The sequence below is a fragment of the Lontra canadensis genome, unplaced genomic scaffold (assembly GCF_010015895.1).
Source record: "Lontra canadensis isolate GAN:19392208 unplaced genomic scaffold, GSC_riverotter_1.0 scaffold199, whole genome shotgun sequence".
Classification (NCBI taxonomy): Eukaryota; Metazoa; Chordata; class Mammalia; order Carnivora; family Mustelidae; genus Lontra; species Lontra canadensis.
Window position 1 is genome coordinate 1027911 of NW_022631193.1, and position 144179 is coordinate 1172089.

The 144179-nt window shown below is 43.2% G+C and overlaps 4 protein-coding genes and 1 long non-coding RNA gene across 11 annotated transcripts in view; 1 reads left to right on the forward strand and 4 right to left on the reverse strand.

Annotated features, from left to right (window-relative positions):
* Nucleotides 1–222, forward strand: part of LOC116861477 (putative vomeronasal receptor-like protein 4) — a 935-nt gene extending 713 nt beyond the window's left edge. The window contains 2 exon segments of the mRNA XM_032848097.1: nt 1–170; nt 173–222. The exon segment at nt 1–170 is cut by the window's left edge and continues 713 nt beyond it. Coding sequence (XP_032703988.1) covers nt 1–170; nt 173–222 — 220 coding nt within the window.
* A 12711-nt stretch (nt 223–12933) lies between these two features.
* Nucleotides 12934–14584, reverse strand: LOC116861479 (vomeronasal type-1 receptor 46-like). The gene is given in 6 exon segments (XM_032848098.1): nt 12934–12980; nt 12983–13450; nt 13453–13543; nt 13634–13970; nt 14250–14325; nt 14328–14584. Coding segments are annotated over 6 exon segments (1155 nt in total). The 5' UTR covers nt 14464–14584.
* A 23925-nt stretch (nt 14585–38509) lies between these two features.
* MGAT1 (alpha-1,3-mannosyl-glycoprotein 2-beta-N-acetylglucosaminyltransferase) lies at nt 38510–49728 on the reverse strand. The gene is given in 3 exon segments (XM_032848105.1): nt 38510–39456; nt 39458–40066; nt 49645–49728. Coding segments are annotated over 2 exon segments (1344 nt in total). The 5' UTR covers nt 39980–40066; nt 49645–49728; the 3' UTR covers nt 38510–38634.
* An 8310-nt stretch (nt 49729–58038) lies between these two features.
* Nucleotides 58039–59872, reverse strand: LOC116861488. Its single transcript, XR_004381499.1, has 2 exons — nt 59678–59872; nt 58039–59472 (listed from the first exon to the last, which is right to left on the reverse strand). It is a non-coding gene; the product is annotated as an uncharacterized LOC116861488 (long non-coding RNA).
* Nucleotides 59873–59997: 125 nt separating this feature from the next.
* Nucleotides 59998–108890, reverse strand: ZFP62 (ZFP62 zinc finger protein). Of its 7 annotated transcripts, none has more exons than XR_004381497.1 (5): nt 107329–107848; nt 96298–96425; nt 91042–91159; nt 64650–65897; nt 59998–60827 (listed from the first exon to the last, which is right to left on the reverse strand). XR_004381497.1 is itself a non-coding variant. In XM_032848103.1 (2 exons), coding segments are annotated over exons 1-2 (2781 nt in total). In that variant the 5' UTR covers nt 108844–108877; the 3' UTR covers nt 92574–93645. The 7 variants fall into 7 exon arrangements, 2 of the variants coding, with proteins under 2 accessions (XP_032703994.1, XP_032703995.1); XR_004381495.1 differs by lacking the exon at nt 59998–60827 and adding an exon at nt 108843–108890 and having other exon boundaries at nt 60848–65897; nt 107329–107416; XR_004381496.1 differs by lacking the exon at nt 59998–60827 and adding an exon at nt 108839–108877 and having other exon boundaries at nt 60848–65897; nt 107329–107416.
* Between the last annotated feature and the right edge of the window lie 35289 nt (nt 108891–144179).

Here is a 144179-nt window from a genome sequence, read left to right on the forward strand (position 1 = left end):
TGTCCTGTTGTTGGTGAGTTTCTTTGTGGTCGTCTATTGGGTGGACTTCATCATCTCATCACCTATAGTCCTATTATGGGCATATAACCCTCTTATACTAGACTGCCAGAAGCTTTTGAGCAATGTTTATGCCACTGTCAGTTCTTTGGTATTAATTTGTTCTGATAAAAGGATAAAAATATGTTGCAAAAATGTAGCAAACTCGCAATCAATTTTAAATAAGTTAATCATGAAATAATTATCCAAAAACTCGTTTTCCTTTTATTCAAATGACACTTGATTTATTTATATAATGTTTAAAATGTATAACATTATACTTTGTCTAAATATTTTTGAAACCTATGATGCCAAGGACCTTCCGTGTGCTTACAAGTTCCTTTGTCTTTCATTCTCTTTCTCCAACTTTGTGAAGGAAAATTTTATTTCTATTCCAAAAAATTATAGCTTCTAAAGTAGCTTCTCTTGGTAACCCAATCAATTCTTTTTAATTAAATTTACTCCTTTTACTTCAAGATATTAAGCTAAGTATCCAACTTAAGCCTGAGCAACAATTTCTCTCAAAACTGTGTGTTTATTTCTCTCTGCTCTGTCTTCTAGAAAGGCTGTAGAGATTTTGCTTTCATTTTTCTCTAGTTTATCATTCACAACTTTTAACTTTTTTTCTCTTTTTCTCAGTGCTTTAAATTTTTCTTTTTCTTTTGTTTTATGCAATTTTTGTTTCTGGTGAGTATTTTTATTTTGCCCATTTTTGTTACAATACATTTCTGATTTGTAAGTTCCTTGTCTAATTATAAAATTAGAAATTTGTTTATCATCGTCTATTTAATTTTTTATTGTTTTGTATACACTAGTAAAACAATTAAATGATTTTATTTCTTCTTATTCTATTTCATAGATCCTTAGTGACTACTTTTTTCCATAACCACCTCTCTCTTTATGTCTTTAAGTTAAAATATTTCTTTTTTTCTTGGTTGCAATATTTCTGCTCAATCTTCTAGTTTATTTATCCTCTCATCAATTCAGACTAATTTCACCAAAATATTGTGTGTTAAATTTAGTGTTATTTTTTAAAAATTTCAATTGTTTAATTCTATTAGGCTCTTTTCCAAATATTCTTGACAAGTGTTTCGAGTTTCTTACTCTTTCCATAGTACTTTGATTTCTTTTGTTTTCCATTGGCTTTACTTAAACATTGTAAACATACTGCTGATATCTATATTATGTGACACGTAAATTCTTCCGACCCTCCTCTCATTAGCTTATTTATGTGTTCTACCTTTCACAGTTTTGTTGTGAAATTTGGGATATATAACATTTGAGATGTCTTTAGTCACTTTCTTTCTTTGTTTATTCCAATCGTCCTGGAGTACCCACACAGGCTTTGATGAGACAATATGTGGACAGAGAGTTGGCTTTTTACTTTGATTACTTCTTTACATCCTTCTTTTGACTTACTTCAGGACCTGGCATGATCTTACATGTTTTTTCTCTGTCTCTGTTGAACATTTTAAATATTCTTATAACTCTTGAGTATTTTTAGTTGTCTACATTAAAATAAGTTTTGGAATTCATGTGCTTTTTACTAGAACCACAGATACCCACATTGTACAAATGAGGGGAATATTTCACATAGATATTTTGAGGCAGACAACTGCATCTTATGAGAAATTTCCATTTGATGTATTTGGATCATTCCCTTTACCCACTATATTACTATTTAACAAAATTATTTTTAGGATGTGATTATTTTCCTCATACTTGAATTTATTTACATGTTTTACAGAAATTTCTGATGCAATAATCCTCCAGTATCAATGGTTAGTTTGTGCATAGAAATGCTTTACTGTTTTGTAACATAACGTTGGTAGAATTATTTTCATGATTTTAGTCCTTTTTGCTCTACTTGCCGTGCTCCCTTTGCAGTATATCCAGGACCTTGTAGATGTAATCTCAGTTTGAATTTTGTACCTGTAGCTTTGCAAAATTTCTTTTACAAATATGCATTTAGCTAGATGTTGTCTGTTGATTATACTTACATTTATAGTTTCTATTGTCATTTTTTCAGTGCTCAGAAAATATCATATATAGAATTTATGCTTTAATGAATTTAATGGTTTTTTTTAGGTCTAAATACTGCTAATTGAAATGATCTGCTCTGCCACTTGAAAAATCTGTGTCTTCTCTTTAATTGTCAAAATGCTGACAATTTGTCTGTTTCCTGAACTATTCAAACTTTCTAATAAACTTTTCTAATACAATTAATTCTAATAAAGTTATTTATCAGTTATAAAGAATTCATTAGTTTGTTATCTCTTAATATAATTGTAATTATCTCAATGTCTTACATAAACTTTTGTTTTATACATTAAAGTCTTTGGTATTCTATCTATACGTCTTTGTCTATATCTATATATTTAGATATTGCCTAACTCGTATGTGTAATTATTAACTATTCTAGTTTTTAAAAATTCTTGTATCACAATACCATTCTTTATTTATATGTCATTTTATATAATTGTATTCAAATTCATTTTTGTGCCCTAAATATTGTTGCAAAAGGGAAGGTGGAGTTACTCCACAGTCTTAATAAAATCCAAAATCAAATCATACATTTCCTTATTTGTTTTGATTCTGTACTTTCTTTGTTCCAAACAATAAATATAAGTAGTATTATAGCAGTGATAGGTATATTATCCTGCAGTGGATCAACAGATTAACCTGTGACAGAGGTACTCATAAATAGCCCCCAAATTTTCATTTTCCTACATTATTATTCCTTATTTTTCCATCTCAACTTGCATGGAAATTTAGAAAAATAGAATACTAACAATTAGAATTAAATTCCTAGATAGGTATAAATAATCTAAGTAAACTCAAGAAGGGGTAGAATACATGAATAGCAAGTAAAGAGTTTAAAGAAGTATTTTTCTACAAAGAAAAACCCAGGCCCCTATGGGTTCACTGAAAAAGTCATCAAACATATAATAAAGAATAATTACTGGTTCTTCAGAAACACTTCCAAAAGTGGGGAAGAACTAGGAAATTTACCAATTCATTTACCAATTTATTTTATGAGGGGAGTTATTATCCAGATAACACAACCAGCAACACCATCACAAGCAATCTATAGACTACATATCTCATGAATACAGACACATACATTTTTTAAAAAAGTGCAAACGGAGTCCACCAGTGTATAAAAAAAATTACACATTCTGAATATGTAGAATTATCTTTCAAATGCAAACTTGGCTTAACATCCAAAAATCAATGTCATGAATCATATTAGGAAATTATAGGACTAGAAATAATTATTTCCATAAATATAAAAAGCATTTGGCAAAACAAAGACCCAGTAATTTTATTTTCATTTTATTTCATGTTTTCCCCCAATTTGTATTTAAATTCCAGTAAGTTAACATACAGTGAAATTTTAGTTTCAGATGTATAATTTGGTGATGCATCATTTACCTACAACACCCAAAGACCTGATAATTTAAAACCCCTCAGATAACTAGATGTATAAAGGGAACTTTTTAGGTCTGCCAAAACACATCTAAGAAACACACAGCTATTGTAATATTTAATCATGAATAAACAGGTATTTTATTATTTTTTAAAAGTTTTTTATTTGAATATAGTTTATAGACAATGTTACTTTAGTTTCTGGTGTATAATATAGTGATTTTACAGCTCTATGTTTTTACGCTATGCTCACAAGTGTAGATACCATCTGTCACCATACAACACTATTAAAATACAATTGACTCTACTCCTTATGTTGTAACTTTGAGTCTCATGACATGAATTTTATAACTAGGAGTTTATTTCTCCCACTCCCCTTCAACCATTTTGCTCATCCCTCAGCCATGTCCTTACTGGTAACTATCAATTTTTTCTGTGTATTTACAGGTGTGATTCTACTCTTTGATGGTTATTTGTTTGTTGCTTTATAGATTCCACATATAAGTGAAATTATATGGTATTTGTCTTTGTCTGACTTATTACACTTAACATAATACCATCTTAATCCATCATGTTGTCACAAATGGAAAAGTTTTATCCTTTTTTATTATTGAGTGATTTGTATTTGATGTGATATGAAGACACATATTACATCTTCTTTATTCACTCTTCTATTGATGGATATTTGGGCTGTTTCCATTAAAAAGATCCCTTACTGGGGTGGGTGCCTGGGTAGCTCAGTGGGTTAAAGCCTTCAGCTCAGGTCATGATCTCAGGGTCCTGCGATCGAGCCCCACATTGGGCTCCCTGCTCCTCAGGGAGACTTCTCCCCCCACCACTTGCTTCTCTGCCTACTTGTGATCTCTGTCTGTCAAATAAATAAATAAAATCTTTTAAAAAATGATCCCTCACCATGATCAAGTGGGATTTATTCCATAGATCCAAGGATGACATAGCATTCACAAGTCAGTGTAATAGAGCATATTAACAAAACAAAGCATAAAAGTTGTATTGTCATTTCAACAGATACAGGAAAAGTATTTGATGACAGTCAACATCTATTTATGATAAAAAAAAAAAACTCTCAACAAAGTAGGTTTGAATGGAACATTCCTCAAAATAATAAAGGACATATAGAAAAAAAAACCCCACAGCAAATATGATCTTCAATGGGGAAAGACTGAGGCCTTTCTCTCAAAGGTCAACAGTAAGACCATGAGGTCCATTCTCACCATTTTTATTAAACATGGTACAGAAAGTTCTATCCATAGCAATAATACAAGTAAAAGAAATAAGAGACACTCATATCAGAAAGAAAGTGGTCAGACTGTCACTATTTGCAGATGCCATGATACTTATAAAAGCATTAAAAGTAATGAGTGCAAGCAAAGGAAATAGTCAACAAAACTAAATGGCAACCTGCAGAATGGGAGACAACATTTGCAAATGATATATTAGATAAAGGGCTAGTATCCAAGATCTATAAAGAGCTTATCAAACTCAACACCCAAAACCCAAATAATCCAGTCAAAAAATGGGCAGAAGACACGAACAGACATCTCTCCAAAGAAGATATGCAAATAGCCAACAGATACTTGAGAAAATGCTCCACATCACTTAGCATCAAGGAAATACAAATTGAGGGGCTCTGGGTGGCTCAGTTGGTTGTCTACCTTCAGCTCAGGTCATGATCCCAAAGTCCTGGGATCAAGGCCCATAGAGGGTTATCTGCTAGCAGGGAGTCTGCTTCTCCCTCTCCCTCTGCCTGTTGCTCTGCCTACTTGTACTCTCTATCTCTGCATCAAATAAATGAAAAACCTTTAAAAATTTTTAGGAAATACAAATTGAAACCATGATGCAGGCAATTCAATGGCACTAAATTCATATCTTTCAATAGTTCCTTGAATGTAAATGGACTGAATGCTCCAATCAAAAGACACAGGGTATCAGACTGGGTAAAAAAGCAGGACCGATCCATTGCTGTCTACAAGATTCTCATTTTGAACATAAAGACACTTCCAGACTGAAAGTGAGGGAATGGATTCATTTACTATGATAATGGACCTCAGAAGAAAGGTGGGGTAGAAATTCTTATCAGAAAAATTGGTTAAACCAAAGACTGTAGTAAGAGATGTAAAGGAACACTACAGCTTACTTAAAGGGTCTATCAAACAAGAAAATCTAACAACTGTAAATATCTATGCCTCCAACTTGGAAGCAGCAAATTATGTAAACCAAGTAATAACCAAAGTAAAACAGCATATTGAAAATAGTACATTAATTACAGGAGTCTTCAACACTCCACTCACAGCAATGCACACATCATCTACGCAGATATCAAAAAAAGACATGAAAGCTTTGAATGACACATTGGACCAAATGGACTTTGCAGATATATACAGAACATTCATCTTACAATGACAGAATATTCACTCTTCTCAAGTGGACATGGAACTTTCTCCAGAATAGATCACATGCTGGGTCACAAATAGGGTCTCAACTGATACCAGAAGATTGAGATTTTTCCCTGCATATTTTCAGACCACAGTGCATTGAAACTGGAACTCCACCTCAAGGAAAAATATGGAAGGAACTCAAACACTTGGAAGTTAAAGGGCATCCTGCTAAAGGGTGAATAGGCCAATCAGGAAACCAAAGAAGAACTTTCACGAGTCACTGAAACTAATGAGAATGAAACACATCATTTCAAAATCTACAGGATGCTGCAAAGGTGGTCCTAAGAGGGAAGTACATAACCATTCAAACCTCTCTCAAAAATTTAGAAAAATCCCAACTACCTACACTAACCTTAAATCTATAGGAGCTGGAGAAAGAACAGCAAATAAAGCCCAAACCAAGCAGAAGAAGAGAAATAATAAAGTTTAGAGCAGAAATCAATGAAATAGAAACCAGAAGAACAGTCGACGAGACCAACAAAACCAGAAGCTGGTTCTTTGAAAGAATAAATAAGATCAATAAACCTCTGGCCAGACTTATCAAGACAAGGGAAAGGACCTAAATTAATAAAATCATGAATGAAAAGGGAAAAATCATGACCAACACCAAGGAAATAGAAACAATTATTAAAACTTATTATCAGCAACTATATGCCAAGAACCCAGGTAATCTGGAAGAAATGGATGCATCTCTGGAAATTTATAAACTACCAAGACTGAAAGAGGAAGAAATAGACAATATGAACAGACCAATAGCCACCAAGGAAATGGAAGCGGTAATCAAAAACCTCCCAAAAAACAAGAGTCCAGAGCCAAATGGCTTCCTGAGGGAATTCTCACAAACATTTAAAGAAGAAATCATACCTATTCTACTTACACTGTTCCAAAAAATAGAAATAGAAGGAAAACTTCCAAACTCATTCTATTGAGGTCAGCATTACCCTAAACCCAAAACCAGACAAAGACCCCATGAAAAAGGAAAATTTCAGACCAATATCCCTGATGAACATGGATGGTAAAATACTCAACATGATCCTAGTCAATAGAATCCAACAGTACATTAAGATGATTACTCACCACGACCAGGTGGGATTTATTCTTGGGATGCAAGGGTGGTTCAAAATTTGCAAATCAATCAATGTGATAGATTATGGTTTTTCTTCATCAAGATAAAAACTTCTGCACAGGAAAGGAAACAGTCAACAAAACTAAGAGGCAGCCCTTGAAATTGGAGAATATATTTGTAAATGATATTACATAAAAAAGCTGGTATCCAAGATCTATAAAGAGCTTCTCAAACTCAACACCCAAAACAGAAATAATTCAGTCAACAAATGGACAGAATATATGAACAGACACTTCTCCAAAGAAGACATACAAACAGCACGGACACATGAGAAAATGCTCCACAGGACTTTGGCATCCGGGAAATACAAATAAAAAGCACAATGAGATACCTCCATACACCAGTGAGAATGGCTAAAATTAACAAGACAGGAAACAACAAATGTTGGCGAGGATGTGGAGGAAGTGAAACCCTCTTACACTGTTGGTGGGAATGCAAGCTGGTACAGCCATTCTGGAAAACAATATAGAGGTTCCTCAAGACATTAAAAATAAAGCTGTCTTATGACCCAACAATTGCACTACTAGGTATTTACCCCAAAAATACACAATGTAGTGATCCAAAGGAGCACCTACACCCCAATGTTTATAAGAGCAATGTGGACAATAGCCAAACTGTAGAAGGAGCTGAGATGTCCTTCAACAGATGAATGATAAAGAAGATGTGGTTCACATATGCAATTGAATATTACTCAACCTGCTGAAAGGATGAATACCTACCATTTACATCAACATGAATGGAACTGGAGGGGATTATGCTAAGTGAAGTCAAGGAGAGAAAGACAATTGTCATACGGTTTCACTCATATATGGATTGGATTATAAGGAATAGCACTGAGGATCATTGGGGATGAGAGGAAAAACTGAACTGGAAGAAATCATAGGGAGAGAAAAACCATGAGAGACTGTTGACTCCAGGAAAAAAAACAGGATTGTGGAAAGGGAGGTTGGTGGGGAGATGGGGTAACTGTGTGATGGATGTTAAGGAGGTCATTTGATGTGATAAGCACTGGGAGGAAAGTAATGAATCATTGAACACTATACCAAAAACTAAGGTTATACTATATATTGCCTAACTGAATTTAAATAAAATACAACATAAAATTTAATTTCATTTAATTAAAAAAATATATATGCATGGTATGAATTCAAACCTTTTTTTCTTTGTTGAGGCCTATTTTGTGACTTAATCTGTGATCCATTCTGGAGAATGTCCCTTGTGTACTTGAAAGAATGTGTATTCTGCTGTTTTCAGATGAATTTTCTGAATTTGTTACATCCATTAGGGCCAGTGTGTCACTCAAAGCTATTGTTTCCTTATATATTTTCTGTTTAGTGATGTGTTCATTGATGTAATTGGGGTGTTAAATCCCCCTACTATTATTATTTTATAATCAGTTTGTTCTTTTATTTTTGTTATTGTTTTATATATTTTCTTGTTCCTCTTTTGTGTGCATATTTACAATGGTTATATCTTCTTCCTGGTTTGTCTCTTTCGTTGTTTTATATTGCCCCTTTTCATCTTATTACAGTGTTTGTTTTAAAATACTGTTTTAGTTTCTCACTGAGGGTTGCTGGAGGGGAGGTATGTTGGAGGATGGGGTAACTGGGTGATGGGCATACAGGAGGGCACTTGATGTAATAAGCACTGGGTGTTATATGCAACTGATGAATCCTTAAACTACCTCTGAAACTAATAGTACACTATAAGTTAATTAATTGAATTTAAATAAAAAATAAATAAAAATAAAAAATAATAATGAAGTTGTTTGTCAGATATAAATATCACTAGTCTGGCTTTCTTGTGATGGTCCTTTGCTTGATAATTATTTTTCCATCTCCTCACTTTCAATATGCAGGTGACTGTAAGTCTAAAATGAGTCTGTGGTAGGCAGCATATAGATGGGTCTTGGTTTTTTTTTTTTAAATCCACTCTGACACCCTATATTTTTTATTGGAGATATAAGTCCATTTATATTCAAAGTAATTTTGATAGATATATATTTATTGCCAATTTATTACCTGTTTTGTCAATGTTTCTGTAGATTTTCTCTGATCATTTCTTGTTTGTCACTCTTGGTCTCTTTTGATCACTCAAGGTGTCCTCTTAACATTTCTCACAGGCCTGATTGAGGGGTCATGAACTTCTTTAGTTTTTGTTTTCCTGGGAAACTCTTTATCTCTCCTTCTATTCTGAATGATAGCCTTGCTGGATGAAGTATTCTTGGCTGCTGAATTCTTCCATTTAGCACTTTGGATATATTATGACACTCCCCTCTGTCTTGCCAAGTTTCTGTTGAGACCTCTCCAGCCAGCCTGTGGGCCTTCCCTGGTAAGTCAATTACTTCTTTTGTATTGCTGCTTTTGAGATGTTTTTATTACTATATTTTGTAAATTTAATTACAACATATCTTGTTGTTTGTTTGCTTTTGTTGTTTCTGTTTGGGGCCCTCTTGTGTCCTGGATCTGAATATCTACTTCTTTCCCTAGATAAGGAAATTTTCTACTATTATTTCTTCAGATAAATTTTCTGCCCCCCTATCTTTCTCTTCTCCTTCTGGCATTCCTATAATAAACTTGTTATTATATTTGCCGGAGTCACTGAGTTCCCTAAGTCTATTGTCATTTTGCATAAGTCTCTTTCTTTCTTTCTTTCTTTTTTTCCTTTCACTCTCTCTCTCTCTTTCTTTCTTCCTTTCTTCCTTTCTACCTTCCTTCCTTCTTTCTTTCTTTTTTTCTTCCTTTCTTGTTGTTCAGCTTGATTACTTTCTATTAACCTGTCTTCTAGGTCACTAATTTGTTCCTCTGCTTCTTCCATCCTTCTTTTCATTCCATCAAGCATGTTTCTCATTTCATATATTGTGCCCTTTATCTCTATTATGCTATTCCTTACCTCTGTGTTAAGGGTCCCACTCACATTTTCCATTCTTTTCTCAAGTCCTGCAAGTATCCTTATGATTATTGCTTTAAATTCTTTATCAGGCATGTTACTTATACCTGTTTCATTTAGATCTCTGGCTGTGGCCTTGTCCTGTTTTTTTTTTTTTTCTGTTTTTTTTCATTTGGGGTAAATTTCTGTCTCCTCATTTCATCTGCCTCTCTGTGTCAGTTTCTCTGTGTTTAAAAAAAAAAGTCAACTGTGTCTTCTGCTCTTGAAAGTAGTGACTTTATGATGAAGGGGTCCTGTACTGTTTTGTCCCCTGTTTACCAGAACCTGACATTTCAAGACAGTATCTTATGTTTGTTGCTGACACCCTAATATTATGCCTAATTCACTTTTCTTTTCAGTGTAGCTATCTGCCCTGACTCTGCCTGTTGAGGAATGGGCTTGCTTTCTGTGTTATTACCAGGACCCACACAGGCCAGCTTTATGGTGGCATTCCCATTGGGTAACTTGGGAGTGGGGCAGCAGTGTTATTAAAATTTGCCCTAGTCCTATGCTGGGTTTCCTGAAATACTGTAGTGACTGGGGGCTATGCACTTGGACAGCCAAGATGGTGAAGCTGAAGTGGGGCACTAAGTGGCCAGGGGTCATGTGGCTGGGCATGATGAAGTGGTTAGATGAGGTGGGTGGCTGCAGCTGTGCACTTGGTAGATAGGTGTGGTACAAGAGGGTGGCCAGGGGTCCATGCAGCTGGGTTTAGTGAGTAAAGACAGCTGGGGCATGCAGCTGGGTCTGGCATGTGTTGGTGGCTGAGGGCGCACAGTTGGGCTCAGCCAGGATTTTCTTTTTGTAATCCCAAACAATGGGCTATAAAATAGTTGGTTATTCACCATTAACTGTGACACTGGCTGTACATCTTTCATAGATGCTCTTTGGTGAGTCTAAAAATTTTTCTTCTACTCTTAGTTTGCTGAGAGTTTTATGCAATTGGGTCTTTGCTTTTTCAAGTGTTTTGCATATTTATTATAATAATTATTTTTAATTCTATAATCTGTCAGTATGTTGCGTTACATTGCTTGATTTGGGAATAAAGAAATAAATCAAACAAAATTTGCATTTGAGATATAACCTTTCTGATTCATAGTTTATAATTATTTTATATGTTGGTAGATTCAGTTTGCACATTTTTAAATTATGTGTCTATATTCATGAGAGATAATAGTCTATATTTACTCGTGATGGTTTTGTCTAGCTCTGTTTTCTGAGTAATAAATTGCTTCATAAAATGTATTGGTAAATGAATTGGTCAATTTTCTAGTTCTCTTCTTTTGAAAGTATTTGTAAAGGATTGTTATTTTCAAAAATTTTCATTAAATATTTCATAGAGGCACCTGTGAAAGAGTCGATTAAGCATCTGAGTCTTGATTTTGCCTTAAGCCATGATCTCAGGGTCCTGAGATCTAGCCCCATGTCAGGCTCTGGGCTCAGCATGGGGTCTGCTTGTCTGTCTCCCTCTGCTTCTCCCCCAACACTCTCTCTTTCTCAAATAAATAAATAAATAAGTAAAGGAAGAAACAACTAATGTTTCATAAATTTAAGAGGAAATCTACATAAGTCTGGGCACTCTTCATGTCTGTGAAAACATTTCTTTACTCTCTTTACTTGTTATAGGTCTATTCATATATTCCTTCTTGAGTTTACTTAGATAATATATATTTATTTGGAATTTAATCTAGTTGGTAGCATTTCATGTTTTTATACTTCCACCAGCTGAAATGGAAAAATAAGGATTAATAATGTAAAAGAATGAGATTTTGGAGGCAACTATAAATACCACACTCACAGTTTCTTCTGTTTTAAGAAGGAGAGTATCACTATCACTGCTATACTTACTACTCATATATTTTATGTGGGACAAATACAATACAGAATCAAAACAAATAGGAAACTGCCTTTTGATTTTGGATCTTGTCAAGACCACAGACTAACACTTCCTTCACTTCTGCATCAATAATTACAGAGCAAAAATAAATTTGAGCTAAAACATATAAAATGACATAAAGAATGGCATTGATATGTGAATTTAATGAAATGGAGTGGCTAACAATTATACATGCAAGTTTGGCAGTGTCCAAACCATATCCACATACAGATATAATACCAAAGAATTTATGTATGAAACAAGTATTTGTTGCAAGACAGACACTAAGACACTTACGATTGTATTAGGTGGCAATAAAACTATCATAGTAATAAAGAGTTTGTATATATAGAAAAACAAACTCCTTATAAGTACTAAATAACTTTATTAAATAACTGTATTAGGTAGTTTGAGTAGTCCAGGAGACAGACAAATTGGGAGTGTTGTTGAGAAAAGAGATGATGAACATTTTATATTTGCCAGAGAAAATTGTTCTAAATGGCACTACTCAAGGCATAAAAAAAAAACCATAAAATGTATGAAAGCAGAAACCCTACATGTCATATTCTCTGGGCTCTGTGAAATTATAATGCAAACTGTCAGTTTAAATGGAATCAACAAGTAGTGTCTCACTAAATGAGTATTTCATTTAGTATTTCATTATGCAAAAGTAAGATCTTTTGCATAACTAACTACTAGATATATATAAACTAATTTTATTTATTTAAAGCAATTAATAATTATTAAATCAATTAATTGATTATTAATCACTTTAATTAATTTAATCACTAATTAAAGTTCTTTGATTAGTACTTTAAAGTACAGTTAATCCCTCCTTAAGAGAGTTTTAGAAAGGAACTTGTAATCATATAGGAATATTGAATCTCCTTGATAGTAAACTAAAGAAACTGGAGGATTGATGATACTACAGGTTTCAAAAATATTTAGATAAATTCAAATATAATTTAAAATTACATTTAAATTAAAATTAAATTTTAAATGTTATTTAAGTAAATACCATGTCATTTGAAGAAAGGCCAAATAATCATTTTGGGGGGGGTACATATCTTATGAATAAGGAGTTAGAAATTGTTTGTAACTTTTCCACACTCCTGAAACACATTTTCATCCTTTTATCAGAACTAATGAGTACCAAAGCACTAACAGTGGCATAGACATTGGACAGAAGCCTCTGGAAATCCAAGAGGACTGGGTCATAAGTCCATAGCATTGTTGAGGAGAATGAGATGATGACGCCCACCCAGTACACGACCACAAAGAAACTCACCAACAAGAGGACTGTCTCGGTGGCCCTTTTCTCTGTAGAGGCTCTTGAGGAGAAGCTGGTGATGTGAAGGTGTTGGCAACGCCTCTGATGCCTGGACAGGAGAATCACCATGTATGCACTCGAGAGCAGCATGACTCCGACAAAGTAGACATCCCTGGATATCATCAATGCTAAGATCAGCCCCCTAATGATGGAGTCCATGGGGGAAAGTGAGCAGTGTTTACTGACATTCAGTAGATTGGTCTGGGTCACGTTGAAAGATGCGACAGAAAACAATATGCAGTTACTGCTGAGAGACAAACTTATGGTTATAAGATGACAAAAGAATGAAAGATGTACTTTGTGAATTTAGATTTAAACCTGGCCAACCAGGAGGTGCTGGGGCTGATGGTGATGACCTGGAGCTCTCGTTAAGAGCTGTAGGAGCTGTAACAGCTCTTGTAAGAGCTGTGAGAGTGTGACAGCTCTTGTCAGAGCTAGACCCGCCGTTGCACCCAAGCCGCCAGAGGACCCAAGCCGCCGCCGGCAGCTCCGACGCCTGCAGCCCCGCCCATACCGCAGCTTCGGCAGCGTCGTGGGGGGGAGCAGCGGAGCCACCTGCAGCGGACCCGCCGTTGCAGCGGAGACGCCAGAGGTACCAACGCCAGCTGATCCAGCACGCCAGCGGTCCAGCGGTCCCAGCACTCCAGCAGCAGCCGAGACGCCAGCGGTCCCGACACTAGCGGCCCCGCTGACACACAGAGGGGAACGGCCCAGACGCCAGCAACCTCGCTGCGAACGGCCTCGCTGCCAGGAGCGGCCTTGATACCCTGAGCCACAGCCTTGCTGGAGCTGCACCATTCCGTGGAGCGGCTTCATCTGGATAGGCTTCCTCAGTGAGCAGCCCTGAAGAGTGACCTCATCAGCTGCGGCCTCGTCCTGGGAGTGGCCTCGTCCAGAGCGGCCTCATCTACAGAAAGGCCTAATCCAGAGCAGCCACGTTGGGAGCGGATTTACCGGGATCTTCGTCGTCACCTTTTCGTAAGAGACAGCCCTGACCAGTCAGTTTGATTTTGATGCTTGGCGTGAAATAAAGCTTTGTTTGATCAGTCTCGTTCTTTGATCACGGACCCTAACACAGACAATAAAGACAGCTCAATAAAGAGATTCATTAGGTGAACAAAGGACAAGTGACAGATGATCAGTCAGTGGGCTTAGGCCTGTGATCCAGAAGGAACACGAAGATGTGGAAGACAAGGAGGAGGATGTTGGCTGAGACTCCAAGACCAGCTTGTAAAAATTGGCATATTTTAACAGAAACATAAATGGCAGATGTGATCACCATAGTGGCAAAAAAAACACATTTTGTATATCTGAAAAAAATAGACCTCACATCATCAATGTCATTATCTTTGTTGTCGAAATAACCACCATCACAATTTTTATTTCACCTAATTTTGATTTTGCCCAATTAATCAGTAAAACTATGTTGTATAAAGTCTGAGAAATGCAGTCTCAACATTATTTGTTCACCAATTTGGGTGTGTGAATATATATATGTATACATACACACACATATATATATATATATATGTATACATGTATACACATATATATATATGCCATCTATCTACCTATTTGTCTATCTTTCATCTATCTACAAAAAGAGAGAGAAGAGGAAAAAGAGGTAAGAGAGCGGTGGGGAGAGAGAGGGAGACAGATCTCAAACAACATATCCATAATCATGCCAGGATAATGTACCCATTCTCCATACTCTTATGCATTTCTTTCATGGAAAGTTTTGCTTTCCCGTTGTGCATTACCCTGTCTCATACTCAATACCAAGAATGCTAAAAAGCCATATAAGGACTCATAGATGTTTGTGTAATTGAACTGTTGTAACTTTTATGGTAATTTCAAAAGAATCACCAAGCAATTAGGAAAAAATAACATCCAGGTCATTGTTACATCACACTGTGACATTTTCTCTTCTTCCTCCTTCTGCATTTAGGGACCCGCATGATTACATTTGGTTTATACTGATACTTCAGCATAATCTCCCCACCTTAAAATCAGATAATTATTAATTTTCCTTGTATCTATAGCTTTAGTTGTCATTGTCATATAACCTAATGCATTCACACTAAGGACATGAAGATTTGGAAGTGGACTATTTATTTTTATTACAAATCTTATTAACAAAATTTATTCAACAAGATCCTAAAATTGAGATCACTCCCCTTTATTTTCAATCACAGAGTTTCCTTCTATAATCTCTTTTTACATCAGAAGGGAATTGCTGAAGACCAACTCTCAATTTTCAGGAGGACAAACACACAAATCTACATTATGTCATCCACAAAGTTGTATCAAAATGTTTATATGAAGATTTTTTTTCATGGGACTTCATGTAATAAAAGGATATCCTCCTGTGCCTTTAAGAATCCTCATGTCTTGTCAGAATACTTCCAATATCAGAACACTTTGTAAAATGTCACTGAACAATTTTGCATATTTTATCACGTTGTTTGCCCTCTAGGAAAACATAGTTATTTTACCTAATTAATGTGATCCAGGAATTTTAAAAAAATAGCTATATTACTTATTCTTTTATTTACCCTTCTGTTGAAAGGAAAGAGTATTCATTTTTGTTTTCAGGGGAGAAATTTTGAGAGTTAATATTCTTGGCTGAAACTCAGAACGTCATTGCTGAGGTAAATATCACTCTATAATCACCTGATATATATGATTTTACAAAGCAATAATTATATATTTGATTAAATGGCTATAACCATTTTTCCAAATGTTTAATCTGATGTGACAAATTTACCTCCAATGCCAGAGCCAAAAAACTAGTAGTTCCCACAAGCATATATCTGTACTCACAGAACACCTGGGTTCTGCTGTCATGTTGAGTCCCAGGGATTAGGGTGATATTTGCTTAAAGAGACAAATGATATTCAAATTTTAGGGATCACAGTCCAGTACCAGTAAAACAGCATTTGGGTGTTGACCACTAACAAAAGCGTAATTATTTAATAACTGTACAAGTGAATCATTTTAAAAACATAGAGCATGTATCACAAGCCATATCCCAAAAGGAGATAATAAAAATATTAAATAAAATGACATAGATAAAAAATTTTAATATTTAAAAAATTTTTTAAATTTTATTATTTTATCAGTTCATGAGATATATGGCTGGCCACCTCAAATTCATGCCTGCTTTCTGTAAATCGCCATCACATACTGAAAAAATGTATTCTTGCTGGATATATAAAAAAAAAATTTCCAATGACAGTCTTGACGGTATTGGGCCTGGACAGGAAAGCGCCATGTTTCTCATAGAATCAAGCTGAGCAATAAAATGTAATACACTTGGTTAAATTTGATTATCAGGCAAATAATGACAAATTATTTTAGTATATGTATGTCCTAAATATTGCATACACATATTACATGGAAGTAAGCAAATATTGCATAGTGGTACAAAAAAGTCATTGTTGTCTTTCTGAATTTCAAACTGCTCTGCATCATGTGTTTCTATTCAGTAAATCTGGCAACCTTACCATGGAGAAATAATAGGATTTGGAAAACATTCTCAGCACTCTCTCTGAGACAAGACAGTTTTTCCTGGGGTCGAGGGTAAAGCCCATGAGCAGTCCCAGAAGACAAATAATGCTGTTGAAGTTTCCTCTCATTATAGCCTCACCTGAAGTTATTCTCAATATTTTAAACCCAAATTATATACATAATCATAGATAAAGGTGGATAAATATCATCAATAAATAAACCTGGGATGAAACACTCATCATAAATTCTTTGGACTGGCCTGAAATGTCCAAAATAATGAGGCATAATAAAAGGAAGAAGTCATTCACAAGAACTCAAGTAATATTTCTCATTAAACTATACTTTATTGTATATTTTATTGGAGAAAATACAGTTTGATAAAATGTATTTCCTCATCTTTAGAAAAATCTTTCATTTAGAGTTGTATTTTAGTAAGTTATAGAATATATACAGTTGTTTGCAGACTGCCACACACATATGTAATATATAATATTTATATTATAAAAATATATAAAATGCATAACCTATATGGCAAAATCACATCTTTGTTTCTGTTTTATTATTGTGTCACTCGATAATATTATACTCTTCATTAATTTTACCATATTCTATAAAAACACTGTAAAACTATGATTAGTCATTGAAAGCACAAAGTCATTATGAGAATTACAAGTGACAAAGTGCAGGTAAGTTGGTTGGTTCAGTGGCAATAGGGATGCCATGAAAAACAGAGCTGGCAATTTCAAGAAGGAAAAAATAACTTTGTACATAGATCAGTTGCACAAAAATATTTTGTAAAATGTACAAATGCCTAAAGAATTAGTATGTTAACTATTAGATACCACTGAATGAACTGAAAAGCATGCAACTCGTCTTTCTCTGATTGCCTTAAAACACAATGCTTATTGACAAAGATACCATTCTTTAAAGGCACTATATTCTCAGTAATTCTGGGGAAAAGCACAGGCAGGGAATGTGAGGAAAAGTAAAAAGCATTCAAATTCAAATAGAACATCACAAATATTCCATAAATCTACAAATCTGTATCCTGAAAACATTAAATAAACTTACCTTTAATATGGAAAGGACTAATGGTAGTTATAATTCAGTAAGATAGAAGACTGAAAATATGAGAAATGAATTCTAACACTTCAACAAAAACTCCCATCTAACTCTTGAGCATTCTCTGTTATTAAAACTGAGAAATGGTCACTTACCCAAGTGAAACTTTAGAGTGAGTTTGCTTGTGTGAAATGAGACTATAAGTAGTTGTAGGGAAGGGATGTCCTCAACTCATCTCCCCAATGCCCATTAGTGTCATGTCAGCTGTAGAAGTAGGACAGCCCTAGCTTTGGGATTTGTAGGAAGGAGAAAACCACAGGGAAAACTGAAATTACCTGATTGCTGGATAACAAGAGATGGGGGACACCTGGATGCCCAACTTTTCTATGTAAATGATCATTTTCTTATGTAACCTTCCTGGTGAGTTGTACATGTCAGTACATGTTCATGAGTTAGTACATGTCAACAAACAAAAACTACCAATAACCCTACCTTCAAATGAATAGTACGCCATGTCAGATTGCCCAGTGTACCTCCAATGGTTCAAGAACTCATTGGCAGAGGGAGGCCAGATGACAGAGGAGTAGGGGATCCCGTTTCAATGGGTCCCCTGAATTTAGCAGGTTATCTCTCAAACCATTTGGAACACCCACAAAATCAGCCTGAGATATTTTATGTGTATGGATCTCTACAAGCAGAAAAGTGACTGCTTTTTGCAAAGTAGGACATGCAGAGTCATGAATCTGAGGAGAGATATTGGAAGATAAACAGAATGGGGAGAAAGCCTCTATAAGCTGGCTCCTGGAAAGTGATGTAGCACTGGAGCAAAAATTTGGAACCCTTAATAATCTGCTCAACTGAGAGGCAGCCCTCTAAAGGGGCTCTGGAAATGAAAAGGCAGAATTCTAGGTGAGGCACTGTGGTCTGGCAATCCAAGGAGTCACAGAGTGAATGGGGATGCCAGAACCTGTAGAGTGCCTGAACAGTGGAGCAGGGAAGCAGGATATGGTCCGTGAGCCACGAGAAGACTCTCAGCTTGGGTCACCATAAACCATTATCCAGGCCAGCTGGTAATCACTCTTTTCCTGAGCAGCCTGAGGACTGGAACCTGGGGGCATTTTACCATCCCCTGGGAGGAAGAAACAGCTGTCCCCATGACTGGGGAAAAGATTACAGGCAATAGCATCCTGGAAAGGACATTAGGGTGACACCCAAACACAATCCAGGAGTTGCGGGTGTGCGTGGGAACCCTCAGCCACTTACGGTTTTGGAATCACAAAGGGCAATGGCACTTCTGGGTCCCTGTGACTACCTCTGAGAGAGCTGCAGTGGGTACACACCACAGGAGGCTGTTGTTTTCAGCCATGCATACAGAAGTGGAGACTATTTGTCCAGAAAGACTGCGATCTTGTTGCTCTGGGCCAGAGGTTTGGGCAACGGCCATTTTTTTTTTTAAGATTTTATTTATTTATTTGACAGAGAGACAGAGATCACAAATAGGCAGAGAGGCAGGCAGAGAGAGGCGGGGGAGGCAGGTTCCCTGCTGAGCAGAGAGCCAAATGCAGGGCTCTGATCCTAAGACCCTGAGATCATGACCTGAGCTGAAGGCAGAGGCTTAACCCACTGAGCCACCCAGACCCGGCAGGCATGTCCATTTTTGCTCTGATCCTCTGAAGAGGTGCAGAAAGCCTCCAGGGAACAAAAGCCACACAGAGGACAGTTTGCACTAAGCCCATCCCCCTGAACAATTTGAAATGAGCCCATCCCCCTGGCACAACTCCACCCAGGCAGGGATATGTGAGAAACAGTGCAACAGGCCCCTCCCCCAGAAGATGGGCTGGAAGAACAGGTGGACTGCAAGCCTATGGATCCCACATGACTGTAAAATTCCAATGCCAGGGTAGACTGAGAGCTTTCTGCTCTGGGCCAGAGATTTGGGCATAGACATTTTTGCTCTGATCCTCTAAAGAAGTGTGGAAACAAAAGTTACACTGAACCCATCTCCGTGACGGGGTGGGACAACTCTGCCCAGGCAGGGATACCTGAGATACAGTGTGGTGGGGTCCTCCCCCAGAAAACAGTCTGGAAGAACAGATGGATGACAAGTGTATGGATTCGACAAGACTGCAAAATTCCAGCATCAGGGTAAAATAGTATATTGAGCTCCAGGTGTTGCCACATGACTCACTTATTTTTCAGATAAAACTCTTCTTTTTTCTTTCTTATGCTTTTTCTCTTTTCTCTTTTTTCCTTTTTCCTATTTTGACTAGATGCTTATTATAACAACTTATATTTCATAGTTGCTTTTTAACTTGTATTTTTCACATCTACATTTTATAGATATATGTGTCATTTTACTCTTTTTTTTACTTTATTCAATTTTACACATACACACATATATAAAGTTATATACATAATATGTATATAAATATGTATATAAAGTTTTATATATATAAAGCATATATATGTATGCTTTATATATATATTTATACATATATATGTATACATACACATACATATATGCTGTATATGTGTATATATACACATATACATAGGTATATGTATATATGTATTATGTATAAGTATATATAATGTATATATATACATAAGTAAAACTTCATATATGTGTGTGATATGTATACACATATGTATGTGTATATGTATACACACATATATACATTTGCATACACACATGTATATGTGCACACACATATGTACATATATGTATGCGTATGTATACATATATGTGTATATACATATGTGTGTACACATATATACATGTATGTGTGCATGTGTAGATATGTATACAAACATATATGTGTGTATACATATCACATACACATATATGAAGTTTTACTTTCCTTGCAATGTATTGTCTTCTAACACACAGACCAAAACTCACACAGGCACAAGTGGATCACCGTGTTTTCTCCACACTGTGAGATTATAGTCTCCCTTCCCCTCCCTTATTTTTTTTTTTCAATTTTATTCTTGTGTTTCCTTTTGGCTTTGTTTATTTTTCTGTGGTGGCTTCTGACCACTCCAGGTTTTTCTAGGGTGCATCTTGCTTGGGTCCTATTGATATTTTGGACTCTGTTCACTTGCCCACCCATCATTCTCTGGGCAGAATTATTAGAAGGAGGAACTCACACACAGAAAGAAAGAAAGAAAGAAAGAAAGAAGAAAAAAGAGAAAAGAACCAGAGGCAGTGTTCTCTGCCACAGAGATAATTGATATGAATATAAGTAAGATGTCAGAAAGAGCATTCAGGATAGCAATCAAAGTTAACAGCTAGGCATGAAAAAAGCATAAATGACAATATAGAATCTCTAAGTACAGAAATGAGATCTAGTCAGGCCACTCTTAAAAATACTATGGATGAGATTCAGTCTAAACAGGATAGGCAAATAGCTAGAGTCAAAGAAGCAGAAGAGAGAATAACTGACCTACAGGATAAGCTGATGGAAAGGAAGGAGTTTGAGGAAAGCAGAGATAGTCAACTAAAAGCCCATAAAAAGGGGCACCTGGGTGGTTCAATGGGTTAAGCCTCTGCCTTCGGCTCAGGTCATGGTCTCAGGGTCCTGGGATTGAGCCCTGCATCAGGCTCTCTGCTCAGTGGGGAGCCTGCTTCCCCCCCTCTCTCTGCCTGCCTCTCTGCCTACTTGTGATCTCTCTCTGTCAAATAAATAAATAAAACCTTAAAAAAAATAAAAGCCCATAAAAAAGTCTTGGAGAGATTAATGATGTCATGCAATGTTCCAGTGTCAGAATTATTGGGATCCCTGAGGGGGATGGAGAGAAAGAGAAGACTAGAAGGTATATTTGAGCAAATCATAGCTGAGAACTTCCCTAATCTGGGAAATCAAACAAGCATTAATGTCCAAGAGGCAGAGAGAAACCCTCTCCAAATCAATAAAAATAGATCAACACCCCAACATATAATAGTGAGGCTTGCAAATCTTATAGACAAAGAAACTATCCTGAGAGCAGCTAGGGAGAGGAGGTTCCTAATGCATGGAGGGAAGAACATCAGAATAATATCAGACCTATCTCCAGAAACCTGGCAAACCAGAAAAGGGCTGCCAAGACATATTCAGGGTAGTAAATGAGAAGAACATGCAGCCAAGAATACATTGTCCAGCAAGGCCGTCATTCAGAATGAATGGAGAGATAAAGATCTTCCAGGACAGGCAGAAACTGGAAGAATATGGGACCACCAAGACAACCCTGTAAGAAATATTAAGGGGGATTCTGTAAGTGAAGAGAAACCCCAAGAGGAATATAGACCAGAAAGTACCAGAGGCAATCTACAGAAACAGGGACTTTACAGGCAATACAATGGCACTAAATGCATATCTTTCAATAGTTACTCTAAATGTAAATGGGTTGAATGTTCCCATCAAAAGACACGGGGTATCAAATTGGATCAAAAAAGCAGGACCAATCCATATGCTGTCTACAAAAGACTCATTTTGAGCTGGTTCTTCGAAAGAATTAGTAAGATCAATAAACCTCTGGTCAGACTTACCCAAAAGAAAAGAGTAAGAACCAAATTAATAGAATCATAAATGAAAGGAGAGATCATGACCAACACCAAGGACATAGAGACAACTGTTAGAAATCATTGCCAGCAGCTATATGGCAATAAATTAAGCAATCTGGAAGACATGGATGCATTTCTGGAAACTTATCAACTACCAAGACTGAAACAAGAAGAAATAGGCAATCTGAACAAACCAATAGCAGCAAGGAAATTGAAACAGTCATCAAAAACCTCCCAAAAGGGGCACCTGGGTGGCTCAGATGATTAAGCATCTGCCTTTGGCTCAGGCCATGATCCCAGGGTCCTGGGATTGAGCCCTGCATCGGTCTCCCTGTTCAGTGGGAAGTCTGCTTCTCCCTCTCCCACTTCCCCTACTTGTGTTCCTGCTCTCGCTCTGTCTCTCTCTGTCAAATAAACAAGTAAAATCTTTTTTAAAAAAATCCCAAAAAACAAGAGTCCAGGGACAGATGCCTTCCTGGGGGGATTATACCAAATATTTAAAGAAGAAATCATACCTATTCTATTGAAGCTGTTCCAAAAAATAGAAATGGAAGGAAAAGTTCCAAACTCATTCTATGAGGTCAGCATTACCCTCATCTCAAAATCAAAGACCCCATCCAAAGGACAATTACAGACCTATATCCTTGATGAATATGGATGCCAAAACCCTCATTGAGATCCTAGTCAATAGGTTCCAACAGTACATTAAAAGGATTATTCACCATGACCAGTTGGGATTTAATCCTGAGATGCAAGGGTGGTTCAACATTTGCTAATCAATCAATGTGATAGAGCACTTTAATTAAAGGAAAGACAGGGCCATATGATATTCTCAATTGATACAGAAAAAGCTGTTGACAAAATACAGCATCTTATCTTGATTAAAAATCAAATATATAGATAGAAGGAGCAGACCTCAACATCATAAAAGCCACCCATGAAAAGCCCACAGCAAATATCATTCTCAATGGGGAAAAACTGAGAGCTTTTCCGCTAAGGTCAGGAACATGACAGGGATGCCCACTCTCACCACTTTTGTTCATCATAGTACTAGAATTCCTAGCCTCAGCAACCAGACAATAAAAAGAAATAAAAGGCATTCGGATTGGCAAAGATGAAGTCAAATTCTCTCTCTTAGCAGGTGACATGATACTTTATGTGGAAAATCCAAAAGACTCCACCTTAAAATTACAAGAACTTATACAGCAATTCAGCAATGTGGCAGTATACCAAAATCAATGCACAGAAATCAATTGCATTTCTATACACTAACAAGATAACTGAAGAAAAAAAAATAAGGAATCCATCCCATTTACAATTTCATCAAAAACCATAAGCTACCTAGAAAGAAACCTAACCAAAGATGTAAAGGATCTATACTCTAGAAACTACAGAACACTTATGAAAGAAATTGGGGGAGTCACAAGGAAATGGAAATACATTCCATGCTCATGGATTGGAAGAATAAACATTGTGAAAATGTCTATGCTGCCCAGAGCAATCTACACATTCAATGCAATCCCTATCAAAATACCATTGACAATTTTCAGAGAGCTTTAACAAACAACCCTCACATTTGTATGGAACCAGAAAAAGACCCCAAATAGCCAGAGGAGTGTTAAAAAAGAAAACCAAAGCATTACATGCCTGATTTCATGCTGTATTACAAAGTTCTAATCATCAGCATGGTACTAAAACAAAAATGGACACACAGGTTAGTGGAAGAGAATAGAGAACCCAGAAATGGACCAGCAACTCTATAGTCAACTACTCTTCAACAAAGTAGAAAGAATGTCCAATGGAAAAAAAGACAGCCTCTTCAATAAATGGTGCTGGGAAAATTGGATAGCCACAGGTAGAAGAATAAGATTGGACTGTTCCCTTACACCGTACCCAAAGATAAACCCCAAATGAGTGAAAGACCTCAATGTGTGACAGGAATCCATCAAAAGCCCAGAGGGGAAGACAGGTAGTAACCTCTTTGACCTTCACCAGAGCAACTTCTTACTAGACACATCTCCAGAGGCAAGGGAAAGAAAAGCAAAAATGAACTATTGAGGCTTCATCAAGATAAAAAAGCTTCTGCACAGTCAGCAAGACTAAAAGGCAGCTAACAGAATGGGAGAAGATATTTGCAAGTGACATTTCCGATAAAGGGTGAGCAACCAAAATCTATGCAGAACTTATCAAATGGCAGATGATATGTACCAGCAACAAAGGACCAACACTGCAGAACCATCCCTGGGTCTCATCAGGTTCAGCCTGGATGAATGAATTTACATGAAAATGAGAAATAACAGAAAGCTTCAAAGCAGATTACATGCCTATGGTCAGCATTTAAATATGATGTGGAGGAAACGGTGACTGCTATAGAAACTGATGAGGAAACACATGAAAGAGATATATAGATCAACAAAATAGAATATTCTGATGCTTTTGTCTGGGGAGATGGTAGTGTATGAGTTGTTCCTCCATTAAGAGTTGGTTGAAACAAAGAATTTATTGTGTATGGAATACAGAAGACTTTGTATGGCTGCCTCTTCAAATGTAGAAGACATTCAAAATAGAAACCTGTGTAAATTTTGATATAAGACATGATCAAGGATTCTTCCACTACTGAATTTAATTTTCTGATAACTCAAGAATTCTTAATCTAAAGGGCATTTTTATTTATTTTCCAACTGTTTCAATAAATGTGATCACCAACATGCAGCACTCTTTTTTTAGGAATTTATTTGCTCTGTTGTCTTCTCAGACAATTTCTGGGTTTTTTTTTTTTTGTCTTTAAATTAAATTTGAGGTTTCCTTAAAAAAAAAACTCAACACCCAAAGGAGGCATAATACTCCATAGTGTATATGGACCACATCTTCCTTATCCATTTGTCCGTTGAAGGGCATTTTGGTTCTTTCCACAGTTTGGCAACCGTGGCCATTGCTGCTATAAACATTGGGGTCCAGATGGCCCTTCTTTTCACTACATCTGTATCTTTGTGGTAAAAACGCAGTAGTGCAATTGCAGGGTCATAGGGAAGTTCTATTTTTAATTTCTTGAGGAATCTCCACACTGTTCTCCAAAGAGGCTGCACCAACTTGCATTCCCACCAACAGTGGAAGAGGGTTCCCTTTTCTCCACATCCCCTCCAACACAAGTTGTTTCCTGTCTTGCTAATTTTGGCCATTCTAACTGGTGTAAGGTGATATCTCAATGTGGTTTTAATTTGAATCTCCCTGATGGCTAGTGATGATGCACATTTTTTCATGTGTCTGATAGCCATTTGTATGTCTTCATTGGAGAAGTGTCTGTTCATATCTTCTGCCCATTTTTTGATATGATTATCTGTTTTGTGTGTGTTGAGTTTGAGGAGTTCTTTATAGATCATGGATATCAATCTTCTGTCTGTACTGTCATTTGCAAATATCTTCTCCCATTCCGTGAGTTGCCTCTTTGTTTTCTTGACTGTTTCCTTTGCTGTGCAGAAGCTTTTGATTTTGATGAAGTCCCAAAAGTTTATTTTGGCTTTTGTTTCCTTTGCCTTTGGGACATATCTGAAAGAAGTTGCTGTGGCTAATATCGAAGAGATTACTGCCTATGTTCTCCTCTAGGATTCTGATGGATTCCTGTCTCACGTTGAGGTCTTTTATCCATTTTTGAGTTTATCTTTGTGTACGATGTAAGAGAATGGTCGAGTTTCATTCTTCTACATATAGCTGCCCAGTTTTCCCAGCACCATTTATTGAAGAGACTGTCTTTCTTCCACTGTATATTTTTTCCTGTTTTGTTGAAGATTAACTGACCATAGAGTTGAGGGTCCATATCTGGGCTCTCTACTCTGTTCCACTGGTCTATGTGTCTGTTTTTATGCCAGTTCCATGCTGTCTTGGTGAGCACAGCTTTGTAGTAAAGCTTGAAATCAGGTAATGTGATGCCCCTAGTTTTATTTTTGTTTTTCAACATTTCCTTAGTGATTCGGGGTCTCTTCTGGTTCCATACACATTTTTGGATTATTTGCTCCAGCTCTTTGAAGAATACCAGTGGAATTTTGATTGGAATGGCATTAAAAGTATAGATTGCTCTAGGCAGTATAGACATTTTAACAATGTTTATTCTTCCGATCCAAGAGCATGGAATGGTCTTCCATCTTTTTGTGTCTTCTTCAATTTCTTTCATGAGTGTTCTGGAGTTCCTTGAGTACAGATCCTTTACCTCTTTGGTTAGGTTTATTCCCAGGTATCTTATGGTTCTTGGTGCTATAGTAAATGGAATCGATTCTCTAATTTCCCTTTCTGTATTTTCATTGTTAGTGTATAAGAAAGCCACTGATTTCTGTACATTGGCTTTGTATCCTGCCACGTTACTGAATTGCTGTATGAGTTCTAGTAGTTTGGGGGTGGAGTCTTTTGGGTTTTCCATATAAAGAATCAAGACAATTCCTTTTTAATTGATCACCAGTTAGGCTCTCATGGATACCTCAAGCAGAAAATCAAAGGCTGTTGCATACTTAGAAAGCAAGATATTTTATATACTACATTTGGTTTATTTCCTCCTGTCAGCATCATTTGAAAATTTTCTCCTTTTTAAAATTTAAAAAATTTTTTTTTATTATTTTCAGTTAGCCACTGTGTAGTACATAATTAGTCCTTGGTGCAGTGTTCAGTAAATCATTAGTTAAGTATAGCACCCAGTGCTCATAAGAGCACATGTCCTCTTCAATACCCATCACCCTGTTAACCCTTCCCCCACTCTCCTCCCCTCTGAAACCCCCAGATTGTTTATCAGGGTCCACAGTATCTCATGGTTCAATGGCACCTCCTTCTCTTCAGTTACTCCTGCAAGAAATCCAAGAGTCACCTGCTGGTTCACCTTCTATCTCCATTCTCCTCTTCATCTTTAACAATAGACTCCCACATCATGTTTTATTTATGTGTGAATTAATTTACCTATTTATAATATAAACATTATATAGAAACACTATGACACAAGAGCTATATATTTCCAATAATTCATATATCTCTATTGTACCCTGTCGCTGTTTTCTGCACCATCCTGTCCACACACCTCCCCACAGGTGGTAAGTGCTAGTCTGCATTTGCGTTTTTAATTCCTTTGCATCACAGATAAGCAGGGAGGAAGGTACACAGAGATGTATGCCTAACCAACATTGTTTAGTTTTGCTTGTATATAGCCCTTCTACAAATGGCATTGTACTGTATATATTCTTCTAGGACTTGCTTTTCCCACGCACCATTGTTACAAAGACTCAGCAAAGTTGCCCGCATTAATTGTGGGACACTTCCTTGTATTGGGATTACCATTCCATGGTGTGGCTATACCATAATTTATGTTACCTGCTCCCACAAATGGGAATCTCAGTGTTTTCAATTTTTTGCTACCATGAACAGTGTTGGTATGGACATCTTTGTACACATCTCCTGAGATTCGTGTGCAAGAATTTTCCAGGTTATATTCATGGGTGTTAAAGTATGCAAATATTCAACCATCTGAATTCATCGCAAATTGTTTTCCAAGCAGTTGCTCTAAATCACATTCCCTTGACCCCCAACAGTGGATCCACTTCTATGTTTGGTAATGTCAAATGTCTTAATTTTGATCAATGAAGTGTCTATAAAATTATCTTAATGCGGTTTTGGTTTTCATGTGTCTGATTAATAGAAATTAGGGATCACTTCATATATTTAAAGGCTAAAAGATTTTCCTCTTTTCAGAATTTCATATCACATCTTTTGCCCTTTTTCTACTGAAAAAAAATGTTTGAATATATCTTCTGGTCTGTAAAAGTTCTTTATCCATTGTTCTAATCCCTTGTCAATTATACATATTACAATGATAACTTCACAGTTTATGACTTTTTTTTACCACTTTCATAAAGGCATATTTGGATGACAACATTTAATTTTAATGAGGGACCTGAGATCTGTCTACATGGAGCTCATTTTTATTTCCACACATTTGGAATTCAAAGAACTCTGTGTGGCCTGGGTCAGGGTAGTTGTCCACCATCCACTGAAAATGGGTCAGATATTTAAGAAGGCTCCCCACCTGCTAGTGGAAGGAAAGTGAGAGCAGGTCCAGGTTAGCTTAAGTGGAGAGCACTGTGAGACACATCTGTTCTAGACATCACATCAGGTTCTCTGAATGGCTGAAACAGCAAAGGGTTTGGAACAGTTTCACATTCCAAAGCACAGTGCTTTGGAGCCCCTTGGGAAGGAGTTGTCTGACGTAGAAAAAATGAGGCAATGGGGGAACTATTGGCTGAAAAGTCAGAGAGTGATGTAGTCCTATCCCTTTGTTGGACTTCAGCCCATTCTAGATTGATGCTTCCAGTTTTTGAGATCTTCAAATGCCTCCCTCCCTCCTTCACTCCACTCACTACACTCATATCAAAACCCCAAATTATCCCTTGAGTTTCCCCTGGTAGAAAGATTATGGCAGTAAACCTTGAAATTTTTAAATTACTGTATTCATTTACCTTAAATCACTTCAGTTCCTAACATGGGATGAAGGTAGACAACAAGGTAGTTAAAGGTGAGCTCAGTGTGATGGCTGTTTGGAAGAATGTTTATAGCAGCAGTGTCCACAATAGCCAAACTAAAGAAAGAGCCCAGATGCCCATGGACAGATGAATGGATAAAGGAGATGTGATATATATATATATATATATATATATATATATATATATATATTACTCAGCCATCAAAAAATGAAATCTTACCATTTGCAATGATGTGGATGGAACTACAGGGTATTATGCTAAGTGAAATAAGTCAGTCAAACTAAGGCAAATACCATATGATTTCACTTATATGTGGAATTCAAGAAATAAAACAGAGGGAACATAGGGGAAGGGAAGGAAAAATAAAGTATGATAAAAACAGAGAAGGAGGCAAATCATAAGAGACTCTTAAGACTTGGAAATAAATTAAGGGTTGCTGGAGGGGAGGTGGGTTGGGGGAATGGGGTAACTGGGAGATGGGCATTAAGGAGGGCACTTGATGGAACAAGTAACCGATAATCACTAAATTCTACCCCTGAAACTAATAATACACTGTATGTCAACTAAATTGAATTTAAATAATTTTTTTAAAAGAAGTGGGCAGAATATTAAGGGGGGGTTAGATGGAGAGAGGTGTTATTCTTTTTATAAATCTTATAGAGAACTTGTTATAGAAATGTGAATACTTGAATGTGCTAATTTTCCAATGAGGAATAAGTTGGTGGAAAAAAGAAGAAAAGTAAAATGAATTCATCCCCGTGGCCCCAGAAGTGGTAAGTGTAAACAAGACATGATTGGAGAAAAAGAGATAAGAAGGAAAAACCAAAGGAAGAAACAGAAAAAGAATCTAAGAAAAATCGAGATTGTTAGTTCAGTGGGAGAAGACCGGTGTTTGGAGCCAAGCACATGTGTCCTCATGGGGTGGAGAACACCGGGGGCAGATTGGAGCCTATGTTCATCTTTCGCAGGAGCAATATTACAGATCAGACAAGTCAGACAAGCTGTTGGAGGTCAGGCCTCACCCAAGACCCTGGTAAAATCCCCAGGCAGGGGTCCACAAGGATCTTTTCTGCGGTGTGGTGCATAAACAATGACTCTTGGAAACTGAAAAAATGAAATGAAATGAAATGAATAAAAGTAAAATAAAACAAAACAAACAAACAAACAAACAAACAATAAAATAATAAATACTCAACTTTTTCGATTCATCCATGAATAAGGAATCTGAGGAATCCATTCAACCCAAATCCCCCAGAGACTATGCAAGTGGAAATCCCACTACTTGACAAATCACCAAGCTGTCAGCAGAGGGCGCGCCTGCCCAAGGAAGACAGAATTCAGATCCGCAGCTCGTCTTTTTCAGATCTAGAAGAGTTTGTTTTGGAGAAGGACTGTTATATTTTCTATTTTTTTTTTCTACATTTTACAAGAGCTATACTATGAGCAATATTATTTATACGATCAGGAAAAAATGTTATTTGAAAATAAAATTCATTCTTCAACTTTCTAGTCAAATAGTACAGAAAATTATAGGTATTTGCCATATGGCAAAATACCAATTGTTAAATCATCTCAGTAGAAGAAATATGAATCTTCTTGGCACGAGTCTTTCAACTCTGTGGGTTTGAGAATTTTTGTAGTAAAACTTTGGGGAATATCTTGAATATAAAATTGAGAAAATTCTTAGGAGAAAAAAAGCAATTCACATCTGTAAATTCTAGGACTTCTATCTAAATAATAGAACCAGTCTCTTAGACACCTTCACTCCTAGGTACTGATGAGCAAATGTTGAAAAATTCTCATTCTTATTAAGTATTTGTTCAAACATTCCCTTCTGATTATGTAAAATCTTCTAACATTTCCATGATAGAACATAGACTACCAGGTACTGTCGTCACTTAACAAATTACCCCAAAACTTAGCGTCAGAAAACAACCACTTTAGTTTGCTCACTGTTTGTGGGTCATAAATGCAGGAAGGGCTTGGCTTGCCTGGACAGTGGTCACTTGGGATGTCCTGTGCAGGTGCACTCGGAGGTCAGCAGGCTGGTGCAAAATGGCTCGCTCACATGGCCGTGGCCTCCCCAGCAAGACAGTCTCAGGGTCATGAGACTTCTCACATGGGAGCTCTGCCCAGCCCACGGCTCCTAGCTTGAGCAGCCCAGCAAACCAGGCAGAAGTTGGGTCCCTTTTCATGTTCTGACCTCAGTCCTGCTGCATGGCTTCATGGTTGGTCCCACAGTGGGACAACCCTGTTGTCTTCATCCAGGAGGGCATTAAGGGCTCTAGTGAGGCCTGACCACCACTCACCTACCCCATTTGGGGCTGAGGGGCTGCTCCCTTTTCCTAAATAAAAACTTAAAAAATAGTAATAATAATAATAAGCAAACGCTATCTTCAAGGAGAGGTTTTTGACAGGTTTGGCCACATGGCTCGTACCCAGAGAAGACTGACTGACCATCATATCTTTTACAGGGTGAGAGAAGTTTTAGCTGAACACATGGCTGCCACTCCATTTCCTTAGTCTCCCCTGAAAGCTGGGGAGCAAGAATAAGTTCTTGTGAGTGGGAGGTAAGGGAAGGTCTTCTGTACAAAGTCTGGGTATCGTTCTAAAACAAAAAAGGTTCATCCTCTCCTCCGTCCTGACCGGAGCTGGGACATCATCTTTGACTGGGAGCTGGGATGCACGTGTTGAAGATTAGGATGACAAATGAAAGACTGGGTCCCTAGTAGGTGTGGATGTATTGGAGCAGTCCAGAAACACCACCCACTTGGATCCTTGAGCAAGTGAGAAACAGGCCATCTTACTTAGGCCAGGATCATGTTGGGTCTCTGTTCCAGCTGCCAGACTGACACCCCGTCAGATAAAGGTCCTCTGCTTTTTAACACAGATCGACTGTGCATCTCCTGGGAAAAGGCAAACAGATCCCTGGGTACATGGCTTAGGCAATGGTCACAAGAATGTAAGTAAGTCCTTTCTCTTCCCCTTAGAAAGAGCAGTAGGAATAATAAAATAAAATAAAATAAAATAAAATAAAATAAAATAAAACAGAATTATAACATCAAGTGGGGATCAATCAGAAGGTGCCTGGCTCTCTGACTTTTCCTGGAGGGTCTCCCACAACAGTGCACCAGCAGCCAGAGGATCTGGGAAGGATGTGGGGTCTACACTGTCAAAAATAGTGGGTGTCTGGGTGGCTCAGTCGGTCAGGCACCTGACTCTTGGTTTCAGCTCAGGTCAAGATCTCAGAGTCCTGGGATCAAGCCCTGTGTCGGGCTTCGTGCTCGGTGTGGGGATATGCTTTTGGATTCTCTCTCTCCCTCTACCCTTCCTCCCCCATTTGTGCGCGCTCTCTCTCTCAAATAAATAAATCTTTTTAAAAACACTTAAGGAAAAACAATCTGCTCCCTTCTCAGTAAGCATTTCTGGGGCTAAGTGGCCTTGAAGAATTTCAGTTGTCATGTGTGACCCTGGGAAAGCCTCGCCCGCGGAAGCACCCTGGCCTTGCTTCTCACACAGTCTACTAGGATTAGGGCCATAGGCAGCTTAAACTCTGCCCCCCTCCAGGTCAAGGTTCCTAATGCACTCCCCAGGATCTCTCCACCACCCTGCCCTCTCAAATACTCTCTGTCACTGTCCTAAATCAGGTCCCCGGGCCCAGTGTGTGCCAGAGGTCCCAAAACTTCCCACACAATCACTGGCCCCTCCCTTAGTAAGAGGAATCTGACCAAACAGTTACTTTTTCCAGCAGGCTGGTATGTCCGTTTAAGCTGGTTCCGGCCAGGGAGCTATAATCGGGCTGTTTGCTGGCTTCCAAGAAAGGAGCGCTGGCTGCAGGAATTCACCTTTTGCCCTTCTTCCTTCCTCTTCCGTCCTGCCTAAAACGTGAGCATGCCGACCAGAGCTCCCACAGCTGAAGAGTAACATCTAGGATGGCAGTCCCCTGAGAAGGAGTGAGACACAGAGACAGAAGACAGCTGGGCCCTATACCCACCTAGAGCCCTAGACCACCTGGCTCTCACTTCCCTAAGACGCCCTGACGAGTTTTCTGCTGTATGCAGCTGGATCTGATCCAGCATCCTGTCTGAGCGTTTTAGTATCAAGAGCCAGATTTCAAGGAAGCTGAAGGGGCAGCAGGAGAGAGAGTAACAGCCTCAGGACCACCCAGGCCCTTTTCTCTCAACAGCTAAGCCTGTACTCACTCGCCTTCCTCCCACCATTAGGTGGGGTCAAAAAGGAAACCTGGACAGAGATTTCTCAAGGACGTAGACGGTTGGTTTCACGCATACTAATCCTCACAAGCACCCCAAAGGGAGGCAGGCACTGTTGTCCCTGCCCCTCAGGAAGAGGCCCTAGCAGGACAAAATGGCTGAGGCAGAGCTGGGCCCAGTGTAGGTCTTCCCGTGACAGGACTTCACCACCACGCCCGGTCTCTGGGCCTCAGAACAGAGGTGGTGCTCCTCCCCTCCCCTCTGCTCCAAGTATAAGCTCTCTGTGACATGCCCAGGTTAGACAGAGGGTGGTTGGGACAACGGATGGAGGTTCAAGGGTCCCACCTGAGGCAAACCACTGATGTCTACAGAAATCCTGTTGGGAAGCCTGAAATCCAGCATTTGTGGAAGATTATCAAGAAAGAGGATAAGTGAGAAAAATTATGACGCAGGTAAATATTTGACATGGTTATGAAACAGTGTACAGAGCATATATAAGTGTTCCATTCATATAAAGCTAAATAAATATTTCTGTGCCTTCATGAATTTTATTGATGAATAAGTGTTTTATTTATTTATGCAAGAAAGAAACTTGGCAGGTATAAATAGAGACGAGGGGGAATGTGGAAGTGTGAATGTTTTTATTATCTGCTTCTTGATTTTCTAAGATGCAAACGTATTGCTTTTGTAATAAGAAAGGCTAAGTGGCCTTTAAGAATTTCAGTTGTCAAGTGTTGGATAGGATGTGGAGAAAGGGGAACCCTCTTACACTGCTGGTGGGAATGCAAGTTGGTGCAGCCACTGTGGAAAACAGTGTGGAGATTCCTTAAGAAATTAAAAATAGAGCTTCCCTATGACCCTGCAATTGTACTACTGGGTATTTACCCCAAAGATACAGATGTAGTGAAAAGAAGGGCCATCTGTACCCCAGTGTTCATAGCAGCAATGGCCACAATGGACAAATGGATAAGGAAGATGTGGTCCATATACACTATGGAGTATTATGCCTCCATCAGAAAGGATGAAAACCCAACTTTTTTTTTTTTTTAAAGATTTATTTATTTGACACACAGAGAGAGAAATCACAAGTAGGCAGAGAGGCAGGTAGAGGGTGCGGGGAAGCAGGCTTTCTGCTGAGCAGAGAGCCCAATGTGGCACTCGATCCCAGGATGCTGAGATCATGACTTGAGCCGAAGGCAGAGGCTTAACCCACTGAGCCACCCAAGCGCCCAATACCCAACTTTTGTACCTACACAGAGGGGACTGGAAGAGATTATGCTGAGTGAAATAAGTCAAGCTGAGAGAGTAAATTATCATATGGTTTCACTTATTTGTGGAGCATAAGGAATAACACAGAGGACATGGGGAGATGGAGAGGAGAAGGGAGTTGAGGGAAATTGGAGGGGGAAATGAACCATGACAGACTGTGGACTCTGAGAAACAGACTGAGGGTTTTGGAGGGGAGGGGGGTGGGAAGCTGGGTGAGCCTGGTGGTGGGTATTATGGAGGGCACGTATTGCACGGAGCACTGGGTGTGCTGCATAAATAATGAATTCTGGAACACTGAAAAGAAATTTAAAAAATAAATAAAAATTTAAAAAAAAGAATTTCAGTTGTCATGTGCAAACCTGGGAAAGGGTCACACATAATTTTTTATTATTCTTTAAAAGATATTACTTATTTATTTGACACAGAGAGAGAAAGAGAAAGCACGAGCAGGGGGAACGGCAGGCAGGGGAGAAGCAGGCTCCCCAGGACCCTGGGATCATGACCTGAGCCGAAGGCAGCTGCTTAACTAAGCCATCCAGGCGACCCTACTTTTCATTTTTAGAAGGCATTGAAATCTAACATCAAACACAGACCCCTCCAGCCCAATCAGGTCCCCAGCCTCAGTGCCTGCTCCCACCTTTGGTCCCCTACTGTTCCCTGGTCCCCATGTTCCACTCCTCGCCCTTGCACCTCAGCCCTGGCAGGATTCTGAACACACCCAGGAGGGTCAGCTCAGGGAAAACATGGTCAGGGTCATCACCCATTTGTCCACACTGATGCATCTGTTACCTCACAAATGAAAATCCACCAGGAAGAAGAGAGAAAATCCACCAGAAAAGAGAAAAAACAGCTAAAAAGAGAGAAAATCCACCAGAAAAGAGAGAAAACGGTTAAAAAGAAACAATAGATCCAAAATGGAGTCACTTGTGGTAAACCCATGTCGCTAAACGGGGCTTCATACCCAAACTGAATGCAGTTTCAATCTTCCCCAAGAATGCAGTCTTAACCAGTTTGGAATTTCCTGGTCAGCCCTGATGACGTAATCCACCAAAGACCCTTCTGTTTCGCAAAAGGAGGTGAACTTGCCCAAAATAAGTTTTTGTTGTTGTTGTTTAAGTCTGTTTAGGACTTCCTTGTCCTGCCTTTAAAAACCTTCCCTTTCTGGAGCCCTTTACAACTCTTTTCTAGTTGCCAGATGGGATGCGACGATCATGAAATCGTTCAGCAAGGCCAATTAGATCTTCAAAATTTAATATTTGTTATTCAACAACAGCAAAGGCCAAGAGACTGGGGGAGGGAAGGCAGAAAGAGTGGTTCTCAGGAATCCGGAGCGGGAGGAGGATGGCTGGAAGTGGAGGAAGGGCTAGGGGAAACAGGCAGAGGTCTGGCCTGAGCAGCTACTGGACCCACAGGCACGCTGCATCCCTGCAAGGCCTTCTGTAGGCAGCTGAGACCCTCTACCCCTGGGAACTTGCCACCAGCACCAGCCATGCCAGTCAGTCACCAGGTGTTTTGGGGAGGAACCACCCAGCAGGGGAGCTGCAGGGAGCTGGGTGAACTCTTTGGAATTACATTTGAATCTCTGACCTCAAGGTTCATCCTGACATTTTTATCATGTACTTTTGCATTATCATGTACATTTGTGCATACAGGAGGATCACAGTCCTTCAGGGACAGCAGCCATGCACCCATAAACCACACCTGAAGATGACGTGACAGGGCAAATTCGGCCTAAGGACCTACATCAAAATGGAGAGAAACAGGACCTGGAGACCTCTGGAAGTTCTCCTTGCTTCAGGAGAAACCTGAGAAATCAGCCGGTATCTTCCAAGAGTGTCCTCTCCTCGGAGATCCCTCCCAGAGGGCTGCCCCCCACCAGCCCACCATGTCAGGCTGACCGTGTGCTGCTTGGCCAGGAAGTCTGGCCCCATCCACCACTCTGGGGCTTGACAGAGGGGAGACCAGAGTACAAAGGAGACCAGGGAGGCATCCCTGGAGGAAAGCAGTAAAGGACAGAAGGGAACAGTCCAGTAGTAGATGGTCATTAACAGCATGGGCCCTGTTCAAATCCGCCACTCCATCCCAACCAGGTGGTGGGTCAAAGGAACCTCGGTGTACCCATTTTCTCACCTGTAAAACAGGAGTTTTACCCCCACAATTACCTGGAGAATTACATGAGTTCATGTTAACCACGGAGCACTCAGAACAATGCACTTCGTGAGCAATTGTTTTAATACTTTGAGTGTTAAGAGCATGGAGTTTGGCAGCCCAAGTACTCCCGGCCAGGGCATCACTGCACCCTTCCCCGTCTGCAAATCATGGATAATGACCCTACCCCAATTTATTTACCCCACAGGATTAAATGATCCGTCTGCGAGCACATGGGAAGGCAAAACTAGCTCTACAGAAATCTGAAAGATTAAAATGAATGTCTGACTCCGGTTCCCGTAGCACAGTAAGCATTCCTAAGCCCAGGAGAAGGGAGGCCGGAGCTACTCCCTTTGGCACCAGGTGACCCCACTCCCCCTACAGCTAGTATGTGTGAAGCTCCAGAATAGTATAAGTGAACAAAGTCACCTCCCCAGGGTTGTCAAACACACTAGTGAATCATCAAAAAGAGAAGGAATAGAGAACAGAATCTCTTGGCATGTGTTTCCCATGATTCAAAGTCTCGGGACATGCTTGCCAGCTGTGTGTGTGTGTTGTCGGTGGCAGGATAAAAGCATTCTCACTGGCATCATGGTCAGGACTCTGAGTGCCTCTCCCTGACAGAGCTTGCCCTGATATCAGGTCTGCATCCTGGAGCTCGGGGGCAGGCCCAGGAAATGGGGCACCCAGCACATAGCACCCACTTTGTGAGGGACTGCCTGGGTCCTCTCAGACCAGGCCTTCAGCCTTACAGCAAGCTCAAGTCCACCAAGGGCTCACAGCACAACTTCAGAGATGAGCAACAGGGTACTGTAACCTTGGACCAACCCCTCCACCCCTGCACCTCCTCTCCCAACCCTACCCACACGTCTGGCCTTTCTTTCACACCCAGCCCCTCCCAGTTCCCATCTTTCGGTCATCTGCTTTCCTTGCTTTAGCTGATCCACTTCCTCTTGCCATCCAGGCCCTTCCCTCAGCCGTTGTTCTCCCTTCTTTTTCCTTCTTCCTCTACCCTTCAGCTCCTTCCTGTTCCAGGACACAAACACATGCACACAGTTTTTCAGACAATTCAGCCTTTATTTTTGAAAATAATTCTGTAGCTTCAACTTTCTTCCATGAACTGAGGTCAGGCCAGAAGCAAACACACATACATTGCTCTCCAACCTGCCATCCTCACCACAATCTGAGCAGACAGGGGGATGCCCGGTGGACAGGGGAGGGAGGCAGGAGCTATCTTTCCACCTCACCCTGAGAGGGCCACCTGAGGCCTGTGCCCCAAACCCCAGGGGAAAAAGGACACAAGGAGCTAATCTGTCTTCCAGAAAGCCAGCATGAAACCTCCTACTGCAACAGGAAAGGGGTCAATTTTTTAGAAAGGCCAGGATCCAGGAACAGAGTCTGTTTCTTTTGAGGCAGGATGAGGGAGGCATGTCCCAGCACACCAAGGCTTTCTCCCTACCACATTCTCTGCTCCTCCCACCCCAACTTCTGCAGATAAGCTGAGGAGAAGTCTGGCTTTCCCCCTTCGACTTCTCATCTTAGAATCACACACTGCTAAGCTGCAAGGAAAGAAGAGCAGAGAGGAGGTCAGGATTAGGAGAGGGGCAGAAGAGAAACAGGGGTGGGCAGCAGTAAACCAACAGCTCCACCCAGACTCTGATGATGACACCCCTTTGGTTAGTCTCACTCTGGCCACAGGTAAGTCCCCTTTGCAAAGAACCCAACAACCCCTCCAACAGGGGGAAGGTGGGAATGGGGAGCAGATACAGGAGGTGAGCCCCCGCCCTGGTTGGAAGAGGCAGGACAGGGGTAAGAGAGCTGGTCAAGACAGCTAAAGCTGCCCACCTCTGCAGATGCTCTGAGAAAACCTGGAACGTGGAAGTCTGTGGCCCCAACATGCCCAAGTCTCTCCCTGCCACACAGTGGCTTCCTGTTAATACCACCCAACATACCCTGCCAAGGTTCCCCTGATCTGACCCCCTTGAGAACAGGAGAATAACCCTCATCTCACCCTCTGTGCTCTCGAATGCCATTCAAAAAAGAAAAAGAAAAAAAAGGGAAAGAAAAAGAAAGAAAAGAAAAGGTAAATGTACCCAAGAGAGACACACAGAGAGGAGATGCAGCCTAGGGGCTCGGTCTGTCTCAGCCCACCATGCGTAGAGGAAGGAGCCCAGCAGGAGCAGTGCAGGCAGGCGCAGCTAATTCCAGCTCGGATCATAGCCGTCCCAGGTCTGCGGGGGGGCCAGGTGGACACGGCGGCCCCGGAACAGGAAGCTGACGATGCCCCGGTAGCCGGCCCTGGGGACTCCAGACTTGAGGTCGTCCATGACACCCAGGGCTTTCGCAAAGGCCTTGAAGCTGTCCCTGCCGGTGTACTGCACACGCACCTCCCCCAGCTCGCTGCGCTCACTGGTCCTCACCTTCTCCACCTGCAGCAGGGGTGCCGCGTAGACGCGGGCCAGGAAATCTCTGTCGTAGGTCTCCTGCCGCAGGTAGGACAGGTCCAGCTGGGTGAAGGGCACGAAGTGCTGGTTCAGCTTGATGAACTTGAGGTGCTGGTCGAAGAACTGCCCGTGGCTGACGCCCTTGCGGCCAAAGGTCATCGTTCTGGAGATCTCGGGGCGTACGCAGGCCCGGCCCTGCCGCTGCTCCGGCCGGCGCATCCAGTCGTCCCAGAAGGCCCGCGGCCACTTGGGCTCCAGCTCGGCCCAGAGCTCGGCCAGCAGCAGCCAGCCGAGGCCGGGGAAGAAGTCGGTGCGGTAGAGCAGCTCGGGCTTGCCGGCGTCCACCATCTGCTCCTTGCCGTTGTCGTTCCAGGCTGACACGCACCAGAGGGACGGGTCGGCGCGAAGCAGCGGGTAGGTGGCCTGGAAGTACTCGAAGAAGTCCGGGGCCACCTCCAGGTCGTCCTCCACCACCACGGCGGCCGCGAACTGGAAGCTGCGGAACACCTGGCCCAGCGCCCAGCGGTAGTGGCGCGCGATCTTGTAGTAGCCCTGGAACTTGCGGTGGTCGGGGGGGCACGGCGATGCTGCTCAGGTCGGGCTGCCGGATGTGCGTGACGGCGCTGCCATACGAGGCGATGACCCGCGCCGTCTCCTCGTGCCCGCAGTCCTGGCTGACGATGATGGGGAAGAGCTCGGCCGACGGCCGGTAGTGCAGCAGCTTGTCCAGGCAGCGCCGCACGGTGCTGCGGTCACACGCAATGACCAGGATGGGGATCACAGCTGGCGCGGGGGACGCAGGCGGGCGCGGTGGGCCGGGCGAGGCGGCCGAGGGCGCCCGCCACCGCCGGCTCCAGCGGGCATGGTGCTCACGGATCTGCTGCAGCAGCCCCCGCTGCCGCTCCAGCTCGGCCTCGGCGTCCTCGGCCAAGCGGATCACCTCACGCGTGAGGCCGGCCGGGTCGTCCTCGAGAGCGCTGTCTGAGGGCAGCCTGCCGGGCGCCGGGCGCGTCCAGAAGAAGAGCAGCAGCAGGGCGTTCCAGGCCACGAAGAGGACGGCGCCCCACAGCACCAGCCCTGCGGACTGCTTCTTCAGCATCCTGGCCCCCGCGGGGGAGGCCGGCCAGGGTGGGACAGGGGGCTGCCCGGGGCTCGCCTACTGCGCGTCTAGGAAGGAGCCATGCACCTGCGGAGAGGACACAGAAAACCAGCCTTCATCAGAGGCACGGGGCGCGCTGGGTGCAGGGAGGCCAGGAGGCTGACCCAGAGCTCCCTCAGAAAAGCGCTGCCTGTCTCCTAACCTGGGACAGATGGGACAGGACACCATACTCCCCCCACTCCGCAGAGAGTCCATGAGTCCTCAGAAAAGCAATATGGTGTGAAGGAGAAGTAGTGAGTGATGTTGCAGAGGAGGAAGCAAGGGAATCCTCCTTTCCCTGCCATACCAGACACCCTTCTGTCTCATCTTCCATTCAGAGTTCAGGGGCAGGGCTGGACGTGAGACCACCTGTCTCCCATTGCTCAAAGATTACTGCTTTTAAAACTCTAATATCAGTGGCATCTGGGTGGCTCAGTCAGTTGAGCGATGACCCTTGCTATCAGCTCTGGTCAAGATCTCAGGGTCCTGAGACAGAGCATGCAGGGGCTCTGGGCTCAGCCGGGAGTCTGCTGCAGATTCTCTCTCTGCCAGCTCACAAGACCATGCTTTTTTCCTCTCTCTCAAATAAATAAATAAACTTTTAAAAAATAAAAATAAAAACTCCAATATTGCACCTTTAAGCTAAAGCCAGACCTTACCCAGTAAGGAAGCACTGGGGACATTCTCACAAGGGTCAGGGGCAAAGCCAAGCTGCCCACCATCTATATGACTATTTAACCTTCCGTTGCAGGGATCAGCCAGTGTGAATGGACTACAGAAGACAAAGGCAAAAGTTGCAAAAGAAGCAAGACTATCTTTATTTGTTGATACTGTAAGAATATGCCTGGAAAACTCTAAGAGAATTAATGATAAAACAAATCCAGACAACTGAGGAATTGAGAAAAGTAGCAGGATATAAAAGGTAACCTGCACAAATCAATAGCCTTCATATCCACAAATAATAAACTCATTACATGTCACAATGGCTGAGAAGACCCTATTTACGGCAGCCATAAAAATGATAAGCTATGTAAGAATAAACTTAACAAGAAATATTCAAAACCTATATGAAAAAGACTATGGTTCTTGAAAGACACAAAAGAGGACTTACATATCCTTGTTCTTAGGACATTTCAGCATCATCAGAAATCTCAATAAAAATATGGCTTTTGGGAGCCAAAGTGACACTAATGGGCACTGGGTGTTATATGCAATTAATGAATCCTGAACATTATATCAAAAATCAATGATGTACCATATGTTGGCTACCTAAAATTAAATTTTTTAAAAAATGAAAAAAATAAACATACAAGATCATCTAGGAAAATAATGAAGATGTGAAAGAGGGACTAGCCCTACCACCACTAAAGTACTACATATTACAAATCTTCTATAAATAAAACTATGTGATATTAGTACATAGATAAACAGATCATCCAAAGGAATACAATTTCAACTACAGAAAATAGATACAAATTCAGGTAGAAATCTGATATATGATACAGGTGATATTTAAAATTACTAGGACAAAAAATGGTCTTATTAGTTGTTATAACAACCATATAGCTATTTGGAAAGACAAAGTTAGAGCTGTACAGAAGAATAACTTCCAAGTGGATTAGAGAACTAAATATAATAAATATAACTATGTAAGTGCTAGAAGAAAATATGGGTCAATTCCTCTATAACCTGGGTACAGAGAAAGGCTTTCTAAGTTTGATTCAAAATCGAGAGGGAGTGATAAGTAAAAACACTTTTGCATGATATAAACACCATTAGCCAAGTTAAAAGACAAAGTGGAGAGAATATTTGTAATATACATACAAATAAAAAGCCAATACTCTAAGAGACAAAGAATTTAAACTGAGGGGATAAAAAGCCAAAACACAAAAAGATACTGAAATGGTCCTTAGACATATGAAAAGATAATCAATTTCACTTAAAATAAGAAAAATGCAAACTATACGAAGATAAAATTTTCTCACTCATCAGATGCAAAAGTTCACAGTTGTTCTCTTAAGAGTGTCAAATGAAAAACAGAAGTTATTAATTTTAATGATATTCAATTATCAAGGGTTTCACCTTTTATGGATCATGCTTTTCACACTATATATAAGGAATCTTTGCCAAAATCACACATATCTTTCGCTCTGTTTTCTCTTTCAGGTTTTACATTTAGGTTTATAGTTCATTTTGAGTTAATTTTTGTATATGGTGTAAGGTATGAAACTAATGTCCTTTTTTTTTTTTTAAAGATTTTATTTATTTATTTGACAGACAGAGATCACAAGTAGGCAGAGAGGCAGGCAGAGAGAGAGAGGAGGAAGCAGGCTCCCTGTGGAGTAGAGAGCCCGATGTGGGGCTCGATCCCAGGACCCTGGGATCATGACCTGAGCTGAAGGCAGAGGCTTTAACCCACTGATCCACCCAGGTGCCCCGAAACTAATGTCCTTTTACAGCAGTTTGGTAGTTTGTCAAATGCTAAACAGAGAGTTACCAAGTCCACACTCAGACATATACTGAAGAGGAATAAAAACATACGTCCATGCAAAAACTATCTGGAATGTTTATAGCAGCTTTATTCAAAATCACCACAAACTGGGGAAAACCCAATGCCCATCCACAGAGGAATATGGATAAACAAATTGTGGCTTACATATAAAGCAGAGTAATACTCAACAGCATAAACAACTGATATAACACATGGGTGAATCTCAAAATAATCCAGTGATATGTGAAAGATGGAAAGAAGAGCACATACACTGATTCCACATACATAAATCTCCAGAAAATACAAAGTAACCTAGAGTGACAGAATGCAGAGTGGTTGCCTAGGCATGGAGGCAGTAAGGACAGTGAGGGGAGGTATTACAAAGGGACAGTTGGAAAGTTTGCTATTATCTTGACTGGGGTAACAGCTTCATGGGTGTATATATACTTACAGACTTATAATACTGTACATTTTAAATATGTGCCCTTTATGTCAATTGTACCTCAATAAAACTTTTTATTTAAAAAAAAGATATTTGGTCAAATTACAAAACTGGAATGTAGATAGTCAATTAAGTATCAATGCAGACTGACAAATAGCCATACTGTGCTTATGGAAAATAAAATCCCAATTCTTAGCTAATTCAGACTGAAGTAATTAGGAGTAGAGAGCCACGAAAGATGCAACTTCTCAAAAGGCTCAGAAAAAAAGTATGTATACAGAGAGAGAGAGAGAGCAAATGTGGCAAAATGCTAATAGGTGAATCTGAGTAAAGGAATGAGTTTCCTTACACCATTCTAATTCTTGATCTTTTTTGCAAATTGAAATTTCCAAGTAAAGTTTCTTAAAATCAATATGGGAATGTGGCCCACAGTTTTGACTAACTTTGTCCAAGATGGCCCCAGTTAGGCACATCAGTAGGGGTAACTGAAGCAATCCATTTGTCCTGAACTCCTTAAATACCCATGGCACACACCTGCTGTCTGCCAAGCTCTGGGAAGGGACTGGGACACACATCTTACAAGAAAAAGGCATGGTCCTACCAACCCTCTTACCCAACTAGAACCCACTACTTGAAAGATCTACCATACCATCCAGTTTCCAGACAGCTGACATTATTGACAATGCAACTCTCTCCCTGGCCCTACTTCTGGTCCCACTTTTTACACCCTAAAGCTTCAGGTATGTGCCCTCTTGTGCCCACTGCTCTGCCAGTTACCCTCTGCCTCACCGCCACCAAAATCTCAGGTTCCAGATCTCATATCTGCACTTCTGGACTCTTGGGCAGGCAGATCCAGGGTCAAAGGATCAAAGTGTTGATCCTGAAGGATCTCTAGAGGAAGCTGGATTCGGTCTCCCTCCTGGGGAGACTCCCCCAGCCTCTGCTAGCAGCACCACCACCTATCTTCCTTTGAGAAACCATCCACCCCCACAACTCCATAGCACCAGTCTTCCTCAGAAAACTCAAGTCCGTTTCCACTTTACTGTGTTATTAAATTCCCGTGTTATCAGTGCTCATACACAAATCAGAGTTTCCTAGAAGAGAGAGACAACAGATTTCCAGTTTCTTTCTCACTCTGCCTCAGGATGTGGTCATTGATGGACCATTCCCTCTAATCTCATCAGGATTTCCTATCTCCTGAATTCCTGCCTCCTAACTGACTGGGCAGGAACAGTCTTTAGATAAAGGGATGGCAGAAGGGAAAAAGAGACTGACCCCCATACCTGAAGCTACTTCAAGGCTGGAGAAGCAGATCTGTCTCTGACTTACTGATGAACCATCTCAGACCGGGAAGCTCTCAGACTGGTGGCAAAACCCCAGGGGACCACATCCTCTCTGCCCTGCAGATGACATGTAAAAGCCTCCACTCTCCTCCAGACATTAGAACTAGGTGGCCCACATCTACTTCCAGAAGACCTGAAGCAGCCCCCCCACCCCATACACCCATCCTTCTAAGCCATGCAGTTCAGAGCATTCTTGTCAGTCTCTCAGAGGACTGGACTCTAAGCAGGTCTGTAACCATCAGGCATGGCCAGATGGCCCACAGGAAACAGCTGTCCCAGTCCAGCCCAGGCCTCTACCTTAGCGCTCAGGCCCTCATTCTCCAGACCATGACCACTTTTTGCTAAACTGTGTCACAGAACTTGCTCTTCTTTCCGCAGAGAACACAACGTGTCTATTCCCAAGCCCCACTGTTTCTCTACACAGACTCATCCAGAGTCCCAGCGCCATTTCCCACTGCTTCCTCACACACTCTCTGGGACAGGACCCTCCTTTCTAAATGGAAGTTAATGAACGGTGTGTGTATACACAAGCACCTGTGCTCTCCAGCAGCTGGCTGTGTCTGAGGGATGATGAAGCCCCAAAGACCAGCCCAGCATTTGGCCGGCAAGCCAACCAGTTCATTGAGGAGGTGCAGCTCTCGTTCCTACTGTCAGGAGTAACAAGGGCAAGCCAAACAAATGCTTGGCACCATCCCACATTTTTTCACATCTCTGAAAACTCAATCTTCTCACCTCTAAGATAGAAATCATAATAGAATACATCACTGGACTGCTAAAAAGCCTGGGTGAGATATCTACATCAGGTGTTTAGAATAGTGCCCATCTGTGACACAGATGCTAGCCAGTCCTTCCTCTGTCCCCTCTCTAGCTGGCTCTCTTTGCTCCTACTCTACTAGATCCTTCTGGGCTACAAACACCTGAGCCTGCCTCAAGGCCTTCACATGAGCTTGTATGCCTGGTGTCTTCTTCCCTCCCTCCTTCACTTGGTGTGCCCTCATGTCTCTGCCAGGGAAGATGTCAGACAATGTGAAGTCTACCTCCCCTTCACCATCACTGACATCAGTGCAACTTCTTGCTCAAGATCTTTTAAATCCCCAGGGCTACAAACTATTCAAGGACGGGGACCAGCTCCCCCAGTGCATCCAAGCTGTTGTGCTAGGATCCTTGACCATCAAGAGATTTGCTAATGACCTAAAAAAGTGACTTCTGTATGGATGCCACTCACCCACAATCCCTTAACTGCAATCCCCAAGCCCAAAAAGCACTGACAAAGAAAAGTTTCCTTCACTCATATGGCAGTAAAACCTTTGGTGAAATCTGATGTGATCTAATGTAAGGCTATTTATAGTATTTATTATCCATTTAGTGTGACTATTTATATATTTGCCACAGAAGTCAAGATGCTGGATTATGGTGCGGTTCCACACTTTATACTACATCATAAATGCACCAGATTATCTTTTTAAAATCCAAAAAAATTTTAAATTCTGAAACATATCCAGCTCCAAGCATTTCACAATTCTGAAAATCGAAGAGACAGTTACTCATTCACTGCCAGCCCCCTGAACTCTTTGCTTATGCCATACTGCTTTAAGCCTGAACTCCTGATGTATGTAGCTCATCTACCTATCGCTAATCTTGCTTCCCCCTAAGCAACCTTCCCAACAGCAACAGAGCACCCTTCTTTATTAAAATGCACAGCTGGTCACAACACCAGTCTGCCGTAAAAAACCATCAGGGGCTAGCTACCACTGCCTACAGAATAAAACTCAACTTCATCATGAGACACAAGGCCTTCAGAAGAAATTAACTCAAACATCCTTTTTCAAGCTCACCTCCAACACTAGCCTCTAAACCCCATTCTCTGGTGTCAGCAAGCTACTTGTTTCCCCTAATGAGTACACTTACTTACATGCTGCAGTCTTTGCTCTGGCTGTTCCTTCATCCTGAAACATCACCTGTGGACCCACACTGTGGGCACCTGCAAATCCTTTACAGCCCAGGTCAGCAAATCCTTCCACAGCACCACAGCCAGAGCTAGGCCTTCCCGCAACTACCCTCACGCCACTCTCTCTCCCCTCCTCCTGTTTCTCCCCTCCACACTGTAACAGAATCTGTGGCTGTGCTTATGTGGTTCTCACCTTACTCCTTAGGGGAAAAGCTCTATGACCCTTAACCCTATTACAGTGCTTGACGCACATTATGAAGTCCAAGTGGCTAGCTGGCAGACTGCTTGCATTATTAGCTAAATTAGGGAGAAAGAAGACCAAACCAGCAGCATGACAGGGCTTTTCCAAAGATGATCATCACATATCCCATCCCACATGTTCTTCTTACAAGGACGTAATGCCATTTCTCCCACTAGAGGTGGGGGATGCGAGGTCTGTGTTCCCTCTTTGATCTGTGGCTACGGAGGAAGTGACCATGCATGAATTGCAAAACCTGTCCACGAAAGGCAATGCAATTTCTACCTGTTGCTCCTGAGATGCATGCTCTTTGACTGTGACCACAGAGGTTGGAGGAAGCCCAAGCCACATGAACAGGACACCTACAGGTGTTCCAGCTCACGACCCTTAGCTCACAAGCTAAGGTCCTAGCCAACAGCAAGCACCAACCACTAGACATGGGAAGAGGGCTCTTGGATGATCCCAGCCCTGGCCACATTGGACTGCAACCGCAGGAATGACCATGAGGAAGAACAAGCTAAGATAGGAATAAAATGCTTCTGCTGTTTCAGACCATTAGGTTTTGAGGTGATGTGTGATAGAGCAGTAAGTACCTGAAATAACGAGTAGAAGAGAATCTAAGCACCCTTGGTAAGCACCCTTGGTAAGCACAGCACATGCTTCTCCTGTCCTCTGGCTCAGAGCCCCAAGTCCAAAATCTGAGGGTCTGCCTCTACTGCTATTCCCTTCCTCATCAACAGCTATTATTGAACAATAAAAACATTTAATGTTCAACAGCAATCATTTACTCTCTCTCACAGTTTCAACAGGTCAGGAATTTCGACTGTTGGGCAGAGGGGAATGACCTGTTTCTGCTCCATGATGTCTGGGACCTCAGCTGAAGGCTCGAACGTTGGGGATGGGTGGAGGGGAACTCTCCCCCAAAGGCTTATTCAGGCACATGTCTGCAGGTTGATGTTAGCACGGTTAGATGAAGTTCTGGCTGCAACGCCCTGCACATAGCCTCTTCACATGGCCTGGGTTTCCTCTGAACTTGACGGCTGGGTTCCAAAGATGAGTGTCCCGAGAAAAAGAGTAAGCCAGGTGAAACTGTATCCTTTTCATAATCCAGCCTGGGATCACTTCTGTATTTTACTCATAAGTCAGAGGAATCATAAGTGTCTGCCCACACTCAAAGGGAGAAAAACCACAGATCCACCACTCGTGGGGGTAGAACAATGTGCAATTGTAACAAAAAGTGGAGTGGGATATTTATGGAGTGACCATTTGGGGAAAATATAATCTGCCACACCTTCCTTTACTAAAATAGAACGATAGTCCTTAACCCTGATATAAGCTCCTGATGTTCTGCAATTAATGACATTTGCCTGCAAGTCGAAGATTCAAACCTAGTTGTGATTTGCTAGTCTTTACACTCCTTTAGGGAAGTGACACAGCTGATCCACACCACCAAGTACAAAGACATCAGCACTGTGGTGGAAGATGAAGAGTGAGCATTTTTAGTGTGAACCCTCAGCCAAAACCCAGGAAGCTCTGAGGAGGTCCCACCAACTCCTGTGGGTCTCACTTTCTTCCCCTGAAGGACTGCCTAGAAGCTGTGATCCCTTTCCACCACCCTGATTCCATGGTATTCTGCAGCCAGCTCCCCCCTCTCCGGCAAAACTATTTTTTACACAGTAAGAGAACACCAGATAGTTAACTTCCCTTCATGAGCAATAATGGAGAAGTAATACTTAGCTTCAAAAAGTATGGGAGTTAAAGTAATATTGACAGACTTTCCCTTCTATCTTTGTCTTGCTTACCAGGTTAAAATGCACTGCCTAAAAAACCCAAAGCACAGAATATACCTCAGATAATGGAGACCTAACTGAATTATTTTCTCGTTCATTATTAGACCTCTGCTAGACTCCTCAATCATGTATCAGTCTCCATACTTTCACAAGGACGGAAGAAATGAGAAGAAGTCAGGGAAAATACACTAAATAATTCAAGAGCTTAGAGAGTAAGACCTAGGAGGAAGGCACACAGGTTATTCATCCTGAAAAAGAAAAGACTAAGAGGAAGCATGATGTTACTGCAGCAAAAAGCCTGAAGGCCTGGGAAACCAGGTAACCTTGGGCAAGTCCCTTGACCCACTTGTGCCTTAGTTCCCTTATTTGAACAGAAAAAGAATCGATTTGGATCTTCCGCAGGTTCCCTGGTTTCTGATGATGAAAAGGACAGCGACAATTTCCCCAACGTCCCAAACAGGAAGTGAGCTGAAAGTGTCACATATGGCACCGAGGTTAAACATGACTACAGTGCGGTCCGACTCTGACAACAGGACACAGGCAGGAATCCAGAAGAGCTCAACAGTCTCCCGCAATGGGGTCAGACGGGGGTGATTCACCATGGGAGGCAGACTCGGGGGATGTAAGCGTCTAGGAGAAAAGGCTCCGGAGTCTGAAAACTGTGACAAACGACAGAAAACAAAGCTGGTCCCTCAGCCAGTGATGACCTAAAGCAAAGAGTCATGAAACAGGCCTCAGGGGCAAGGGTTGGCCGAGGTGGAGCCTCTCACCCTGGGCTCACGGGTCAGTCCGAAAGCGGATCAGCGGGCCACACAGCGCCCCCGCCCCGGCTTCCGAGATGGGGCCCCGCACGGCTCCGAGACCCTGACCCCACGCACGCTGGCTAACAGGTGGTGAAAGTTTTCTTTCTCGTCTACATATTTTTCACATGGAGTCACTCCTCCTCGAGGCTGAGGAGGAGGAACCCCAGTAGCCCGTGGAAGGACGCTGGGGTGGGTCCGGGGAAAGGCCACCTCCCCTCCCCGCTCCCCGCCTCCCCGGCCCCGCACCCACGGACGCCCCGCCAGCGCGTTTCACAACCGCCTCCCGCCCGCGGAGCCCGCCCGTGCTCCAGCAGCTGGAGGCCCGGGGTTCCGAGAACCGAACGCGGAGTTCTCCTTCCCGGCTCTCTAGCGCCGCGCGGCCAAACCCGCGCCGGGCCGAGCCCTTCCCGCTGGGGCCGCGAAGCGTTCAGACAGCCGCCGCCTCCCGCGCCGGGACCCGAGCCCCGGAGCGCCCTTTCCGCTCCGCGGGGCCTCCTTCAGCCCGACCCCCGTCCCCTCCCCGGGGCCGGCCTCCCAGCCGACGGACGCCGGCGCTCCGGGCCCTACTCACCAGGTCCTCCCGACCTCCCGGCCCCGAAAGCGGCCGACCCGGGGCGCGTTGCCAGCGCTCGCGCGGAGGCCGGCACCCCGCTCCCGACCGGCCCTTCCTACTCGCGCCTAGCCGGCCCGCCAGCGGAGCAACGTGGCCCTTCCCCGGCGAGGGCGGGGCGGGGAGGGCCGAGGGGCGGGGCCGGCCGCCCTCGCCGGGGCCCCTGCATCCCAGGCCCGCCCCTCGGCCCGACTCGGCCATCCCCGCCCGCCGGGCGTCCCAAGTTTCCGGGGTTCGGAACTTCGGGACGCGCGGTGCCGAAGCGGCTACACAGCGCCCTTCCCGGCTCACGATCCCGACCCCACTAGCACACTCAACCCGTCCCGCGGAGACTTCGGGAGCCTCGTCGTCCCCCCAAGCCCCCAGCCCCAGCGCCTGGAGCCTCACAGAGGGGATGGGGTCAGTCCGGCCTCAGGTAGGCCTGGCAGCCGGACGGTGCGTCCACCAAAGTCCTCCAAATCCAAGGCCGAGGTCGTGCGGACAGCGCTCATCAACCCGCTAAAGTCTAGCTTCCGGGGGGAGGAGCCGGGGCAACAGAGGGGCCCCAGAGTGCGGGGATGCGAGAACAAGAACCAAGGTGCCAAAAAAGAAGCCAGAGAGGAAACACCTGCTGCCAGAAGCAGAAGGGGGGGGGGGGAACTGTTTTCTTATTTCTTTTCTTTCTTTTTTTTTTTAATACTTTTTTTTCTTTCGAGGTGGGGAATGAGAGCTGTTCACTCTGAGTACAGGAGCAGAGGACAGACCTGTCCCAGGGATAAGATCCATGAGACCTAAGGAATACAGGACTTCCATCTCAGGATTTTGTGGAAGCCCTGTGAAACGGGGTGAGGGAGCACCCTGGAAAAGCCCCGATGTCTGTATCTGATCCTGGGACGTGAGGATGGGGCACTGAGAGCTCCTGGCTACTCACGCACACCTGGTCTAGGGCCAGCCCCACCAAGTGATGAGGACAGTCTACAGGCTCCAGGCCCTCCCTGAATCCACTTCCCTCCTGTGTTCCACACCGCTGGCAGGAACTTAGCAGTGTGGGGTTACTGACTGCTTTCACTCACTAACGTGTTTCTACATGAAACCAGGAATTATGAAGGGTTCCAGACCCCTCCCCAAAAAGGCAGAGTATGCCCTAAAGCCCCCACTCCCACCCCCACCAGGGGCTAAGGAAATAAACCAGTTGCACAGAGGCCTCCACATGCAGAACCTTCCCAACAGCTCTGCAGAGTGTGCATTATCATCCCATTCTACAGAAGGGGGGCCAACTCTATCCAAGGCAGTGTGAATCTCAGGGTAAGTGCCAACTGGCTGAAGGTCACAAGACCTAGTGAGGGGCATGGCCAGGTTTTAGACCCAGGCATTCCTGCACTCCTTCCTTCCTCTTACACACCCTTGAGTGAAAATACACTGAGATGGCTGTGTGTCCAGCATGACAGGTGCACACTGGGGCAGCAGGGAAATTCTGGAAGAAGCAGCTGGAGCCTAGCTCTGAAGGGGCAGAGTGAGAAAAGAGCTGACACCTCACTGAGACTGGACTGTGTGTCTTCAAGGTTTCCAGCTGAGCTGACTTTATGGACCATGGTAAGAAATGCAAGCCCACATTCATATGCTAGCCAATAGCCACTGTCTCTGCACATCTGCCCTCTCTTTATGCTTTCCTTATGAAGGGAGTTGGGGGATGCAGGAGGCCTACACACTCACACTCCACATCAAAGTAAGAAGGAAAACCGTAATTCCTAAAAGTGTAAAGAGTTTGGGAAATACTAGTTTGTAGATCCAAGATATCAGAAGCTAAAATCACCCTCCAGGACAAAGGACATAGGATGCTGAAAAATGGGGCAGACCAGCCCACGAGATGTCACATTCCCACTCTAATAATCCTCCTCTATCCAAGGCAGTTCAGTGAGGACAAGAATGGGGAACTGCTTGTGCATGAGAACTAACACCCAATGACTACTTTGTTGAAATTCCAAGGCTTACAGAAGATCTACAGGTAGAAATTCCCCAGCTACAAAAGGACTGTCCCAAGCAGAAAGAGCCGGGTTAGAGAACTGGTTTGGGCTGAATTCTTGGACGGAAACAAAAGAAAACACTTGGTCTAGGAGGCAAGAAGCCAGGGTGACATGTGCCACACTGACCTGGGAAAAGAGAACCAGGGCTTTTGCTGGAGATTTCATGAGGAGGTGTTATGGGCTGAGGGGGAAGGGGAAGAAGGGCAGAAACAAGGAGCTAGGTGCCTGAATTCTGGGAATGAAACTGAAACTGGAGTGTGCGAAAACGGAAAAAATAGGAAGATCTGATCATAAGATAAGAGAGAATTTAGAAGCGAAAATACTGTATCCTGCCCACCCCCACTACCTCCAAAAGAGGACTGGAGACATAAGGAGAAGGACATGAAAATCTTCCAATTGCCTTCCCATAAACCATACCTAAGATACCCTGAAATTTTTTACAACTTGGAAAGAATTCATGATCTGAACTTAAGGCAGATCTTGGCTAGAAACTATCAGAAGAAGTAAAATCAAAGTTTTAAATCAGCGTTGTGTCTAATTTTCCCTCTCCCATTCTCCCAACATCGATACTCCCCTTGGAGGCCCAGAAACACAGCTCATCAAGATAAAAGAAAAGAGAAAAGATTAATAAAAGGACCAGTGAGCAATGTCTATGAAATGAGACTTTTGGTTAACTACATACAATTCCTTTTGTGTGACACAATGGTATAAATAAATTCAGTTAAAACACATCCACAACTTTTGATTAAGTCTACCACTGCTCCTGGCTAAGTGGTCTGAGATCCTGTACCCCTGTGAGAAGTTACTCCTGTGAGAAGGCCGATGACAGTCTTGAGAAGACTATCTTGAGACAGGGTCAGGCAGAGCACAGGACTAGCACTTTCAGTGAAAATGACAGGGGAGAGGAATTCTGGTTCAATCTAGGGAGGAAATGTCTTACCAGAGAGGCTGTCTGACAGGGCACTAAATTTCCCTCCCTGAAGGTTTGCAGCAGGATCCAGATGGCCCTTATTAGGTCAGATGCTGTAGAAGCAGCCCAGCACTGGGCAGGCAATTACGGTATCTGCCTCTCAACACTGAGGCAAGTCCTTTGTGCTCAGAGCTTCTGTAGCTTCCCCTTACCTACCAAACTAGGGAAATAATCCCTGCTCTCTCTTCCTTACAACAGCGTGGTGACAGAAAAGTGACCCAACTGGACACTTCATGTAACAAAAGCGCCATATATATACAGCACAACTCTGTACACTCGCAGGCCTTCCAGGTAAGATGAGGGCTGCAAAAGGATCCTGGGACCAGAAAGCCCTTGCAAGGACTGGCACTAGGAATGTGGGAACTAGGAATGCCAAGCTGGGGCAGGTGACTTGCCACCCTGAAATCTAGACCTTCTAAAGTAGAACTTTGGCCTGAAAGGTACTGCTCCAAGCCAGCCTCAGACCAGAGAAGAAACAGCTCACCACTGGGGGAAGGCAGGCAAGAAAGGAAGGAGGGTAAAAAAGAAGCTAAGTCATAAATAACGTGATTTTCAGCTTGCAAATGATCTTAGTTATTGTGACAACCCCAATGAATATGAGCTCCAGGTGTTACACAGCTACTGAGAGGCAGAGATGCTAGAAGCCAAGCCTTCTGCCCCATGCCCCCAGGCCACCATACCCTACCACCTATCAAAATTGCCAACATATCTCCTTTCTGTTTGTTGTAACTGAGAAAAGCAGGTATCTCGGCATAAGTAAACTGGGGTTCAAGGAAGGAGCAGGAAGGAGGTGAGACGGTAACTATGAACAGGTCTGTGGGAACAGCCTGCAAAAATAGAAAGGACTAAGAGATGGAAGTCCAAAAACACTGTCATCTTCAAGAGCAGGAGAATACCAGGATATGGCACAGGAAGAAAGGCCCAGAATTTACTCCAAGAAATGGAGCTCCACCTCCTAACCACACACTTGGCCCTCTTTAATCTGCTACCCCAAGAGGCACACTTATCACAAGTGTGGAGAGCCCTAAGGACCAGAATCCCCAACCTAAGCTCTCCTAGGACCTGTGCACCTTTTCCACTACTTGATGATCCCAGGGATTGTTTAACGGCAACAAGATGAGACACATTCAGGGCAGGCTTTTAATTGAGAACATCCAAGGCTTTTGCCAATACACTAATTCAATGAAAGAACAGAACTCCTCAATCAGAGTTTTTTTGTATGTACCAATTACACAAGCATTATCAAGCAATGTCAACAGTACTGTTTTCCACACACACGGCCCTGGACACTTTTCAAGATCTATCCCCCATTTGCTCCCTGTGACAACCTGTGAGGAAGCTCTAAAGCTAGGTACCCCTGTCTTACAGGTGAACAGAACATGACAGATCTTAACTGACATTCCTAGGGTTATACACTAAGAAAGAGCGAGAACGAAAATTCAACTGATCTTAAACCTGTGTTCTGTTCTTCTGTGGTCTGCATAAGGTTTCATGGCCTAAATCTGAAGAGAGACAATTTAGGAAGTTATCCAGACCATCGTCTAACCTCCCCCCAGGCAGTTCCACTCAGTTAGTTCCCCCAAAACACAGCAGCCTGCCTCTGCCTAAGTAACCCACCCTAGAGTCTTATTTAGCCCAAGATGTGTTGACTCGGTGTTGGTCCTTATTGATAGTCTAACCCAGCCTCTCCTCAGAAGCTAAAATTCTCTTCATGTTCTCCTAGGCCTAAACTCTCAAAATGCCACCGCACAGAACATCTTACAACGTACTCCTCCTACCTGGGTAAAGAGAGGCCGGGAACAAGCCTACACTCTAAGAGAGTGAAACAGATGTAAAGCTTCCTGTGTATCCATTGGGGTAAGGGATCTCATCGGGCACTTCCTAAATGGCAGCATCCCCAGATTGGCCCCACTCAACATTTTCTGCCTAAGAGCAGCAAGACACCCACTGGGAAGTGAGACAGGAACCTTACTTACCTTTCTTCTCTCAGCTGCTCCCCTGGAGATCATCAAACCCCCTTCCGGCACTCCATTTCCAAAACTCACAATCCCAAATCGGATACACCAAAACAAAGTGCAGCTTCTTTTCCTTATCCAGGTCCAAAGTCCATGGCTGAGTGGACTCTGAGGGGGAGGAGTCTGGGGGGGGAAGGGGTATGTCCAGGCCCCTCCCCCCCCACGGCAGGGTTCAGTGTCCCTCCTAGGGGTCTGTTACATTCCTTCATTCAGCTGGCTTATTACGCCCAGAGTCTGGTGTGGGGAAGAGCCCGGGTTCTATCCCATCTCTTGCTCAGGGAAGGGAAGTCATTCACTGTGAGGACCGGCCGGTCTGTCTTCTGCTGGGGTTCATGAGAAGAAACAGGCCATAGAACCGGCATGGCCACAAGGCTGGTGTCAGTGTTAACCTGTGGAATATTTAAACATTAGGACACTTTCTATCCTATGCTGTACCCCAACGGATGCCTAAGGCTCCTTACCTAGATTGGATTCCTCTACCGTCAATTGAGACTGTCTTCTAAGACATGGAAAAGAACATCCCTCTCCCTTCTCCCTCTTGTCCTGTTACTGCCACACACTAATCTCCTCCAGCTCCCAAGCTTAGGGAGTTCAGTGTTTTAATCGCCCGGTCAGCGCTCCCAGAATGAACTCAATCCACTCCAGACCCCGACCCGGGCCCCTTCCGCATACATTCTCTGCTACTTTCCCTTCGGCCTCGCCTCTCCCTCGGCTCCCAAAACCGTGGCAGGGCTGGGATTCCTAATCTCGAACTCCCTCCCGGGGCCGCGGAGAGCACTCTGCGGGGAGAGAGGCCCGAGTCCGGCCGGCAGCAGCCTCCCCGCGCTCCAGTTTCTCAGCTGGGAAGCCCATCCCGGTCGCCCCCTCTCTTCTAAGTTTATTCTCACACACACACACACACACACACACATACACACACACACACACACACACACACCGTCGCCCCCTCCCTTCTAAATTTATTCCTAAACACACACACACACACACGCACACACACCCGTCCTTCCTGTAGGGGCGTGGCGTTCACATGGCCCCCCCCTCCATGAGTTTAACTCCTCCCACCCATCTCCTCCGCACCCCATGCTCCGCGCACACCCGGGAAGGGAGTGACACGGCGACCCTCCCTAGACTCTGACCCCCACCCCTCACCCCGCACCCCCTACCGCCCGGACGACCCTCGCCCCGGCGGCTCTGGGTCGTTACCTGGATCCCGGCCGCCTGGTCTCAGCTGGAAGCCGTGGCCCTCCCAGGTCGGAGTCCAGGCCCCAGGCTGGGTCCCAACAGGCGGCCCAGGCCCCACCCCCTCGACCCCCGGCGGCCGGGCCCTCCCCTCGCGCTCCTTCCCCCCCCCACCATCCCCCGCAGCCACTTCCGCCCGTGCTCCGGAAGTGAGTCCGCGGCAACGGCCACCTCCCTTCGTCCCGCCTCATTCTTCCTCCGCACCCCGCTCCCTCCCCCCCCCGCCCGTCACCACCGCCACCACGGGAGCGCGGGACGTGGGTCTGCACTGTTCCCAAGACCGGAGACGAGGTGTGGGCCGGACCGGGTCTGGAAGAGAACTGAGCGTGGGGAGAGAGTACGAGAAGGGGCGGGGCAGAGAGTACGGCGGCGAGCGGGAGCGCGCGTCACCGGGCGCTGCGCGGCGGGAAGAGCGCATGCGCCTCGGCGCCCCGGCGGGTCGCGGGCGTTGACGCTCCGCGGGCGGGACGGGGTGGGACCTGGGCAGGGAGGGGGGAGGATCGCCTTGGCCCCTGGCCCTGCTTGGGTCGCCTAGCAACCGCCCGTCGCCCGGCTGGTGTGGGAGGCCGGGGCGGCTCGGCTCTTGGGCTGCGGGTCTCGCCGGCCCGGCGCGGTTCGGGAAGCTGCGAGGCCCGAGTTAACCTTGCCTGCGCCGGCGGCTCCGGAGCGGCACCCGCGGGAAGTGTCGCTCTGCGCGTCGCTTCTTTTTTCTCGCTGCTTCTGTCGCCCCTGCAGGACGTTTCCTTGGGTCAGAAAAGAGAAAGAAAATGGTAAGAGTGCTCTAAAATGAATGCCCCCCCCCGGCCCCGCGCCCTCAGTGCGCGTTGTACACGCTGTGCGAAGCACTTTGCAAGTATTAATACTGCGGTATTAATTGTATTACTTGGTCACCACCACCACCCGCGAACAGCCGGGAGTCAGCCTGCGGTTACAGGACTGGAGAGCGGTAGAGGCGGCCTCCGACCCAACTCGACTCCGCGCGGCCGCTGCCGCCTTCCGCTTGACACCTCTCTCAGAAGAAACCTGTCCGCTTCTGCAGGGGGCTTGCAAGTCCCAAAATGGCCCTGGTTGCTTTTTTTTTTTTCTTCTTTCTTTCTTTTTGTCCTAAATATATTGGCCTGACTCGCTCAGCTTGAATCAGTAGTAGTAGAGGAGCTACTACTAATTTTTGGAGTTCGTGTGTCATCCCCTAAGGACATGTCCTAGAGTCTTGCCGAGACAGAATGGATTGGCAGCCTCTGTTTTTACCTCCTCTCTGAAAACGCTAGCCTGAGCTTCAGTCTTCTGGCCTGCCTTGTGAGATGTTATGATTTATAAGGATTGTGTGTTTGCTCTTCATTTCATTCCTGGATCAAAGTTCCTAAAACCCTTGAAACTTCCTAAGTGGTAAGAGCACTAGGTGCATCTTCTGTCCTAATGTTTGGTCATTGACTGCGGTTCCATTGGTTCCAAGCTCTTGGTAGCTCTTCATCTGGCTGTTCATCCGTATCCTTTTTTTATATCCTTTAATTAATTGTTGAGTGTAAGTAAGTGTTTTCCTGAGTTCTGTGAGCTGCTCTAGCAAATAATCAAGTCCAAGAGAAGGAAGTCCTGGGAACTGCCAATGTGTAGCCAGGTCAGGCAGAAGTTGTGGGTAACTTGTCATTGGTGTCTGAAGTGTGGTCAGTCTCTAATGGACTGTGGAGTCTGATGCTAGCTGTCTCCAGGTAGATATTGTCTACCTGGATAGTTAAATTGTAGGACAACCAGCTGGTGTCACAGAAAATTGCTCGGTGGGGGGGAGTAAACCCCACATATTTGGTGTCAGAAATTATCAGAAGTGAAGAGTTCTATAAAATAGGAAAGAAGACGTGGAAGGAAAGTCTGGGTTTTTCTAGTACATGCATTGGTCTGACTTGCTAGACTCCAAGCTGAATCCAAGAGGAGCTGTAACTAATTTTTGGAGTTCACTTGTTCTAGAATATGGCCACGACTGTGGATGGATTTGCAGCCCTCGTTTTTTTTCCGTTTTTTAAAACTGGAACCTGGGCTCCAGTCTTCTGGCATATCTTCTGTTCTTGTGATTTCTCCAGATTGCTAGCAGTGACTAACACATATTTTCAGTACTGGGAGTGTAATAATTGCTGAGTCAGGAGTCTTGAAATGATTTATTTGGAAAGATGTCATATTAGAAACATTCTTTAAACAGAACTTATATTGCTGTTACACTCAAACATAACAGGTTCACAAATAAGTTCTTTCTCCAACTCAAACCTACTGCATCCAGCTGTCCTTCTCATGTGAATTAACAGCAACTCCACTTCATTTATTCAGGCCCAAACCTTAAGACTCATCCTCATACACTCCTCTCACATCCTCTACCCAACTGGGAAATTTTGTTGACTGTGCATTCAAACTATATCTAGTATCCAACACCTTAGCATCCCCACAGCAACCTGCATCTGTCACCCAATCAGGTCTCTGCTGTACAACCCCTCCCCCAAAAGCCTAATCTCCATACAACACCCGGAGGGATCCTGGCATTGGTTTCCCTGTTCACTTGGAGTGAAAAGCCAAACTCCTTACAGAGCCCAACACCTAGTAGCTGCCCTGCTTCTCTCTGACCTGCTCTCCCTCTGCTTAGTCTGACTCGGCCACACTGCCTTCATTGGTTTTCCTTGAGCCCACTTCAGGACCTTGGCACTGGTGGCTCCCTCTGCTTAGAAGGCTCTTCCAGATATTTGCCTGACTCAACCCTCACCTCTTTTCAGACGTTTTCTCAAATGTCAGCTCAGTGAGACCTTCCCTGATCAACCCCTGTAACCCTCCTCTTCACTCAGCAGTGCCAGTCTGTCTTCATCAGCTCCGGTTTCTCCATAGCACTCACTTAACCGACATATTTATTATGCTTACTGCTTATTGTCCGTCTGCCCCTACTGCCATATAAATTCCATGAGGGGGGCCGTATTTGGCTATTTGATTCCTTGCTGTCTCCCAAGAGCCTAGCGCTTAGTTGGTGCTCAACAAATATTTGTGGAATAAAGGAACTAATAAATGAACTGGAAAAACTATTTTCATGATAGAGTATTCCCACCCAGGCCTTTCCCACCAGTAGGTACATGATATAGTATATTTTGCATTATGATTTTTTTTCTCACCGTACCATAGATAGACTTCACATTTCTAAATATTCATAATAATGCTTGTTAAAGATACTTAGATTTTTTGCATGCTTGTTCTAATTAGTCAAATGATACAGAGTAGCATCAAGAAAAAATTAATTATCTTCCTCTAATCCCACCCTGCTGAACAGGACCACTTTTAAATTTAGTGGATACCTTTCCAAATACTTGCTAGACACACATATAAACACATAACAAGTACAGATTTCATAGTTCAGAGACAGGTAATGCCAGAATTGTAACTTTACTGTAACTCAAGTCACTTTTAATTCTAGGCCTTATTACCGCTGATGGCAGAAAAACTAAATCTAGTTAATTCAAGGCAAATGCTGGCACTTTATGATTTATTTGTTAATGATCAGCTACAGTTTAATTCCAGTGAATTCAGAACTTATTAATACCTTTGCTTCTATGGGGCGCCTGGGTGGCTCAGAGGGTTAAGCCTTTGCCTTCGGCTCAGGTCATGATCTCAGGGTCCTGGGATCGAGTCCCGCATCGGGCTCTCTGCTCAGCAGGGAGTCTGCTTCCTCCTCTCTCTCTGCCTCTCTGCCTGCTTGAGATCTCTGTCTGTCAAATAAATAAATAAAATCTTTAAAAAAAAAATACCTTTGCTTCTATCCTTTTATTTTCACATAATTACCCAGTTTTTAAAATTATTATAAAGGAAATGGACATTCATTGCAGAAAAACAGTAAACCATAAATAAGCAAATTGAAAAAATTAAAACATCCAGAAATAATCAAATTTTAAAAAAACACCCAGTGATAGTCAATCTAAATATCTTATATCTTAATCTAATCAAATCTTTTTTAAAAAAAGATTTTATTTAGTTATCTCTCAGAAAGAGAGGGAGAGAGGGAGAGCATAAGCAGGGGAAGCTGCAGGTACAAAGAGAAGCAGGCTCCCCTGCTGAGCAAGGAGCCCAGTGTGGGGCTCCATCCCAGGACCTGGGAATCATGATCTGAGCCAAAGGCAGAGGCTTAACTGACTGAGCCATCCAGGTGTCCCAAGTGGAACCTGTTTTTATGTCACTTCTGTGAATTGCCTACTTTTATCTTTTACAGTCATGTTACTCATTTGCTAGGACTCTTTATAGACTATAAAATAAAATACTGTTACTTATGTTGTAAACATTTTCCCAGATTGTTATTTGCCTTTTAAGTCTGTCTCTGGCTCATTTGACATTGCAGGTTTCAACAGCTCTTAGGCCAGAAGTCTGATCTTGCTGCCCATGCTGTGCCTTCAGAATAAATTAATGCTTGGGAGTTGACTAGAGACTTTTGTGTCTGTTTTTGCCCATGTGATATAAGGAGTAAATAAGAAGACAGGACCATAGTCTCCAAAGAAAAGGCCACAGAGTCCCCAGATGAAGAAGGAGGCGTTTGGGGGACCATTTGTGTTTTCTGGAGAGCATTGACACCCAAGTGCCATCCTAGATTTTTGGAAATCTCAATTTTAAATGATCTATTATTCCTCTTAGTTATCCCTATCCATACACACATAATTATCACACGATTATTCTTCTGTGTCAGGTGATGATAGTCCTGACCATGGGCATGTTCTGACTTTGTCTTCTCTTTGGCCTGGTTGGTATTCTTTCCTAAAACACCATCCTCCTAAATGTCTTTCTTAGTGTCTGATGCATTAGTCACCACATCGTTCTCTGAACTCTGCTCCCTTCAGCAAATCCAGCGGGTGAGGGTGGGCTTTTTGGGAACACTGAAGATAGATCTCCCCCAATCCCTTTTTCATGTTCCTTGTGGCCAAAAAAAAAAAAAAAAAAAAAAAAGCAAGAGGGTGGGGAGGGCCGGAGTTTCACTGCGAGTACAGGACTGAAGAGGATGTGACAAGCTCAGACATCACCATAGCTAAGTGTAAAGCTGGACTTCTTACAGACACTAGGATTCCTTATCCTAGTAAAACCCAGGATATTAAGCAGAGACTTGAGATGAAGGTTAGGTAGCAGGTGGAGGACACTGGGGATTGCAGTTCAGTCACGGGATGAAAGCTACTTAAGTACACTTAGAATCCTAATGCTTTCTTCATTTCATTTCACAGTGAAGGATGCACTGATCATATCTGCACTGTACCTGGTCTTTCCTTACTAAATTGTATTGTTATTTTAATTATTTTAATTTTGAGCATCTCTCCCCAAACAGACAGTGAATTTCTTCACTTGATCTTAGCCAAAAGGCTGAGAAGTGATGACAATGAATTTCTTTGGGGCAGAGACCTGTTTCCCTTAAAACACTCCTATATTTCTGTATTTGTTTAATTCAGTGAACATTTACCTGCCAGCTCAGATCCTGGCTCCTCTGATTTCTGTGGTGGAAGATATGGTTTCCTTTTGCAAGGTGCAGGTAAGGAAATGTATCCTTCACCCCTGGCAAGGTATTCATGAGGATCAAATGAAACCAAGACTGTGGGAATGCTTTTAAAACTGCACACAGCAATGTAAATATCTGTGAGGTTTAGAAGTTTACAGATAGCAATCGGAAAGTGCCAGGGTGGTGGTCACGTTGAATTTTCATGGGAGATCACTTCATGCCCTGACCATCTGAGACCAGAGAAAGCCTGAGGGCCGGCCACCTTCCCCTTGGTCCCCTTAGGAAACCACTCCTGTTTCTCACCTGGTCTGTCCCTTTTTCAGGGCTCTCAAAGTATGATTAGGCCATAGTGAAAGCTGGTCTGCTTTCAAACACCTTTCTTTAACAATTACAAGTTCTGACTATCCCTGGGTGGTTTTGTTTTTAAATCTGTGAATTTTCATTTAAACCCAGAGCAGCTTGGGTCAGCATTTCCATAGACCAGCACCATTAGTGAGAGTCATCCAGTTACGTAGTGAGTAAAAAACCTTGGCTCCCGATGCCAGGAGGCTGAGGTTTCCCTGTACTGAGCCTCCACAGGTGGTGGGGATGGCTGGGAGAGAGGAGGAGATGGAGAAGGGAGAAGTCAAAGGACCACAGTCCAAAATAGAAGTGCCTTTGGCCTTCAAGACTTATCAGTCACAGGGAAAGAGGAGACTTATTCTCAAGAAAGAACAGGGAAATTTACAAGTAAAAAACTGAAGACATTTCAGAAGTACTGAAGAAGTGTTTGGAGAGACAAAAAAAATAATCCGAGTAACTCCTGGTTTGGGGTCATGAATGCTTTGCTTCAAGCAGAACCAAGCTCAAATGGGAATATTCCTACTCCTTATAACCTAAGCTGGTTTTGGTGTCAGGGTGCTTGGATTCTAAAGGTCCTGGCTGCAGTGACCAGCTTTCACATACCCCAGCCAAATCCTTCAAAGCTTTTCCTCATACTAGAGCAGTTCAAAGTACTTGGGAGAAAACGATTACAACTCTTACCCCCAAATTATCATTATAACCTTGTCATAATTCCCTTATCTTTTTGAAATGGGTTTTAAACCAGAATAACTATTTCTAATTATTGGAAACATTTTAAATAACTTTTACTAAGAATCTTTATGAGTCATAAAAAGGAAAGGACATACCTAAATCTTTCAAAGGAACATCTTTGATCTTTTGCTAGGTGGGTGTTTCACTGTTTTCCATCCTATTCTGGGACAAAGGTGTCCACATGTGTCTCCACATTCTCCCCCACCCCACCCCCACAATAGGCTACTTGGGAACAATGGAAGAATGTATAAGTTAAAGGCAACCCAACACCCCAGCTAACACTCATTAAGAATCATCTGGAAACTGTTTAAGGAAAAAAAAAAGCCACTGGATTCTGGGAGTTAAATTCTTCCCTGTGCCTCCCAAATGTCTCACTGCAGTGTGGCAATCACCTATGTGTTGTGTCATACACTGATTCATTCCTAGTGCCTGTTAAAGGGCTGGCCTGTTGAGGTGACTGACCCTGCTAAGGAATCAGACCCATTTGAAGTCATGTCTGGAAATATCAGGCTTGCATTCTTGCATTTTCTTTTAAGATTCATTTATTTATTTGAGAGAGAGAACATGCATGAAGAGGAGGGCAGAGGGAGTGGGAGAGAGAATCTCAAGCAGTCTCCACACTGATCATAGAGCCTTATGCAGGCATTGACACGGGGCTGGATCTCATGACCCTGAGATCCAGGGTCTGAGCTGAAACCAGGAGTCGGACACTTAACCCACTGAGCCATCCAGGCACCGCACATGCCTGCATTTAACATGCTTGCTTAAGTGAGCAAATAACAATTGGAATTTCAGCAGAGAATTAGTTGTGTGTGTGTGTGTGTGTATGAAATGGTTCAGATATACTCAGCTACAACCTAGAGTGAGGAGAATATTCCAAGAAAAAAAAATTTCTTTTTCTGGACTTTGACCATCCCTAGAATAGCACATGCACTTCATTCCAGGGAAGAGACCAGGGATCTTTGGTCTGAGGAAGACAGGGACTCCGAATTCATCCCCTTCCCGCAGCCTGGGTTCTACTTTGTCCTTCTCTTTCCCCAGAACAATCTTCACAAGTCTTTTATTACCAACTCAAATGCCACTCCCTCCCTGAGGGGAGAGACAGAATGTTGAGGATTGAATTAGATCAGTTTTGAGAAAATGAGGAAAGAAACATAACCTAGTGAATGAGTCAGGACTTTGGGCTAAAATCTGTGTGAAATTTATAGATTCCAGTAAACCAAATCCCTAAAAGGAGATACAGCCAGAGTCCCATAGATACATAGTTTCTAAAATGTAGAAACTGGGTTGCAAATTGTACAAGTCTGAACCCAGAGGACAAAGTTTGTAAGGCAATGGAAAATAGCATAGGCATTCCAAGAACAATATATTGCTTCTGTGTATAAAACGTAAGGAAGTGAAACCTGTAATGTATGTATGGGAAAGCCTGGGCGAAGGCCTGCAGAGACACAGGACGGCACTCTGGGGCCTGTGCACTTGAGAGCCTGTTGCCTTGGGTTTATACGCCAGCTCTACCATAGAGTGCTGTGCCGTGGGCAAATTCTTAACCTCGGTGCCTAAATTTCCCCACCTGCCAAGTGGGAAATGAGAAATTGCCACCTCATGGTATTCTTAGGAAGAGTGGAAGGGTTGCCAGCAACAGTGCCTTGCACAGCGTGAATACAGTATCTTGTTATTTTATTCTATAAAACTTGAACAATCTTAATATTTTTTGGAATAAGTAAGCAAACTTTGGGGAAAATCTGATCAAATCCTCTGATTCCACAAATGATGAAACACTGTCATTTTATGACCTTTACAAATCACGTCAAATGCATTTTATTATCTATGTTTAGGGTCATCCTGAAATGGCTTTTTAATGTATTCAGATCTTGACCTGCGCTATGATTCTTGAATGCAGGAACTTGTGTCTTCACCTTGTGTGACCCTAACAGTGTTAGGCACAAACAGCAGAACTTAATAAATATCTATGAGGGGTTTTGTTTTGTTTTTTTTTTTAAATAAAGAATTTCAAACTTATCCCAGTGGCAGCCATTTAGACAGTTAAAAAGGGGAGAGAAGGCCCTGGAAGAAACTTTGGCCTAGGCAACAAGTCCTGATGGATCTCAGCAATCAGGAGGGAGGCGTGTTTCCTAAAAAAGTCTGATGGAAGGGACAGCACGAATCATGGCCCATACCTTTCAACTGCCCCTCTCCATCCACCTGCAGCAGACTCTGCTACACGTACTAATTCCACAAATGTGGAGCCCCTGTCCTTGTGCCGTCACTGCCTCCTGAAGAAGCACAGTAACTACCTTACAACCCAATCCAAGCCATGAAGGGAGGCCCTTGAAGGCCCCCAAGCTCAGAACTCAGACTCAAAGCCTTCACCAGGAGGTGAGATTTATTCTTGCAATTAACCAAACGGGAAGGGAATGGCCAGAACAACCCAAACAGCACACAGGGAGAGAAGATCCCAGCACTTCGGACAATGACTGATTGTCTTGGGGTGGCATGGGGTGGACAATGAGAGGAAAAACCAAGTCCAAAGATCCTAATTCTGAGGGGATGAAGAGGCTTGGCCTGTATGGACAGATAGTGCGTTTTGAAGCCAAGGCAAGGCTTTTCTTTGAGATACATAGACTTGGAAGCAGAAGGAGGCTGGGGATGTCTGCCGGGAGGCGTGGAGCAGGACGCAATTCCCTGTCCACCTTGCAGGCTCTCCCTCATGAAGAGGATCACTTATGGAGATTGCTGTAAGGAGAGACTGTGATTCTGTGAAACAGCTAGATAGGGCTGGTGACTCACCTTTGGCATCCCTGAGGTTTGGATGCCAAGCTTCCAAGAGGATCTGAAGGCCAAGTGGACACAGCAGGAGCAGGGTTTGTACCATCTTGCCTATCAATGCCAAGTCTAAGAGGGCGACCACCAGATGGGAGAACCCTGAAGGGGGCTGTGGGCCATGTAGCCAGCAGTTAAAACTGAGGAAAGCAGAAGGAGGCTAAGCCAAAATGTCCCCCCCTCCCAAGAGCAGTGCCTACATCCTGTCCAGTCTAGATCTATCCTTAAGACTTAAGATGTTCAAAGTAAAAGGAAACAGGGTGTGCGGCCAACTGGGTTGTCAGATACAATACAAAACACCCAGTTAAATTTGAACTTCAGATAAACAAGGAATTATTGTTAATGCATGAGACATACACTAAAAAAATGTTTATCTGCAATTCAAACATAACTGGCATCTTGGTTTTGTTGGCTTGCTTCACTTTGCCAAATCTGGCAATCCAAGTGATGTGCCAACATGGTAAGCGAATCTGAACATTTTTGAAGATGGAATTAAACAAGTAGTGGCAGCTTCTACACTGAGTCTTCCAGGCTCCAGAGTTTAGTTATTGATTCTGAGATGACCGTACCTTCTCCATGCACTGAGCCTCTCTTCCTTCTGGGAGCTGTGGGACAAAAAGAGAAAATAAATATTTGACACAGGCAGGTTTGATTGGCCAGCCAAAGCAATAAGCAGTGACAGCTTAGGGATTTCACACAGCCGGTCTTACAGTACGTGAATACAGGGATGCCGGCATTTGGGGAAAAGGAGGGGATAGAGTAGAGTAGGTCGAGGGGAGGGGATCAGACTGTTTTACCTGTACTATGTCTCATGAAACTTTGCATCTTTGAGTGGCTGTGTGTATACACTGCTAACAATATTTCTTACTGTAGTTGGGGTCCAAAATATTTGGAAACCACTGACAAGAGGTTGGTGCTTGCAGGGCAGTATGAAAACTGTTGGATCAACAGGCAGAATGAGTTTGCTTCACACTCATAGGGGAGGGTGAGCTTTGCCTTGATTTAGAACAATCACCTTCAGGAACCACCTTCCCTTTTCACAGAATCTGCAGTCCCTTGCCTATATGGATGGCCAATGCTTCATTTAAAGTGGAGTTCCTAGTTTTGTCATTTTGTTCATTTTGCTGCAATCGCTTACTAGAAACATACACTGGGATCCAGAATTGTTGCACCCAATTTTAGCAATAAATAGACTAATTAAACATACCATATAAATATAACAAATAATGTGGGACTAAATGCACTGTCCAAATGGCCTTTAAAATTTTTTTTATTTCTTCCTCTAAAAGGAAGGTTTTTCAACTTTAAAATCGTTGGAGCTTACGTGGCTTAATTCGTCAGAACTATCCCAAATGGTTTTGTAAGAGTCACTATTTCTCTCATGCAGTGAACATATGATGCTTTTACTGAGGAAGAGGCAGAAAAAAATGTTTACCGTCTCACTTTGTACTTTAAGAGATGTCTATAACATTAGCTCTTGATTCAGGAATTATAAATAAAGCTGTTTTATCTTCCAATGTTACTGAAACACTGTGTCCTGTGATGTTTTCATCTTTATTGTTCCAGGGATTTCATTTTTATTTTGCACTTATTTTTTGTAAGAAATAGCTTATTAATCCTAAGCCTAAATATTTACTCTCCCACACCAATTGCTCTGATCTCTAGCATTTCTGCAGATTTTGCTTTTATGCATGGATTGAAATGGGTTTGCTGTGTGTTTTTTTTTTTTAAGTGAACAATAGCAGATACACCTGGATCTGAAATTAATCCCAACACACAGGAACACCATAATTTTGAAAGGCATATGGAGGCTTGAAGCCTCAGTGTCCTTTGCTGTAAAATGGGCATAGTAAAAATACCTATGTTGTAGAGCTGTGGTGGGATTTCTATGAGAGAATGTGAAATCTGGTGTGGCAGAGACAATGCTCTACGATTCACCAAATTCCATTTCTGTTTCCTCTTCATGAAGAATGAGACACATTTTCAACCTCTGTTGTATTGGTTTGGGGCCATGTGACTGGGCTCTGGCGTGACTACTCAGCCTGGCTACCACGGGGGACATCTGTTCCAAGACACGTGGCTATAAGACATGGTGGATGTCCTACCATACACAGGACTTTATGTGAGCAAGAAACCAAACTTTATTTGTAAAGATTTGAGGATTTGTTACTACAACATTGCCTGGCCTATCCTGACTAATACACTTGACATATATATGTAGTAAACAGTTAATGAATTTTAGTATTTAACTTAAATCTGTGAACAGTATGAAACAATTTCTTGCATATATGTTACGAAAAGAAAAAAATCTAGACAAAGAACAGTGTGTAGTGTTCTGCATTTTGTGTAATAAGGAAGGGGAAATTAAACTGTATATTTGACCCTTGAACAACATAGTTTGAACTGTGTGGGTCCACTTATACAGTACAGTACTGTACTGTAAATGTATTTTCTTAATAACCTTTCCTCTAGCTTACTTTATTATAAGAACACAGTATATAATACTTACTATAGTAAGGTAATTAAGTGTTAAGGGAGTCAAAAGTTGCACATGGATTTTCGACTGCATGGGAAGTTGGTACCCCTAACCCTCATGTTCTTCAAGAGTCAACTCTAGCTCCGTATTTGCTGATTTTTGCAAAAAGAAATACAGTAAAGGAGAAACCAGGAACTAATGAAAATGAAATAGTGGAGAGGATGCTCAATGGGAGAGGGCTTCTCTGATTAAATATGTTGATACAATGTTCATTTTTGAACCATGTATTTTATATACTCAAAAAAAGTTAATCATAAAGAAAAGGCATTAAACCTGGACCTTAAACAAATGACCTCACTCTATATAAAAGTAGTTACTAAACCAACAATGAAAGACAAAGTTATTTTGGTAACTTGAGCACACTACTCTGACTATACCTACATTAATAGTATTGGGAACCAAGAATTTCCAATATCAAGGGAAAAATAAAATATAAAAAGTATTTTAAGAAAAGTATTGTTTAATAAAACCAAAAACAATATGAACTCATGCTACTTCATATATATATATGTATATATTTAAGTATATATGTGTATGTGTACGTATATGTATATATATATACTTAAATATATACATATATATATGAAGTAGCATGAGTGTATATATGTATGTGTCTATATATATACACATATATTCCCAGTTGTGTTCCTGAAAAACCTAGAAGTGACAACCTAGTATAGTAACAGTGGGTACCACTAGCCCCCATACCTTGCAACTCCTGATGTAACAAGTGATTCAGGCACGAATAAACAATGGGTACTAAAACCAGTGCATAAAAAGTAGTTGGGCAATAGGCTAGTCCTAGGGGGGCAAACTATCATTCCGCAGCATTGCTAGTTTCAAAGAGAAAGATGTTCCTTTTGGTATTGAATCCAATATTTGCCCATTCCCCACGGATGTGTCTGGCCCTGTCTGCCGGCCTGCCTCTCAGGACCCACTTGCCCTGATGAGGTCCCAGTGATGGTTGTAAAGCTCCAGACTCCATCTTGTCACCTCTCCTCCTACAATAACAGGTATCTCTGCCTCTGGCAAGGCTGTCATTACACTGGAAAGCTCTACAGAAGCTCCCACACCCAAGTCAAACACAGTGGGACCCACAGAATCCTGACTTTCCCAGGGGCTGCCCAGAGGTACTGGTAACACAATCTGGAAGTACAGGGGCATTTACACACTGTGGGCTTTTTGCCAGAAAACAGCTCCACCCATATGAAACGGTGCCCAGAGCACCTCCAGAGATGCCCCACATGACCAAGTGGGGCTGTGTACGAAACCATGGTCAGCTTGGCAACAAACTATGTTGCATTCATTTTCCCTTTTTTGCTGCTTTAATTCTTTTCTCCCACCTTTGTTGCAGTCATAGGATTGCACCTGTCATCAAACATTAGCATGTGAACTTTCCCTCAGTCTCCATGGGAGTTTCTCAGTCACTTTGTCAAATAAGGCATTACCCTCTGTCTGCATCACTATGAGTGGAAAAACCCAATGCGTGAACATTCTGAGATGCCTCTGTGGTATTCCTGGAAAAAAAAAGTTTAAACCTAATTGAGAGTCTCCAGATCTAACTTCCATTTTAAGGACAATACAGGCTTGAAAGCAAATGTTAAAGAGCACCATCCAGATACAATCAGACGGATGAAGAATGTGTGACTTTCTGTGAGTTATTTGGTCTGGATTCTTGAAAAATCAGCCTCATAGGTCAAAACCAAACAGAAGTTAAGGTGGAGAAAATTTTCCAGATTAACCTCCAGATGGAATCCTTAAACCTTGACTAGATCATAGCGAATTGCATAGACATCTCTAGGAGACAATGGGGGAAATTTAAGCATGGCTTGGATATGAGTTATGATTGTAGAATGATTGTTAATTTGCTTAGACGTGATAGTGGCAATGGGGTTATTTAGGAGGTTGCCCTTGTTTTGAGGAGATTCGTGCTGAAGTATTTAGAGATCATAAAGGTCCAGATTAATAATTTGTTCTCAAAACTGGTGTATTTAGGTATGTTGGGAGGGGGGAGAGAAGGAAAAAAAAGAAGTATGGTAAAACATTAACAACCACTGAATCTAGATGGAAGGCATTTGTGGTTCTAGTCTTTTAACATTTTTAAGTGTTTTTAAATTGTCACACCAAAAGGTAGGAAGTTATTAAATCCCCCCCCAAAAAAACACAACAAACAAAGCCTAGATAAAATTCAGGATATGTTTGTAACTGAAGAAATGCTTTAAGCTATGTTTTATTTTCCTCAGTTTCAAATAAGCAGCTAATACTAATACAGGGACGAATTCATCTACCTCTAAACTGCTAGAGGTTCACCACGAAACTGCTGTGCTTTCAAAAGCTTTTCACCTCCTGCATATTTCTAACAGTGTCCTGGGTAGAAAAATATTTAATGCCAATCCTGTATACTCAAGTTCTTGGCAGAATAGTCAATAAGTAATACGGAGAGCTGCCTCCTTCAAAAGGCTGCATTTATCACGCAAGTTGTGAGTGCTGAGGAGCCAGGGCACCGTGGAGAAATGCTCTTTTAGAGGTAAAGTTTGATCCCGCAGAAGCAGCAGCTGTCTCCCCACACATTGCTAAACCTGTATGGGATGCAGACCGGAGTGGCCGCTTTCTCCCCAGCCATACTAGCAACAGATGGACACTGATTAACCATTTAATATGCTGAAGCACATTTATTTCAGGCTGCCATTGTTAGCACCACCTCTCAACTCACAGAGAAAACTCTTCCCAAACTTTTTTTAGTTAGTGGGACCATCTTATTTGTTAAGGCAAACAGTTTTCCATTATCATCACTCTCCCACGCAGAACCTGCCCTTCATTTCCAAGATGCCTCTGGACAGAGGGGCTCCTGGTCTGCTCTCACCATTCCACTTGGCCCAGGTCAGCCCATCTCCAGGGCTTCCATCCACAATACAGTCTCAGGAAAGGGCTCCCCTCATGTTATATTCATGCACATTACACTGGCTCGGCCATCCTCTGATGCCTAAAGGAGCCCTCCACAAGTTGGATGGTCCTGCTCTGTCCAGAAAGGACCCCTGTCTTACCCACGGAATTCTCATGCTACACCAGTGTTAAGATTTTATTTACTTATTTGAGAGAGACAGAGAGAACCCAGAGGGAGAGGGAGAAACAGACTCTCCACTAAGCAGGGAGCCTGATGCAGGACTTGAACCCATGATACCAGGACCTGAGCTGAAGGTAGATGCTTAACTGACTGAACCACCCAGGTGCCTGCATTCTTTCCATCTTTAACAGTAGAACTCCTCAGTGAAGGCTGAACTTGTGGGCACTACATGAAGTTTCTGTTGCGTAGCAAGCAACCCCAAATCTCAGTGACTTCCCCCCCACCAAAAGCCGTTTATTTTTCTTGCAGTTTAACAGAGGCAGCTCTGCTTCAGGCCATGAACAGATTTAGGGGGGCTCCGCTTGTCTTGAGCTCTGGACCCCCTAGCTCTCTGGGGCAGGCTCTTCTCATGGAGGGTGGCAGCTGTGCCGGTGGGGTGGGGAGGAACACGAGAGGCCACTTAAGGCCTCAGCTCAGAACTGACACATTGTCACTTCTGTCCACATTCCCCTGGCCGGAACAGAACATCAGTGGAGTAGGGAAGTACTCCCCGCCTTGGGGAACCTTGCCAAGGGCAGGGAGGGGAGGAACAAGGGCAGGCGCATGACACCTTCAGCCTCAGCCTCTCTTGTAGCTTGATGTGTGCCTGCAACTCAGTCCTGGCCCAAGGGGAGCAATGTGCGCAATGTCTAGGCCTTGCACTTGGAGGCACTGGGCATGCCAGGACTTTCCCCTGCCCATCGGCTGAGGACATGGTGGGCTGCAGCCAACCCCGGGCACAGAGGCAGATGGCACAGCTGTCCTCACCAGTCCTACCTCTGGACTGTGGACTGTTGTATGGATGTCATTTACATTGGTGGATTTTTGCATCCCCTTTCTGGCTTCTGAGAACCCTAGCTAGCTTGCACAGTGCTCATTCATTCACTCAGCGAGGATTTACTGAGTGACTTCTTTGCGACAGCCATTGCTCTAGGTCTGGGAGGAAGGGAGTGTGAACAAAAACAAGGTTGGTCTGTCTGCATCTTGGCCATGCAGGTGGTCACACAAACCCACACACGTGATAAAACTGCACAGAACTAAATGACACACACACACACACACACACACACACACACACACGAATACAAGTAAAACTGAGGACCTCCGTACAAGATCTTGGTGTTGTACCAATATCGACATCCTAGTAGTGATATTACATTAGAGTTTTGCAAGAAGTCATTGCTCCGGAGACACTAGGTAAAAGGATCTCTGTGTTCTTGCAACTGCTTGTGACTCTAATGATCACAAGATAAGAAGTTAGAAGCAAAAACATTTGGACTCTGGTCTCTTTGCACTTACAGTCTCAAATGGTGTCAAGAGAAAATCCGGAGAGACTTACTTGATATGAATATTTTATTGAGCCAGAAAACAAGCTACTGGTGAACAGGAAGACTTCGACCGAAAGTGGTTATAGCTGGCTCCCAGCAACTGATAGAGCATGAGGAAATACATTGTTTCTCTTGCGATTGATTACTAGGAACTGATAGTCCTTCTAGGGTAGAAAAGCAACGGAAGTTTAAGTGTGTGTACGCTATAGATTATGCTGACATGAAGAAAGCTTAATTTTTTTTATGACTTTCTTCTTTTTTAAGATTTTTTTTAAAGATTTTATTTATTTATTTGAAAGACAGAGATCACAAGTAGGCAGGGAGGCAGACAGAGAAAGAGGAGGAAGCAGGCTTCCTGCTGAGCAGAGAGCCCGATGCGGGGCTCGATCCCAGGACCCTGAGATCATGACCTGAGCTGAAGACAGAGGCTTTAACCCACTTTAACCCACTGAGCCACCCAGGCGCCCCGAAAGCTTAATTTTGATTATGGTCAGAATCAGCATTATCAAAAAATCGTGACAGTTTTAGGTTTCAATTACATGACTAAGAGTGTTTGGGCTAGGGGTATATTCAAACTGTGGCCTCTACCTTGGTCTTTCTTTAACCATGGGAATCGGAAGATTCAAAAAATCAAAATGTTGGGGTGCCTGGGTGGCCCCTTTGGTTCAGCATCTGACTCTTAGTTTCGGCTTAAGTCATGATCCCAGGGTGATGAGATCAAGCCCCACAGCAGGCTCCGCACTAGGCGTGAAGTTTGCTTGAGATTCTCTCTCTCCCCCTCACCTCTCCCGACATGAGCACACTCACTGTTACTCTCTAAAAAAAAAAAAAAAAAAAAAAAAAAAGAAAGGAAGAAAAGAAAAATAAGTGAAAAAGTCCCTGATGACAACTTTTGCCTGGCAACAGCCCAGCTCCAACCATCCAGAAGACAGCAGCGCCCTGAATTCTGCAAAGCCATTACATAAAAGGAACTCAGGACAGAGCTGCCAGGCAGGAATGCTCACTTTGGACTGGGAAGCGAGAGAGATTTAAAGTTCTTTGTTCCTTAAATAGGGTGTCCATATAACATCACCCACACGGAGACACCTGTGAAAATAATCACAGGGAGCAGGCTGTGTAAACAGATCTGTCGGTTTTACAAACATTGTGTCATTGACTCTCCATGTTCCCGCAGCCTAGCTTCCTCTAACCAACAGAGACTAATGGATGTTGCCTTTGTCAGCCCAGACTAGCCTAGGAAGAGAAAACCAGTAAACCCCAAATCTCAGTTGAGTTAATGTGCTTAAAGGGTTATTTCTTGCTCATACAAAGTCTAATATGGTGCTGGTGTTCCTGTTCCTTCTTCTCGTCAACTCTTTTTGAGCATGAACTCACCAGGTCGCGGGAACAGGGGAAGAGAGAGCTGGAGGATTACAGAAATTTTGGGGGGCCACGCCAGGAAGTAGTTTACATCATACCATCCACCCTTCCTTGACCAGAACCCAGTCACAACATCACCCCTAACTGCAAAGGAGACTGGGAAAAGCCATCCTCCTACGAGCCCAGGAAGAGGCACTCCTTCACGCATGTGTGATTACAGACTGGGAGAGGACACCAGTCTGACCTCAGCCTCATTACACAGCTCACGACCCCATGTGCCGTTCACAGAGAAACCGCTGAAGATGCCGGACAGTCGTTCAGTACAGCCTAGAGCCTCGAACCCACCTCACTCTCTCTCTGGGGCTTTCGGTTTGTGATGTACTGGCATTCATCTCCAAGAACACTGTTTCCTCCAAAATCTGCAGGCAGGAGACGCAAGGACTAGCTCTGATGCTGTGGTTGAAGTCTGTAGCCCAAAGCTGAAAGAATTCCTCTTGTCTCAAAGGACGTCCATCTGTCTGGTGTACGCATGCCTTCAATTAATTGGAGGAGGATCACCCCCATTATGGAGGGCAATCTGCTTTAGTCCACCAATTTAAATGTTAATCTCTTATCCAGAAATACCCTCACAGAAACATCCAGAAGGATGTTTGACTGCATACCTGGGCACCATGGCCAGCGAAAATGACACACGAATTTCAGCACATCCTCTAAGGCCAGCTCTTAATACTTTATGTTTCTTGTCTAAAGTGGAGGAAAGGGGACAAAGGGTCATGGCTGGGTCCAAATCCCTAATCTTACTCTGAACTCCAGTCTCATTTTTAAAAATATTTATTTTTAAATCAGAGAGAGAGAGAGAGAGAGAGAGAAAATGCAGGACTCCATCCCAGGACCCTGGGATCATGACCTGAGCCTAAGGCAGAGGCAGAGGCATAACCAGCCACCCAGGTGTCCTCTCCAGTATCATTTGTAAAATGTGAATAAGAATGTTTACCTTGAGTAATTCTGTAATGATAAGATGTTGTGTCTGTGAGACACCTAGACCTATGACTGACTCCTAAAGGATGGCAATCATTAAGATTTCAACTTGAAAAGAAAGTCCACTGAACATTTTAGGATTCTTTTCACAGCTGCTTCTTACTTCTAGGTGACTCTTAACTTTTTTCCATTTTCCCTCTGAGGTTTAGCCGCGTCTCAGCAGGAAGCTCCCTGCTCTCCTGCGGTGTCACCATCCCCTGGTATTCAAGTCACCATCACTCAGCTATGTCCTACTTTTCCATGAGCCATCAATGAAGACCCATGTAATGTCACATGTTTGAACAACTTACGTAGGCACTCCAGAGAAAATCCAAAGGGGAAAGAGAAGTGAGGAAGAATTGTCTTATAAATAAATTGAAAAGGCAGGAGCTGGCAGGAAATGATGCAAGAAGAAAAGGAAATAGAAATCAGCTTTTCGGGGCACCTGGGTGGCTCAGTGGGTTAAAGCCTCTGCCTTCAGCTGGGGTCATGATCCCAGGGTCCTGGGATTGAGCCCCATGTCAGGCTCTCTGCTCAGCAGGGAACCTGCTTCCCCCCACCCCGACCCCACCGCCTACCTCTCTGCCTACTTGTGATCTCTGTCAAATAAATAAATAAAATCTTAAAAAAAAAAAAAAGAAATCAGCTTTTCTACTAATTTCCTTTGCGTTCTTACACCATTTCGGAAATTAGCATCTACGGGATGACTGACTGGATGAACCGACTCTGATCTTCTCATTCAACAAACCTGCAGACTTCTTTATTGGGGTGGAGTCGAGGAAGGTTTAAACCTGGGCCAAAGCCACATGGGGAACCTAATAAGCGAAATGGTCTTCCATACGTCAAGCATGTAGAACTTACCAAACTCCTCCTTTGAGGAGCCTTGGTCCTCTGGTTTTGCTGAGAGGCTGAGTGAGCCACTTTCCCAAAAGACCCAGACACATGGGCTTTAACGAGACGGGCCTCTGTTTCTCTTTCAGGTGATAGTATAGTGGGGTCGGGAGGTCAGAGCAATGGTTGCTCTACTCTATGAGGTCACTAGGCAATGAGGGTGACATCTTGGGCTTCACATTATCAATACGTGATATCTACCTGTGGGTGCAAGATGCCACTCCAGCTGTCCCCTTCCCCAGCCAGGTGGAAGAAGGCAGAGGAAGCAGAGTGCTAAGAGCTTTCTTTTCAGGGAATCACTGAGAGCGGCCTTTTTACTTCTGCTCACACCCCATTGGCCAGAAGCCTGAGGGAAGCCAGACGGGTGCCCTGCCAACACTCTGCTGGGTGGGGTCTGATTGCTCAGTGGAAGAAGGTGAGACTGGGTGCCTTGGAGGAGCCAGTAGTTCCTGCCACAACTGGTTCTTTGGAGGTGATTCAGTTCCCCCTGGAGAGTCTGTTAGACCCCACAAGCAACCCCTCAATTTCCCACTCTACAAAAGAGGATCTACTTTTATTTGTTTGGGAACATTATCTAAATTTGTATCAGGAAAAAAAAAAAAGGCGTTTCTACACGTAAACAAGTTTGAAGACCATTTTAGGGATTAATGTGCCGAGGAGGAAAAAGAGGATCAAGTCAATGAGAGGCTGAGTTACCCCTCAGAGCTGGTCTGATGAGCAGAACCCGAGGTAAGGGGGTAAGAATCCGCCGAGAGCAAGCCATACGTCCTCACACATGAAGCTTTTGCCACCCAATCCCTCTCCCACACTCATACCAAATGGTTCCCAGTCTCAGGAGAAGCTAAGAATCCCAACATTGAAAAATCCCAACTTTCTCTGAATGTAGTCACCAGGAGTGGCGAGCAGAATCAGGGAAGTAGAAAGATACCCATGCAGGCTTGGGCTATCTGGATTTGCTAACTGGTACTTATGGAAGCTAGGCTCCTACCCTCTTACAGAGACTGGGAGACTGGGAGACTGGGACCTTGTCCTCACATGTTGGCTGGAGTACACTAAATTCTTCTGGCAGCTCAAAGCTTTTCCACGCAGGAACTTCTGGGGGCCAGAGTAGACCTCCCAGGGACATGGCCTTGACCTGTTAGAAACTATGCAAGTGTTTGTTCCAGTCTTTTCATGCAGGGTTTGGACAAAGTGATGACGTGCCAAGAGCTCTTCTGCTGGGCTCACAGCCCAGCCCACTTCCACATCTGGGATCTTTGTGGGCTGGCCCCAGAACAGCACAGCCCTTAGCACAGGGAGACTGAATCATACCCAGGGCGTCTCTGCTCGCAGCCCCACACATCCCTGACGGCTCCTAAGCACCTCCGGACACAAGCTGGGAGAAGAGGAGCCTCGGGGCCATCACCCATCCTCTTGGTCGTCCTCACATTTTTACAAATTAGAATGGGCCTTTAGTCAAAACCTGGGTGCCCAAGCTTCCTGAGCAGCCAAGCAGAGCGCAGGACCCCAGATCACACTTCTGGAGGCACCTGACAGCTTTGGCTGGGTTGTGGGTTTGAGCTCTGTCTGCAGAGTGTGCTGGGCGGTGGGGTGGGGGCTGGCAGGCCCCAGAGCTTTGTAGAGGTGACAATCCAGGCTGTCTTTGGAGCTCGAGCCCCCTGCCATGTATACCTCACTCCCCAGCTCTTCATACCCCACCTCCAACCCCGGCCCTATCCCCAGAGGACTTTCCTTCTCTCTTTTACACGCGCCCTTGACCCACCCCAGTTGCCATGTGTATTTGCCGGTGCAGCCTCTTTTTAGCAGCATGTTTGCCTGTAACTTTCTTCTTCCTTTGCTCGGCTAATGCCTCCTCAGCCATCACCCATCAGCAAGAACGCTGCCTCTTCATTATGTCTTTCCCTGAGCCCCCAGACCAGGTCAATCTCTGCTCCCTCCCATCTCTGGACTTCTACCAAAGTGAGGCCCCAGCTCCCGAAGTCTAAGAGTGGAAGGAGGCAGAGGAATAGAGAAGTAGTTTGCTGGCACAGCAGAGTGAAGGCAAGGCTGACTCAGACTTGAGTCAGGCTTGACCCTTGACTGGGGTCAAGGCCAGCAGGTTGGAAAGCAGAAGTTAAAGTACCAGTGGAGAGGAGAAAGCAGAAGAAGGTGGTGAGGGCAGCAGAGTTGGAGAAGGGGACGTGGTTTAAAAAAGGCAACAAGAGAGACAGGAAACTAGGCCCAGTGAGACAAAAGAAGCAGGCATCACAGGCATTCCTAGTGCACCTGCCCTGTGCCTGTTCAATAAATGTTTGAAGGGAGGAGGTGAAAAACTGTGGTTGCCTATTTCAGAGGACCTCAGTCTTCTTAGGGAAGTAGGAGGTTTGGGTCTTATGAAATATGGGCATTAGGAGTCAAGGGCCGATGAAGAAACATTCCATTTGTTGATGGAACAGTTAGGATTGACTGACTATTGAAGGATCGACTACTACAACAAGCAGACCCAAAATGCAAGGCTCTACAATGTCATCTCCATGCTATAGAATTTTAATTTTTTACTTACTTAATAGTCTAGGATGGGTGTTCAGGTCAGCGATTACCGAGGCTCCCCATCGTCTAAGGTCCCGCCCGAGAAAGGAGAAAGGAGGAGCATGCAAAGGAGGTTCTCACAGGCCTGGAAAGCACACACACTTCCGCTCACATTCCTTTTGAGAGACCTTACCCATTTGCAAGGAAGACCGGAAAACGTAGTCTAGCTCTGTGCCCCTAAGAGGGAAGAACAGAGTTTGGTAGACAGCCAGCGGTCTTCACTATGGTAGGCAGAGTAATGCACCCCAAAGGTGTGCTAATCCCCAGAATCGGTGAGTGTATTGCCTCATGTGGCAAAAGGGACCTTGCAGGTGTTTAGGATCTTGAAATGAGGGTGTTATTCTGGATTATCCCAGGGGCCCATTGTAATCATGAGGGTTCTTCTAACTGAAAGAGGGAGTCAGAACTGATGCAGCATGAGAAAGACTTGTCTGGCCATTGTTGGCTTTGAAGTTGGAAGGGGCCTTTTGAAGACAGAAGGGTATGAGCAGAGAGCCTGTAGAAGCTGGAAAAGACGAGGAATGGATTCTCCTCTATAGCTTCAAGGAAGAATGCAACTTCCGTTGACATCTTGATCTTGGGCCAAAGACACCTATTTTGGACTTCTGGTCTCCAGAATGCTAAGATAATAAATTTATATTGTTTTAAGCCACCAAATTGTGGCAATGGGAAGCTAGTACAACCACATTCTGTATTTCCTTTTTCCGAACACTACCTATTGCTAGTATGAAGCATTATTTTAAATGCTAAGAAGATAAGACTATGTCTTGACCTTCTACCTTGTGCAATAGCCTACTGACTGTCTCAGGAGCAATCTGGGACCAGTCAGGCTGGTGGACTTTAGTGTGGAGAGGTCCCTGGACCAACAGAATCTGTGTCACCTGAGAATTTTCTGCAAATTCTTAGCCACACCCTAATTCAGGAGCTCTGGGACCCAGTAATTTTACCGAGTCCACCACATGATTCTGACACTTGTGCAAGATTGAAAAGCACTGTTCTAGGGTGGGAGCACTATTCCATATTGAAGGAGACCAAAAAGATGCAGAAACTCAGCACTGCATGATTCTGAACTGAATATTTTTTTTTTCCAAAGGACATTACTGGGACAATTAAAGAAACTTGGGCAGGGTCAGGACATTGGATGGTCATACTTAGTCAATGTTAATTTTCTGATTTTGATGATTTTGTGGTGGTGTTGTAGAAGATCCTTGCTTGTACGAAATATACACTAAAAGTCTTCAAAGGTGATGGGGTGCCTTGTCAGCCATTTAGTTTTCAAATAGTTCAGGAAGAGAAGAAGTCTTACATTGTACTTTCCATTTTTCTTTGAGACAGTTTTCAAGATAAAAAAAAAAACAGTAGATACCATTTTTAAAATATCAGCCTGTCAAAGATGAAAAATGTCGATAGTACCTAGTGTGGGTGAAGGTGTTCTACCAAGTACTGTTGGAAGTATAAGTTTTGCAATATTTTTGGACAGTAAGTGGATGCTATCAAAAATTTAAGGCAAATTTTGACTCAAGAACTCTGTCTATAGAAATGTAACCTTCAAACATAGCCAATGATATTGTAAGAGTGTTTTGTGGTGATACTTGCGGTAAACATATCATAAGGTATAAACTTGTCAAATCATTATGTTGTAATCCTCAAACTAATGTAACATTGTGTGTCAACTATATTCAGGTTTTTAAAAAAAAATTTAAATCGAAAAAAGTGATTAATTTTTATGATTCTAAAAAAAGAAAAAAAATAAATGTATCCTTCGGATAAATTTCTGTATGGGTGAGAAAATATATTTTATTGCAAAACTGCTTATACTAGCAAAAAAAAAAACAAAAACAAAAACAAAAACCAAACAAGCAAACAAAAAAAACTGGAAACAACCCAAATATTTATCACTAGGGACTGGGTAAGTTATGGTGTAACTATACAGTAAGTTACTAGGAAGCCTTTAGAGACAATGCAAAAGATGTCTACGTCCTTTCGCAGAAAGGAGAACCACCATATTAATGCATGTATGGTAAGGTTCCTTTCTGTGAAAAATTGGAAGTGAGTGTTTGGAAGCAACAGTGCAAGTGCTATTTCAAGTTCACTTTCCTTCATGTGCTCCCTGGTGCTGCTGGGTCCGTTTCCACCAGCGAGAGCCTCTTGTCTGTACAGATTCTTGAAAGTATAAATGCACAGCTTTTTGGTTGGGATTCCAAAGACAGATTGAGTTTAAAATGGCTGTATCCTGACAAGAAAAAAAAATGCTCCAGATCTGGTCAGATCTTTGGTCAGAGCCTAGCTGCTCAGGGACCCTGGGCACTGAGGTGAACATCCCTGTGAGGTCCTGAATCCTGCCCAGATGCCGTCTTGCTTCTGATAAGATTTTGAAGCTGGTTAACTAAACAAGGAGCTTATTCTAACCCCACAATGGGTGTATGTTTGTGGTACCTTTACACCAGTCTGCAGCCCACTCGAAATACTGCACTTTGGGACTGGCTGAAGAGGTGAGTGGGGATCCCCAGATGGGGGCCTCATTTAGTCCTCAAGACTGTGTTCTGTGCAGAAGTTCTAGGATGGTGTTTTTCTGCTGTCCATCTAGGATGGTGTTCATCTGCTGTCCCTTCCCCCTGACTGATCAGGCACTGAGGCACTGTTAGTCTTCAGACTGGTCTCTGTCAAGGGCTGGTGTGCCCAATGGCAGATCTCCCCATAGGCCATGAGAGGGTCAGTCAACCTCAGAGAGGGCTAAGGGGCTGGGGAGGAAGGCCCTGAGTTTGCTCCTCAAGGTCCCACTAGTCAGCATATCCCCAGACAAAATAAACTAGGTAACCACCAAGATTCTAGATTGGGGAAGGGAGGAGTGAGAGCAGAACTGGGAAATGATGTAACTCTTCCCATTAAAGTGGCTAAAAGTGGAGGAGGGAAATAAGATCACAGGAAGAAATGCTAGTCAGAGTATTGCTATTATAGTATTTCTGTTGTAACATGTTTTTATCTTTATTTTTTGAGGGGGACAAAAAAAACCTCCTGATAAAGAAGCTGGGACCTGGGAGTTCTGAGGTTTGTGTTCACTGAAGTGTTTTGTTGTTTTGTTTTGTTTTAAAGATTTTATTTATTTATTTGACAGAGAGAGATCACAAGCAGGCAGAGAGGCAGGTAGAGAGAGAGGAGGAAGCAGGCTCCCTGCTGAGCAGAGAGCCCGATGCGGGGCTCAATCCCAGGACCCTGAGATCATGACCTGAGCCAAAGGCAGCGGCTTAACCCACTGAGCCACCCAGGCACCCCTGTTGTTTTGTTTTAATTGTATCTTCAGAGGACAGGCTCTAAGAAAAAAAAAAAATTTTTTTTGGAAGAAGTGACTTCTGACTGAAAAATTTTAAATACATAATTGAGATAGCTTCAGGATGACTTAACTATTAGTGAATAACTAACATATGTATCCCAGATATTGTTTTGTGGAAGGAGATGATGAACTTGCGTGATGACAGGCCAACTGAAACAAAATTGGGGGGATGGCAGTGTCCCCCTAAAAAATGTTCCTCCAAAATTATTTACTAAGAGTAGGAGTCTTTGGAAAGGGATTCTTTTTTCCTGTTTGTGTTCACTTTAGACCCCTGGCTTTAGACCACAAATTCTGTAGCTCCTTAATCAAGTTTCCTTTTGCTAAAAGTTAACAAAACATAAAGAGGAGCTGAAGGTAGTGAAAAAAAAAAAATTGTAGAAAGTTGTAAGGCCCAGGGTTGAGAGCTTGGCAGATAGCAGCGTATCAGTCAGATTCCAAGCAGGAAAACAGAAACCACTCTAAGTATTTGGGCAGAGGGAATCTAATGCAGGGAACTTGTGACACACAAAGAGACCAGCAGCAGGTGAAGCCCCTGACAGATGTCATCAGATACAGCTTTTAAAATAATGTTTGAGAAAAAAAAAAAAAAGACATGTTTGGAATACTATAAAAAAGGAAACAAATGGAAAGTCTCCAGCTGAAAAACAGAATATCGACTTAATGGCAGATTACACAGCCAATGAGAGACTTAGTGAACTGAAATATATAAAAGTTACATCCAGAATGAAGCCTGGGCAGAGAGGGGGGACAAAGGGATGAAAATGAGAGGGTAAGGTTACTACTTAACTATAGGAGTTACGGTGATAAGGTCTAATATGCCTTTGCTGGAGTCACAGAAGAAAAGAGAAAGAAAGAGGGCACCCAAACAGCTGAGAATTTACCAAAACTGAAGATACGAATCCACAAATTTAAAAGCCCAAAGGATCTGAAGCAATATATATATATATATATATATATATATATATATATATTCCACACCCAAACGTATCTTGGTAAAACTGGAGTAAACCAAAGACACAGAGAAAAAAAACTTAAAGAAGGCATTAAACAAGAAGATGAACCGCTCACCAACCAGTATGGAAGTCAGGAATTGGTGGCTTGATGCTTCCACTGGGACAAAAGACACTCAACCTAGAATTCTATTCCTAGGTAAAAATATCTTTTAAGAATGAGGTGGAATAAAGCTATTTTTAGGCAAACAAAAATTGGAAGGTGTTACCTCTTAACAGGACAGATTGTCCCTATAGGTTGTTTTTCAGACAAAAGGAAGGAAAATGGCCCCATATGGAAAGTTGAGGAGACAAGAGAAGTAAGTAGTAAAGAGGAAGATAAATCTCAATAAATATTTGGTATAGAAAACAATAATACTGTATTTCCATGCATACCCGTATACCTTTATATGCACATAATTAAAGTTCACAAAAACAACGGCATGTAAGATAACAGGCAAGTGAAGCTGAAGTGTTCTAAGATCCTTCAATGGTCTAGTACGAAGATAAAACTGCCAGTTAACATCAGGCTTTGGTAAATCAAGAATGGATCTTTTAAGTCCTTGACCAGTAAAGGAGGAGAGAAAGCAATATAACTTCCAAACCAGCAGAGAGAAAAGTAGAATAATAGAATCCTAACGGAAGAATGCTAACCCAATCTGAAAGAAGCCAAGAAAAGAGGTAACAAGGATGCCTGGGTGGCTTAGTCAGTTGAGCGTCTGCCTTCAGCTCAGGTCATGATCCCAGGGTCCTGGGATGGAGCCCTGTGTTGGGCTCCCTGCTTGGCGAGAAGCCTGCTTCTCCCTCTTTCTTCTCTTCTCTCTCTGCTCGTGCTCTGTCTCTTGTTTCTCTCTCTCTCAAATAAATGAATAAAATCTTGAAAAAAAAGAGAGAGACCAAACATAACTTATACCAGGAAAGCAGTGAATAAGATATAAGCCCAAACATAGTGGAAATTATACATGGAAAGCCTAATGTTCCTGTTAAAAGAAGTTACCACATGCTATTTCCAAAAGACACATCTCCAAGAGACACATCTAAGCACATCTTTGGGCTTTTATTTTACTTACTTATTTACTTTTTAAAATTTATTTGACAGAGAGAAACACAGCTAGAGAGGGAATACAACAGGGGGAGTGAGAGAGGGAGAAGCAGGCTTCCTGCCAAGCAGGGACACCGGGATCATGACCCGAGCCGAAGGCAGACGCTTAATGTCTGGGTCACCCAGGCGCCCTATTCTTTGGGCTTTTAAATCTAGTGAAAGAATGAAAAGAATATGGCATGTAACAGTAATTAAAAAGAAGCTGATGTTATTAATATCAGAAAAAAATAGACTTTAAGCAAAAGGCATCACAACAGAGAAGAGGCTTTCTTCTTACAATTTCAATTCACCAGGAGGATATAATAATTCTATATTTACATGCATCTAATAACATAGCCACCAATATACAAAGCAAACTGCACAGATCATTTAAGTGGAAATGGGGAACTCCAGAATTACCTCATTCATTGGCAGAAAACGCAGCTAAACCATTGAGAGCAGAGAGGATCTGAACAATGCATTACGAAGGTGATCTAATGTGTCATCTAGAGGAGTATACCCAGCATCAGCAGAATACACATTCTTCCCCAGCACCCATGGAAATTTCACTAGATCAAACACGGGCTGGACCATAAGCAGATCCCAACAGATGTCAAAGGGTAGCAATCACGTGGGGTGTATTTTCTGACCACAATGTGATAATAAAATATAACTAGGAAGTCCTTGTACATTTTAAAAGCGTATTTCTAAATAATCTATGGGATCTATGTGATTATTTGTGATTTTTGTTCTTTCTTTATTACACCAGAGGTTTGCCAATTTTAATGCTCTTTCCAAAATACCAACCTTGATTTTTGATCCTTTGTGTTGTGTCATTTTGTTTCATTAATCTTTGCTCTTAATTTTATCTCCTCCTTTTAACTTTAAAAAACAAGACCGTTCACTAGTCAATTTAACAATGATGTTCATATAGAGATTTTCAAAATGCAAAATGCTTTTTCATGAATCTTCAAAGCAACCTTGTGAGTTGGGTCATTTCCCTTTTTATAGATGGGGAAATTATAAACAGGAAAAGAAATTCATAGTTGTTGCATTCCCTGGAATGCTGACCCTAAGGTTTACATACAAGACCAGAGGAAGTTCTGTTCCCCTCCAGGGCTTTGCCCTACAACCCCTGGATCTTCTCTTATCCTTTGAGATCTTAAGGGACTCTCCCCCCTCAAACAGCCATGGTTAAGATGGTGGAGGCTTGGCTCCCGCCAACCCTTTCTGTATTAATTTCTAGCCTATCTATTACCAGGAAAACGGGGATAGGGAGAGAAGCAAAATTCTTATAGTATGAGTGGGCAGGCTGCCTAAGCTGAAGAAGCAAGTGTGAAGCAGCGTTGGTCCCAGGCAACACTTTACTGGAGTAGAGTTGGAAGCTTCTTCTGCTGACCCTTTTTCCAGCCTGAAAAAGCAACGCATTTTCGCTTAGAAATAGTGGATTGCTTGCTTAGAAGCAAGATACTGCTGAGTAACCAGATTCGGACAATTGTTTTTCTCGAATCTCATCTTCAGTTGTATCTGTGTGTAGGGTGGTCATTCAGCTATTTTCTTGGCTTTCAGATGGCACTGCTTTCTACCATCTGACTGTCGGGTAGCTAGAGTCCTGGGACATGGACCACCACATGGTGAGACTCACTTCACACACTTTTATGCTAAAGCTTCTCATTCCAGGCACACTTCTAAGGGCTCTAATAACCCAACTTCTCCAACTCACTTTTTTTTTTAAATTTTTTTTTAATAAACATATATTTTTATCCCCAGGGGTACAGGTCTGTGAATCACCAGGTTTACACACTTCACAGCACTTACCATAGCACATACCCTCCCCAATGTCCATAACCCCACCCCCCTCTCCCAAGCCTTCTCCCCCCAGCAACCCTCAGTTTGTTTTGTGAGATTAAGAGTAATTTATGGTTTGTCTCCCTCCCAATCCCATCTTGTTTCATTTATTCTTCTCCTACCCCCTTAACCCCCCATGTTGCAACTCACTTCTATTGTTATTCCAGTAAGAGACCGCTGAGGCCACACAGCATAAAACAGAAGATTTAATTACTTACCTGAAGTCATTTGGGTAAGTGAAACAGCTCTTATTTGCATCTGGGCTTTGTTGTGGAAAGACCATGTTTTGGCCACTATACCTTGCAGTCTCTCTCCGTGGGATTCACACATACTGAGCATAACCAACACGCTCCACACCCTGAGAAGAACTGCCAGGTCTAAATAGAAACACGCTGTACAAAGAATTGAGTTAAAATTTGTGACTTCTTTCTCTGGGTCTCCAAGCTGAGGCTGGAGAAAACTCCCAGCCCAAAGTAATCCCTTGGAAGCGGTTATACCCAATTTTTTAAGGTCCTGATGCAGACGGACTGCAGGTCCCCACTGTCTGTCCTCAGCTAACTGGTCCTCCGTGGACCCTCTCTTGTTTTTGAAACCCATGAGGGAAAAGTTCCCTTGCATTGCATGACTGGTACTCAGTACCTCTTCACTCCTAGAGTGTCCATACATAAACACAGATGAAATTATTTTTCAGAGGGCGCCTGGGTGGCTTAGTGGGTTGGGCCTCTGCCTTCGGCTCAGGTCATGATCTCAGGGTCCTGGGATCTAGTCCCGCATCGCATCGGGCTCTCTGCTCAGCAGGGAGCCTGCTTCCCGCTCTCTCTCTGCCTGCTTCTCTGCCTACTTGTGATCTCTGTCAAATGAATAAATAAAATTAAAAAAAAAAGAAATTATTTTTCAGGTTTTCACTTTCAAATTCATTACTAGAGAGTGCTATGGAAGTCTTTTCCATACTCACTGTTGATTAAGGTTTTGCCTTTCTGCTTTTTACCCCTTCCTCCTCTCTCCTCTGGCTTCTCCATCAAGTTCCCTAAGGACTGTAACTCACTCCATTGTCTTTCCCATACACTCCACATCTTTAAGATGGGAGACCCTTAGTAAGTTTTGGTAAGTTACACTTTTCTAGGATTTTTAAAATTTCAAATAACATTTCTAACTTACTGTAATAAAGTTGTAATATCTTAAGTGTTTTAATACCTGTAGCATTTGTAACATCAAACTTTAGAAATCTATGAGACTTCAGCTCCAAGGGACTGGGTGCTTTATTCAAATGGTTGCAACAAGGGACGTTCTCAAAGGAACTGTCTCTTCAAACATGAGGAATGAGCTGGGGTTTGTAGGGGAAATAAACTAAAGCCACAATGTTCACTGCCATTTTGGTGGGCTTTGGTCATGTAGATGTTGTAATCTTGCAGAAATGGATTGTGTTTCTTTGTGACTTGGCTCACTTATTTTACAGCCTGTTCTCAGAATTGCTGCTCCAGGAATTTGCTACTCTCTCAGTAGCAGGGAATGGGGAGGTCAGTGCATGTCCACAGAGTAGAAAATTTCACAGCTCTCCTTATTCTGACTTTGGTGTTCTTTTTGTTTTGATCAATCTCACCAGAGGCTTGTCAGTTTAACTAGTCTTTTCCAAAATACACACACGCATTTGGTTTTGTTGATTCTTTATATTGTGTTTGTTTTCCTATTTCATAAAAGTCTACCTTTTATTACTTTATTTTAACTTCTTTGGGATTTATTTTGATCATTCTAACTTTTTGAGATGGTACTTAGATGATTAATTACCAGGTTTTCTAAAGTATCTTTTTAGGCTATAAATGTCTCTCTAAGCACTGCTTAAGCAATATCCCACTGGTCTTGATTACAGTATTCAGTTCAAAATATTTTCTTTCTTGAACCATGATTAAGAAAAGTATTTGTAAATTTCTGAATATAATGGGGATGGCCTAAGTATCTTTTTATCACTCATTTCTAACTTAATTGCATAGTCAAGATAACATACTCTGTATGATTTTAATTCTTTAAAATTTGTTAAGGTTTACTTTATGATCTGGCATATGGTCAATTTCTTCCCCAGCTTCATTGAGATATAATTGACATCTCACATTGTATAGGTCAATTTTTGAAAATGTTTCATGTGTGCTTGGAAAAAAAAAATTGTATCCTTAATACAATGGTGCAGGGTTCCATGTATTAGATTGCTTACTAAATTACAGTGTTCAAATCTGTAACTTTACTAATATTTAATATTCTTGTCCCACTAATTACTGAAAGGTATCAAAAGTCTCCCATCATGATTTTGGATTTTATATTTCTCCTTTGAGTTCTGCATATATTTGCCAACTCTTGAGCTATATTATTAAGTAGACACTAACTTAAAACTTTTGTATCTTTCCAGTATATTCTCTTCCCTGGACCTTTTGTCTTTATGTAATAAAGTTTTAGTTGTTTTATCCCTTTATCTGTAGGAATAGTTTAGGACTTAAAGTATTTATTTCATCTAATATTAGTAGAGCTACACCAGCTTCTAATGGTTACTATTTGCTTCAAATAACTTTTTTCCCATTCTTTTACTTTCAAAATTTTGAATGTCTTCATATTTAAGGTGATTCTTTTGTACACAGTATACAGTGGAGTTTTAGATTTTTGTCCTGTTACAGTGTGAATGTTCATATTCCCCCCAAATTCACATGTTGGAATCTTAATGCCCAGTGTGATAGTGTTAGGAAGTTGGGATTTGGGAAGTGATTGAGTCATGAGAGTGGAGCCCTGATGAATGGGATCAGGGCTATTATCTGAGACCCCAAAGAACTTCCCAGCCCTTTCCACCACATGAGGGTATAATTAGAAATCTGCAACCTGGAAGAGAGCCCTCACCCAACCATACTGATCTCTAACCACTGTGACCTTCAACTTCCAGGCTCCAGAACTGTGGGAAATACAGTTCTGTTGTTGATAAGCCACCTAGTCTATGGTATTTTGTTATAGTGGCCTGAATTGACTAAGACATTTTTTGACAATCTTTGTCATTTAAAAAGAAATACTCGTATTTTTGGCTTAAGATCTGCCACTGTTTTTCCTTCTCCTTCTCCTGTTTTTTTCTTTTGTTTTTAATTGATCTCTTAAAAATTCATTTTTCCAGGGTGCCTGGGTGGCTCAGTGGGTTAAAGCCTCTGCCTTAGGCTCAGGTCATGATTCCAGGGTCCTGGGATCAAGCCCCGCATCGGGCTCTCTGCTCAGCAAGGAGCTTGCTTCCCCTTCGCTCTCCCTGCCTGCCTCTCTGCCTTCTTGTGATCTCTGTCAAATAAATAAATAAATAAAATCTTTAAAAAAATTCATTTTTCCTCTACTAGTATTAAGAATATATATTCTATTTCATGATTCCCCTGGATTTTACAATGTGTATGATATTAACCAAAGCCTTACATCATATTATACTTGAATCCTTTTTTACTCTCTCTTGACAGATATTATTGTTGTCTGGTATTTTGAGTCTATCTTAACAACTTTAAATCTTTGTTTTGTACAAAAAATGTTCATTTACATTTGCCTACATAGCTCTTACTCTTTGCTCTTCCTTTTTGCATCTCAGAACATCATCTGGGATCACTCTCTTTCTGTATTAAAATGCCTTCTTTAGAATTGCTCTTAGTGAGGGTCAGCAGGGGAAAATGAAACAAGTTTTGTTCTAAAATGTATTTATTTTGTCCTCACTCTCGAGAGGTATTTTCACTGGGTGTGAATGTTTGGGCAGACGGTCATTGTCTACCTTTACACTCATGTTTTCATTCCAATCTTTCTTCTGTTGTTGCTGAGAAGTCTCCTGCCCTTTGAAGGTAATTTCTCCTTAGCTGTTAATTTTTTTCTTCTTTTTCCACAGTTACATTATGATGTGTGATGTGATTTTTTTTTTTAAGATTTTATTTGACAGAGACAAGTTGGCAGAGAGGCAGGCAGAGAGAGAGAGGGGGGAAGCAGGCTCCCCGCTGAGCAGAGAGCCCAATGTGGGACTCAATCCCAGAACCCTGGGATCATGACCTGAGCCAGGCAGAGGCAGAGGCTTTAACCCACTGAGCCACCCAGGCACCCCTAGATGTGATTTTTGTAAATGCATTCTTTGGGCTTTTCAATCTGCAGACTTTCGTTTTTCATCAGCTCTGGAAAATTCTCAGTCCCAGTCCCTTTGGCCCTCTTTTTTCTGTCCTTGCCTTCTGAGACTGTAACTTTACATATATTTGCATGTAAAACTTCCCACTGAAACCTTCCTTTCCCTATTTTCCCATATTTTTCTAACCCTGCACTGCATTCTGGATAATTTCTTCACCTTTACCTTTGAGTTCACCAATTTTTTTAATTTTGTCACAATCTGTAGCCAAATACATCTTTAAATATTTTAAGCAGTTTTTTTTAAAGAGCCCCCCCCGCCAAAAAAAGCCAAAATAAAACAAAAAAAATTTTAAAAGTAATTGATAGTATGTGAAGTCTATATGAATCTGTTCTTTTCTGGTTTTGTCATGTTGCCTTTTCCCCTTGTGCCTGATTATCTTCGCATACTTATTAACTGCTCCTGAAAAATGAACTTTAAAATGTTCCCTGAGGTCTAGTTGAAGAAGTCCTCTTCCAAAGATGCCTTGTGTTGCTTTGGCTGGGGCTCAGGTTGTGTTTACCTGGGTCATAAGGGTTGGTCGGCGACCACAAGGTGTTGGGGAGATTTTATTTTCCCTTTCTTTTCTACTGCTCTGCTCAGGTAAACAGCCACTTTCTCTACAGAGAAAGGATGGAGGGATGGTTTCTCTTGAGGATGTGGCACTTTGGGAACCCAGCTTAACTTCAGAAAGTTCTCGTATAAGACTCTCCATTGTGGGTGGGCCTGGCCCTGACCTTGTCTCTCACTCCCTGTGGCTGGTTAACAGGGTATAGCCCCAGGGTTATCCTGAGGCTGGTTAAGTGGGACCCAGCTCTGCAGCATCAGCTGACAGTTTAGGACAGAAGTTGCTTTGGTTTTCCCCTCTCTGGTGACAGGATCTCATTTTTAAACTGTCCTGTCTGTTTAAACTACAGTCTTTTTATCCTCAATGCTCTCTTGAGAGGAAGGGTGGCATGCCATCTACATTTTTTTAAAATGCAGACTTTCACGGTTGTTGGTATGAAACTGACCCAACTAACCTAGCCCACCTTTTCCAGAAGGTACTGCCCTGCCTTTTCAGTGTTGTTTTATTCTTTCCAGATTTTGAGGTTCTCCAGCCCAGATCTTTAGATACTTCGTACACTTTGTACACTTGATCCTTCTGGCTTGCCCATGACATTTTACCACACATAGTTAACGTAACAAAATGCAGAGCTAAGAGCATCTTGACCTCCCCAGAAATAACACAAGCACTTTGGGGCACTTTCATGTGGATCTTCCAGCTTCCAATTTAACCTACTAGGGTCCAACATTTCAATTCTTTTTTTTTTTTTTTTCAAAGATTTTATTTATTTGTCAGAGAGAGCGAGCGAGCATAAGCAGAGGGAGTGTAGGCAGAGCCAGCAGAGGGAGAAGCAGGGTCCCCGCCAAGCAAGGAGCCCCATACGGGACTCGAACCCATGACCTGAGTCAAAGGCAGCAGCTTAACTGAGCCACCCTGGCATCCCCAACATTTCAATTCTATCTTTAGTCCTTTGCATTATTAGACTCTGCCTTTTTGTTTAGATTTACCTACATGTTGCAAGTTTTTCTTCTTGCGCATCAGGCATTTTCTCTGGAAAGAGGTGGCGGATGGTGCTCCCTAAACATCTCCAGTCTGAACAGCTCGAATCTGTGCCACAAAGTCCACCTGGCACAAGTGGAAATCTTGTGAGATCAGCTTGAGCAGCGTGTTACTGGCCCTAGGGGGACTGGAGGCCCTGAGGCCCACTTCCTGTGGGTCAGAGTCAGTGGAGTCAGTGGAGGCCTCAGCAGGAGCATGTCCTAGTGCTTGGCAGGCTGGATCACTCAGAATTCCCATTTGAGTGGTAGCCATCCTCTCTCTTATTTCATCTGTTTCCCCACTGTAGGAGGCACACTGGGTCCAGGTAGAGCTCAAGTACATGGGTGTGTATGTGCATGGAGGAGGGATGTTAAAGCCGCTGGTGGCCTCAAATAAATGAAAGGTGGAGACCTGGTGACTCCTTGGAATTGGTATTCTTTGGCCTTCCTTCTGCCCATTACACACCAACCCTGAATGACCAGCCCCTTCTGAAGATGTGTGAGCTTTTCTGATTAAGCCTTTAATCAAACCATCCTATTTCCCGCTCCTTCCTCTTTAAAAACCCAACTGTCCCACCCAGATATCCCCCGCTGCCTCCCTCTTCCCCTTTGGTGGCGGTCACTCTCCGCTCAACACTGCAGAGTTCAGTTCAGTATCCATTAGTGTGGTTTTCTTGAGGACTTTCTCCCTTACCTACCCTTTATTTACTCCTGCTGCCTAGCTCCTAGGAGAGGGGATTGTGCCTAGCAGATCCTCAGTGAGTAATTGCTGAATCCATTAATCCAAGTCTGTGGAGAGGGTCAGTGTTCCAAGACAGACATAACAAGTGTGGCAGTGACGTAAGTGGAGCTGAATGGCAGAAATACTCTTCCCCTCTTCCTTTCCTAGCTCTGTCCCTCCCCTTCTATCAAAACTTACTGGTGGAGGCTGGAGACAAAGTGAAAGAATTATACACCTAGAGAGGGTCAGGGAAACCATGAGAGACTACAATGCGGCTAGAGACAAATCCTAGAAAGCCAGGAAACTATCAGCTAGAGGAGACTGCTCTCTGGTAGGGAGAATGGATTTTGGAGCCCAGATAAGACCAGGATTCAGCCTCTACAGACAGGCGCTATCCAAAGTATTCTTGGACAGCTTACTTAATGCTCAGAAGACTCCTTTTACCCTTTGAGTCACCTTGTTAACAGCTTTAACACACAAACCACATTTTGTTAAGTTCTGTTCCCAAAGGAAGTATTTGTATGAGGTGACAGATCAGCCCTATAGCCTGCCCACTCCCAGGAGCTATGACCCAGGCCCCGTATGAGCATCAGTCCATTCTGCACGTCTCCTGGTAGAGACACCACGTAACTTCTTGTGAAACCTGAGCTACTAGCCCTATGGGATAAGTCCCCTGCTGCCCTCCCTGCCTCACACCTGGTCTCACTTACCTCACAAACATGTGACACACAAACTGTTTTCTCTGTGTACCGTTCCATCTAAAGTCAGTCAGAGCCTGTTCACTTTTGAAGAGTTTCTTTATTGGACTTCCACCTTACCTCACCATATCTATCTGGCTTTTCATGGCCAAGACAGAGTGAGCCCTGAACAAAGTATTCATAACATTTTACAACAGACAATACACACATGTAGTGCATGAAATCTTTACAATAACACATTCCAAAACAATCAAACATTTAACAGGAATATTAAGAATCATGAATTTCCTCGAATCCCTCAATTATCAATAGGTACTTAGCTTTCTAGCTTTTCCAATAAAATCTCTTTCTCAGCATTCCTATTCACAGGAATCCCTGAATCAAATATTTTTGTGTAGGTGCAAATTCATGTTGAAGACGTGTTCCATTAGTTATTTAATGTGCTGAATTTCTGGTTATGGCAGAACCTTGTATGTGTAGCATAATGTGTGATGTTTTCACTCACCACACTTCATCATTCATTGAGGGGGTTCATTTGAAAATTTTTAAAAAGTTTTGCCCATTCAGTGTATTTCATTACAACCGTATAGTCCAATCAACCTACATTTTTAAAATTACTATTTCCTGCTAGATTTATGTCTATACTTTTTATTCTTCCTACAACAAATCCAATTTGTTTCAAAATTTATCATCACCCCTCACAAATTACTCAATTATATCAAATTTATACTTTACAATCACCACTATTAAATAAATTTTTATTCCCTGAAGCCTATCTCTCTCCTGAATTTGCCTGTTGGGAGGCCCTCCTTGTATTTTTCCCACCGACCAATGTATAATTAGGATTCAAAGCTATACCTGAATTTCCCCTATTTCTATTCACAAAATTTACCCAAATATGAGCTTTCTGATGGTAATTATATGAACTCTAAGTTCTTTCCTCATCCATGTGTTTTATGTCCAGAAATGTCTGCTTGTTTGGAAGGTTTTTAAATCACTGTTACTTGGATCGGTTTTATCCCCAGGACAAACTGTGTCCCATACAGGCTCAACTACCTTGACACTGGAGGCTTCCTTGTTGGCTGTGATGCAGATCGCCCCGAAGAGCACTGGCAGTCTCATGTACACTATGTAAATTACAAATGAACAAAGAGCTCAGATGTTCATACATTCATAAGGTTTTTCTTCCATTTGAGCTGAGACTTGGTAAGCTCGGCCACCTACAGATATGCTCATGTTGGTCATATCCAGAGTACCCCCTCCCTCATAAGTTCTCTTCTGTGATGTGTCACTGTGACTCCCCACAGCAGTCACACTGAAAGACTCCTCTCCAGTATGGATTCTTTTGTGCTTGGTGAGATTCGATCGGATATTAAAAGCCTTCCCACAGTCATTACATCGGTATGGCTTCTTTCCAGTGTGGATCCTTTTGTGTTGGTCAAGAACTGATCTGTAATTGAATGACTTCCCACACTCGCAATTATAGGGCTGCTGCCCACGATGGACACTTTTATGGTTAATGAGACTTGAGTGTGAGATGTATGCTTTCCCACACTCATCACATTCATAGGGTTTCTCGCCTGTGTGAATCCTTTTATGCACTGTGAGGCCTGAGCTGTTCCTGAACGCCTTCCCACACCTATCACATATATAAGGTTTTTCCCCTGTGTGGATCCTCTTGTGTTGAGAAAGGAGTGAACTGTAATTGAAAGATTTCCCACACTCGATACATTTGAAGGGCTTCTCCCCAAGATGGACTCTTTTATGGCTTAGAAGAGTTCTGCTTGAGAAAAAAGCTTTTCCACATTCATCGCATGTGAAAGGTGTCTTGCCAGGGTGGGTACTTTTATGGTTAATAAGGCTTGAGTGTGAGATGTAAGCTTTTCCACATACATCACACTCATAGGGCTTCTCCCCAGTATGGATTCTTTTATGCACTTTAAGGCTCGAGTTGTTTCTGAAGACCTTCTCACACCTGTCGCATTCATAAGGTTTCTCTCTAGTGTGGACCCTTTTGTGTTGAGAAAGGAGTGAAGTGTAATTAAAAGATTTCTCACATACATCACATTTGTAGGGCTTCTCCCCAAGATGGATTTTTTTGTGGTTTATAAGGGTTCGGTATGTGATGAAGGCTTTTTCACACTCGTCACACTTATAGGGCTTTTCCCCAGGGTGTACACTTTTATGATTTATAAGGCTTGAGAGTGAGATGTAGGCTTTCCCACATTCTTCACATTTGTAAGGTCTCTCCCCAGTGTGGATCCGTTTATGTACTTTAAGGCCTGAATTATTTCTGAAGGCTTTTCCACACTCATCACACCCAAAAGGTTTCTCCCTTGTATGAATCCTTTTATGTTGTTCAAGGGCAGAACTGTAATTGAAAGATTTCTCACAATAGGTACATTTATAGGGCTTTTCCCCAAGATGGATTCCTTTGTGGTTTTTAAGGCTAGAGCGTGAGATATAGGCTTTCCCACACACGTCACACTTATATGGTTTTTCCCCAGTATGGAGCCTCCTGTGGACCTTTAGGCCTGAATTGTTCCTGAAAGTTTTCCCACACAAATCACATACATAAGGTCTCTCTCCAGTATGAATGGTCTTATGCTGAAGCAGAAGTGAGTTATAGCTAAAGGATTTTCCACACTCCTTACATTCATGAGCTTTTTTCCCAGGGTGAATGCTTTTATGAACGGCAAGGCCTGAGCTATAGCTGAACGCTTTGCCACAGACATCACACTTGTAAGGTTTCTCTCCTGTGTGGATCCTTTTGTGCACTATAAGGCCTGAGCTGTTCCTGAAGGCCTTCCCACATTCATCACATTCATAAGGTTTCTCTCCAGTGTGGATCACTTTATGCTGAATGAGGAGAGAGCTGTAATTAAACGATTTCTCACATTCATCACATTTATAAGGTTTATCTCCAAAGTGGATGCTTTTATGGTTTAGAAGTGTTCTGCAAGTAATGAAGGCCTTCCCACACTCATCGCATTCATAAGGTTTCTCACCTGTGTGGATTCTCTTATGGACCCTAAGGCCGGAGCTATTACTGAAAGTTTTCCCACAGATGTCACATTCGTAGGGCTTCTCCCCTGTGTGAATCCTTTTGTGGACTCTGAGACCAGAGCTGTTCCTGAAAGCCTTCCCACACTCACCACATTCATAGGGCTTTTCTCCTGTGTGGATCCTCTTATGCTGGTCCAAAACAGAGCTGTAATTGAAGGATTTCCCACACTCATCACACTTACAGTTCTTTTCCCCAGAATGGGTGCTTTTATGGTTTATAAGGCTGGAGTAGGACATGTAGGCTTTCCCACACTCCTCACACTTATAGGGCTTCTCCCCAGTATGGATCCTTTTATGGACTCGAAGACTGGAGCTGCTCCGGAAAGTCCCTCCACAGTCATCACACTCGTAGCGTTTTTCCCCAGTGTGCATAATTTTATGTTGAACGAGGCGGGAATTATATTTGAATGACTTCCCACACTCATCACATTTGTGTGACTTCTTAACAGCACTGGTTTTCTGCTGCAGACCAGGATGAGAGGTTCCATTAAAGTTCTCCACACATCTGTCTTGTTCACTGCTTATCTGTTCTACAGAGAGAGTCTGGTGTATAACATGTTTTGAACTTGGATGTAAGCTTTTCTCAGATGCCTCGTCTTCCCGTTCCGTCTTTATATTTGCTGCGTTCTTGGCTTTGTCGATCTTTTCCCTGATGCCACTTTTATCTTCCTTCATTCTTCTTCCCTCAGGATTTTGCAGCTGATTCTCTACCTTGCTATTCCAATCACAAGTTTCACCAACCTTATATTCCTGTATACGATCCTTATGAAGACCTTCCACTTTTGGCCACAAAGATTCTGCATTTCCAACATTTTCATACTTTTCAGTTGATTTCTCATCCTCAGTGCCCCTCGTCTTCAAATGTGACACTAAAGCAAGAAAATGAAAATGATACCTGTTCACTTTGTTTAGAGGAAACTGGAAGAATTACAACCAAATTTACTCATTCACTTGACAAATGTTTATTGACTGCATGCTGTGTGATCAAGTACCATTTTTAGCTGCAGGGGATACAAGATGCGACATGCCAAAATTTCTGCCCCTTTGGAGTTAATGTTAAAATGTTAGAGCCCTGGATTTTCAATGGACCAAAGAGCTTTTCTATTCTTGCATAACAGTTTAGCATAAGGGCAAGTTGAAATGATGCACAGAACCAAGGACAACATTGATCAGTTTTTGGGAATGATCACCTAGTAATGAAAAAACAAAAACCAGAAGAAATCTCTGAATAAGAAGCAGAAAAATAATAAGACAAAAGAGACATAATCAGCAGAACTAAAGAGGCAAAGCTAAAAAGAAGAAATCAGTACCTAAGTGATGGTATTAGGGCGATGGGAATGAAACCATGAAGAGAGTCACGACAGACATGAGAAAGAAAGCAAACTGCAGCTTCCTGGAGTTGGTCCGGCCTCCTGGGACTTCCCCTGCACGGAAAACCTGACCCTGGAGACTGGGCAGTCGGGGGAATCTGCATGGAACAGCGTGCTCCAGAGTGCCAGGCAGAGGCTTCCATGCCCACTTTATGAACAAGCTAACTGCAATCGGAGCATATCGAAGATAAGAAGCTAAAATACAAACCGCCAAGCAAAGGAAACACTACCGCCTGGGTTGAAATACCCAGCCGCGTGACCTTGAGAAAGTTATTTAAAGTATTGTGAACAATGCCTACTACTTGGTGAGTGCTAGATGCCTAGTTATTACTATTTATTATTTGAGGTTGGGTTATCTGATCCAGGCTGGAACCTGGGTATAAAGCACAGGACTCAGGAAAGGTAAACTCCTTCCTAAAACAGATTTTAGGTCTCAGGCAGGAATTCTTTGTTCCCCCTGAAAGTACTCCACTTGTCCATGTTGCTTAAATTGAGGCCTACTGGGCAGGCAGTGGAATTCCATAACCATACCCAGCAACGTGCCTTTTATCCGTGCTCTGAATCCTGCTCCCACACACATCAGGGTCCATGCTCCATTAATTCCCTTTGGCCTTGGCCCCTCCACCTCTATTCATCCTTGGCCCTCAGGAGAGAAAGATGTTCAAGTTCCTACACCCATAAAACCAAATCCTCTAAAACAAATATACAAGGGGTGCCTGGCTGGCTTAGTCAGTAGAGCATAGGACTCACAGTCTCAGGATCTTTGATTTCAAGGTCCATGCTGGGCCTGAAGCCTACTTAAAATTAAAAAAACAAAAACAAAAACAAAAAAATTACTAGAAAGAAACATAAAAGGGCTGTGAGTCGGGACTAGCCCCATTAGGTATTAAAATATACCACAAAACTTCTACAACAAAAGCAGCATGGTACCAGTGTATAGACCAAAGGAAAAGAACAGAAAGTCCAGAAGTAATCCTAATCACACACAGAAATCAAGCAATGATAAAGATGATATATCAAATTCTTGGAGCAAAGATGGTCTTTAGTGTTGGAACAACTCTAAAGCCACCTGGAAAAAGATAAAATTAGATCATTCTTCACACCACACTCAAGAATGTTACTCCAAATGGAGCAGAGCTCTAAATATAAAAACGTGCTGCCATACAAATACTGAAAGAAAACATGAGAGAATACCTTTATAACCTGCATACAGAAAAAGTTTTCAAACTATGACTCACAGGCAATAAGAAGGAATGGATAAATTTGACTGTATAAATATAACTTACATGGCAAATATAAATTTCATGCTATAAGCAAAATTGAGAAATGACAAATGAAAAAATATTTGCAACATGCATCATATATAAGCACTAATATCTCTTATATAAAAACTTTTCAGAAGTTGAAAAAATATACTAAAATTCCTATAGAAAAATGTACAAGACAAAAACAGACAATTCACAAAAAGAAATATTAAAATGTCCCTTAAACATGTTTTTAATTCCACTCATAAGAGAAATGCAGGGATGCCTGGGTGGCTCAGTGGGTTGAGCCTCTGCCTTCGGCCCAGGTCATAATTTCAGGGTCCTAGGATCGAGCCCCACGTCAGGCTCTCTGCTCGCAGGGAGCCTGCTTCCTCCTCTCTCTGCATGCCTCTCTGCCTACTTGTAATCTCTCTCTCTGTCAAATAAATAAATAAAATCTTAAAAAAAAATGCAAATAAGAACTACACTAAGATACCACTTCTCATCTGTCATATTAAAAAGCACAACACACATTGTTGGAGAGGTTGTGGTGGAAAAAGGCACTCTCATATATTAATGGCACTGTAAAGCAGCATAACCCCCATTGAGGGGCATCTGCCAATAGCTAAGTGAACTGTATGTATTTACACTTCAATCCAGAAATCCCATCTAGGAATTTATACTGAAGATCTACTTCCAACAATACAAAAAAGTACATGCGCACAAAGCTATTCATGGTAGTACTGTTTGTAACTACAGAATCCAGATAACTACCCGAGTGTCCTAGCATAGAAGACCAGTTAAATAAACTATGGCACATGTATACAATGGAGTACTAAGCAAGAAAGAGGAACACCTCTATCAACTGATTGAGAGGGAGCAAATTCCAGGATACCATGTAAAGAGAAAAAGAGCATATATGCTCTGCTTTTTCACAGAAAGAAAAATATGAAAACAAAGATATAACTGCTTATCTTTATAATAATGAGAGAAACCAGAAATGAAGAAAGCCCCATTCTCTGTAGGTGGTGAAGTGGGAAGAAAAGAGCAGAGGGGCAGGGAAGAGAGACATTCTAAGTACAGCTTTCTGCACAGTTTTTACTATGGAAGCATGATAATGTTCTGCATATTCAAAGAATAAAATTAAATCAATGAGAACTGGAAAAAGGAAAAGCAGCTAAACCACAAAGCAAACGGCAACATATGAACTCAATTGTGTTTCACATGGATACTGTAACCATAGGAAGGGAACAAAAAGAAACAAAGAACCCATAATTTAGACATATAATATCACAGAACATGTAACCATATACCTCAGTCTTGGGAAGGATGGAGAGGGTGGTGGTGAATGCCTGAAAACACATGAATTTTTAAGCAGCTTTGTCTTCTGCAGAGGTATGAACAAAGTAATTTGAAGCAATTTTAGATGTGTTGGGGGACTGAGTAAATGTGTTGATTTAGTTGCAAGCCAGGGCTCTCCTAGAAGAAGAATCAAATTCCAAATATGGAATAGGGGAGGGCAAGAAAGAACCCTATGGGGATGAATCAGATAATCGGTGTGAATTCACGATTTCTAAATTACCTGTGCGCACACACACATCTATGCATTCACGTGTGTGTATATTTGTATGTGTATATATGTACACATATTCCCTAGCTCTCTGCTGAAAAGCTAAGAAGCAAAAAACACCTTAGTGGTAGTAAGGACATCCAGCACCCTGTTCCTGGTCTCTACTCCCATTGCCTACTAAAAGGAACCAGAGCTCTTCAGAGAAATGGCAGATTCTAGGCTGGGGCAGAATACACACAAGATGAACAGCATCTTGTTACTCCAACAAGTAAGGAGATAGTTAAAAATGACAGGCACATGTCACAAGACCACAAGTCAGCTTGACCACCCAATTTAGGCTCCATAATAATTACATACAGTAAGAATTATAAACCACTGAAAATAGGATTTTGTGAATCCATACATATACAAACAGGGGAGAAAGAGAGGCCACTTATTTACAGCAGAATATCAGGGCTAGCTGGTAAATGTGGGGAGAGCTGAGTTGAAAAAAAAAAAACAAACAAAATCAGCATTCTGTAACTATCTGAGCAGAATGGATCAGGGCAGAGCGATCATTGGATTCTAAGTGTGGGGGGAAATTTTGAGAAGGGGCAGTATATACACATGAGCTTGAAATATTCCCCACAGAATGAAAGGGAAAAAACAGTAACTACACACTGGAAAAATCGGACAATGCCTTGGCCAAGTGTTCTAAATTAAGATCAGCAATGGTGGCAGAGGCACATCACATGCTCCAGAAGTGACATCCTGAGGACATATCACCTATGAGAATGCATAGCTTCAGAATCACAAGCAAACATCAGGTAATCCAAAATATAGACTATTCTACTCTAAGTAGTATTTGTAGTATTCTTCAAAAGTATCACTTTCATAAAAGAAAAGAGAGGCTATAGAAACGTTCCAGATTAAAAAAGGCTAAAGAGACTAGACCACTACACTTAATACCTGACCTGCAGTGGCTCTGTACTGGAAGGAAAATGATAAAAGAATAATTGTGCCAACTGACAGAACTGGAATACTGACTGCAAAGTATCAACTTTAAATGTGCTGAAGTTGACAGTTGTATTGTACTCAGGCAAGAGAATATGCCTATCCTTAGTAAATGTATGCTGAAGTATTTAGGGGCAGGAGGCCATGACCTATGCATTATCTTCAAATGGTTTAGAAAAAAAATCACATGTATGAAAGAGCAAAAGAGAGAAGACTAAATGAAGTAAAATGTCAGCTATCAGTGAATATGAGTAAAGGCTATCTTTTTACCATTCTTATTCTTGACATATTTCTATATATATTTAAGACAATTTTCAAATAAAAAGTTTAAAAGAAGTCAAAAAGTAAATTTAAAGTTCCTTTAACTGTACCTTCCCCTCCAGGTACTGCTTTTACCGTCTGCCTCCTGCTTAGTTATCTCTTGAAAAAGTGGTCTTCATGTCCCATCTCCCCTTATGCCTCATCTACTCAGTCTGACTTCTCACACTCAGACCACACTGCATTAGCTTCTTTGGGGCCAGGCACTCACTCCCCCACCTGCTGTCTCTTAGATATTCCTGGCCTCCCTGTTCCACCTTAAACATTTCCCCTCTGACTCTACATATTCTCCCTAAGCATTTGGATCTATATGAGTGGTTCCTACCATTCCTACAAGCCACTGCTCAGATCACCTCTGGTCCAGACTGCTCTCTGTAATTATAGACCCTCATGTCCACCCCGTGAAATGGGCTTTTCTCTTCGCCTCACCCTTCCACATCCAAAAGAGCCCACACCACCAGCTGATTCTATTACCTCAACAGTTCTCAAGTCCCTACCCCTCATTCTATTCCCACTGCTAAAGGCCTTAGTTTAAGCCTTCCTAAATTATCCTTCTGAACTTTTGCCATAGTCTCCCTAACTTAAGTATTGAAAATTGCATACCTGGTCACTCCCTATATCAAGTCTTCCCAGGCTATGTAGTTGGCACTTGAAGTTTTCTGCATCTGGCCACCTCAAGTGACTTGCTGGACACCAAATGAGCCATGCTAACCCACCCCTACTACTGCATTCACTGATCCTTGGCCCGGCTGGACCCTTCCCCTGACCTTCTCTGACAGATAGGCTAATTCTTCATCTACTTCACACTCCCTGGGATTCCTTGTGTGGCTGCTGACTGGTCTGGTTTGGTCAGCACCACACATATTTCACTGCTTATCGTTCTGACCTAGGCAGACACCAGGAGTCTCCCTGTTTCAGGCATGCTTAAATTAACCCCCTGGAGGCACAGTGTACAATATCACCTGATACAGTTCACCCAACCTCTTAATGACTGAAGTCAAACAAATTAATATAAATGTGCCTCTTCACTGAAAACTGATCATTTGCAATGAGATTCATATTAACCAACGCTGAGTCTAAGAAAAGTTCAGTCAAAACATAGGCAGAGATGTGCCAAGACATGAAAAGCCAGAAACAGGATAAATACTATAGCTTTGGTCCTAATGTTTGTGTCTCCTCCTCCCAAATTCATGTTACAATTGTAACCCTTAAAGATTATGGTTTAGGGGCAAGGGCTATAAGAGGTGCTTAGGTCATGAAAGCAGAATCTTCACAAATGAGATTAGTGTTCTTATAAAAAAGTCATCCCAGAGATGACTTGGCACCTTGATCTTGAACTTCCCAGCCTCCAGAACTGTAAGAAATAAATTTCTGCTGTTTATATACCATCCAGCGTGTACTCTGTTATAATAGCCCAGATGGATTAAGATATCTGCTAAAATATAAAGACAATCAAGAATTTCTAATAAAATATTAAGTTATCTTTACAAACAATAAAATGTATTCTAGTATCTGTTATCTTTGAGGCTTAGTGTTGCCCAGGAATTTAGATTATGACCTATATCCTGCTTTTTTTCCCCAGGCACTGGGCTGGTCCTAGGGATGTAGAGATAGGTAAGATCTTGTCTTCAAGGAGCTGGCAGACTAGCAGGTTTGTAGGAAATAAAAAACCGACAAAAACAACAACAACAGCAAACTAACACATGATAAAAATGGCAAAGGACACACATGACAGAGGAGAGGGAAAGGGCTGACTCTGCCTTGAAGGACTAGGAAAGCTTCAGAAACAGAGTAGTTCCAGCAGAGGGAAGAACAGGTACAAAGGAACTAGTGGTCACTGCTCTGAAGCAGAGGGTGGTGGACACAGCTGAACAGGTGGGCAAAAGTAAGGGCAGCACCAGGTCTGCCCTTTACACTAAGGAGTCCAGTCTCGATCCTGAGGAGTTTTAGGCAAAGGAATAGCAAACCCAGATACGCATTTTGGAAGATCACATATTTTTTTGAATCGGGTTGGTAACCTTTTCTGCAAAGGAAGAAAAGGAAAATATTTTAGGCTTTGTAGGCCACATATGACTCTGTCACTAACTTTTGTTTGCTTTTAAATATCCTTTTTTTAATTTTTTCAGAGACAGCAAACCTGAGGGGCTGGGTGACAGGCAGGGGGAGAGGGAGAAAGGGAATCTTGAGCAGGCTCCACGCCCAGCATGAGCCCAATACGGGGCTCGATCTCATGACCCTGAGATCATTACCTGAGCAGGAATCAAGAGTTGGTCGCTCAACCAACTGAGCCACCCAGGCAACCCTAAACATCCTTTTAAAAATGTAAAAACACTTCTTAGCTTGCAGGTCATACAAAAATGGCTATAGGCCCAGTAGTTTGCCAACCTTTGAATCTGAATTCTGAATCAAGGAATCAGAATTAATTTAGGATGATGTGACAATGGCACTGCGGCTATGTTAGAAGTTTCTATTTTTTTTTCTTCTTTTTTGGTAGACTGAAGTACGCCAGGATGAAATGGCATGATGTCTGAAATTTCCTTTAAAATTCTTTAATAAAGGGGTGCCTGGGTAGCCCAGTCAGTTAAGCATCTGCCTTCCGCTCAGGTCATGATCATATGGTTCCTGGGTCAAGCCCCACATCAGGCTCCCTGCTCAGCAGGAAGTCTGCTTCTCCCACTCCCTCTGCCTCTTCCCCTGGCTCACATACACTCATGCGTGCGCTCGCTCTCTCTGTGTCAAATAAATAAGTAAATGAGATAAGTAAATAAATAAAATCTTTAAAAAAATGTTTTAAAAATAAATAAAATAAACAAAATCTTTAAAAAAATTTTAAATAATAAAGAAAAAATAAAAAGGGAAAGGTGAGACAAATGCAGCAGAATCATAGTAATTATTGAATCTGAGCTATGGGTGCATGGGGTTCATTGTATTATTTTACTTTCCTGTGTGTTTAAATTTTTTCCTAATAAAAAATAAAAGAAATAATGATCACTCATACTAGCTGCAGTGAAATGAATTGAAGAGAAAACGGAGTCCTGGAGTCTGGAAGAGGTTATTATAAGCCAATCAAGACTGACGTGCCCTATCAAAACACCAGCAGCATTTTTCACAGAGCTACAACAAATAATCCTAAAATTTGTATGGAATCAGAAAAGACCCTGAATAAACAAAGCAACCTTGAAAAAGAAAAGCAAAGCTGGAGGTATCACAATTCCGGACTTCAAGGTATATTAAAAACCTCCAGTGAATAAAAACAGTAGGGTACTGGCACAAAAACAGACACATAAGACCAATGGACCAGAATACAAAACCCAGAAATGAACCCCAAATTATATGGTCAATTAATCTTTGACAAAGCAGGAAAGAATATCCAATGGGAAAAGACAGTCTCTTCAACAAATGGTATTGGGAAAACTAGCCAGCAACATGCAAAGAATGAAACTGGACCACTTTCTTACAACATACACAAAAATAAATTCAAAATGGATGAGGCGTCTGGATGGCTCAGGTGGTTAAGCATCTTGATTCTTGATTTTGGCTCCGGTCATGATCTCAGGGTCATGAGATGGAGCCCGTGTCAGGCTCCCTGCTCAGCTCGCTACTCAGGGAGTCTGCCTGAGATTCTCTCTTCCTCTGCCCCTCCCTGCTTTTATGTGTGTGCTCTCTCTCTCTAAAATAAATAAATATTTTTTTAAAAAATGGATAAAAGACCTAAATACGAGACCTGAAACCATAACAATCCTAGATGAGAACACACATAGTAATTTCTTTGACATCAGCCAGAGCAACTTCTTTCTCAGTATGTCTCCTAAGGCAAGGGAGACAAAAGCAGAAAGAAACAATTGGGACTTCATCAAAATAAAAACCTTCTGCACAGGGATGGAAATAATCAATAAAACTAAAAGGCAACCTACAGAATGAAAGATGACATTTGCAAATGACATATCTGATAAAGGGTTAGTATCCAAAATATATCAAGAACTTATAAAATTCAACACCCCAAAAACGAATAATCCAATTAGAAAATGGGCAGAAGAGATGAAGAGACATTTCTCCAAAGGAGACACAGATGGCCAACAGACACACAAAAAAATGCTCAACATCACTCATCAACAGGGAAAGACAAATCAACAGTACAATGAGATACCACCCTACACCTGCCAGAATGGCTAAAATTAACAATACAAGAAACAATAGGTGCTGGTGAGGATACAGAAAAAGGGGAACCCTCCTCCTGCACTGTTGGTGGGAATGTAAGCTGGTACAGCCAGTGTGGAAAACAGGATGGAGGTCCCTCAAAAAGGTAAAAGTAGAGCTACCCTATGACCCAGCAATTGCAATGCTAGGTATTTACCCCCAAAGCTACAAAAATAGTGATTTGAAGGGGCACATACACCCCAATGTTTATAGTAGTATCATTTACCACAGCTGAGACACAGAAACAGTTCAAGTGTCTGTCAACTGATGAATAAAGAAGTGGTGTGTGTGTGTGTATATATGCGTACGTACGCGCATGCGCGCGCGCACACACACACACCATGGAATATTACTCAGCCACAAAATAAAGAATGAAATCTTGTCATATTCAAGGACACAGATGGACCTAAAGTATTACGCTAAGTGAAATAAGTCAGTCAGAGAAAGACAAATACCGTATGAATTCACTCATATGTAAAATTTAAGAAACAGAACAAATGAGTAAAAGGAAAAAAAAAAAAAAGAGAGAGAGAGAGAGAAGCAAACCAAAAAACAGACTCTTAACTCCAGAGAACAAACTGATGTTTCCAGAGGGAAAGTAGCTGTGGGATGAAGGGGGGGATAGGTGATGGGGATTAAGGAAATCGCTGGTTGTGATGAGCACTGGGCTTTGTATGGAAGTGCTGAATCACTATACTGTGCACCTGAAACTAGTATTATACTCTATGTCAACTCACTGGAATTTTATTTTTTATTATGTTATGTTAGTCACCATACAGTACAGCATTCGTTTTTGATGTAGTGGTCCATGATCCATTGTTTGCATATAACTAACTGGAATTTAAAAAAACAACTTAAACAAAAAGGGGGGTGCCTGGGTGGCTCAGTTAGTTAAGCATCTGCCTGCCACTCAGTTCATGATCCCAGGGTCATGGGTTCGAGCCCACATCAGACTCCCTGCTCTGCAGGAAGCCTGCTTCTCCCTCTCAGGCTGCCCTTGCTTGTGTTCCCTCTCTCACTATCTTTCTTTGTCAAACAAATAAAATCTTAAAAAAAAAAAAAAAAAAAAGACTGATATGTTGGCTAAGTCACACATCCCGGATGACACAAGAAAACAATCACTCCGAAAGCACAACTTCTGTATAGCGCAGACTGGAAAGGTTTAATTTTTTAGAAGTTCTACAAGCTGGATGGGAAACTGCTCTTAACTCCTCTCTAGTTATATTATCTAGTTATATATATCTATATATATATACTATTATCTAGTTATATATATCTCTAGTTATCAGTAGAAAGCATGACCCAACAGCCAGCTTTGGAATGCCATCCACTCCTTCCAAATTACACATGTTCCACCACCTCTGGACACCTCTGTGCCTGTTGTTCATGTTCTACTATCAATGCCCCAAAAGCCTGTGTACAGAGTAAGAACCTGCCCCTCATTCTTGCTGTCCGGGGGTTTGGGCTTGGGACGATAAGCGGGGGCAAACCTTCTCACTTTGCACAGGCATCCGCTTATATATTTTAAACAACTGGGCGGTGTGACTACTCAACAGGTTAGCCCACAGGAGTCAGGAGCCAATTCTCCCCAGCCTGGACAACCCCTAGGAGAGCTGTGGCTCACTCTGGCCGAAAAGCCCTGCCATTCACAGGCTGCAACAAGCAACACATTGGCAGCTACTCCGTTCCAGACTACCAAACACACTCTACAAGTCAACCTGCCGTCAAGGGTGACCCCTGGGTTCTGTACCTTAAGTTCTTGGATGTCCCATTTGAACTGGAAGCGACCAGAGAAAGAAAATGAAAAAATACGGCGTGTGGGCACACAACGCTTACTAATTCAGAAGGAAGGATACCGAGGACGTTGGAGGATGAGACGGATGAAAGACGGAACCAAGAAGTGAGAGATGTACAGATGAAAAGGGCGAGAATACAGTGTGGGCTGTAGGTGTGACTGCATCTAGCTCAAGAATGCACTACAAATGGTTAACAGGAGTGGGTTCTATTGCTTAAAAGTAGAAATAAGGACTACAGGTGATTTTTCCTTAAAGTGAAAAACGGAAACAGAACATTCCCATACCTGGTAGCGGTGAAGAGATTTCTAGTCATCCTGGGGGAAAAGGTAAGCAAAGGACACTCTGAAAGGGAGGCTGGGAGATTTTCGGAAGCTAAAGGGGCAGAGAAGGGCGGGAAGGCGGTCAGTCACAGAGTCAGTTGGCGAGGCTCGCACACCCGCTCGGCATTATGAACCCAAGCCGGGACGGAGAACCCATCGGCTCTGCTGGTTCTCGGAACACTCGGGGAGCTGTCGCGGTCACGACCGGGCTACTGAACAGCGCATCAGTCACAGGCTGAGCTAGGACAGGACACACACGGCCCTGGTCGACCCCCTTCGCTCTGAGCAAACCCTTGCTGACGCATCCCCTAGGAGCCGCCGAGCGGGCCACCAAAGTAACAGCAAACGGGAAACCGCCCGGAAGGCTCCGAACAGAGCTGAAAACTCACGGAACATTCAGAACATGCAAACAATAGCCAGGCTGCTACCCCAGCGCCGGTTTTGGGTCTGTCTGCTCGATTTCGAAAGCTGCGTTTGTTCGGAGGCTCCTAAAGCACAGTGAGAGGAAGGCAGGCAGGGGACCGGTGCGGCGCACACCCGCCGCCCGAGCGGAGGACCGGGCGCTCGCGCACTGCCGCTGGCCGGGGTCGGCGTCGGTGGGCCGGCTGTGCGCGGACACAGGGGACCGCCCGGGGGTCGGGCTTGGGACGGCGAGCGGGGCCAACCTCGCTCTGCACAGGCATACGCTCATGTGTTTTGAGTATCTGGGCCGCGAGGCTACGCACAGGCGCGCCCCCAGACTTGGAGATCCCCTAACGCAGCACAACCCTCGCGCCCTCCGGAGGTGCCCGGGGCCGCCGGTTCCAGCGCCGGGGAGCGCAGCGCACGCAGCCCCGCACCTCCTCGCCGGCCGCGCGTCCGCGGGCCTCTCGCGCGCTCCCCACCGAGGCCGCTCGGCCGGCGGGTCCTCCGCTGCTCCCCAGGCCAAGGGCAGCTCCCCGGGCCCCGAGCCTGGGCACACCATGCCTGCAACCGTCGGGGAGAAGGGAGGGAGGCGGGGGGGTGCTCGCATCAGGTCCCCCCCCCCCGGGGTCCCTGTAACGCCCACCACGGTCCAGCCCTGGCGCCGAATTTCGCGGCAGGGCGCCCCGAGGGGGAATCCGAAGCTCCCCCGTCCGGCGCTCGCCCCCGACCCGGGAAGCAGCGAACAGCGGAGACGGGACAAGCGCCAGGCCCCATCCTGTCTCCGGACACCGGGCAGCCGCAGCCCGTCCCCGGCCGCTCCCGGACGGCCCGAGCGGGGGCCCACAGCGAGCCCGGTCCGCATCCGGGCCCGCCCCATCCCCCTCGGCCGGCCCGAGATCCTCCCTCCGCTCCGCTCCCCCGGAACGTGCCTCCTCAGTGCGCAGGACGACGGGGGACGCTCCCGCCCTGATCCCGCCCGAGACCCGAGGGGCAGCGGGGACCCGGCCACCAAGAGAAGAGCGTGGCAGGCCAGGGCCGGGGGCGGGAGCGCGGGCGGCCACGGACTCACGTACTGGCTGTGGCGGTGCCGCGAGTGCCCTGCCGCCGGAGGGACAAAAGCGCGGACGGCCCGGCCGGAAGGGCCCACGCCAGCGGCAGGACACTTCCGAGTCCTCTCTGGGAGGCCGGAGGACGGGCTCGATGATCGTTCCGGTCTGGGCACGTGACCCACGGCGCCCGGGGAGGCGTGGGCGCGGAGGGACGTCGGTCGGGGTGCTGCGTCTCGGCCCTTGCCTGGTGTCTGGCTTCGGGCTCCTTCCGGGGAGGTGCGGGCGAGGCGTCCGGGTTGCGGGGACTTTATAGCCCGGGGTGGGGCGTACAGCAAGGCATGGTGGCGGGTGGAGTAACACCGAGAAGCCCAACACTGCAGAGTGAGGCCGTGGGGGCGCCCGCGGGAGGAGGAAGTGGAGCCCACGGTGCTGTGGGCCCGGCCGACCCCTCCGAGAACGCGGCCACCCCAGGCCGCGGAGGGCGCCCAGAGAAGAGCCCGGCCTGCGGGAGCACCCTGGGACCAGACTGCACCCCGGGCTTGGCGCCCCAACGCCCTGCCTGGAAGGACGTTAAGTGATCCTTTTTAAAAAATGAAGTAACACCTAGATTTTTTCAGCTCTTAAGTCTAAGCAATTGCGAAGAACCTGTTTGGGCAGCTGGGAATGCTGACCTGTATTTTTTTTTTTTTTTTACTTTTATTTTTTCAGTGTTCCAGAATTCATTGTTTATGTACCACACCCAGTGCTCCATGCAATAGGGATGATACCTACCACCATGATACCCACCACCAGGCTCACCCAACCCCCAACCCCCTCCCCTCCCAAATCCTCAATTTGTTTCTCAGAGTCCACAGTCTCTCATGGTTCATCTCCCCCTCCGATTTCTCCCAACTCACTTCTCTCCATCTCCCCGTGTCCTCCCTGATATTCCTTATGCTCGGCAAATAAGTGAAACCATATGATAATTGACTCTCTCTGCTTGACTTATTTCACTCAGCATAATCTCTTCCAGTCCCGTCCATGTTGCTACAAAAGTTGGGTATTCATCCTTTCTGATGGAGGCATAATACTCCATAGTGCATATGGACCATATCTTCCTTATCCATTCGTTTGTTGAAGGGCATCTTGGTTCTTTCCACAGTTTGGCGACCGTGGCCATTGCTGTTATGAACATTGGGGTACAGATGGCTCTTCTTTTCACTACATCTGTATCTTTGGGGTAAATACCCAGTAGTACAATTGCAGGGTCATAGGGAAGCTCTTTTTAATTTCTTGAGGAATCTCCACACTGTCTTCCAAAGTGGCTGCACCAACTTGCATTCCTACCAACAGTGTAAGAGGGTTCCCCTTTCTCCACATCCTCCCCAACACACGTTGTTTACTGTCTTGTTAATTTTGGCTATTCTAACTGGTGTAAGGTGGTATCTCAATGTGGTTTTGATTTGAATTTCCTGATGGCTAATGATAATGAATGTTTTTTTCATGTGTCTGTTAGCCATTTTTATGTCTTCTTTGGAGAAGTGTCTGTTCATGTCTTCTGCTCATTTTTGGACATGATTATCTTTTTTGTTTGTTTGTTTAAGATTTTATTTATTTATTTGACAGACAGAGATCACAAGCAGGCAGAGAGAGAGGAGGAAACAGATTCCCTGATGATCAGAGAGCCCGATGTGGGGCTTGATCCCAGGATCCTGGGATCATGACCTGAGTTGAAGGCAGAGGCTTTAACCCACTGAGCCACCCAGGCACCCCATGTTTTTTGAGTCTTGAGTTTGAGGAGTTCTTTATAGATCTTGGATATCAGCTCTTTATCTGTAGTGTCATTTCTGAGTATCTTCTCCCATTCCATAAGTTGCCTCTTGGTTTTGTTGACTGTTTCCTTTGCTGTGCAGAAGCTTTTGACCTTGATGAAGTCCCAAAAGTTCATTTTTGCTTTTGTTTCCTTTGCCTTTGGAGACATGTCTTGAAAGAGGTTGCTGTGGCTGATGTTGAAGAGGTTACCTCTTTCAAGACATGTCTCCAAATGCTGACATTTAAACAAAACTGCTTATTTCAAACATACACAATGGACTCTAAATCCACAATTTAATACTATCTTTTGCTTTTTTTTTTTTTTACTTTATTTATTTATTTGACAGACAGAGATCACAAGTAAGCAGAGAGGCAGGCAGAGAGAGGGGGTGGGGGAAGCAGGCTCCCTGCTGAGCAGAGAGCCTAATGCAGGGCTCGATCCCAGGACCCTGGGATCATGACCTGAGCTGAAGGCAGAGGCTCAACCCACTGAGCCACCCAGGCATCCCTATAATTTGCTTTTTTTTTTTTTTTTTTAATAATTCGCTTTTGACAGAGATTTTACACCATTTGGATTTGAAATGCTGTAAACTTGAACCTTTTTATGTCCCTCAAATATTTTCATTCTCACTAAATGTTAACCTAATGTAATATAGTTTAATGCCTTAAGTTTTATTGTTTAGGATACGTCTCTGTAATGAAATTAGAAGTTTACATTTTTTTCTCACTCAGATGTTCTTTTCTGGATTTTTAGCAAAATTATATATAATTGCTAAATTTTAATATCAGTCCTTAGACAAAGATGAAATGTTTGGAAGCAAACTTTTAATAAGATGGATTTTTAAAAACAGTTCAAGTCATGCAAAGTATTTGGGTGGATTTCACTTCTCACTGGAGTAAGCCCATGTTCAGCATCAATTCTGTGTCTAATTTCACTTTTTATACATGTAGGTGCAGGGTAAATAGAGGGAATAGAAGGCGTTTCCTTGGAGCTATGGGTTCTTGATAACATTTGGCTCCATGCCAGAACTCCAGACATCTCAGAGTGAGTCTGAGCCAGTGTGAGGAGGGGTGTCCTGTGTTAGAGGAGACCAAGACAGCTGGGAGACCCTAGGAAGAAGCAGAGACCCAGGCTCTTCTCAAGCCTTGCAGTTTTAGGCAAAAGCACATGCAGGGATTGAAGTTTGGAAATGGATTCCCCTAGAGCTTCCCCAACAGGTACTCTGGCCAACATGTAACTAGACAGAGCCCTTGAAATGTGACTAGTGCAACTTTTATTCAAATATGCACATGGAGGGGTGCCTGGGTGGTGGCTCAGTTCCCTTAAGCGTGGGACTCTGGTTTTGCTTGGGATCATGATCTCAGGGTTGTGAGATCAAGCCCTGCATGGGGCTCCCTGCTCATCCTGGAGTCTGCTTCTCCTCTCCCTTTCCCTCCCCCCATCCCGTGCATTCTTTCTCTGTCTCTCTAAAATAAATCTTAAATAAGTAAATAGGTACATGTAGGTAATGCCCTCCATATAGGGTTTCTAGCATAGCTCTAGAAGTTGCTTCAGGCAGTCCTCATGACATGCCACCAGAAGAATTCACATGATGTACGGTTGTGGTGTTACTTGCCACTTATGGCAGAGAAGACTGGGTTTTTCTTTCTACGCAGCGAGGTGCCTAATGCTTACGTCCAGATTGGGAGGTTTTCCTCACTGAAGGGTTCTATGTGTGTGGGAGGGATCATTGGGAAGCTACATAAATCATCTTAATTAAAGTGATTTTTTACTTTAGGTGGTAGTTTTTCCTCCATGAGCGTTGTCATACTTCAGGCATCTTTGTTTGGCCTTGTTTCTACACACATAGGCTAGCCTTCTCCAATACCTGTCTCTTCTAGATATCTACAAATCAAAGCAAAGTGTCTAGCCCTGCACTGATCAGTATGCAAGCCATTTTTTTACATGTGGGTATTAAGCACATGAAACGAGAAAAAAAAAGCACATAAAATTTGCCTAGTCTAAATTGAGATGTGCTGTAAATATAAAACCCGCATCTGATATCTAAGACTTAGCAGAAAAAGAGACTGTAAAATAGTATTTTAAAATGTTGATTACATGCTGAAATAATATTTGGGGTTTATAGGGTTAAATAAAATATATCATTAAAATGAATTTTACACATTTCTTTTTATTTTAGGTGTGTTTACCAAAAAATTAGAAATTGTTTATAAGATGGTACAGCTCTAAGAGCCCAACAGGTACAGCAATGGTTTTGTCCTGAGTTTGCTCTTCATTTAGAGCTCACCTACCTCCTTTGAAGTAGTTCAAGTACAGATTAATGTTAAGTGCCAAAGGGGCTTAATACCAACTCCACTTTTAGTCATCGAATTTGGTCAGTATTATTATTATTTTTTTTAATTTATTTATTTGACAGACAGAGATCACAAGTAGGCAGAGAGGTAGGCAGAGAGAGAGAGAGAGAGAGAGAGAGGGAAGCAGGCTCTCTGCTGAGCAGAGAGCCCGATGCGGGGCTCGATCCCAGGACCCTGAGATCATGACCTGAGCCGAAGGCAGAGGCTTTAACCCACTGAGCCACCCAAGCGCCCCTTGGTCAGTATTATTAAAAATCCCCCTCCACTCTAACATATGTATCAAGCTCATTATGTAAAAATTGGAAAAGAAAGAAAAATTAGAAACACTAACCACTTTTACTCCTGTTACCTAGTGACAACTACTGTTAACGTCTTAATCAACTTCCTTGTCTGCTACCAATTTGCAGATGTTTTTCAGATGGTTGTAATAGCACTACATCTGCAATTCTTATCAAATCTTTTTACAAATAGTATACAGTATCATTTTCATTTAACAACTCTTTGTGATATTCCATTGAATTATGATCTCCTTAACTCTTCTGTGGTTGATCTTTGAGGTTCTTTCCAATTGGGTCTCAATCAGTCAATCAATGCTGTAATAAATACTATACAAGAGCTTTTTCCATGCTTTCTTTGGAACAGTTGGCAAGAAGAATGAAGAATCAGACAAGGATGTAACCCATCACTACCATTATTTCCTACTGCAGCTGGATAAGGGGGGGAAAAAAGCAGAATATAAATAATGGAAAGCAGGAGTTTAATTATCCTATTTGTAGATAAAAGGGTTTTATTTATGGAAAGCCAATGAGACTCATCCAAAAAAAAAATCCCTAGAATAAACAATAAAAGAATTCTGTAAGGGGTGTGGTTTCTAAATTATCATGAGAAATCAATATTTTCCTTATATACAAGCTACAATTAAAGTAATGGAAGGAAAGATTACATTTACAACAGAAGTGAGCAAGCAAAAAACCAAATACCCAGGAATCAAGAAGACACATCCAAGACCTATGTGAAGAAAAGTTGCAGTGCTCTAGGAATCACAAAAGATGAACTAAGCTTATGGAACATTCTTGGATGCACAATTTGCATGAATGGAAAGAGTTGTTATCAGAATGATGTCATCTCTTTCTAAGTTAATCTATAACTATAATAATAGCAACGAAATCTTCAGCAACACGCAAATGATTCTAACGTTCATGGGGGAAAATGAAGATCATTTGTTTCTAGCTAGAAAATGCCCTGAAAAAAAAAATACAAGTGATGGGGTTGGAGCACTATTATAGCATATTAACAAGCTGGTGTAATTCTGAGACACAAAGTCTAAAAATAAACTTGTCAGGTATTTAGTATTTGATAAAGGTAGCATTTCAAATCAGTGCGGGAACAGAGGATGTAAGGACAACTATGAAGAATTAAGGAAATATAAGTTTGGATTCAAACCTCAGTCTTTATATCAGGATAAACTCCAGATGTATTGAAGACATAAACTCTGTCCACATTGTGGGGCGCCTGGGTGGCTCAGGTTATGAGCCAGGGTCCTGGGAACACGCCCCACATTGGGCTCCCTTTTCAGCGGGGAACCTGCTTCTCCCCCTCTCTCTATTCTCCTCCCCCGCTGCTCACATGCTCATGTGATCTCTCATGAGTAAATAAGCAATTAAACAAAAATGTGCCCACATTAATGATCCATAAGAGTAAAAACATACTGCTGCTTCTACCACCTCCATAAAAGAATTACGGAAAAAAAGAACCAGAGACACACATACACAGGAGAATTCTTTGATCATTTTGGAGTGGGGAAGGTTTTATTTTCTTTTCTTCCCTGCTATAAGCACAAAATCCAGAAACCATAAAAGTAAAAACTCATTAATTCATATGCATAAAAATAAAATGTTTTTGTATGGCAAAACCACCATACGTTAAAAAAAAAAAGAATAACTGGGAAAAAATATTTCGGTCTTATATTGAAAAGGATAAATTAAAGAGCTTGGGAAGATGTCAGACTAGGAGGGCCCTGAGCTCGCCCCTGCCCACATTTAGAACCAGAGATCATCCAAATCCAAGTCAATCAACCAGAAAGCAATCTCAAGACTAGCAGAATAAACTCCACAACTAAGTATCAAGAAGACGCTGCAGCTGAAAGGTTAGGAAGGTCAGTGCTGTAGAGGGAGACTGCCTGCAGGAGGGAGGGAGCTGCATGCATGGAGAGGGCAGAGAAATGGGCCCCAGCGCCCGGCAGCTCACATGGGTTAGATTACTCCCTGTAATGTTTGGCTGTAAAAACCAGAGGGGCTGAATTCCTTGAGTTTGTAAAAACAGTGGGACTTGGAACAGGGAACTGTAAAAGTCAGCTCACTCAGCACTGGGCAGGCGGGGAGGGTGAGTGACAGCTGTGTCACCACTCTTTAAGAGACAGCAGACTGTGTGGAGAGGCCTTTGCAAGAAGCCAGGGGCAAACAGGAGATAGATCAGAGAGTCCAGAGACTTCTCCAAAAAATGAGGGAACTGGTAGGTGCCACTCTCCTCTCAGTCCCCAGCACAAAACTCTGAGGGAGGCAGGGCTGCACAGACACGTGCTTCCTAACTTGCTAACGGTGCACCAAGCCTACCCATCCTCCTAAAAACTCACCCAGTCAGCCCCGGGCTCTGAGTAAATTTTTTTTTTTTAAGCTGTGCCAGCATCCAGACCTGTCACCTGGTGCACAGCTGCTATACCCAGCATGCCCTGCCCAGCCTCCATGCCTCACCCAGCTGGGCCTCCCTAACCACCACCCTGTACCATGCCCAGCCATGCATGTGCCCCACAACCAGTCCTAGCACACAGCCTCCACCCACTGTAGTGCTTTGGGGGATCTGACACAGGACTAGGACCCAAATTTTGCTAACACTGTGGCCCCTCTCCCCAATTCCCCAGCAACCATGCCCCCTCAGATCTGACCCACCTGGGTCCTCCTAATGCCACAGAAAGCAAGCACAGCCCCCAACAGGAAGACAGTACAGGCAAGGGCATTGTAAAGAAAAGTGACTCAGGCATATCAGCAGAGTGTAAGCAACACACACAGGATATTCTCCTGAAATGCCAGGTTCTGGGGGACAGGGCACACTGCACACCAGAGCACGCTAGGACCTCTTCTTCATAAAGTCATCACTTTCAAGAGTGGAGACTTAGCTGACTTTTTTTTCTTTTTAAGATTTTATTTATTTGTCAGAAGGAGAGAGAGAAAGCGAGCACAAGCAGGTGGAACAGCAAGCAGAGGGAGAAGCAGGCTCCCTGCTGAGCAAGGAGCCCTACACAGGACTTGATTCCAAGACCCTGGGATCATGACCTGAGCCAAAGGCAGACGCTTAAAGGACTGAGGCACCCAGGCGTCCCATATAGCTGACTTTCTTGACCAACATAAACAGAGAGGCAGACAAAATGAGGAGACAGAAATTTATCCCAAATGAAAGAACAGGACGAGGCCACAGCCAGAAATCTAAGTGAAACAAATGTAAGTAACATGCCTGATAGAGAATTTTTTTTTAAAGATTTTATTTATTTGTCAGAGAGAGAGAGGGAGAGAGAGCAAGCACAGGCAGACAGAATGGCAGGCAGAGGCAGAGGGAGAAGCAGGCTCCCTGCCGAGCAAGGAGCCCGATGCGGGACTTGATCCCAGGACGCTGGGATCATGACCTGAGCCGAAGGCAGCTGCTTAACCAACTGAGCCACCCAGGTGTCCCCCTGATAGAGAATTTAAAGCAATATAAGGCACTCACTGGACGTGAGAAAAGACTGGAAGACATGAATGAGACCCTTAACACAGAGATAAGGAAAAACATAGCAGAGGTAAAGGGCACAATATTGAAAGGAAAACACACTTGACGGAATGAACAGCAGACTGGAAGAAGCAGAGGAAGGAATTAATGATCTAGAAGACAGAGGAATGGAAAGAAACAAAGCTGAACAAAAGATATGGGAAAAAGAATTATGCAAAATGAGAATAGACCTAGGGAACTCAGTGACTGCATCAAATGTAATAACATTTGCATTATAAGAGTCCCAAAGAAGAAGAAAGAGGGGCACTTGGGTGGCTAAGTTGGTTAAGCATCCAACTCTTGATTTCAACTCAGGTCATGGTCTCAGAGTCATTAGACAGAGACCCATGTTGGGTTCCCTGCTCAGCAAGAAGTCGGCTTGAGGATTTTCTCTCTCCCTCTGCCATCCCACTCATGCTTCTCTCTTTCAAATAAATAAATCTTTTTTAAAAAATGGGCAGAAAACATGAATAGGCATTTTTCCACAGATGACATACAGATGGCCAACAGACACATGAAAAGGTGCTTACCACCACTCCTCTTCAGAGAAATGCAAATCAAAACTACAATGTCACCTAACACTTGTCAGAATGACTAAAATTAACAACATAAGAAATAAGAGGTGTTAGTGAGGATGTGGAGAAAAAGGAACCTTCTTACTGTTGGGGAGAATGCAAACTGGTGCAGCCACTGTGGAAAACAGCATGGCTGTTCCTCAAAAAGTTAAAAACAGAACCACCTTGGGGCACCTGGGTGACTCAGTTGGTTGGGTGTCTGACCCTTGTTTTCAACTCAGGTCATGGTCTCAGAGTCATGAGATCAAGCCCTGCACTGGGCTCCTTGCTGATCGTGGAAACTGCTTGGGATTCTCTCTCTCCCTCTCCCTTTGCCCCTCCCCCACTCATTCTCTCTCTCTCTCAAAAAAAAAAAAAAAAAAGAACTATGTTACAGTCCAACAATTGCACTACTGACTACTTACTCAGAGTATGAGAACACTAATTCGAAGGGATACATGCACCCCTGAGTTTATAGCAGCATTATTTACAAGAGCCAAGATATGGAAGCAGCCCAAGTGTCCATCAATTAATGAATAGATTAAAAATATGTGGTGTGTATAAATATGCATATATATGATGCAATTTTATTCAGCCATAAAAAGGAATGAAATCTTGACATTTGCAACAACATGGATGAAGCTAGAGAGTATTGTGTTAAGTGAAATAAGTCAGAAAAAGACAAATACCATATAATTTCACTCATACATGGAATTTAAAAAACAAAGCAAACAAGCAAAGAGAAGGGGGGGAAGAGAGTAAGAGAGAGAAATTAAAAAAAAAAAGACTCTTAATTAAAGAAAACAAACTGATGGTTACCAGAGAGGAGAGGGATGGGGAAGGGTGGATGGAGGGATGATGGAGATTAAAGAGCACACTTGTCATGATGAGCACCAGGTGTGTGTGGAATTGTTGCATCACTAAATTATACACCTGGAGCTAATAGAACACTGTTAACTAACTGGAATTAAAATAAAAACTTTAAAATAAAGGGCAAATGTCCCTGTAGCACAAAGAGCTCCTCCAAAACTGATAAGCAAGACCAACAACCCAATAGAAAAATACATTCACAGGAATATATTCAAATGACTCATAATAAAAAAATGCAAACCCAAAAAAGCACAGAGATACCATTTTTTCCTCTTATCAGAATGGCCAGTATCCAAAAGTTTGATAACAAGCTGTGGTCATCAGAACAGAGGGAAAGCACTGTCTTGGCCGACTGGTGGGAGTGCCGACTTTCTGAACCTCTAAGGAGGTACTTGGTAGAAAGGATCACCACACACACACACTCTTTGCTGCATCCATTCTACTCTAGAAATTCACCATGTTTGTGTAGTTACACACCCGTGAAATGGCATGTAGAAATATTTTTCACTGAAGCATTGTTAAAACTAAAGATTGAAAAAAAACCAACATCTCTGAACGACCAAGGTAAGGAAGTGATCAAAGAAATTATGATACTTCCAAGTGTATTAGTTTGCTCGCAATGCCAAAACAAAGCACCACAGACTGCACCGCTTAAACAACAGAAATGTTGTGACTCAAAGTTTCGGAGGCTAGAAGACCACGAGCAAGGGGTCAAGAGGGTTGGTTGCTCCTGAGAGCTGTGAGGGAGTGTTTGTCCCATGCTTCTCATCTAGCTTCTGGTGATTTGGTGGCCGTCTTCGGCGTTCCTTGGCTGGGTATGTAACAACCCAAATTTGCTTTCACCTCCGTAGAGCATTTTCTCCCTGTATGCATATCTGTGTTCAAATTCCCCCCCTTTATAAGGAAACCAGTCATGCAAGATTAGGATCAACTTACTCTCAAATGACCTCATCCTAAATAATGATGCCTGCTGTGACCCTATTTCCCCATAAGGTCATATTCTCAGGTATTCAGAGTTAGAACTTCAAAATAGGAAATTTCAAGGGGACATGCAATGGTGTTACACCATAAAAAGAAAGGTGAGGCTCTTTATGAAATGGTATGGGAAAATCTCCAAGATGCAAGGAAATCAATATTCTAAATTACATTATGTCGCGGCCGGCGCGACAAATCGACCAGGAAATGTGAGGGTAAGAGGATGGTGAAAAGAAATTAAGAGACAAAGAGATGGGGGCACGAGGAGCACTGAGGATGATGTCCAAAAGTACCGATTTTATTCCACATCTTACAAGCATTTATAAGGCAGACCACAATAGGAGGAGTAATACATCAGTACCTAGTCAGATGACCGCAAGTTTCTATAACAAGTTTACATTAACTACAAGCAAACCTCGTGATGCCAGGTAGTCTCAGCTAATGCCATTAGCAAGACAATCAACCAGGGAGTGGGTTATGGGAGGTACAGGAACAACAAGGACCAACTACGAATTCATGACCCTGACCACATCGAATTCATGACCCTGACCACATTGTTCCCTTCTGTAGGGAGAGTGTGTGGGAAGTCACGTAAGCGAGCGCACGACACATAGCACAGACCCTATCTCAGTGTTACTCAACTTTCCTGTCCTTGACTCCTTATCAAGGTGTCCCGACTTTAAAGGAGACACAAGTCAGGGCCTGGTTTGATCCACAACTCCAACCGTGCCATGGCCTCCAACAACATTATGCTATACTTTGTGTAAGAAAGGATGAAAAGGACACGTACATATTTCTGTATGTTCATAGAAGTAGCCATGAAAGTTTGCACCAGGAATCACCAACATGGGTGTTTGCGGGGAGGTATCTGAGCTGCTGGAGAAGAAGAGTGGAAAGGAGAATTTTTAGTGCATATCTTTTCAATACTCCTTGCATTTCAAACCATAAGAATGTACTATTTATTAAAAAATATATTTAAGCATAATAAATCAAATCAAATTGCTAAACTACTCTCAAGAAGAATTATACCAATTTATGAAGCCCCCAACCATGAGTGCAGAGTGTCTTATATGCTTGCCTCCCCGGGATTGGGTTTTAGCAGATTTTTTCCTCTAAATTTGCAGGCAAAAAAAAAAAATCATATAGATTGTTTAATTTGCTTACCCTTACAGCGATATCCTCCAAGGACTACCTTCCCTCCTTAGGTCAATTATAGCCTTAACCTCTTTTGTGAAATTTTTGTCTGTCATAGGAACACATTCTGTAGCAAAGAGCTTCACCTTTTGAATTTGCCATAAATGCTGCTAATGTTTTTAATGCCAGTGAGTTCCCTTCACATATGAAAGATTTAAAGAGATATGTAAAAACTGTCCAGCTGCCAGAGAGATAGGAAAGAGCCTGGAGTTCCCTGAATTATCAGCAGTTCTTAGGGATTGCTCACAATCCCTGGAGAAAGATCTAGAAGGAATAGCAGCCCAACCACCATTCTCATTTGTGGGCCCTGTGCTAAAGAGGATGTGTCTTTTTTCCAGAAGTCTTGACTGAAACTGTATCTATGAAGCTAATTAATAGTAGTGAGCACTTTTTGGTGCCTATTTTGTGCCAGGTTCTGTTCTAAGCGGACTACATATATGGATACACTACTTCTTTTTTTTTAATATATTTATTTATTTGTCAGAGAGAGTGAGCACAGGCAGAGGCAGAGGGAGAAGCAGGCTCCCCGCTGAGCAAGGAGCCCGATGTGGGACTCGATCCCAGGACGCTGGGATCATGACCTGAGCTGAAGGCAGCCGCTTAACCAACTGAGCCACCCAGGTGTCCCAGGATAACCTGTCTATGGGTGAGGAAACAGAGAAGGTAATGCCCAAGGACACAGTTGGGCAGTTTTGAAGCTGAGCTCTTTGATATCTTTCAGGGGCGCCTGGGTGGCTCAGTTGGTTAAGCGTTGGATTCGGTTTCGGTTCAGGTCATGATCTCAGGGTTGTAAGATCCAGCCCCACATTGGGCTCCCTGCTCAGCACAATGTCTGCTTGAGATTCTCTCTTTCTCCGTGTGCCCGTGGGGGGCACTCAATCAATCACTCAGTCAGTCATTAACATCTTCCAAACCCTCTGTCTTGAGAACATCTTTGGCACCTGCTGGTCCAAGCCTGGCTGTCTGGTCTCCTCTTGGAGGTGCCATTCTTCTCCAGTTGTCCCTCACAGACCACAGGGTACCAAGACTAAGAGGCCATGGAGAGCCAACTTGGCAGGAGGAAGGAAATGTTTTTTAAAAAGAGGCAGAACTGAACTTCCTGTGGTATTCGTGGGTCAACTCAGTTATAGAAGGCTTTGGAGAAGTTGAAAATCAGAGGAATTGTACTTCATTTCCCTAATCTGGAGGGTGAGCTCTTGGAAAATGGCATCCTGCTCTAAGGTATTTCTCTTGAATTAGTGTTAGACTCTGGGTTTCTTTTTTTAAAATTCTTTATTTAAATTCAATTTATGGGGACACCAGTGTATAGTTAACAAATACTTATTATTAGTTTCAGAGGTAGAATTTAGTGATTTATCAGTTACATATAACACCCAGTGCTCAGTCCATCAAGTGCCCTCCTTAATGCCCGTCACCCAGTTACCCCATCCTACCACCCACCTCCCCTCCAGCAACCCTCAGCCTGTTTCCTAGAGTTCAACATCTCTTATGGTTTGCCTTCTTCTCTATTTTCATCTTATTTCATTTTTCCTTCCCTTCTCCTATGATCCTTTGTCTTGTTTCCTAAATTCCACAAATGAAATCATATAGTATTTGTCTTTCTCTGACTTATTTCACTTAGCATAATACCCTCTAGTTCCATCCATGTTGTGGCAAATGGCAAGATTCCATTCTTTCCAATGGCTGAGTGATATTCCATTGTACCTATGTACCACATCTTCCTTATTCATTCATCTGTCAATCGACATCTTGGCTCTTTCCATATGGGTTCTGGGTTTCTTATGGGCTAGGTAGCTGTGTAAACCAGCACTGGTATGTCACCTCCCTGGGTCTCCGCTTCCTCATGAGGATAGGTAGCTGTCCTACCTTATAGGGTTGTTGTGAAACAACCTACTTTACAGAGTTGTGGTGAAAATGAAATTAGTATATGTAAAGCACTTACACCAAGACCCACCATACTGTAAGCATTATATCAGTATTAACTACCATTGTTGTTGTGGTCACGTTCCTACAGACCCTGGGTCTGGAGGGGAGTGGATCATCCCCCTCTATCCCCTGGGGAAGAGATGGAACCCAAGGACTCAGAGGAGACACTTTATGCTGGGTAGTTGGTTGACTTCTTCTTCTCCCTGGATCTGGTTCTTTCGGAATCACGTGGGGGAGCAGGCCAGGAGCTAGCAGGGTGCCCTATAGGGATCACTTAATACTGCCCAGGGCCTGGGGGTGTTGAGTCTTGTGAAACATGATAGCCTGGTCTTGGCTGGGCTATAGAGAATCCTGGTCAGGGCTCAGGTCCGTATTTGTGCCTGCACGGTGGGCACCATGATCCCTGCAACTTCTGGTGATAATCTGTCTATGCAAAAAACTATAACTAAGCTGGAGGGGACACCAGTGTAGACATACACACAACCTGGATGGACCCTGGGGGATATAGGGAATGTCCCAGTGACCCAGAGACAGGTTCTACAAAGTACTAGTACTAGAGGTACTACAGGTACTAGAGGTACTAGAAAGAGGAAATGGTTTCATCAGGATGGGCTAGACCAGGTGACAGTAAACACATAAACCCTCTATCTCCATCGCTAGACACAAGGTTTACTTGCTCACAGAGAGTTCTGTGCAGACCGACTGTCCTTCTCCACCTTGCAGCCATAACATCTGGAATATGTGAACTTCAGTGTGTTCACTGTAGGGGGACAGGAAGCTGGAAGGGCCTATGGGATGTTTTTAAGGGACAGGCCCAGAGGTGCCTTATATCCCTGAGCCCCACGTCTCTTGCACCAGAACCAAGTCACAAGTCTCCCTTCTAACTGCAAAGGAGGCTGGGAAGTGGAGGACCTCGTGGATATTTGGCGAACACTAATAATATTGCCACGTTCGGGGAATCACAAAAAGGGGAAGGAGAGAGGCCCTGTGGCCACGCTGAACTCTTGATTCATGCAACAAGTTGATCAGGAGGCCTCATCCCTTATGTGGGCTGGCGACACTTACATTCAGGTACTCAGGAATCTCTCATTAGACTGCAGAGGGTTCCTTCCCCTCTAATGCCCACTTGTGTTGTATTTTCTTTTCTTTTCTTTAATATTTTGCTGTTTATTCTTTGTGTGTCGCTGTGTGACATACTACTTCTCAAAATTCAGTGGGTTAAAACCACTCACATTCATTATCTCAGTTTCCTTGGGTCGGGAGTTGAAATCATCTTAAATGAATGGTTCTGACTTGAGTTCTCTCATGGCACAGTCGCACAGTCGGCAAGTTGTTGGCTGGGGCTGCATCCCCTCGGGGGTGCCCCTGCGGGTGGAGAATCTGCTTCCAGGATGGCTCCTCACGTAGCTGTTCTTAGGAAGCCTCAGCCCCTCACCACGGGCCTCTCAGTGGCCTGCTAGAGTGTCCCTCTGACACGGCAGCCAGTGGTCAGAGAGAGCGAGCGAGCGAGCGAGGCAGAAGTTATGGTGCTTTTCATGCTCTGGTCTCTGCAGTTGCACTAGGCTCTTCATTAGAAGCAAATCACTAAGTCCAGCCCACCCTCAAGGACAGGGGACTTGAAAGGAAGTCTATAAAAGAACTTGTGGACATATTTCAAAACCACAGCAGTCTTCCTAGAATTCATTTAAAATACAAATTTCTTTCCCTTTCCAAGAGCTGATTGCCGCATTGTTTGTATCCCCTATTGATTTGAAATACCTCATTTTATCACATAAATTATTCTTTAGAGGGGCACCTGGGTGACTCAGTTGGTTAAGCATTGGACTCTTGGTTTCAGCTCAGGTTGTGATCTTAGGGTCATGAGATTAAACCACACGTCAGGCTCCACAGTCAGTGGTGAGAGTCTGCTGGAGATTCCCTCTCCCTCTGTCCCTCCCCTGCTGTATCTCTCTCTCTCTCTCTCAAATAAATAAATAAATAAATAAATAAATAAATCTATCTTTAAAATTTAAAAACAAATCTTTAAAAATTATTATCTAGGGGGCACCTGGGTGGCTCAGTGGGTTAAAGCCTCTGCCTTCGGCTCAGGTCATGATCCCAGGGTCCTGGGATCGAGCTCCACATCAGGCTCTCTGCTCAGCATGGAGCCTGCTTCTCCCTTTCTCTCTGCCTGCCTCTCTGCCTACTTGTGATCTCTGTCTGTCAAATAAATAAATAAAATCTTTAAAACTTATTATTTAGGAAAGGGTCTGTTATGGGCGTGGACCAGCCATTCTCTTGTTCAAGTAGCATTAATTATTGCAGCTGTCCTAAAACTAACCCAGACCACAATTCCTAGTATTCTAGCTTGAGATGTGTAAGTGATTGCAACATACAGTACTAAGTGCAAGAGTAAAGTGGTAGCATGGGGAATTGGGAGGGGTGGATAGTAAAGCCTTCCCAGGAGAGAAAGTTAACACCAACTATCCTTGAGGGATTGGTAACTGGAGCAGGCCAGGCAGTGATCACGCCCAGGGTGAGGTAAACCATGTGGGTGCACGTGTGTGTGTGTGTGTGTGTGTGTGTGTGTGTGTTTTGAAGGAAGAGCTCCACAGACAGGACTTGGTGATAGATCAGACTGTGGGGGAGGTGGCAGGAAGAATTACAGTTGGACTCCATCCTTTGTTAGAAATCCTAAATTTTAGGTCCTGGGACTTCATTCTTCGGGTGTGGGCACCATAAACGATCTGAATCATGAAAGCAGCAACATCTCATCTACATCCTGCAGAACTGGCCCCTGGTCCAGTCTAAGACAAGGCACTGCATGGGGCACTGGGTCAGAAAATGGGATGGGAGGGGAGGAGGGTAGCACAGGCATTACCTGTGAGCTTATCCAGGGCATTTGCCAGAACCAGCATAGGAAGGTAAGGTGGGAGTCTTTTGATTGCAACGGAGAGGGACCTGCTCTGGAAATGAGTGGTGTGCCCTGGGATCTGGGCAGATCAACAGAGCCACAGAGACCAATAGTCAGTGCCAGGACCCCCATCTTCCACTCTGAGAAGTTTCAATTCAACCATACAAAGGGTCCATGGCAGGACACCCTCCCCCAACCCCAAGAGACATAGAAACAGGAGAAAGAAGGCTGCCATCTGGGAATGAAACTGTTAAAGTTCAAACCTAATAATTATAATAATAAAGTTTTAATAAATAGTTTGTTTTATGTTTAATAATAATAATAAACATAATAATCAAGTTTTATAAGCTGAGAAATCATCTATACAAATGTGATTGAGTTTATAAACATCCCAAGCCCTAAAGAAGCCAAGGATACAGTCTCAGAGAGGCAGGGCTGGACTGGATTTCTGTTTGAGAACTACATCTGATACTGTTGTATGCCCCACTCCCTCCCTTCTCAGCTAGTGGAGCCCCCAGATTATAAGGGGTAGCAATAAGCCCAAACCAATCACGATTACTGTAAGATGACCAAACATAATGATTCTTACTCCCATTTTCTTGATATTCAATTCCCCAAGGCCCCCCCCCCCCCCCGCCCTTGCAACCAAAGGCCAGGTGACCATTTGGGGTCATTGAGGTGTGTGAGGAAGTCTGCTGTGGACTTCAGGAATGTTTTTTCTTAAACTATAGTAATAATAATAATAATAACAACAACCAGCACAGAGGACAGCGGGCTGGTATCGCCTGTTCCCTCTTCCTCCTGTTTAAAGATACTACCTAGATGTGCCTAGAGCTCATCCTTTCTTCCTCTAAGCATAAAGCAGCACCCAGGACAATCTAAAGGCGACTCGCTGGTGATGGGGTGTGATGGTTAATTTTGAATTTTGGGTCCACTTGACTAGACCACAGAATGCCCATACTTGGTCAGACATTACCTGTCCGCGAGAGTGTTTCTGCACAAAACTCACATTTGAACTGGCAGACTGAGTAGAGCAGATCACCCTTCGTGATTTGGGTGGGATCCATCCAATTCGTTGAAGGCCTGAATTGAACAAAAAGGCCGACGCTTCTGCAAGGAAGAGAATTCTTCCTGCCCGGTGACCTTCCAACTAGGCCTTTTCCCACCCCTTTGGGTTGTAACTAAAACGGTGGCTTTTTCTGCGTCTTAAGGGAGCTGACCTGAGCTGCACATCTTGGGACTTCCTGGCCTCCATCACTGCATGAGCCAATGTCTTACCTCTCCGTCTCTCCTCTGTTGTTTCTCTCTCTGAAGAACTCGTCCAACACGGGGGCAAGCCTGACTCTCCACTCATGCAAAGATAAAGATGCGCAAGGAAATGTGAAAGCTCTAGACCTAGAAGTGCTTGGAGAGCAAACAGAGGCTTTCCACGGAAACGCAACCCAGACTCTGCAGATACCAGGGGGCTGTCTAGCCGTCTCCAGGGCGGATGAGGCCTGTGGGCCGTCGAGGAATCCTTGACTCCCTCTGAGCTGGGAGCTGTGCAGGTCAACTCGCGAAGGGCTGACTCGCAGGAGACAATGGCACACACTGTATTCAAGTTCTGCACACAGGGGGAAGCGCAGGGACTAAGTGGGACTGCGGGACGTCAGACCCGGAAGCACAGGCACGGCCCCCGTGAAGGGACGGCTTCGGCCTCAAGGACGTCGCCAGGAGCCGCGTGGACGAGCGGACGAAAGGTGCGGGCGTTCAGGGAAGCCCGCCGGCGCAGACTCACCGCGGTGCCCGCGCTGTCCCGGACAGGAGTCGCCCCTCCCGACGCAGAAGCACGCCTTCCCACGAGGACAGTCGTGCCCCGCTCCCGGGCTCACAGGCAGGCGGGGATCCTTCCCCCACCCGGGGGTCAGCGCACATACTCCCCACGCCGAGGGGCCCGGTGTTGGGGAGGCACAGGCTACCTCCCTCCCCATCCAAACAACTCTTCCCCGCGGGTAAGATACATCAAAATGCCACCCCGCCACGTGCACAGTGCTCTCTGAAGAGGACCCCGGGGGGCGCGCACAGCAGGGGAGACTCCGCGGACGCCAAGCCGGGGGACGCAAAGCAGGCGGGGCGGAGGCACCCTCCGGGACAGGCTGCCCCGCGGCTGCCCCAGCCCTGCACGCCAACCCGCAACCGTCGGAGCGCGCAGGCGCCCTGCGAGGAATGTGCGCGCGTCCTTCCTCCGCAGCCCCGCGGCCCTGCTCACGCTCGGGACAACCCGTGGTCTCCGTCCCCGTTTTTGCGCGCGGGGAACCAAGGCGAAGGGGCTGCTGCGGAGCGCCGCTCGCGAGTTCAGCCGGTGCAGTTTCGGTTCCGCTCTAGGAGGGCGGGCGGACTGCCTCTCGCTGGTTCCGGCCGCCTTTGACCCGGAGAGCTTAGGTTCCCGGTCCGAGCTCTAGATGAGGGTGTCCTAGAGTTAAGCGCGGAACGGAGGGTGGCCGCGACACCGTTAGGACTGGTAACGGGAACAGGGGTGGAGAACTGAGAGGTCCGTAAATAGGGACGACCATGTAAATCCCATGTTGCACACAGAGGAGCCGGTGTCTCCGGGAGCCACGACTGATTGGGGGATGAGCCTCACACCCCACCTGGTCCAGGCAAGAGGAATTGGGGTGACTCTGACCGAGCTCCCTTTGGGCGAGCCGATTGGAGCTTCAGCGAGCGCGATAAGTGCAAAGGACTGAAACACATCTAGTGCGTTTAAATCTACCAACTCACAACCGCCTTAAAAAGAGCGCCCGGAACCTCCTTTGGGGCCGGCGAACCACGTCGTTATTTAGAAGACTGGTGCGTGAGGGGAGAAAAAGATCCGGCCTTTATCCTGCACCTGAGTATGACCAAATACTGAGCCAGAAGTTTCTTTTCCAAAGGCTTTCCTGGTAATCGGGAAGGAAAGGATGAGGTTAGGATGGTCACGAACCAGACAGTGTCTGCCGCTTGTGGACATCAGCCGATGGACCAGCCCAAGTCTCCTGGTTTGAGCAAAAGATTTTTTTTTTTTTTTAATTACGTGCAACAAGTAAGGAGACGGAAACAATCCCGAAAGCACCGTTTTCCATTGGGGTTCGTGCAGGAAGCTTTCATTCAGTGTGCTGGGGGTGCTTGATACATTAGGCAACTTCTAAATATTTTGTTAGTTAGGTTGTTTGCTTCACGTGTGCAAACTCAGCTTGTCAACAGGCTAGTGCATACACTCTGTGTTCAAAAAACACCAGAAGACCTTGCCCATAGGTGATCTTAGTATTAAGAGCAGAAGACCTTGCCCATAGGAGATCTTAGTATTAAGAGCCGGAGGGGCTCATGCAAGGGTGAATCCCCGTTGGAACACCTGGCCATGGGTCTCCTTGGTGGGAGCTGCTTGTTCTGCAAAACAGAGACATTCTTTCTCCGTTTTTGTCCCTTCTCCCTCCTCTCCTCTGCAGACAGCCTTCTGATCTTAGTAGCCCCCCATCGCCTGCTAGCTAACAGGATGTCCTTGTCACTGCTAGTAAACGGAGGGATGTAGGGCAAACAAAAACAAAAAACAAGGTAAAATAACAAAACCAACCACCACCACCACCAACAACAACAAAAACCCACCCTGAACCTTATCAGGCCTCGAGACCCAGTTGCTAATTTTCAGGAAATATGGGGAGAGAGAAACATGTTAAAAGTGATTCAGCCAGTGACATACAGACTACCAGAAAAATTGTATTTTCTTTCACAAAAAAATTGCAAGGAAAAATAAAAGGAGAGAGAACTAACAGATTACAACGTACTTAAGAGATTTATCCACAAGTTATAATTTGTTACAAATTCGTAGTGTATTTGCATCCTGATTAAACACACAGACCAAATACAGCTATATGTTGTTTATGGAAGATAGTTGGGGAAATTAGAATAATCAGATATTTGATGACAGAAAGTAGGTACTATTACTTTTTTAAAGAGATGATAACGGTTATGCATACTATCACATAATATCTCTGAAGGATTATAGTTTTAGAGGTATACACTGAAATATTTGTGGGTGAAATAATGTCTGAAATTTGCTTCAAAATTACGTGAAGGGTTGAGGGGATAGATGGGCATTTAAATGACAGGAGATGACCAGGAATTGGTGATTTTAAAAAAATTATATTTATTCATTTGAGAGGGAGAGTGCACAAGTAGGGGGAGCAGCAGGCAGAGGGAGAAGCAGACTCCCCACTGAGCGAGGAGCCCGATGCAGGACTTGATCCCAGGACCCCAAGACCATGACCTGAGCTGAAGGCAGACATTTAACCAGCTGAGCCACCCAGATGTCCCTGGAATTGGTGATTTTTGAAGCTAATGATGGGTAGGAACATCGGGGTTCACTATATTTTCCTTTGTATATGTTCAAACATCTCCAAATTATAAGTTAAGAAGCAGGGTGTCTGGATGCCTCAGGCATTAAGTGTCTGCCTTTGGCTCAGGTCATGATCCCAGGGTCCTAGGATGGAGCCCCACATTGGGCTCCCTGCTCAGTGGGAAGCCTGCTTCTCCCTCTCCCACTCTCCTTGCTTGTGTTCCCTCTCTCTCTGTGTCAAATGAACAAATAAAATCTTAAAAGAAAAAAAAGTTAAGAAGCAGCTGAGGGAAGGTGTGGTTAGGGGAAGGAACAGACCCTTGGTCCTTGTCACAGCAATCCCTGCTCAGTCCGCTAGGGAGGTTGTGCAGCTCAGGTCACTCGGGGCCGGGAACGAAGAAGGTGAAGGCCTTTCCTAAGTCCGGAAGCTTTGGAGGGTGTGTTCAATGAGAAAAGCCTCAGTCACATTTTGGAAAGGGGAAGACAGAAATGAAAGTATTTGGTGGATACACACACAGACTCTGCACCTTCACCCTCAGGCCTCTGGACCTCTGCTCTCAGAGCCCCTTTCACATCCACAGCCAGGGGTGCTCTCGTCAAAGCAAAAGGAATAAACCTTTTAGAATTTCTTTAGAGAAAGGACGAGAGTTTTATGAGATCAAAAGCACAAGTGAGGACAGCGGCCCGGGTATACACAAACTTCACAAAGAAGACAGTGCTCCAGAGAAGGAATGTTTAATCCTCTGTTATATATGGTTTTTTTCTGTTACATCAAGAGTTACGATTCATCATGATGAAGGACATTTCAGAAAAATACACACTTTGTTTTTGCTTTTATCAGGTGCAAGTTTGCAGGCTTTGAAGGTATGGGAACAGAACTGTAGGGAGATTTTTACTCTTATCTTTAGCTTGAAATGTTTCTTTTAGGTCATTGGCTAACAAAGCAGATGTACAGTGTGTGCTTAGGGCAGAAATAGAGCCCATATTTTGAAGTGTGGTGAAGACATTCTGACCTTGGTAAAAGTGTGGCTTCCTTGGGAGACCAGGAGCAGGGCCACAAACATTAAAACTTGAAAATTTCCTTCATCACACTCAGGGTTCCAGCTGGCCGAGGGTGCAACATCTCTGCAGCAGGGAGAAACACCCACTGAGAGGTGGTGAATGGCTTGACGGGCCTCAGGGCTTCCCAGAGCCAAGTCCTATGCCCCTGGTGCAGGGACCTTAGAACAGCGGACATAGGACCCAGCGCGGGATACACAGGAACAGCAAAGAGGGTCCTTGGCTTTGCTCAGGGTAGACATCAAACTTGAGCCAGGAGGAAGTGAAAGCAGAAATTATTAATTATTATTACTAAATAATAATCATTGTAGTTAATTAGTTTAGTTCATTAAAAGAGTCAATAATAATAATTAAATATTATTAATAAATTATCATCATTAATATTATTACATAATATTATTATTAATGATAATAATTATTAAATAGAATATAGCAGGTGGATTTTTTGGGAGACTTGGAAAGGAAAGGAGAGTGAGTCTCTGTGTTGCTTGGGGCTAGGAGTTTATATTGGAAAGGGGTCTAGGGTACGCGTTTGTTCAGGAATCCAGGGTAGGTGCTGGTCAAGGGCAAATGAGAGGTAGACAACAGGTGTTATTTATGAATCATTGTTATTTATTAATCACTCATTAATCACTGAAGGTCCTGGGTATTGATGCCATTGTCAGCTGAGGTCTGTCAGAAGCTAGAGTCCTAGAACATGTTTGGGATCCAGTTCTTAGATGTTATCAGGGGCTTGGGGGCCTAGAATGAACTCAGAGAATGACTTAACTTTCTTCTGTTCCCTTTGGAGTAAGAACATAGCTTCTTGGGTTTCATTCAGATGCAAGGTGACATACAGAACATGAGTAAATGGGGGTCTAACATAGAAACAGCAGAGAGGGACCCTTTCTAAAAATGGAGTCCCTTCAGTCTCCAGCCTCACAACAGCAGCATTCCTCAGTCTACACCAGCCTTCTTGCTCCCAGAAGGGACAGACAACCTCAGGAGCATGGCCTTTTTCGGTCATGCGTCTCCCTCTCGGATTCATGGTGCCATTAGACTACTCATTGGCTTTGAGAATCCTGCAGTAACTATAATTTTATTTAACTATTTCCCAATTTTCCCCCCCAAAGAAACCTCTTTTGCTTAGGGCACCTAGTAGTGCCTCTTCACCCCCTTGGGCGTCTTACCTAAAATCACCTCCCCGTTCCTGCCCTGCGACAATCCAGCCTGGGACTCTGCTGTACTGTCTCTTTAGCACATATCAACACCTGACATCACATTGGATATTTGTCCATTTGTTTTCCCTTGGTGTTCAGTAAACAGCACTACTGCTGAACCAATTGCTCGGGCACCAAACAGGAACTCCTTGCTTTCACTCATACCCCAAGGGCAATCCATCCAAACATCCTGTGAAAAGTGTGAGAACAAACTTGCAGCCAAGTTCAAGGCTCCTATTCCATTTCTGATACCCGTTTCTGAAATAGCATGTTGCTACAATCCCCAGGCATTCTCAAGACCCTCAAGGTGATGACAGAACTAAAGGTGGGAACGTGAGTGTTTACACGAGTATGTATTTTTAGAAAATATGTACTAAACAGTCTTTTTATTTTGAGGTGATTGGGGATTCACACATAGTTGTAAAATATAATACAGCAGTATCAACCCAGTGGTAACATCTTGCAAAGCTCTAGTACAATATCATAGCTGGGTTGTTAACACGGATACAGACAGAGCAGAGAAGAGGTCTGTGATCACAAGGATTCCTTCTGTTGCCCTTTCATAGCTAGAACCACCTCCCTCCCTGACCCTCCCATCCCTAACGACTGGGAAACACAAAAATGCTCTCCATCACTCTAACATGATATTTCAAGAATATTAAAAGTATTCAGCTACGTGCACGGTATATAGTAGATGTTTGGGGAGACTGACAGCACAGCATTTCTCTTTTCTCGAGCAGTTGTAAGTGGTATTATATTTTATATGTCAGTGCCTACTTGTTTGTTGAGATGTATCCTAAGGAATCTTGAGAAAGAAGAGCAAAACTACAGATTATCACAAGACATACTACAAAACTATAGTAATCAAAACATTATGGCATCGGCATAAAATAGACATATAGATCAGTAGAACAGAATTGAGATCCCAAAAGTAAACCCATGTGTCACGGCCGGCGCGACAAATCGACCAGGGTCGAGAGGGTAAGAGGATGCTGAAAAGAAATTAAGAGACAAAGATGGGGGCAGGAGGAGCACCAAGGAGGATGTCCAATAGTGCCAATTTTATTCAAGGCAGCAAGGCATTATATAGCTAACAGAAACAGTCATAAGAAAGTATCTATTTTTAGCTGATTACTAAAGAGTTTGTAACATGCACAGAAAATCCTTCAAGCTTTCCCATTATCTATTTCCCAAACACCAATAGCGGACCGTCTAGTGCCAGATGTACTGACTTCAAGGCCACTCAAGACATAGTTTATGTAAGCACAGCACAGTCTTACAGTGGTGTAGTCTATAGCCCGTGCAAGGACAGCAAGGACCAGCCAAGAATTTCTGACCCCGGCCAAATCATCTCTATCTGACTAGCAAATGTGTGGGAAGTCACGTAGGTGAACGCACAACACATAGCACAGAGCCTTTCTCAGAGCTACTCGACTTTATCGACCTAAGCCTTTTGTGCGGCTATTCAGCCTTTAAAGGAGGCACAAGTCAGGGCCTGGTTTGGTTCTCCTCTCAAGCCTTACCGTGGCCTCCCACACCCATTCTTATATGGCCAGTTAATCTACAACAAAGGAGGCAAGAATATACAATGGTCTCCTCAATTAATGGTGTGGGGAAAACTCAACAGCTACGTACAAAAGGATGAAACTGGGCCACTTTCTTTTCTTTTTTAAAAACTGGGTCACTTTCTTTCACGATTCACAGAAATAAACTCAAAAATGGGTTAAAGACCTAAATATGAGACCTGAAACCGTAAAACTCCTAAAAGAAATCACAAGCAGTAATTTCTTGGACATCACCCTTAGCAATGCTTTTCTAGATATGTCTCTTCAAGCAACAGAAACATAACCCAACACAGACTATTGGGACTTCACCAAGATAAAGCCTTTTGCACAGTGAAGGAAACCATCAGCAAAACAAAAAAATAACCTACTGAATGGGAGAAAATATTTGCAAAGCAGATATCCGATGAGGTGTAATACCCAAAACATACAAAGAACTTATGCAACTCCAAAATACAGACAAATAAACTGATTTAAAAATGGGCAGAGGACCTGAATAGACATTTTTTCCAAAGAAGAAGTACAGATGGCCAACAGACACACAAAAAGGTGGTCAACATCACATCATCAGGGAAATACAAATCATAATCACAATGAAATATTACCATACACAAGTCAGAATGGCTAGTATCAAAAAGATAAGAACTAGTAAGTGTTGGTGAGGATGTGGAGAAAAGGGAACCCTCGTGCCTCGGTGGAGATGTAAATTGGTGATGCCACTGTGGAAAAGAGTATAGAAGTTCCCCCCGAAATTAGAAATAGAATTACGTATGATCCAATAATTCCACTACTGGGTATTTACCCAAAGAAAATGAAAACACTAATTCAAAAAGATACATGTACTCCTATGTTCATCACTGCATTATTAATAACAGCCAAGATATGGAAGCAACCTAAATGTCTGTCAGTAGATGAATAAAGAAGATCACACACACACACACACACACACACAGAAATATTACCCAGCCATAAAAAAGAATGCAATCTTGCCATTGGTGACAACGTGAATAGACCTAGAAGTTATTATGCTAAACATGGTGTATAGAATTGTCAGGTCACTATGCTGTACACCTGAAACTAATATAACATTTTATCTTTTGATAATAATAAAAAAAGATTTTGGAAACTTCATTTAAGTAGGCATATAATAAAAAATTATTGTTGAAATAAAGTTTGTTAGAATGACATTACTTGATTACATGAAAATTTATAATTTTTATAGTCTTACACATCTAACAAATATAATATTCGCTTATTTGATTAGTAAGTTTAAGTAGAATAAGAATGTATGCCCGTATTTTATTTAATGCTAACAATTAGGAAGACATGGCTGTTTTTTAGTAAAATCTACAGTATCAAAATAATTGTGTTTATCCAAGATTTACTCAAATCAAGTGAATTTGAAAAATATTTCCATAATCTCAGAAATTTTAGGAATTTTTAATTTATATAAGCACTTACTTTTTATCTAAATTAATTTGGTAACACCATCTGGTGGGAAAATATCACATACATGTAATATACATATAGACAGACACAAGCAGAGATTTTATGGTTTTCACGCCAAAATTTTAACCACGAGTCAGGCATAAACACAGAATACAAAACTCACTAGAGTGTATAAGCATTGGTCCTTGCCACTGCCCTTCTTTACATTTTCATCAGAATTGTGTTTCTGCTAGATGGAAGAAGTTATGGTTACAGGCTCAATATGGGGGTTAAACTCTTCACTTTTGTGGGAGGCAACTTTTATGATTGCTTTTGCCCCAGTATGTAATCTTACGGAAGCTGTGGACTAAATCTGGGCTGAGGGACTGAGGAGACATTGGATATTTGGGTGTCTCCAAAGCCCATATGAGTGGGCAAAACAACTAGTCTACCTCCAGTTACTTTTTTTTTGCTTTTCAACCTCAAGTGGTTACTTTAGGGGTCCCTGCGTCCTGGAGACCCCTGATGGGGGAGCGTGGATTTTGAGTGACTACAAGGAGTTGAGGGTCTAGAATGGATAGGGAAGGGTCTGACATGGGTGAGCAGAAGAATTCAGGAGGTAGGGGTATGAAAGGTGACATATCAAAAGGTCTAAGGGAGCTGAGGGGAGGATTGGAGGAGGTAAAAGGACGGAGGCATGAAGGGGATGGGAGAGGATACATCTTAGAGGAGACGGTTTGGAAGATATTAAGTTTCCCAAAGAAGCCCTTGAAACGACAAATTACTTGCAGTAACATTATGTTTCCAAGAGGAAAGAAAGTAAACAGAAGAAATGCCATAGCAAAGAAGCATATAGTTAGTGAGGGTTTGGGAAGGAGGGATTTCAATGGACTGAAAAGCTGCCATGGTCGCAATGGTATCTATCAAACAAAGGAGCTTGCCTTTAACACAGGCTTTCTGTCTTAAGAACAGGGACATCTGGGACTCTACCCCAGCCTCTGTTTGCCTGGGATTCCAATTTAGCTTCTAGAGTATACTCAGAATCTTAAGAGTCCAAAAAATCTGCCCTTCCTGGCTTCAACAGACTTTTTTTTCCTATTTTTCCTAGCACTGAATCAGGAGTCAGCCTCACCAATAAATTTCCAATCAGTAAATCAGAGTGAAGACAAAGTTCTCAAAGTTATGCAGCTGGGGCCACTAGCTAAGTCAGTCACATATAAAATCTGACTTCACATACCAGATCTGGTTGCAACTAAGAAGCTCCTTTATATTTTTCTTTGTATTTAGAAAGACTTATTATAATGAAAATAATGCTTGCTCCTGTTTGAAGAGTGAAATGGGACAAAAGCATTGTAATAAAATGCAACTGTCCCCTAAACTCTTTCTCTCTTTTCCTCTACCGCTCCTAATCTTTTTGCCCAGAGGGAGAACTCTGTGGCTTTTTTTTTTTTTTTTAAATTTTCAGCACAACAGTATTCATTGTTTTTGCACCACACCCAGTGCTCCATGCAATCCGTGCCCTCTCTAATACCCACCACCTGGTTCCCCCAACCTCCCACCCCCCTGCCCCTTCAAATCCCTCAGATTGTTTTTCAGAGTCCATAGTCTCTCATGGTTCACGTCCCCTTCCGATTTCCCCCAACTCCCTTCTCCTCTCTAACTCCCCTTGTCCTCCATGCTATTTGTTATGCTCCACAAATAAGTGAAACCATATGATAATTGACTCTCTCTGCTTGACTTATTTCACTGATTTTGATTTTTCTGTAGTTACTTCCTTGTGTCGGTTGAATGAGAAAAAAAGGAAGAGCTGAAATAAAACAAAAGCATTTATCTGAGGTCTCAGAGTTACAATTTGGGAAGCCTAGACTTGGGGAGCAAATTGTGTTCCTCTAGCAAGCAGAAGTCAAGGGTTTTCAAAAAACAAAATGAAATGTTTGTATATGGACTCTGAGAAACAAACTGAGGGTTTTGGAGGGGAGGGCCGGGGCGGGGGGCGGGTTGGATGAGCCTGGTTGGGTATTAAGGAGAGCACCGATTGCATGGAACACTGGGTGTGGTGCATAAACAGTGAATTCTGGAACACTGAAAAGAAATTAAAAACATAAATAAAAATTTTTTAAAAAGAGAGAAATGTTTATATGGGTTGTTTCCAAAGACTTTTGGTTGAGGTTGGCAGCGGAAAACTAAGGTTGGCTGCATATAGTTGACTGTTAAGGCTAAGGTTATCACTAAACAAAGTCTCTTACTGTAGCAAGTTGCAAGTGTTTGGGTAGAGTCCTAGGAGTATTTGCAGTTTAGACCAGTTCAAATTGTATGGTTTCATCTTGTGAGAAGGTGCATAAAGCCCAACTCCTTAGTGACCTCTAGTGGCCTTTGGCTCTCTGTAAAAACTCCTTGACCTAAGTGACTGCCTCACTTAACCTCTCACATGTCTAAACTACTGTGTTTTTGCATCGCGACTTCCTGTCGGTTGACTCTGTTCTGAGGGATCAGAATCATCTCTTTCATCCCACCCTGTACCTTCCCACTCCTCTTCCCACTTGACTCTGTCACGATCCTCTTTCCTCCCATGGTCACACCCACATTTTTAAAAAATCATCTTCCGATTAAGAAAGTAAAAGAAAATCTTCAGAGAAGAAGAGAGTCAGAGAAATGACATTTCCGAAAGAAATGTATTGAAATAAAATACTGGAGGATTTTTCAAGCAAAATAAACCCAAGGAAAGATGGATGAGACATGTGACACAAGGAACAGAGATGAGCAACAAAATTTCCCCAATGGTGATTGTGCCTGTAACCTGCTGCTAATGCACCTGTGATTTTTAATGTAACTCCTAGAAAATAGTTCCTAAAATGGAAGGAAAGTTGTATGTAAGTGTTGGGCCCCCCAAAAATGGGTACCCTAATAATGGGTCCGTGATTAAAGGAGCGAGACTGATACAAAGCGAAAGTCAAGCAAAGCTTTATTTCACGCCAAGCATCAAGAATCAAACCGACCGTCAAGCAGACCGGTCGGGGTGGGGGCTTACAGAGAGGACGACCCCTTCCTGCTTTCCAGACTAACTTTTATAGAGCAAAGGCCATGTGGTTGGGCCTGGCACACACAGGTGGCCAATGAAATTGTAACACACAGAGAAAGCTGCATAGTCATGCTAGGTGACCAGTTGAATTACAATTTACCCTAGTAGACATTTGAACCAGCCTATCACCTTGCTCAGAATTGGCGCCCAAAAGTTACCCAAAGGGCGGGGCCCATACTCCTTGGTAGCTAGGAGCCAGTATGCGCCCCCACTGACTGAATACCACCACCTGGCCTGACCCACCCTTGTACTTGGACTTTGTTACCTGGGACTGGTTTCCGGGACTTGCTTTTAAGTAAGTTCCCCTTGGTAGGGGGGCAGAGTCAATATAAGTTTTACAACAAAATGGCAGTTCAACGGGGGTGGGGCTGCTCGGGCTGAATAGGCCCTTACAGTAAGAGCATCTGAAACAAAACTTTCAGGTGGTTTCAACCAAGTCTGGGAGGAAGAGCAGAAATAAAGGCAAGCTCAATATTTTGTCTCATTCAGAAGTTGACCAGCACTTCTAGATATTGAGAAAAAAATATATATAGGGGCGCCTGGGTGGCTCAGTGGGTTTGAGCCTCTGCCTTCAGCTTGGGTCATGATCTCAGGGTCCTGGGATGGAGCCCAGGGTCGGGCTCTCTGCTTGGAGGGGGGCCTGCTTCCCCTCTCTCTCTGCCTGCCTCTCTGCCTACTTGTGATCTCTCTCTGTCAAATAAATAAATAAAATCTTTAATGTCTATATCTATATCTATCTATCTATATCTATATCTATATATAGATATATATATAGAGAGATGCATAAATTGTTAAGGGGACTTACAGATTAAAAAAAAAAAAAAAGGTTATAGAGCTTTCAAACCACTAGAGGGGGCAGGAAGAAAGAACTCCATGACCCACTTAGGAATGAAAATAAGAAGGAAGCATGTTTCATAGGAACATAAAACGAAGGGAGAATAAGTCCAAGAAAATCAATAACCACAATAAATGTGACTTAAGTTCTCTTATTAAAAGGTCGGACACCTGGGTGGCTCAGTCGGTTAACCTGCTGCCTTTAGCTCAGGTCATGATCCCAGGGTCTTGGGATCGAGCCCCGCATCTGGCTCCTTGCTCAGCGGGGAGCCTGCTTCTCTCTCTGCCTCTGCCTGCCACTCTGCCTGTTGTGTGCTCTCTCTGACAAATAAATAAAATCATAAAAAAAGATGGAGACTTTATCTTGTGGCAGAAAAAAAATCTTATGTTTCTTAAAATATAATAATGATGAAAACAGCATACGCTTATTAACTATATGCTTGACACTGTTCTACATACATTGTATGTAGTAACTTATTTAGAGGAATATCTAAAACAAGATCACAGAGAAAGTGTATAAACAAAGGGGGGACAATGAAAAGTATTCTTCTGAATAATTTGTGCATTAAACAGGAAATCAGGGGCACCTGGGTGGCTCAGTCAGTTAAGCTGACTCTTACAGTTTCAGCTCAGGTCATGATCTCAGGGTTCTGGGATCGAGCCCTGCTTCAGGCTTTCCACTCAGCAGTGAGTCTGCTTGTCCCCTCCTCCACCCCCACTCTCTCTCTTTCAAATAAATAAAATCTTTGTTCTTATTGTGTTATATTAGTCACCATACAATACATCATTAGTTTTTTTTTTAAAGATTTTATTTATTTGTCAGAGAGAGAGAGCGCGAGAGTGAGAGCGAGCACAGGCAGACAGAGTGGCAGGCAGAGTCAGAGGGAGAAGCAGGCTCCCCGCTGAGCAAGGAGCCTGATGCGGGACTCGATTCCAGGACTCTGGGATCATGACCTGAGCCGAAGGCAGCTGCTTAACCAACTGAGCCACCCAGGCGTCCCACATCATTACTTTTTGATGTAGTGTTCCGAGATTCATTACGCATAACATCCAGTGCTCCACGCAATCGTTTCCCTCCTTAATACCCATCACCGGGGTAATCCATCCTCCCACCCCCTAAACCCTCAATTTGTTTTTTGGAGTCCACTGTCTCTCATGGTTCCTCTCCCACCCCAATTTCTCCCCCTTCATTCTTCTGTTCCTTCTCCTAATGTCCTCCATGCTGTTCCCTATTATGTACCACACATAAGTGAAACCATATGATAATTGACTTTCTCTGCTTGACTTATTTCACTCAACATAATCTCTTCCAGTCCCGTCCATGTCAATGCAAAAGTTGGGTACTTATCATTTCTGATGGCTGATAAATAAAATCTTTGAAAGAAAAGAGGAAAACAAAACTAAAATTACAGACTACTCAATAATAAACAAAAATTAATAAACTATCTATAGGATGTGGGTTGGGTGATACACAGAGAATAGTGACTATTCTTACATGTACCTATTAGAAAGCAAGAGTTCCAAAATAAATAAGGTCACAGGCAGATCAATCAAAATGCCAGGCAGGACAAGGATAATAAAATGACCTCCCCCAAAAGTAAAAAAAGAAAAAAAAATCCAAAAGATAAAAACAGCTATCAAAGAAATAAGCTCAATGAAAACAATAGCTTTTTCTTTCAAAATGTCAATAAAATAAGTTTTTTAGCAAGACTTCCAAAGGAAGAAAGAGGGGAGGAAAAAAGGAGGAACACATTAATATCAGAAACACCAGGTATAGAGGTTTAAACATCACAAGATTATCCCACAGAGTTTGAACCAATAGATATGAAAACACAGATGAAAGGAATAATTTTCCAGGAAAATATAAATGACCCAAATTGATTTGTTCATTCTGGTCTATTCAGGTACTGAACAGACACTATCAGTATACATTTTTACAATAGTTATGCATCTATTGTCCCCAAAACCCTTGTCCAGATGGTTCTGAGTTAATTCTAGCAAAACAACAGTCCTATGGCCCATAAAAAAAAGTTCTTAGCAGAGATGATGGAAAGTTTTCTTACTTGTTCTAAGTTAGTTGCACTTTCTTTCCTTTTTTTTTTTTTTTAAAGATTTTATTTTTTTAAGTACTCTCCACACTCAACGTGGGGCTCAAACTCACCACCCTGAGGCCAAGAGTTGCTCGCTCACTCCACCAGCTGAGCCCAGTAGGAATCCCAGCCACAGAACCTTTATTCCAAACCAAATGAGAATAACACTGGGGATGGGGCTGGTGAGAGAAATAAATGAAGGGAAATTACATCCTACCGCACTAATGACTATAGAAGAAAGGCTGATGTTAAATATGAGTGTACAGAGAAGAATATTGTAAAAACAATGCACCATGACTAAGTGGAATTTATTCTAGGAGTACGAGAATGGCTCAGCGTTAATGTCAATGACACAGTGGAGCCCACTCAGAGCTGGGGTAGGAAGCACAGGTTTGGGGCCCATGGGTGGGAAGCACCATCTTTAAGAACAGCCTAACCTTTTTTTTGCCCCCCTTTATTACAACCTCTTTCTATAATTCAGTCTCTGTCCAAATGTAAGTTTGAGCTGGTTCTGTGAAAAAGCATCATCCAGGCATACTAACCAGAGTTCATCCACTTCCTTCCTCCAAATGGAAAGGACTCGTGTGGATACTGTTCTCACCGGGCCTGCATTCGGCTGGCGGCTTCTTTACAACCAGTCCTCATTCTACGCTGTTCTGCGTGTTATGAGAGGGTGCTGGCTAACTCTACTGCAGAGGAAGTCTTCTGAGGTGGGAATGCCCAATGCTGATGCTCTCCAAGTGACCCCAGAGATGCCCATTGCCCTGGAAGACTGCTGGTTGGGCAGTTATGGGCAGTCCTTGCTGCTCCATACATACTGCCCCCTGCCGCCCCGCCAGGCCCAGCTAAAGAGAGAGCAACTTACTTCTCCCACTCTCTCAATGTGTGTGTGTGCTTTACCGTTCGTGTGACAAAATTACAACGGTGGGCGCGTGCTGGCTGACAGGCACAGGACTTTCAGTCTGAGCTTTTTGGAGAACAACAAAGGAAGTTATGTAATGAGGAAGCCTCGGGGTGGGGGGGCAGGCTTTGGGCTGAGTGGGGTGAGGGGAGGAGGTGATGAGATATTAGCAAACCCGTTCTTTCTTTTTTGGAACTCCAGAAGGGGTTTTTTTTTTTTTTTTAAAAAGTTCAGTTAGCCAACATATAGTACATCATCAGTTTTTGTTGTAGTGTTCAACGATTCATTAGTTGTGTATAACAGCCACTGCTTATTACAACACGTGCCCTCCTTAATACCCATCACCTGGCTACCCCATTCTCTTCCCTCCTCCCCTCTGAAACTCTCAGTTTGTTTCCTGGCATCCAGAGTCTCTCATGGTGTGTCCCCTTCTCTATTACTTCCCATTCAGTTTTCCTTCCCTTCCCCTGTGGTCCTCTGCTTTATTCCTTATGTTTCAGCATATGATACCATATGTGACACCATATGATAATTGTTTTTCCTCCCTTGACTGATTTCACTTAGCATAGGCAGAAGACATGAGCAGACACGTCTCCAAAGAAGACATACAAATGGCTAACAGACACATGAAAAAATGTTCAAACCCATTCTTTCTGCCCCTGAGGAGCACAGAGCAAAATCCCTCTCTGTCCATAACTGTCTCTTCTTTTGTATGTCAGTCCATGCAACTGACTAGTCTTTTTGTAAGGAATCATTTGCTGGTGTCTGAGAATATGCCAAGGGCCAGGGAGACTTGATCCCTAAATTCCAAGGGCCAGAATTGTAGATGAAAATACAGTCACATAACGACGTTTGCCATGTGTGCTCTTATAAGACATTAACACATGTTCAAGCTCAAGGCGCAACTTGAGTAAGAAGGAAGAGATTCATCCACCAAGAAAGGTGGACTTCACCCAAGACGACGCTGGAAGAAGGAGTCTTGAGCAGGATCTTGGGGAAAGAGGACGGACTGGCAGAAAGATGAGAAGGGTAGAGTGTTGGCTGCAGGTGCTGACTGGGGAAGAACAAGGAAGGGAATAACGAAAGAGAAGGCTGGGAGGAGAGGTGGAGATGGAGGTGCCACACATTCCCCCACGGACCTTGAAGAGGAGGGAAAACAGGTTTTTCCAAATCTGGGAGAGGAGGTAGCTCCCCAGGCTTCCCAAGTCTGCCTCTGCACTCCCAAGTTCATCCTAAGCCCGTCTTACGGCTGTTTTTTCTGCTCTTTCCAGAGAAGGATTAACTCATCCACTTGCGAGTTCAGCATGACTTTTTGTGTCGTCTCCTCTGGTGGCCCATGCTGTGTTTGAGGATGGTCCTTGTGCTGCGGAGGGGGTTCTCTCACTCCCCCATCCCCAAGTCCCCCCCGGACAAACCCCTGGGGAGGGCTGGTGCACACCAAGGAGAATTGGTCTAAATGACCCAATGGAGAGGCTTGAACGGGGTGGGTTCTCCACCATTGAAGGGTACGTTCGAGTCCTTCCCTTCTCACGGACAGCTGTCCAGGAGTCCAGAGGTCATTCTCTTCATTCTCATTCATTATGGATATAGGCCTTTATGTGTTTCCTGAGGACTTTGAATGGAGGTAGCCATAATCAGCTGGTGGGATGGAGCACAGGGTCCTGTCCCTGCTGGAGATGCTGTGTAGGCAGTAGCAGCTGGGATCTCCCTCCCACATCCCAGCAGGTCTGTGTCCAGAACCACAGAGGAGGACTCTGGCTTTGGCATTTCTCGTGGGACAATCTCTCTTCTCCCCAGGCAACAAGGAGGACCTCAGGGAAAGGGCAGTGAAAAGGTCAAGATCAACGTCTCCAAATAGCCCATCAGTATGGTCACCATTTTTCTTCTCCAAACTGAATCACTTCAGGTTCTTTCAGCTTCCAAATGGCTCTTAGATGTCCATAGAACAACTGTGTAACCATCAGTTTGTGCTCTATAGTTAAGAGTCTGTTTCTTGCTTTGACTCTCTCTTTCTCATTTTCCCCCCTTTGCTTCTTTGTTTTCTTTCTTTCTTATTTAAAGATTTTATTTATTTGTTGGAGAGAGAAAGAGCACAAGCAGAGGAGGCAGCAGGCAGAGGGTCAAGCAGACTCCCCGCTGAGCAAGGAGCCTGATGTGGGGCTCAATCCCGAGACTCCAGGATCATGACCTGAGCTGAAGGCAGGCACTTAACAGACTGAGCCACCCAGGCATCCCCTTTGCTTTGTTTCTTAAATTCCACACATGAGTGAACTCAGATGGCATTTGTCTTTCTCTTATTTCACTTAGCATACTTCTGTCCAGCTTTCTGTTCCACTGGTGAGTTTCACAAACTCTCAGGACAAGCCCATAGCCTTTTCCTACCCTACACACACTAACCACCTCCTTCTACTCAGAATATCTGTCCCCTTCCCCTCACCCTCATCACTTTCCTGATCCTGGTCCTGATCTTGTTCACTGCTCATTTTATGTTTAATCTGCTCC